Source organism: Trachypithecus francoisi, unplaced genomic scaffold, assembly GCF_009764315.1.
Source record: "Trachypithecus francoisi isolate TF-2019V2 unplaced genomic scaffold, Tfra_2.0 Lachesis_group4, whole genome shotgun sequence".
Lineage (NCBI taxonomy): Eukaryota > Metazoa > Chordata > Mammalia > Primates > Cercopithecidae > Trachypithecus > Trachypithecus francoisi.
In genome coordinates, this window is record NW_022681469.1 from 112204036 (window position 1) to 112344813 (window position 140778).

Sequence of the window (140778 nt, forward strand, 5' to 3'; positions counted from 1 at the left end):
GAGACGGGGTTTCTCCATGTTGGTCAGCCCGGTCTCGAACTCCCGACCTCAGGTGATCCGCCTGCCTCAGCCTCCCAAAGTGTTGGAACTACAGGCATAAGTCACTGCGCCTGGCCGGAGATTTCTTTAAGACTCCTGGGTTGGCCAGGCGTGGTGGCTCATGCCTGTAATCTCAGCACTTTGAGAGGCCGAGGCAGGCGGATCATGAGGTCAAGTTCGAGACCAGCCTGGCCAATATGATGAAACTTTCTCTCTACTAAAAATACAAAAATTAGCTGGGCGTGGTGGTGGGCACCTGCAATCCCAGCTACTTGGGAGACTGAGGCTTGATCCTGGGAGGCGAAGGTTGCAGTGAGCCAAGATAGCACCATTGCACTCCAGCCTGGGCAAAAGAGTAAGACTCCATCTCAAAAAAAAAAAAAAAGAGATTCCTGGGTTAGTTGGAGTGGCTCATGTCTGTAATCCCAGTACTTTGGGAGGCTGAGGTGGGAGGATCACTTGAGCCCAAGGAGTTCAAGAGTTCACAGACCAACCTGAGCAACACAGTGATTCCTCATCTCTATAAAAATAACAACAACAATAATAATAATAAATTAACCTGGCATGATGATGCTCACGTGTAGTCCTAGCTGCTTGGGAGGCTGGGATGGGAGGATCCCTTTAGCGTTGGAGTTGGAGGTTGCAGTGAGCTATGACTATGCCACTGTACCCCAGCTTGGGAGACACAGCTAGACTCTGTCTCCTTTTTTTTTGAGATGGCATCTCACTCTGTTTCCAAGCTGGTGTGAAGTGGTGCCATTTCGGCTCACGGCAACCTCCGCCTCCCGGGTTCAAGCGACTCTCCTGCCTCGGCCTCCCAAGTAGTTGGGACTACAGGTGCGAGCCACCATGCCCAGCTAATTTTTGTATTTTTTAGTAGATACAGGGTTTCACTGTGTTGGCCAGGATGGTCTCAGTCTCTTGACGTCGTGATCCACCCACCTCAGCCTCCCAAAGTGGTGGGATTACAGGTGTGAGCCACTGCACCTGGCCCTTTTTTTTAAGCGAGTCTCTCTCTGTCTCCTAGGCTAGAATGCCATGGCGCGATCTCAGCTCACTGCAACCTCCACCTCCCGAGTTCAAGCCTTTCTCCTGCCTCACCCTCCCAAGTAGCTGGGATTACAGGCACCTGCCACCATGCCTGGCTAATTTTTTGTATTTTTAGTAGAGATGGTGTTTCACCATGTTTGCTAGGCTGGTCTCGAGCTCCTGACCTCAGGTGGTCCACCCTCCTCAGCCTCCCAAAGTGCTGGGATCACAGGCATGAGCCACCACACCTGGCCAGAGACTCTGCCTCTTAAAACAAAAAACAAAAAACAAAAAACGAAAAACGTCAGGCTTCATGGCTCACGCCTATAATCCCAGCACTTTGGGAAGCTGAGGTAGGAGGATTACTTCAGCCCAGGAGTTCAAGACCAGCCTAGGTAACATAGGGACACCCTGTCTTTACAAAAAATAAATTACTTAAGGCAGCCTGAGGAGTGGAATGTACTTCTTCTGTTAAAGGAGTGGGGCCGCAGTGTAGATTTTATTAATGTCTTCATTCATGTCACAAATATTTATTAAGCATCTGTGACTCGACAAATATTATGCTGGGTGCCACAGATACAGCAATAAACAAAATGGAGAGAAACACCTGCCTTCCTAGTGTTTGCATTCTCATGGATGGAGAGAACAATAAACAGGATGAATCCATAGGACACCTGGGGACATGTCAGATGATGATGCACCTCCTCCACTCTCCTCCCTGAAATTAGGGGAGGCTCATGGAACAGGAGACATCTGCACGGAGACTGGGAGGGGGGAAGTGGAGGCATGCAGACATGGGAGAAATGGTCCATTCAGAGGAAAGAGCTTGTGCAAATGTCCTGAGGGGGAGCTCAATGCTTGGCTTGAGCCAGGAGTGACTGGGCAAGGGGTCCTGTAGCAGGGGGAAAAGTCAGAGATGTGCAAGGACCTGATTGGGGTCCTGCAGGTCGTGTGAGGACTTAAGTGATAGGGAGCAATTTCAGCATACAAGCCAGATGCAGTAGCTAACTTCTGTAATCCCAACACTTAGGGAGACAGAGGTGGGAGGACCGCTTGAGTCCAGGAGTTCGAAACCAGCCTGGGCAACAGAGTAAGATCTTTTCCTCCGCAAAAACAAACAAGTAAATAAACAAACAACAAACAAAAACAAGTTTGAGGCAGGGCGCAGTGGCTCAAGCCTGTAATCCCAGCACTTTGGGAGGTCAAATGGAGCAGATCACTAGAGGTCTGGATTTCAAGAACAGCCTGGCCAACATGGTGAAACCCCGTCTCTACTGAAAATACAAAAATTAATAGGGATTGATGGTGGGCACCTGTAATCCCAGCTACTCTGGAGACTGAGGCAGGAGAATTGCTTGAACCCAGCAGGTGGAGGTTGCAGCGAACCAAGACTGCACCCCAGCCTGGGCGACAGAGCAAGACTGCCTCAAAACAAAACGAAACAAAACAAAAATAAAAACAAAAAACAACAACAAGTTTGAGCAGAGGAACTACAGGGTCTGACTTTCCTTTTTATAGGGGGTGGGATGGCCTGCGGATGCAACTTGTTCAGGCTGGTCTCAAACCCTGGACACAAATGATCCTCCACCTCCGCCTCCCAAAGTACTGGGATAACAGGCATGAGCCACCGCGCCCAGCCTGACTTTCCTAACAGCTCCTTCTGGGTGCTATGTTGACAATAGACTGCAGGGGGCAAGGGAAGATCAAGGAGGAAGTGGTTGAACCATTCCAAGACATGGATGTTGGCAGCTTGGACCAGGGTGGTGGCCTGGAAAGTGGAGAGAAGAGGGTGAGTTCTGGTTCTAATTTTATTTTAATTTTTTACTCTTTATTTTATTTTAGAGAAAAGGCCATGCTCTAGTAGGCCACAAGGAGCTACTCTTTTCTCTCTCTCTCTCTCTTTTTTTTTTTTTAATTTGAGACTGGGTCTAACTCCATCACCCAGGCTGGAGTGCAGTGGTGTGATCTCGACTCACTGCAACCTTAACCTCCTGGGCCCGAGCTGAGGCTACAGGCCCCACCACACCCAGCTAATTATTTTTCTTTTTTTTTTTTTTTGTAGTAATGGGTCTCATTGGGTTACCCAGGTCACCACAACTGAGCTTGAGTTGGGATGTTTTCCAGAAATGCTTTACCCAAAGAGGCTCTCCAGGTTAGTGTGTGTGTGTGTGTGTGTATGTGTCTGTGTGTGTGTGTGTAATAGATTTGTCTATATGTGGTTTTTTTTGTTTGTTTTGTTTTGTTTTGCTTTTTGAAATGGAATCTCACTCTGTCGCCAGGCTGGAGTGCAATGGCGCGATCTCAGCTCACTGCAACCTCCGCCTCCCAGGTTCAAGGGATTCTCCTGCTTCAGCCTCCCAAGTAGCTGGGGCTATAGAACTACTGCACTACCACGCTCAGCTAATTTTTGTGTTTTTAGTAGAGACGGGGTTTCACCATGTTGGCCAGGATGATCTCGATCTCTTGACCTTGTTGTCCATCTGCCTTGGCCTCCCAAAGTGCTGGGATTACAGGCGTGAGCCTCCATGCCTGGCCGTGCTTTCTTATCTCATTTACATGATAAGCTGTCTGCTGGGGAGTTCACAGTATATCCTCACTGAAAAAAAAAAAAAAGTCTGATGTTGTAATAGAATACATGTGAGATCACAGTTCCACATGCTTAACAGGCTGCTTAATTTGTGCTGGATGGTAATTGACATAAACAGTGGCAGCCACATGGGTGACTTGGCATACTCTTCGTCTTCTTGCATTCACACGCTGATGTCTCTCCAGGATGCTAAAAAATGGAGTTACCTGATACTGCCGGTGGGAATATAAGATGGTACAACCATTATGGAAAATGATTTGGCACCTACTTCAAGTGCAGTATACAACCCACTTGTCTTAGCCTATTTGAGCTGCTGTAACAAAAATATCATAAACTGGGTAATTTATAAACAATCAAAATTTGGCTGGATGCAGTGGTTCATGCCTGTAATCCCAGCACTTTTGGAGGCCAAGGTAGGCAGATCACCTGAGGTCAGGAGTTCAAGACTGGTCAACATGGTGAAACCCCATCTCTACTAAAAATACAAAAATTAGCCGGACATAGTGGCACATGCCTGTAATCCCAGCTGTTTGGGAGGCTGAGGCAGGAGAACTGCTTGAACCTGGGAGGCGGAGGTTGCAGTGAGCCAAGATAGCACCACTGCACTCCAGCCTGGGAGACAGAGCAACTCTGTCTCAGAGAAAAATAAAATAAAATAAAATAAAATAAAATAAAATAAAATAAAAATAATCAAAATTTATGGCTCACAATTCTGGAGGCTGGGAAGTTTAGGATCAAGGTGCAGGCAGATTTGGTGTCTGTTGAGGACCAGTTCCTCATATGTGGTATCTCTTTTTTTTTTTCTTTGAGACGGAATCTCGATCTGTCGCCCAGGCTGGAGTGCAGTGACTCAATCTCAGCTCACTTGCAAGCTCTGCCTCCAGGGTTCACGCCATTCTCCTGCCTCAGCCTCCCAAGTAGCTGGGACTATAGGCGCCCACCACCACACCCAGCTAATTTTTTTTTTTTTTTGTATTTTTAGTAGAGACGAGGTTTCACTGTGTTAGCTGGGATGTTCTCAATCTCCTGATCTCATGATCCACCTGCCTCGGCCTCCCAAAGTGTCGGGATTACAGGCGTGAGCTAATGCGCCCAGCCCATAGCTATTATCTTTTAGGGTGTCCTCACGTAGTGAAAGGACAAATAGCCTCCCTGAAGCCTCTTTTATAAGGACACTAATCCTTCTAATTTATATCTCCCAAAGGTCCCACCTTTTAATATTGTCAGACTGGGGATTAAGTTTCAACCTATGAATTGCAGGGGATGTAAACATTCAGACCATAGCACTACTCACTCTACTTGTTTTAGTTCAGGCTGCCATAACAAATACCATAGACTGAGTGGCTTAAACAGCAGAAATTTATTTGCTGACAGTTCTGGAGACAGGAGAACCATGAGCAAGGTGCTGGCCAAATGGGCTCCTGGTGAGGGCTCTTTTTCTGGTTTGTAGACTGCCGCCTTCTTACTGTGTCCTCAATGATCTCTTGTTGGCACACTCTAAGAGATAATAAGTGAGCTCTTTGGTGTCTCTTCTTCTTCTTCTTCTTTTTTTAATACAGGATCTGGCTCTGTTGCCCAGGCTGGAGTCCAGTGGCTAATCACAGCTCACTGCAGCCTCAGTCTCCTGGGCTCAAGTGATCCTCCCACCTGAGCCTCCTACCTGAGCCTCCCAAGTAGCTAAGACTACAGGCACATGCCACCATGCCCAGTTAATTTTTGTGTTTTTCATAGAGATGGGGTTTTGCCATGTTGCCCAGACTGGTGTTGAACTCCTGAGCTCAAGCGATCTTCCTCCCAAAGTGCTGGGATTACAGGCATGAGCCACCATGCCAGGCCTGGTGTCTCTTCTTCTTCTTCTTCTTTTTTTTGAGACGGAGTTTCATTCTCATTGCCCAGGTTGGAGTGCAATGGCACGATCTCGGCTCACGGCAACCTCCACCTCCCGGATTCAAGCAATTCTCCTGCCTCAGCCTCCGGAGGAGTAGCTGGGATTACAGGCATGCACCACCATGCCTGGCTAATTTTGTATTTTTAGTAGAGATGGGGTTTCTCCACGTTGGCCAGGCTGATCTCAAACTCCCGACCTCAGGTGACCCACCAGCCTCGGCCTCTCAAAGTGGTGAGCCACCATGCCCAGTCTGTCTCTTCTTATAAGGACACTAATCCTATCAGATCAGGGTGTCAGCCTTCTGACCACAGTTGACCTTAATTACTTCCTTAGAGGCCCAACTCCAAATGCAGAATTATAGGACATTCAGCTGGTGTCCATTGGAGACTTGCTTGGTGTGTATGGGAGCCCCCCAAATCTGATATCATAAATGTTTGTGTTGTTGGCCAGGCACGGTGGCTCACACCTGTAATCCCAGCACTTTGGGAGGTTGAGGTAGGTAGATCACTTGAGGCCAGGAGTTGGAGACCAGCCTGGCCAACATGGTGAAACCCTGTCTCTACTAAAACTACAAATATTAACTGGGCGTGGTGGCACACACCTGTAATCCCAGCTACTCGGGAGGCTGAGACAGCAGAATTGCTTGAACTTGGGAGGTGGAGGTTGCAGTGAGGTGAGATGGCGCCACTGCGCTCCAGCCTGGGTGACAGAGTGAGACCCTGTCTCAGAAAGGAAAAAAAAACAAAAGAAAGAAAGAAAGAAAAAGGCTGAGTGCTGTGGCTCATGCCTGCAATCCCAGCACTTTGGGAGGCCGAGGCAGGTGGATCACAACGTCAGGAGTTCAAGACCAGCCTGGCCAAGATGGTGAAACCCCGTCTCTACTAAAAATGCAAAAACTAGCCAGGCCTGGTGGTGGGTACCTATAATCCCAGCTACTCGGGAGGCTGAGACAGGAGAATCACTTCAACTCGGGAGACAGAGGTTGCAGTGAGCCAAGATCGTGCCACTGCACTCTAGCCTGGGTGACAGAGCAAGACTCCATCTCAAAAAAACAAAAAAGACAAAGAAGTGTTTGTGTTGTTCCATTGAGTGTGAGAGGAGTAGAAAAAACCTTTTGGGTTATTCAATCTTTTACATCCACCTTTCAACCCTCAGGAGGACTCTGAGTCCAGTACTCTTTCTACTGGAGAAAGGGCATTGCTGCAATCCCAGCCTGACATCCTACTCCATACTCCATGTTCCATCTTCTTGCCAGCAGGAGGAGGAAGGGAAGCCAGCCCCAGGCCAGCAGGGTTTCCCGGGGATGTCAGCAGATATGGAAAAGTCCCTGGAGACTCTTGGGTGGGTGCTGTGGAGAGGGGCTGGCGTCATTGACTTCTCTCTTCATTTTATACCCCAGGTTCAAACATCAGCAAATCCTAGGGACTCTGCTGGAGTTCCTTAGTTTTTCATATCAAATTCAGAGTGCCTTAGTTTTTCCCTAAAGCTTTTTGATTTTTTGTTTGTTTGCTTTTGTGTGTTTGCTTGCTTTTGTTTGTTTTGTTTTGTTTTGAGACACGGTTTTGCTCTTGTTGCCCAGGCTGGAGTGCAATGGCGTGATCTTGGCTCACCACAACATCCACCTCCTGGGTTCAAGCGATTCTCCTGCCTCAGCCTCCCGAATAGCTGGAATTACAGGCGCCCGCCACCATGCCCGGCTAATTTTGTATTTTTAGTAGTGACGGGGTTTCACCATGTTGGCCAGGCTGGTCTCAAATGCCTGGCCTCAAGCAATCCACCCGCCTCGGCCTCCCAAAGCACTGGGATTATAGATGTGAACCACTGCGCCTGGCCCCCAAAGCATTTTTGCTATCCTGGGTCTCCCCTTCTGCCAATATTCTCAGCCTCTCAGGCTCCCACTGCGACATTCTCTGCGGAACTGGATTCTCACGCCCTTTTGGGTCTCACAATCCCCTCCAGCATCACTGTTACCTCTGAACCAAGTGATATACCCTATTGCAAAGCAACACCCCTGAATCCTCTCGACCTACCTGCCATGCTCTGGGACCTCATGGATGGGCCGGGCCCCAGCCGTGGCTCACCCCCCACCAGGAGTAAGCAGAAGGGGCCGGCCAGCTTGGGCCCTGGCCAAGCCATCCAGCCATCCTGCTGGTCCACCTGGTAACTGGGGCCTTCTCGGGTTACCCAGAGGATCACTTTGCCTTAGAAACTCCAACTGTCACTGCAGACACATCAGTAACTGATGCCAAGGCCCTGAGCAGCAGAGGGCCGGCCACAAGTGAGTGTCCTTGGGTGTCCCGGGAGCACTGTGCTCTGAACTCCGTGGTCATTGCAGTCATCAGTGAGAAAGGTGAGTGGACCTGGGCTGGGGGCACAGCACCCACTCATCTGAGATCGGGGGCCCAGAGATGCCTCTTCCTCGTGCTCTGAGCTAGCCCAGTGATCCCCATTAAGAGCCTGCACTCCTGCTTCCAGGGAAGGTGAAGGAAAAGACAGTGGGCCAGGCTGGGGGCTCTGATGGGCGGAAGAGAGGACTTGGGTCAGTCTGCAGGGCGGGGGATACATCGGAGCACTTGCCAGGGTTCAGGAGCCCTGGGGGTCAGTACTGCAGGCTAACCCAACCAGACTGGGTGTGGAGGTGTCAGAAGTTCTCTGCTTCAGCCCCTGATGGGCGGCACTGCCACCCACTCACAGGTGTGGGGGCCAGAACAGGTGTGCATGGGGATGCGGGAATCGTGTCTCAGCCCCCAATTCAGTTTCCAACCAGCCCTTCCTTTTTTTTTTTTTTTTTTGAGACAGATCTTCGCTCTGTCACCCAGGCTGGAGTGCAGTGTCACAATCTCTGCTCACTGCAACCTCCGCCTCCGGGGTTCAAACGATTCTCCCACCTCAGCCTTCCGAGTAGCTGGCATTATAGGCGTGCACCACCACGCCCGGCTAATTTTTGTATTTTCAGCAGGGACGGGGTTTCACCACATTGGCTAGGCTGGTCTTGAATGCCTGAACTCTAGTGATCCACCTGCCTTGGCCTCCGAAAGTGCTGGGATTACAGGTGTGAGCCACTGTGCCTGGCCAGCCCTTCCTTGATGATGGGGAGTGGAGTCTGCTCTCATGGTTGAATTCAGGCCCCTCCAGGGACAGGGTGATGCCCAAACCCCACCTGGGCACAGGGGACCACAGGAGCCCACTGCTTTGCCACCAAGCGACAGACGAAGTGTCCGTGAAGCTCCATGCCTAGGGGCCAGCACCACAACCTGGCAGCTCAGGATGAGGACCCCTGGGATATGTTTGGATCTGATCCCGCCAGCCTCAGGGCGTGACAGCCTATTTCCCACCTAGTGCGAGGAGTTCTCTCGTTGGGCCCTCTGGTGGCCAGGTGACAACAGTTCTCACTGGGTGTCACTCAAGGAAATTTCCTTCTAGTCCATCAGAGGTCCCTTCCTCGTCCCCAGTCCCCAAATCCACAGCTTCCTGGAAGTGTTCCCCAGACTCCTAGGAGAGGCTGGTTCTGTGAGGAAGATGGCCATGGGCAGATCTTCACACATCTGCAGGGGGCTGAGCGGCACCCAAGCCCAGGGCCTTGCAAAACCAGCCCTCAGAGGTTCTTCCAAGCCAGCTCAGGAAGCCTTCACACACTGACCAGAACCATACTGACCACACCACCTACTGCCTACGGTTTCAGAGGCCGCCATGGGCTCCTGCAAGAAACCCTTACTATAAACAGAAACACACACCAGGCTGAGGCGGGAGGATCACTTGAGGTCAGGAATTCAAGACCAGTCTGGGAAACATAGCGACACCAGGTCTCTATTTTAAAAAATGGGCCGGGTGCAGTGGCTCACGCCTGTAATCCCAGCACTTTGGGAGGTGGATCATTTGAGGTCAGGAGTTCAAGACCAGCCTGACCAACATGGTGAAACCCTGTCTCTACCGCAAATACAAAAATTAGCTGGGTGGTAGTGGCACACACTTGTAATCTCAGCTACTTGGGAGGCTGAGGCAGGAGAATCACTTGAGTCTGGGAGGCAGAGGTTGCAGTGAGCCAGTCTGCGTGACAGAGTGAGACCGTCTCAAAAAAAATTTTTTTTCTTGTTTTTGTTTTTTGTTTTTTTGAGACGGAGTCTCACTCTGTCGCCCAGGACGGAGTGCAGTGGTATGATCTTGGCTCACTGCAACCTCTGCCTCACAGGTTCAAGAGATTCTCCTGCCCCAGCCTCCCAAGTAGCTGGAATTACAGGTGCCCGCTACCACGTCCAGCTAATTTTTGTATTTGTAGTAGAGACAGGGTTTCACTATGTTGGCCAGGCTGGTCTCAAACTCCTGACCTCAGGTGATCCACCCACCTTGGCCTCCCAAAGTGCTGGGATTACAGGCCTGAGCCACCACTCCCGTCCTTAAAAAAATGTTTTAAAAAATAGAACAGATTTTTTAAAAAAGACACACACAGATTGTTCCATCCAGCATAGTCCATCCTCACCTTTCCACTGGAGACGGATCTCCAGTCCCTCGCTAGCCCAACTGGCCTCTTCTAGAGGACAGAACCACTTCCTCCCTGAGCCCACGCAAGAACTAGGAGCCCAGAGACCTGAAATCAGCTGTACTATCCTTCCCCCAGGAGGCCAAGAAGGAGAGTCTTGCCCCTCTCACCAAAAGTCAACAGGATATGAAATGAAACGTTCTTTTCTTTTCTTTACTTTTTGAGATGGAGTCTCGCTCTGTCGCCCAGGATGGAGTGCAGTGGCGCAATTGATCTTGGCTCATTGCAACCTCTGCCTCCCAGGTTCAAGTGATTCTCCTGCCTCAGCCTTCTGAGTTGCTGGGACTATAGGCACATGCCAGCACACCCGGCTAATTTTTTGATTTTTTTTGTATTTTCAGTAGAGACAGGGTTTCACCGTGTTAGCCAGGATGGTCTTGATCTCCCGACCTCGTGATCCGCCCGCCTCGGCCTCCCAAAGTGCTAGGATACAGGGGTGAGCTACTGCGTCCGGCCGAGATGCAACTTTCATATGAGACCTCTTCTTGTTTCCTCTTTACTTAGCGATTTCTAGCACTGAGTATCCCACTAGTTGCAAGTAATTAGAACTGAACTCTTTTTTTTTTTTTTTTTTTGAGACGGAGTCTCGCTCTGCCGCCCAGGCTGGAGTGCAGTGGCCGGGTCTCAGCTCACTGCAAGCTCCGCCTCCTGGGTTTACGCCATTCTCTCGCCTCAGCCTCCCGAGTAGCTGGGACTACAGGCGCCCGCCATCTCGCCCGGCTAATTTTTTGTATTTTTTTTAGTAGAGATGGGGTTTCACCGTGTTAGCCAGGATGGTCTCGATCTCCTGACCTCGTGATCCGCCCGTCTCGGCCTCCCAAAGTGCTGGGATTACAGGCTTGAGCCACCGCGCCCGGCCTAGAACTGAACTCTAAACAGCCTTACATTTTTAAAAATTTATTTATTTACTTATTCATTTGTTTGTTTATTTTTGAGACAGGGTCTCACTCTACTGCCCAGGCTGGAGTGTGGTGGCACCATCATGGCTCACTGCAGCCTCCACCCCCATGGGCTCAACTGATCCTCACACCTCAGCCTCCGAAGTAGCTGAAACTACAGGCACGTGCCACATGCCTGGCTAAATTTTTGTGGTGTTTGGGAAGAGATGGTGTCTTGCTATGTGGCCCCAGGCTGATCTCCAACTCCTGAGGTCAAGCGATCCACCTGCCTCAGCCTCCCAAAGTGCTGGATTACAGGTGTAAGCCACCGTGCCTGGTCAATTTTTATTTCTTTTTCTTTTTTTTTTTTTTTGAGACAGAGTCTCGCTCTGTCGCCCAGGCTGGAGTGCAGTGGCCGGATCTCAGCTCACTGCAAGCTCCGCCTCCAGGGTTCACGTCATTCTCCTGCCTCAGCCTCCCGAGTAGCTGGGACTACAGGCGCCCGCCACCTCGCCCGGCTAGTTTTTTTTTGTTTGTTTGTTTGTTTTGTATTTTTTAGTAGAGACGGGGTTTCACCGTGTTAGCCAGGATGGTCTCGATCTCCTGACCTCATGATCCGCCCGTCTCGGCCTCCCAAAGTGCTGGGATTACAGGCTTGAGCCACCGCGCCCGGCCAATTTTTATTTCTTTTTAGAGGCAGGGTCTTGCTCTGTCATCCAGGCTGCAGTACAGTGATGTGATCATAGCTCACTCAGCCACGGACAGAGCCGCAAGGAAACCCCTGTTCTGTCTCCAGTTGCAGGTGCATGGCCACCGCTGCCATGCCGGCCACCAACCAGGGCTGGCCGGAGGACTTTGGCTTCCGGCTAGGTGGCTCCGGCCCCTGCTTCGTCCTGGAGGTGGCCGAGGGAAGCAGCGCGCATGCCGGAGGACTGCGGCCAGGGGACCAGATCCTGGAGGTGGAGGGGCTGGCGGTGGGTGGTCTGAGCCGCCAGCGCCTTGTTCGCCTGGCACGGCGCTGCCCACGTGTGCCGCCCAGCCTGGGTGTGCTCCCAGGTCCCGACGGTGGCCCCGGCCCGGGATCAGGCCCCGCGGCCCCAACCACAGTCTTGGGGGCCCCGCGGTGCGGCCGCGGCCTAGCTCTGGGCCGTGAGCTGCTTCGCTTGGCTGGCCGCAAGCGCCCGGAAGCGGTGTACCGAGAGCGCAGGCGCAAGGCCCAGGAGTTCAGCCGCAAGGTAGGGCGCTGGGGGAAGGAGGAGCTGGAGAGACGTGGAGCGAGACTGACGGGGGAGCGAGAAAGGGGGCGCTGGGGGGAGGGGCTCATAATGTGGGCGGGGAGTGGGCGGGCGGCGGTCCCCCAGGGCCAAAGGTAAGGAAACTTAAGGGGTCAGATTTAAGAGAAATGTGGGAGTGCTCAACTTCAAAACCTTGCATCTAATTTTGCTTTTTTTTTTTGAGACAAGAGTCTCACTCTGTCGCCCAGGCTGGAGTGCAGTGGCGAGATCTTGGCTCACTACAACCTCTGCCTCCCAAGTTCAAGTGATTCTCCTGCTTCATTCTTCAAGTAGCTGAGATTACAGGCGTTTGCCACCACACCCAGTTAATTTTCTTTCTTTTTTTTTTTTTTGTATATTTAGTAGAGACGAGGTTTCACCATGTTGGTCAGTCTGGTCTCAAACTCCTGACCTCAAGTGATCTACCTGCCTCGGCCTCCCAAAGTGCTGGGATTACAGGCATGAGCCACTGTGCCCAGCCTAATTTTGCAATTTTTATTCACTTGTTTTTCTTTTTTCTTTTTTTCTTTTTTTCTTTTTATTTTTATTTTATTTTATTTTTTTTGAGGCGGAGTCTCGCTCTGTCGCCCGGGCTGGAGTGCTGTGGCCGGATCTCAGCACACTGCAAGCTCCGCCTCCCGGGTTCACGCCATTCTCCTGTCTCAGCCTCCCAAGTAGCTGGGACTACTCGCCCGGCTAGTTTTTTTTTTTTTTTTTTTGTATTTTTTTAGTAGAGACGGGGTTTCACCGTGTTCGCCAGGATGGTCTCGATCTCCTGACCTCGTGATCCGCCCGTCTTGGCCTCCCAAAGTGCTGGGATTACAGGCTTGAGCCACTACGCCCGGCCTGTTTTTCTTTTTTATTAAGGTACTATAGGTGTAAAGTGCATTAAGTGTACAGCTCAATAAATTTTCCATATACATACACCCTTGAATAACCACCCTCCTGATCAATATATAAAATAATAGGATATAGATAAAAAATAATGTAGACTGTAGAATAATTGACACCAGAAGGTTCCCACGTGCCCCTTTCTCTGTCTATCCTCCCCATTAAAACTTAACTGCAGGCCAGGTGCTAGGTGTAATCCTAGCATTTTAGGAGGCCAAGGTGGGAGGATCACTTGAGACCCTGAGTTCAAGGCCAGCCTGGGCAACATAATGAGACACCATCTCTACAAAATAAAAATCAAAACCTAGCTGGGCATGGTGGTGCGTGCCTTATAGTCCCAGCTACTCAGGAGGCTGAGGCGGGAAGATCGCTTGAGCCTGGGAGTTTGAGGCTGCAGTGAGCTATGATTACACCACTGCATTCCAGCCTGGGTGATAGAGTGAGACTCCATCTCTAAAATAAAAATAAAAAATAAAAAGAGCCAAAGAGCCACAGATATCGCTTCTTGGCCCTTCATCTAAGATCAAATGTAAAAGAGCCAGTGGGGTGAGGTGGCTCACGCCTGTAATCCCGGCACTTTGGGAGGCCGAGGAGGGCTGATGACTTGAGCTCAGGAGTTTGAGACCAGCCTGGGCAGTGTGGTGCAATCCCAACTCTATCAAAAAAAAAAAAAAAATATATATATATATAAAAGCCATCAAGTGTGGTGGCTCACGCCTGTGGTCCCAGCTACTCAAGGGGGTTGAGGTGGGAGGATTAATTGAGCTTGGGAGGCAGAGGTTGCAGTGAGCTGAGATCAAGCTACTGCACTGCAGCCTGGGTGGCAGAGTGAGACTCCATTCCCCGCAACCAAAAAAACAGTGTCAAAGAGTCACACCTGTTCTAAGCCCCCACAAAACCAGGATTAGGCCTGCCCTTGCACAGTGGCCTCTCTGGCTTGTTGGCTGAAGGAGGCCCTAGTTTGGATTCACCAATCTTCCAAAGGCATTTCCTCTTGACTTTGGCACAAACCAGGCTGTGATAGGTTGCAGGTGGAATATTAGAGTGGCCCTGAAGATTAAGAATCAGGAGCCTGGAATGGATCAGACCTCCAACCACAAGAAGAACCCAAGACCTGAGTCACCTGCAGGAAGTGGGAAGTGGCCACAAGGCAAGATGGAGGCACCATTCAGAGACCCAGGGCTGGGATGGAAAGAGGGAGGATGGAGTCGGTCTCAGGCCTGAATTTCAAGCCACCTCTGATTTGCAGGAACCTGCCATTTGCTGTACAGATCCAGGCAATTCCAAGAAACCTGGGATGTGACACGGTTATAAAAGAAGCTGCCTAGTATGGTCACATCTACCCCAGGCCACCGACAAGGTCCCCGTACAGCAACCTCCCACACCACTCGCCTTCACTCCTGTCCTCCAGGGCTTTCAGATGGGATCCCAAGGCCTTTATTTCACTAATACTTGAATGGAACCAAAAGTGAGCCTGCGTGCAACTAGGAAATAGTCCGGAGCCACAACACTCGGTCCCTACCCCTGCCTGGGCATCGGGCCCCTGTGGACGTGAAGCCTGGAAACTCAGTATTTGCTTGGCGGCTGGGACACTTGAGCTCATACACTTTTTTTTTTTTCTTTTTTGAGACAGAGTATCGCTCTGTCACCCAGGCTGGAGTGCAGTGGTGCGATCTCAGCTCACTGTAACCTCCACCTCCCGAGTTCAAGTGATTCTCCTGCCTCAGCCTCCCGAGTAGCTGGGATTACAGGTGTGGGCTACCAGGCCCAGCTAATTCTTTATTTTAATTTATTTAATTTTTTTATTTATTAAATTTATTTAAATTTATTTATTTAATTTTTATATTATATTATATATTATATTATAAAATTTATTTAATTAAATAAAATTTATTTATTTAATAAATAAATAAATTATTTTTATTTTGTATGTAATATATAATTAAAATATAATAAATCAATAATTATGTATAATATATGTTTTATATATTATATATAATAATAAATATACTAAATTAATTAATTATTTAATAAAATTATTTAAATTTATTTATTTATTTATTTATTTATTTTTATTCTTAGTAGAGACGTGGTTTCACCATATTGGCCAGGCTGGTCTTGAACTCCTGACCTCATGATCCACCTGCTGCGGCCTCCCAAAGTGCTGGGATTATAAGTGTGAGCCACCACGTCCGGCTGACTTTTTTTACATTATTTTCATTTTTAATTTTTGTCGGTACCTAGTAGGTGTATATATTTATGGGGTATCTGAGATATTTTGATACAGGCATGCAATGTGAAATAAGCATGTCATGGAGAATGGGGTACCCATCCCCTCAAGCATTTATCCTTTGAGTTATAAGCAATCCATCTACACTCTTTAACTTTGTATTTATTTTTTTTGGAGACAGAGTCTCACTCTGTTGCCCAGGCTGGAGTACAGTGGTGCGATCTCAGCTCACTGCAACCTCTGCCTCCCGGGTTTGAGCAATTCTCCTGACTCAACCTCCCAAGGAGCTGGGATTGCAGGAGCCCACCACCATGCCTGGCTAATTTTTGTATTTATAATAGAGACGCGGTTTCACTATGTATGTTGTCCAGGCTGGTCTCGAACTCCTGACCTCAGGAGATCTGCCTACCTCAGCCTCCCAAAAGTGCTGGAATTATAGGCATGAACTACTGTGCCTGGCCTAAGTTATTTTAAAATGTACAATTAAGTTATTATTGACTATAGTCACCCTGTTGTGTTATCAAGCTTACAGACTTTTCCTCTGCAGAAGGGAATCTGCTCAGTTCTGCCCCAGCAACACTTGGCCATGGCGTTTGGGAGGTCAGGGAGCCTAGAAACTCGGTTGGAGTTTGACTATTGCAGAAATGCCTCCCAGCCCACTGCCCAGGCATCAGGTCCCCACCCACTCTGGCCTCCTCCAGTGCCCAAGCTTGGTCCAGTCCTAACCCCTTCCAAATTAACCCCCTCAGGAGTGTCTCCTCTATCATGTGTCCTAGCCTGATCCCCCGAATGGGCTTTTCCGACCCTGAGCAGACCAGCCTCTGTGGCCAGGTACACACGCTCGCATACACACAGGACTCAACTCCAGCTTCCCTCCATCACCAATGTCCAGATCTTCCAAAGCTGTGACTTTCTTCCTGTACCCACAACAGGCTCTGCTGCTATGACAAACCAACCCAATTTTTTTTTTTTTTTTTTTTTGAGACGGAGTCTCGCTCTGTGGCCCAGGCTGGAGTGCAGTGGCTGGATCTCAGCTCACTGAAAGCTCCGCCTCCCGGGTTCACGCCATTCTCCTGCCTCAGCCTCCCAAGTAGCTGGGACTACAGGTGCCCGCCACCTCGCCCGGCTAGTTTTTTGTATTTTTTTGTAGAGACGGGGTTTCACCGTGTTAGCCAGGATGGTCTCGATCTCCTGACCTCGTGATCCGCCTGTCTCAGCCTCCCAAAGTGCTGGGATTACAGGCTTGAGCCACCACGCCCGGCCCCAATATTTTTTGTTGTTGTTGTTGAGACAAGGTCTAGCTCTGTTGCCCAGGTTGGAGTGCAGTGGTGCAATCATAGCTCACTACAGCCTGCAACTCCTGGGCTCAAGTGATCCTCCTGCCTCAGCCTCTCTAGTAGCTGGGACCACAAGTATGCACCACCACACCTGGCTGATTTAAAAAAAAAAAAAAAAAAAAGATTGGAGAGATGAGGTCTTGCTATGTTGCCCAGGCTAGTCTCAAACTCCTGGCCTCAAGCAGTTCTCCTGCCTCAGCCTCCCAAAGTGCTGGGATTATAGGTGTGAGCCACTATGCCTGATCCAAAATCAACATCTCAGTGCCTTTGCACTACAGAAGTTTACTTTTCAACCACAGAGTCCTCTAGGGGGTCAGGAGACCTCCTAGGGTGGGTTGATGTCCATACGAGGTCTCAGTATTTCAGACTCCTCCATCTCGATGTGAAGCTTCAGGATTCCCTATGGAAGAGGAAGAGAGCATGGAATATTGTGCGTCTGCTGTTAGGACAGCACCTGTTCTCAGTGCTCATTGGTCAGAACTGGTCACATTGCTGTTCCCTAAGGATGCTGGGAAATGTAGTCTAATGTGTATCCAGAAAAGAGGAAAGACCTAGAAATATTGGTGAGTGCAAGTAATGCCTGCTACAATCCCAGATCACCTGCCATGGAACCAAAGGTCTGTCCCAGACTCCATCTGATCCCTGCAGAATTGGAAGGGGGCACGTTCAGAGCCCCAAAGAGGGCAGGATGCAAAAGAAGACCTGCCCAAGAGCAGGGCTGGGCAGCACCCCGCTGAGGGTAGAATCCGACAGACTGCCCAGGCCAGTTGCTGTGTGTTTTCAGGCAAGGAGGAACAGGGGAGTGGAGGATTTCGGTCAGGGCTTGCTGGGCACCCACAAAAGCTGAGAGTGAATCTCCAAAAATGACTGCCTCAGGAAGATGAAGGGCCTCCATGGAGCCCAGTTGGTTTTCTTTCTATCTTTTTTCTTTTTTCAAGACAGAGTTTCACTCTTGTTGCCCAGCCTGGAGTGCAATGGTGTGATCTCAGCTCACTGCAACCTCCACCTCCTGGGTTCAAGCAATTCTCCTGCCTCAGCCTCCCAAGTAGCTGGGATTACAGGCTTGCACCAGCACGCCCGGCTAATTTTGTATTTTTTTAAGTAGAGACCGGCCAGGCTTGGTGGCTTGGCTGGGCACAGTGGTTCACACCTGTAATCCCAGCATTTTGGGAGGCCGAGGCAGATGGCTCATCTGAGGTCAGGAGTTGAAGTAGAGATGGAGTTTCACCATGTTGGTCAAGCTAGTCTCAAACTCCTGACCTCAAGTGATCCGCCTGCCTCTGCCTTCCAAAGAGCTGGGATTACAGGCATGAGACACTGCGCCGGACTGGTTGGTTTTCAATCACCAGCCCTCCAGTTGTCGCCTGCGCTCTCTGCCTGCCCCAGTTTTTCCTCCTTGAAGTGGCTGATATTTAATAGAAAATCCATTAGTGTCCCGTGATGATACCTCATGCTTAGATGTAGGCTGAGAACATCTGGGTAATAACTGACACCGAAACCATACTGTGGCACGGGCCCCAGGAGGGAGGAACTATTTTTTCCTCTTTCTTACATAAAACATCTCTGCAGCCAGCCATGTTCTCCTTTGAATCGAGGTTGCTGCTGACTTTGATTTCCAAACTGGCAACCTTCCTCAGCATGGCGCGGGCATGGGGAGGGGGTGGCTGGTGCTGCCAGCCTGGCCCGCTCACAGGGAGGGAAACAGAGGTGAGCTGGGGGCCTGCAGGAAGTGCAATGCAAGGCTGCTTTTTGGTTCAGTCCCATCCATATTCACCGAGTTCCTAATATGTGCCAGGCCCTGTGCTTGGGACTGGACAGGCATCACACCTGGATGAGGGAGACAGACGGTTCCACAGACTCATGGTGTGTCTGTGCTAGGATTCAGACGTGCACAGAACGCGGCCTCTGACTGGAAACCTTCAAAGCCTCTTGCTACTTCTCCTCCCTTTTGGAATCATCTAGAAAGCAGGTGGATATACAATTCTGGAGTTCAACAATGAGCTCTGGGCAGAAGATCGAGGTCTGGGAGTCACCATCTGGGGTTCTTGGCCAAAGTAGGGTCGTGGAGAGCCACAAGTGCAAGAGTGAACTGCAGTGGCAAAGGGCAGTGGTACAGCAACAACATGTGTAGATGGCTCTGGACTAGAAAAGGGAGGAGAATGAGCAGCTTTCGGGATCGAAGGAGGATTGTTTTTTATTTATTTGTTTGTTTGTTTATTTATTTATAGAGACAGGTCTTGCTCTGTCACCCAGGCTGGAGCGCAGTGGTGTGATCATGGCTCACTGTAGCCTTGATTTCCCGGACCCAAGAGATCCTCCCACCTCAGCCTCCCGAGTAGCTGGGACTACAGGTGTGCACCACCACATCTGACTAACTTTTTCATTTTTTAGAGACAGGGTCTGGTTATGTTGCCCAGGCTGGTCTCCAACTCCTGGCCTCAAGCGATCCTCTCATCTTGTCCTCCCAAAGCTCTGGGATTATAGGCATGAGCCGCTGTGCCCAGCTTGTTATTTATTTATTTATAGCTTGAGAGAGACTTGAACATTTATATAAGCTGCAGGGAATGGAGAAGTAGAGATACTGAAAACCATGCAGGCCGGGCACAGTGGCTCACGCCTGTAAACCCAGCACATTGGGAGGCTGAGGAGGGTGGATCACCTGAGGTCAGGAGTTCGAGACCAGCCTGGCCAACATGGAGAAACCCTGTCTCTATTAAAACACAAAACATTAGCTGGGTGTGGTGGCGGGTGCCTGTAATCCCAGCTACTTGGGAGGGTGAGGCAGGAGCATCGCTTGAACCTGGGAAGCGGAGGCTACAGTGAGCCGAGATCATGCCATTGTGCTCCAGCCTGGGCAACAACAGTGACACTCCATCTCAAAAAAAAAAAAAAGAAAGAAAGAAAGAAAAAGAATACCATGCATTTACCAGTCATTGATCATGGGCCTATGATGTGCAGGACAGGGGAAACAGCCATGAGCAACACAGACAAGGAGCCTGACTTCTCACACCTAACATTACTGCAGGGAAAGAGACAGTAAGCAAGTGGATTAATCAATACACAAGCTATTAAAGATCATGATAGGCCAGGCGCAATGGCTTACACCTCTAATTCCAGCACTTTGGGAGGCTGAGGTGGGCGGATCACCTGAGGTCAGGAGTTCAAGATCAGCCTGGCCAACATAGTGAAACCCCATCTCTACAAAAATTACAAAAATGAGCTGGAGGTGGTGGCATTTGCCTATAATCCCAGCTACTTGGGAGGCTGAGTCTGGAGAACTGCTTGAACTCAGGAGGTGGAGGTTGCAGTGAGCTGAGATCCCGACGCTGCACAGAGCAACAGAGTGAGCGACAGAGTGAGACTTTGTCTCAAAAAATAATAAGCACAGTGGCGTGCACCTGTGATCCTGGCTACTCGGAAGGCGGAGATGGGAGGATCATTTGAACACAGGAGTTCAAGGCCACAGGGAGCTGTGATCACACCACTGCACTCCAGCCTGGGCAACAGAGCAAGACCCTGCCTCCAAAAAAGAAAAAATAAAAGATGATGATGAATAAAGTGGAGGCATAAACAAGGTGAAGTGAGAGTGATGGAACCCCCTTTGACAGGGTGGCCAGGAAAGGGTGGCCTGATAAGATGATCTTTGAGCTGAAAACTGAATGACAAGTAGGTGGCGGGAAGAAAGGGTAGAGACTGGGAATGGTGAGGTGTCTGTGGCCTGGTGGTTTGGCCTTGACTAGGAAAGAGGATTTTTTTTTTTTTTTTTTGTTACACAGAGTCTTGCTCTGTCACCCAGGCTGAAATGCAGTAGCACGATCTTGGCTCACTGCAACCTCCACCTCCCAGGCTCAAGCAATTCTCCTGCCTCAGCCTCCCGAGTAACCAGGATTACAGGCGTTTGCCATCACGCCCAGCTAATTTTTGTATTTGTAGTAGAGATGAGGGTTTCACCATGTTGGCCAGGTTGGTCTCGAACTCCTAACCTCAGATGATCTGCCCACCTCTGCCTCCCAAAGTGCTGGGATGACAGCTGTGACCCACCGCACCTGGCTGGAAGGGGGCCTCTTCAGCCTCTGAGAGCAGAAGATGGAAGTGAAGGTTGTAGAGTCTGTTGAGAAGTTTGTAGGTGGATGAGGGTGAGAGAGGCGGGGCCTGACAGCCCCAGTTCAGGCTGAAGTTGCACCCACAAGTCCTCAAGAGAGGGAGACATGAATGATTCATGGACTCACTCAGTCGCCCAGCCTTGCTTCAGGGTCAGCTTCAGCTGTCAGTGCTCAGAGACAACCAGACCCTCAGCCAACAAGGGAGGGGTCTCATGGAGTATGTGCTTTCAGTGGCTAAATTGTATGACGTGTGGGCAATTCGACGATTTTTAATACATTCACAGAATTGTAACACCCATCACTGCCATTCGTTTTCAAACAATTTGATCACTCTGACAAGAAATTTGCACTCCTTAGCCATCACTCCCTATTTCATGGTTTTATTTTTGTATTTATTTATTGAAATGGGGTCTTGATCTGTTGCCCAGACTGTATAGTGCAGTGGCACAATCTTGGCTCACTGCAGCCTCAACTTCCTGAGGTCAAGTGATCTTCTCACTTCAGCCTCCCAAGTAGCTGAGACTACAGGCGTGCACCACCATGCCTGGCTAATTTAAAAAAAAAAAAAATTTTTTTTTTAGAAATGGGGTCATGCTGTGTTGCCCAGGATGGTCTTGAATTCCTGGCCTCAAACAATCCTCCTGGCTTGGTCTCCCTAAGCAGTGGGATTACAAGTGTAAGCCACTGCCCCTGGCCCTGCCAGGATCTTGCCTCCCACCTACTTTGGGATTTTCTTTCTTTTTCTTTTTCTTTTTTTTTTTGAGATGGAGTCTTTGCTCTTGTTGCCCAGGCTGGAGTGCAATGGCAAGATGTCGGCTCACTGCAACCTCCGACTCCTGGGTTCAAGCAATTCTCTTGCCTCAGCCTCCCGAGTAGCTGGGATGAATAAAGGCACCCACCACCACGCCTGGCTAATGTTTGTATTTTTAGTAGTGACGAGGTTTCACCACGTTGGCCAGGCTGGTCTCGAACACCTCACCTCAGGTGATCTGCCCACCTCCCAAAGTGCTGGGATAACAGTTGTGAACCACCGCCGCGCCCGGCTGAGATTTTCCTCTTTGGTTTTGGCCTGGATAGCCAAGAAACTACAAATATCTCCCACATGGATGTACTGCAATTATTTAGCCCCTACTGTCAGATGTTTATATTGCTGCCAACGACTCAGTGTTAGAAATAATACACAGGTGAACCACCTCACTCATACATCATCCTGCATGTGTCTTGCCAGGATGTATCTAAGATAAATTCCTAGATGTGAGATCACTGGGTAAAAGGATGGGCTTTGGACACACTTAACAACCTGCCTTCCAGAAACATGACCCTTTGCACGCTCGTTTCCAACATGACCACTTGCACCCTCGTTTCCAACGTTCCCATTTGCACGCTCGTTTCCAACATGAGCATTTGCATGCTGGTTTCCAACATGCCCATTTGCACGCTCATTTCCAACATGACTATTTGCGCGCTTGTTTCCAACGTGATCATTTGCACGCTCGTTTCCAATGTGCCCATTTGCATGCTCATTTCCAGTGTGTCCATTTGCACGCTCATTTCCAATGGCCACACAGATGTGCCTTGATTAGTATCAACTGGTTTGTGGACAAAGACAAAGAAACAAAAGTTTAGAGAGAGGGCCGGGCGCGGTGGCTCAAGCCTGTAATCCCAGCACTTTGGGAGGCCGAGACGGGCGGATCACGAGGTCAGGAGTTCGTAGACCATCCTGGCCAACACGGTGAAACCCCGTCTCTACTAAAAAATACAAAAAGCTAGCCGGGCGAGCTACTCGGGAGGCTGAGGCAGGAGAATGGCGTAAACCCGGGAGGCGGGGCTTGCAGTGAGCTGAGATCCGGCCACTGCACTCCAGCCCGGGCGACAGAGCGAGACTCCCTCTCAAAAAAAAAAAAAAAAGTTTAGAGAGAGAACTGGGGGAGTCAAAAGGGCTAAGCTAATGTGCCAGGACTTTTTTTTTTTTTTTTTTGAGACGGAGTCTCGCTCTGTCGCCCGGGCTGGAGTGCAGTGGCCGGATCTCAGCTCACTGCAAGCTCCGCCTCCCGGGTTTACGCCATTCTCCTGCCTCAGCCTCCCGAGTAACTGGGACTACAGGCGCCAGCCACCTCGCCCGGCTAGCTTTTTGTATTTTTTAGTAGAGACGGGGTTTCACCGTGTTGGCCAGGATGGTCTACGAACTCCTGACCTCGTGATCCGCCCATCTCGGCCTCCCAAAGTGCTGGGATTACAGGCTTGAGCCACCGCGCCGGGCCTGTGCCAGTACTTTTTTTGTGGAGCCAGAATGTTCTCTGTGGGATCTCTCAGTACACAGTATGGAAGGGAGTGTAGTATTATAATAATAGTAACTAGCAATTACTGAGTGCCTGGCATGGTTTTAAGCCTTTATATTAATTCCTTTGATCTTTACAATATTTATTAGAACAGCTCTCTTTGGGTTTGAATCCCGACCTTTCCCTTTCACCCCATGATGTCGTCACCCCTACCAGCCTCAGTTTCCTTACATGGAAAATGAAGATGCTGGCCAAGAGAGGTGGCTCACGCCTGTAATCCCAGCACCTTGGGAGGCCGTGGTGGAAGGATCACTTGAACCCAGAATTTGAGATCAGCCTGGGCAATATAGCAAGACTGCATCTCTACAGAAAAAAAAATTTTTTTTAATTAGCCAGGTCTCTTTAAGTAGATGAGGGATTAAAAAAAAAAAAAATTAGCCAAGCATGTAGGCACACACTTGTGGTCCCAGCTATTTGGGAGGCTAAGGAGGGAGGATCACTTGAGCCCAGGAGGTCGAAGCTGCAGTAAGTTATAATCACACCACTGCATTCCAGCCTAGACAACAGAGTGAGACAATGCCTATAAAAAATTAAACTAAAATAAATTGGCTGGGTGCGGTGGTTGACACGTGTAATTCCAGCACTTTGGGAGTCCAAGGTGGTAGGTCACCTGAGGTCAGGAGTTTGAGATCAGCCTGGCCAACATGGTAAAACCCCATCTCTACTAAATACAAAAAATTAGCCAGGTGTGGTCGCAGGCACCTGTAATCCCAGCTACTTTAGAGGCTAAGGCAGGAGAATCTCTTTTTTTTTTTTTTTTTTTTCGACACAGAGTCTCGCTCTGTCGCCCAAGCTGGAGTGCAGTGGCCAGATCTCAGCTCACTGCAAGCTCCGCCTCCCGGGTTCACGCCATTCTCCTGCCTCAGCCTCCCGAGTAGCTGGGACTACAGGCGCCCGCCACCTCGCCCGGCTAGTTTTTTTGCATTTTTTAGTAGAGATGGGGTTTCACCGTGTTAGCCAGGATGGTCTCGATCTCCTGACCTTGTGATCCGCCCACCTCGGCCTCCCAAAGTGCTGGGATACAGGCTTGAGCCACCGCGCCAGGCCTGTGCCAGTACTTTTTTTGTGGAGCCAGAATGTTCTCTGTGGGATCTCTCAGTACACAGTATGGAAGGGAGTGTAGTATTATAATAATAGTAACTAGCAATTACTGAGTGCCTGGCATGGTTTTAAGCCTTTATATTAATTCCTTTGATCTTTACAATATTTATTAGAACAGCTCTCTTGGGTTTGAATCCCGACCTTTCCCTTTCACCCCATGATGTCGTCACCCCTACCAGCCTCAGTTTCCTTACATGGAAAATGAAGATGCTGGCCAAGAGAGGTGGCTCACGCCTGTAATCCCAGCACCTTGGGAGGCCGTGGTGGAAGGATCACTTGAACCCAGAATTTGAGATCAGCCTGGGCAATATAGCAAGACTGCATCTCTACAGAAAAAAAAATTTTTTTTAATTAGCCAGGTCTCTTTAAGTAGATGAGGGATTAAAAAAAAAAAAAATTAGCCAAGCATGTAGGCACACACTTGTGGTCCCAGCTATTTGGGAGGCTAAGGAGGGAGGATCACTTGAGCCCAGGAGGTCGAAGCTGCAGTAAGTTATAATCACACCACTGCATTCCAGCCTAGACAACAGAGTGAGACAATGCCTATAAAAAATTAAACTAAAATAAATTGGCTGGGTGCGGTGGTTGACACGTGTAATTCCAGCACTTTGGGAGTCCAAGGTGGGTAGGTCACCTGAGGTCAGGAGTTTGAGATCAGCCTGGCCAACATGGTAAAACCCCATCTCTACTAAATACAAAAAATTAGCCAGGTGTGGTCGCAGGCACCTGTAATCCCAGCTACTTTAGAGGCTAAGGCAGGAGAATCTCTTTTTTTTTTTTTTTTTTTTTCGACACAGAGTCTCGCTCTGTCGCCCAAGCTGGAGTGCAGTGGCCAGATCTCAGCTCACTGCAAGCTCCGCCTCCCGGGTTCACGCCATTCTCCTGCCTCAGCCTCCCGAGTAGCTGGGACTACAGGCGCCCGCCACCTCGCCCGGCTAGTTTTTTTGCATTTTTTAGTAGAGATGGGGTTTCACCGTGTTAGCCAGGATGGTCTCGATCTCCTGACCTTGTGATCCGCCCACCTCGGCCTCCCAAAGTGCTGGGATTACAGGCTTGAGCCACCGCGCCCGGCCAACGGGATAATCTCTTGAATTTGGGAGGCAGAGGTTGCAGTGAGCGGAGATTGAGCCATTGCACCCCAGCCTGGGTGACAGGGTGAGACTCTGTCACAAAAATGAATGAATAAATAAACAAATATACATTAAAAAAATTAAATAAAATAAATAAAATGAAGATACTAACCATGTGACCAGGCCCACTTCGCAGGACAGATATGAGGTTAGAAATGGCATGATATAGCCGGCTGTGGTGGCTCACATCTGTGAGCACTTTGGGAGGCCAAGGCGGGTGTATCACCTGAGGTCGGAAGTTCGAGACCAGCGTGACCAACATGGAGAAACCCCCGTCTCTACTAAAAATACAAAATTAGCTGGGCATGGTGGTGCATGCCTATAATCCCAGCTACTCAGGAGGCAGAGGCAGAAGAATCACTTGAATCCAGGAGGCGGAGGTTGCAGTGAGCCAAGATTGCACCACTGCACTCCAGCCTGGGGACAGAGTGAGACTCCATCTCAAAAAAAAAAAAAAAAAAGAAATGGCATGATATGGGCATAGCACTCAGGTGGTATGCCCACGTCAGTCATCCCGTGGAGGTAAACTGAGGGAGGAAAGGAAAGAGGAGAGCAGTTCTCCAGGGTTCCACTCTGGATCCCTTTTGGTCATTCACAGGACCCCTCCTTGCAGGTGGATGAAATCTTGGAGGACCAGCTGACTGCCAAGGAGCAGGTGTTCGCCGCGCTGAAGCAGTTTGCAGCTGAGCAGCGGGTGGATGACCTGGTGTGGGCTCTCACCCTGGCGCTGCCCCAAGAGGCCTGTGGGCCACTCCTGGACAACCTCAGGTACTGCAGGCAGGGGGCAGGATAGACAGGCAGGGTGGGTCTCAATTAGGGCCGTCATTCCCTCACAGCCAACCCAAGCACCCCTTCCAGCCCAGGTGGGAGATGGTAGATGGTAGCCTGCTCTCGAACTGCACTGTAACATACCTGCAACCCCCAAAAAAGGTTAGGCCAGTGACCCTGAGAAAGCAGCTGTTGGCTCTGCCAGATGCCAGGGTACCACCTTGAGTGATGGGAGAAGGGCTGGGACAGACCTCAGAAAGGATCCACCTTCTGATCTAAAGTCACCACCTTGGCCAGGCATGATGACTCCTGCCTGTAATCCATGCACTTTGGGAGGCTGAGGTGGGGGAACCGCTTGAGGCCGGGGGTTGGAGACCAGCCCGCGCAACACAGAAAGACCCCATATCTATAAGAAATAAAAATTAACTGGGTGTGGTGGCACAGGCTTGTAGTCCCAGCTACTTGGGAGGCTGAGGCTGGAGGATTTCTTGAACCCAGGAGGGTGCAGTGAGCTATGATTGCGCCACTGCACTCCAGCCTGGCTGACAGAGCAAGACACTGTCTCAAAAAAAAAAAAAGATCACAGTCTGCCCTGCTCCACCCTAAAACCTAGATTGTAAAACTCTCCAACAGGATACCAGACACTTCCAATTATTTATTGAGACAGGATAATGGCACAATGTGAGGGCAGGGAAGCCCAGGACTGTGCCATGTGGGGCTCCAGTACCCTCACCACTGCCACTCTACAAACCGTGTGTGCTCTTGGCCCTTTGATTTCCTTTCTTCTCTCTGTTGCTTTCTTTCTTCCTTTCTTCCTTTCCTTCTTTTTATTTTTTCTGAGACAGAGTCTTACTCTGTTGTCCAGTCTGGAGTGCAGTGGTGCGATCTCAGCTCACTGCAAGCTCCGCCTCCCGGGTTCACGCCATTCTCCTGCCTCAGCCTCCCGAGTAGCTGGGACACAGGCGCCTGCCACCACGCCCGACTAATTTTTTTTGTATTTTTAGTAAAGACGGAGTTTCACTGTGTTAACCAGGATGGTCTCGATCTCTTGACCTCGTGACCATCCACCTTGGCCTCCCAGAGTGCTGGGATTACAGGCGTGAGCCACCGCACCTGGCTTTCTTTCTTTCTTTCTTTCCCTTTCCCTTCCCTTTCCCTTCCCTTCCCTCCTTCCTTCTTTCATCTTCCTTTCTTTTGAGACAGAGTCTCACTCTGTTGCCCAGGCTGGAGTGCAGTGGCGTGATCTCAGCTCACTGCAACCTCCGTCTCCTGGGTTCAAGGAATTCTCCTGCCTCAACCTTGTGAGTAGCTGAGACTATAGGAGCCACCACACCCAGCTAATTTTTGTATTTTTAGTAAAGATGGGGTGTCACCATGTTGGCCAGGCTGGTCTTGAACTCCTGACCTCAAGTGATCCAACCACCTCGGCCTCCCAAAGTGTGTGGATTACAGGCATGAGCCACCGTACCCAGCCTGATTACTCTACTTGTTTTGTTTTGTTTTGTTTTGAGACAGGATCTTGCTATGTCACCCAGGCAGAAGGGCAGTGCCATGATCTTGGCTCACTGTAGCCTCCAACTCCTGGGCTCAAGTGATCCTCCTGCCACAGCCTCCTGAGTAGTTGGGACTTCAGGTGTGCACCACCATGCCCAGTTAATTTTTGTATTTTTTTTAGAGATGAGGTTTCACCATGTTGTCCAGGCTGGCCTCAAACTCCTGAGCTCAGTCAATCGCCCACCACGGCCTCCCAAAGTGCTGGAGTTACAGGCATGAGTCAGGTGCCTGGCCCTTTGATGCCTTTTGATGATGATGATGAATGTGTGCCAAGGACCTCAGCAGACCCCAGAGGAACACTCTTTCACTGAATCACCCAAGAGCTGTTACTAACCCCATTTCCCAGAGACAGCCACACAGCAAATTGGGAGCAGTCACAGGACCGGGGGCAGGGTCAGTGGTGCACTTTCTGCTCTTCCACTCTGTTTTACTCTAAGCTTTTTTGAATCGGAGTCTCGCTCTGTCACCCAGGCCAGTGTGCAGTGGCATTATCTCGGCTCACTGCAAAGTCTGCCTCCCGGGTTCAAGCGATTCTCCTGCCTCAGCCTCCCAAATAGCTGGGCACCACCACGCCACCACGCTTGGCTGATTTTTGTATTTTTAGTAAAGACGGGGTCTCCGCCGGGCACGGTGGCTCACGCCTGTAATCCTAGCACTTTGGGAGTCCAAGGAGGGCAGAGCATGAGATCAAGAGTTCGAGACTAGCCTGGCCAACATAGTGAAACCCCATCACTAAAAATACAAAAAATTAGCAGGATGTGGTGGCAGGCGCCTGTAATCCTAGCTACTCGGGAGGCTGAGGCAGAGGAATCGCTTGAACCTGGGAGGCAGAGGTTGCAGCGAGCTGAGATTGCACCACTGCACTCCAGCCCGGTCGACAGAGTGAGACTCCGTCTCAAAAAAAAAAGAAGAAAGAAAGAAAGAAAGGAAGGAAGGAAGGAAGGAAGGAAGGAAGGAAGGTAGGTAGGTAGGTAGGTAGGTGGGGTCTCACCATGTTTGCCAAGCTAGTCTCAAACTCCTGACCTCAAATGATCCGCCCGCCTCAGCCTCCAAAAGTGCTGGGACTGCAGACCTGAGCCACCGCACCTGGCCTGCTCTAAGTTTATTTGTCAGAAGAGAAAAAATTCTGGTGGGTCCTCACCTGGAGGGACCCAGGAATCACCTGACTCCGCCTCCATCCTTGGAGGCCCTCGCTGCCTGCCCAGCTTGGACCAAGCCCCCTCTAGGCTAGAGTGCTGTTCTCCCTCCCTGGATCCCGCCGGGGTTCCCTCCTCACCCAGCCTCCCGGGCCTGCGACTGCTCCCCCATCCCTCCCCTCCCCCTTCCCGGACTCAGCCCGCCCCCTCCCCTTGCTGCCATTCACCCCGCAGCCTGCCCCTCCCTCTGGGCCTGGCCAATGTCAGGGACTGGGCTGGCCACCCTCCCCGCCCCCCACCCCACCCCAGCCCCGGCGCAGCTCTCGGTTGTGCAGCGAAGCATAGGCGACCACCACCGAAAGAGGCCACCATGAGCTGCCTGGGGTGAGTAAGGGGTGAGCCCCTTGCTAGGAGAATCATAAGAGGGGGAAAAAAGAAAAAAGTTATTTCTAGAGCCGAATTTGCCGCGGAGATGATGCGCTGGCTCTGAGCGCTTCCTGGGGAGCTGATTGACAGGCAGCCCCCCCCCCCCCGCCGTCCCGCCACTCCCCACCAGGGATGGGCCAGCGGGGCGCAGGCAGCCCAGCTGTCCCCCAGGAAGTTGGCTTGCTCATCTCCAGGCTGCTGGCAGCCAGGCTCGGCTGGAGGCCCTCTCGGTTCTCCTCCTCTCCCCAGAGCGCTGCCGGCGTCTGTTCCTGCCCCTCTCCCGGGCCAGCCCGCCTGCCCCCCGGGACAGACCCAAGCCCGCCTTTCCCAGCCGCTGCTGGTCCCCAAGCCGCCGGCAGCCGCGGCAGCAGGTCGGGCAGGGCGCGGGAGGGGGAACACCCTTGGGTGCGCTCGATTTAGAGCCCGGGCAGCGGGAGCCCTGGACACCTGGGGATGCCCGGTCCCCGCAGCCTGAAAGGGCAGCCTCTGCTGTAAGCGCCAGGAAAACTGGGGAGGCTGCTGGAGGAAGGGGCGGCGCCCAGCTGGGCTTTGCAAGGAGAATGTTACCCTGGCAGTAGGGCTTCAGCCATCCCCCACCTCTTCAAACCCCCACTTCCCAACAACCCCCTCCCCAGGGCTGGCCTGTCACCCATGGCCCCACAGTGTGCTGGCCTCTAGGGTGGCAGCAATCTCTGGGCAGCCCCATCTGGAGAGAGGTCAGAGGGGCCATGAAGGAGCCACAGATGCAGCTGTGATTCCCAGGATTGGGTGCCAGTTGATGGGTAACTCAGCACAGAGCAACCAGGGCAGGCTTCTTGGAGAAGGCAGCAGGAGGTGGCGGTGCTGTGGCTTAGTGACTGGTGGAGTCTGGTGGTGCCTCCTGTGGATGTGGGAGGATGGTCCCCAAGAAGAGTTCTGATGGGCCAGGTGCTAGCCACACAGCGGAGGGCAGTGCCACCCTGGCCTATGGCATCCAATAGTCCCCAGCTGTGAACCACCCAACAGGAAGTAGAGGGGACCACAGAGAGCCACCACTTGGGCCCTAGGACCCCACACTGAGGAGAGACAAGGTTTAATTTTTTTAGTAATTTATAAATAGAGACAGGGTCTCACTATGTTACCTAGGCTGGCCTGGCCTCAAGAGATCCTCCCATCTCAGCCTCCCAAAGTTCTGGGATTACAGGTGTGAGCCACTGTGCCCCACCAAGAGGTAAGATTTAAGTGAGAGGTTGAACAGCCAAAGGGTGGTAGGCAAAAAAATATACACATGTGTGTGTGTCAAAGCTCTGCAAGGAGGCCAGGACCCACCCAAATCAGAGAGGTGTGGCCTCACTAAAGGGTGATCCCAGTGGCCAACATAGAAGGCTTGGGGAGAAGGAGAAGGGACCAGTGACACCATGAAGCTGGGCCATCTAGCACAGTAGCCACTGGCCACACATGGTCATTTAAAGTTAAATGTGGCTGGGCATGGTGGCTTATGCCTGTAATTTCAGCACTTTAGGAGGCCGAGGCGGGTGGATCACCTAAGGTCAGGAGTTTGAGACCAGCCTGGCCAGCATAGTGAAACCCCGTCTCTACTAAACATACAACAATTAGCTGGGCAGGGCCCGGCGCGGTGGTTCACACCAATAATCCCAGCAATTTGGGAGGCTGAGGCGGGCAGATCACCTAAGGTTGGGAGTTTGAGACCAGCCTGACCAACATGGAGAAACCCCTTCTCTACTAAAAATACAAAATTAGCTGGGTGTGGTGGCACATGCCTGTAATCCCAGCTACTTGGAAGGCTGAGGCAGGAGAATCGCTTGAACATGGGAGGCAGAGATTGCAGTGAGCCAAGATGACGCCATTGCACTGCAGCCTGGGCAACAGGAGTGAAACTCTCTCTCAAAAAAAAAAAAAAAAAAAAAAAGCCGGGCGCGGTGGCTCAAGCCTGTAATCCCAGCACTTTGGGAGGCCGAGACGGGCAGATCACGAGGTCAAGAGATTGAGACCATCCTGGCTAACACGGTGAAACCCTGTCTCTACTAAAAAATACAAAAAAACTAGCCGGGCGAGGTGGCGGGTGCCCGTAGTCCCAGCTACTTGGGAGGCTGAGGCAGGAGAATGGCGTAAACCCGGGAGGCGGAGCTTGCAGTGAGCTGAGATCCGGCTACTGCACTCCAGCCTGGGTGACAGAGCGAGACTCCATCTCAAAAAAAAAAAAAATTTGCTGAGCATGATGGCAGGTGCCTGTAATCCCAGCTACTTGGGAGGCTGAAGCAGGGGAATCGCTTGAACCCGGGAGGTGGAGGTTGCAGTGAGCTGAGATCAAGCCACCGCACTCCAGTCTCCAGCCTGGGTGATATAGCCAGACTCTGTTCCAAAAAAAAAAAGTTAAATGTAATTAATATTTGATAAAATATGAAGTTCAGCTTCTCAGTCTCACTAGCCATATTCCAAGCACACAACAGTGACAGTGACATATGGCTAGCGGCTACTGTACAGGACCAGTTGGATGTAGACCTTGTCCATTGTCACAAGACGTTCCCTTGGACAGCACTGCTGCTATAAAGGGTGAGATGGGTCTGTGGTCACCATGTAAGCAGGAATTTTTCTCTTCCTTCACCACAACAGTTAATCCTGCGACTGGGAGGCTAATTTGGGTCTGTCCCCAAAGGGATCCCGATCTGATGAAGTGAGAAAATGGCTTTCTAATTAGGACAGGCCAGGCAGTTTGGAAATCGTGACGTGGCCAGGAGGGAACAGGAAAGCAGAGTCAGCTTTGCAGTCCACTAGTGTTTCAGGAAATATGGGTGGTGGGGTGGGGGGAACAGGGGGCAAGTCATGGTAGAAGCTGGGATTCGGAATCCGGACAGACCTGGCTTGAATACAGTTTTACTCACTGGCAGTGCAACCTCAAGCAGGTTCACTGACATCCACAGTTTGTCTGTAAAATGGGGTTGGTAGTTTCTGGGTGTTCCCAGCAGGGTTCTTGGTAGGAAACCATGTAAATGAACTCAGCCAACTGAAAGCAGGAAAGAGGTGAGTTGAGAATCTAAGGGTGGCATGTGAGGGACCATCTGCACCCTGTCACCCTCTTCTGCTTCAGTGTCAAGTGTCACAAACACCATAATATAGAGTTATTGGGGCTGGGCGCAGTGGTTCATGCCTGTAAGCCCAGCATTTTGGGAGGCTGAGGCAGGAGGGTTGCTTAAGACCAGAGTTCAAGACCAGTCTGGGCAGCATAGTGAAACCCTATCTCTACAAAAAATACAAATAAAAAATTTAGCTGGGTTTGGTGGTTCACGCCTGTAATCCCAGCATTTTGGGAGGCTGAGGTAGGAGGATCACTGGAGCCCAGGAGCTTAAGGCCAGTCTAGACAACACAGCAAGACCGCATCTCTTACATTAAAAAAAAAAAAAAAAAAAAAAAGGGGCCGGGCGCGGTGGCTCAAGCCTGTAATCCCAGCACTTTGGGAGGCCGAGATGGGCGGATCACAAGGTCAGGAGATCGAGACCATCCTGGCTAACATGGTGAAACCCCGTCTCTACTAAAAAATACAAAAAAACTAGCCGGGCGAGGTGGCGGGTGCCCGTAGTCCCAGCTACTTGGGAGGCTGAGGCAGGAGAATGGCGTAAACCCGGGAGGCGGAGCTTGCAGTGAGCTGAGATCCGGCTACTGCACTCCAGCCTGGGTGACAGAGCGAGACTCCATCTCAAAAAAAAAAAAAAATTTGCTGAGCATGATGGCAGGTGCCTGTAATCCCAGCTACTTGGGAGGCTGAAGCAGGGGAATCGCTTGAACCCGGGAGGTGGAGGTTGCAGTGAGCTGAGATCAAGCCACCGCACTCCAGTCTCCAGCCTGGGTGATATAGCCAGACTCTGTTCCAAAAAAAAAAAAGTTAAATGTAATTAATATTTGATAAAATATGAAGTTCAGCTTCTCAGTCTCACTAGCCATATTCCAAGCACACAACAGTGACAGTGACATATGGCTAGCGGCTACTGTACAGGACCAGTTGGATGTAGACCTTGTCCATTGTCACAAGACGTTCCCTTGGACAGCACTGCTGCTATAAAGGGTGAGATGGGTCTGTGGTCACCATGTAAGCAGGAATTTTTCTCTTCCTTCACCACAACAGTTAATCCTGCGACTGGGAGGCTAATTTGGGTCTGTCCCCAAGGGATCCCGATCTGATGAAGTGAGAAAATGGCTTTCTAATTAGGACAGGCCAGGCAGTTTGGAAATCGTGACGTGGCCAGGAGGGAACAGGAAAGCAGAGTCAGCTTTGCAGTCCACTAGTGTTTCAGGAAATATGGGTGGTGGGGTGGGGGGAACAGGGGGCAAGTCATGGTAGAAGCTGGGATTCGGAATCCGGACAGACCTGGCTTGAATACAGTTTTACTCACTGGCAGTGCAACCTCAAGCAGGTTCACTGACATCCACAGTTTGTCTGTAAAATGGGGTTGGTAGTTTCTGGGTGTTCCCAGCAGGGTTCTTGGTAGGAAACCATGTAAATGAACTCAGCCAACTGAAAGCAGGAAAGAGGTGAGTTGAGAATCTAAGGGTGGCATGTGAGGGACCATCTGCACCCTGTCACCCTCTTCTGCTTCAGTGTCAAGTGTCACAAACACCATAATATAGAGTTATTGGGGCTGGGCGCAGTGGTTCATGCCTGTAAGCCCAGCATTTTGGGAGGCTGAGGCAGGAGGGTTGCTTAAGACCAGAGTTCAAGACCAGTCTGGCAGCATAGTGAAACCCTATCTCTACAAAAAATACAAATAAAAAATTTAGCTGGGTTTGGTGGTTCACGCCTGTAATCCCAGCATTTTGGGAGGCTGAGGTAGGAGGATCACTGGAGCCCAGGAGCTTAAGGCCAGTCTAGACAACACAGCAAGACCGCATCTCTTACATTAAAAAAAAAAAAAAAAAAAAAAAAGGGGCCGGGCGCGGTGGCTCAAGCCTGTAATCCCAGCACTTTGGGAGGCCGAGATGGGCGGATCACAAGGTCAGGAGATCGAGACCATCCTGGCTAACATGGTGAAACCCCGTCTCTACTAAAAAATACAAAAAACTAGCTGGGTGAGGTGGCGGGCGCCTGTAGTCCCAGCTACTCGGGAGGCTGAAGCAGGAGAATGGCGTAAACCCGGAGGCGGAGCTTGCAGTGAGCTGAGATCCGGCCACTGCACTCCAGCCCAGGTGACAGAGCGAGACTCTGTCTCAAAAAAAAAAAAAAAAAAGGTTAAAAATGAGCTGGGGGCAGTGGTGCCTGCCTGTAATCCCAGCGATTTTGGAGGCTGAAGCGGAAGGATTGCTTAAGGTCAGCAGTTGAAGACCAGCCTGGGCAACAGAGCAAGACCCTATCTCTACAAAAAAAATTTAAAAATTAGCCAGGTATGGTGGTACATGCCTGTAGTCCTAACTACTTGGGAGGCTGAGGTGGGAGGATCACTTGAGCCCAGGAATTTGAGGCTGCAGTGATTCATGATCATGCCACTGCACTCCAGCCTGGGTGACAGAGCAAGACTCTGTCTCTAAAAATAAATAAGAGAGATATTGGGGGAATTCTATAAGGTGTGTAGATAGAAGCACCAGGCAAAAAAATATGTGCTCAATTAGTATTGGCTTCTCTTAGGAAAGCTCTTTTTTCCCCAAGAGCAGGTGTCTCAAGTAGGGCACTGCTGGCATTTGGGAGCTGATATTTCTCTGTTGTCAGGGGCTGTCCTGCACATTATAGGATGTTTACCAGCATCCCAGGCCTCTACCCTCTAGAAGCCAGTAGCACAACCCCCTGTCAGTTGTCATTTTGTAACAAACAAAATGCCAAGTGACTGCCAAATGTCCCCTGGGTGGACAAAATCACGACTGGTTGAGAAGTACAGTTCTGGAGGAATCTTAGGCAGTGCCTTTTGCTGGAGTAGACACTTCAGGGAAGTCCGGCTGTTGCCTGTCCCCTGGTGATCACTTGGTGACTGGGTGACCACCTCATGCTGACCTGGGTCACCTGGCCACAGGCATGAGCAGCTGGCCTCACGGTGCCCACGGAGACCTGGCCCTGAGGTAGTGTGCCTGGATTCGACCCTGGGCATCTGTTCCCTGGTTGCATCTCCTGTGCCCACAGCACAGTGGACAGTTTTCAGAGCCTTTGGCCATGTCTGGTTCTGGATTCTGGGCCACTGCAGCTGGTACAATACAACCAGGAATGGCTCCAATCATAATGGGATGGCTGGAGCTCCACAGACGTCAGGGAGCTGTGCTGGCTTGGAGGCTTGTCAGCTGCTTCTCTCCCTCGCAGAGCTGAGGACAGGGCTTGGAAAGGGCACGGCATGAGTGGGCACGGGCTCTTGTTTCTGGCTGCTTCCAGGAAGAAGTACAGCCACGGGAGGTCACTTCAAGGTGATGGTCTTGCTGGGGCCAGGAATGGGGGCTGTGGTGGGTTGGAGAGCAGTGTGGGGACAGTACCAGAGACCGATGATCGGACCCACAGGGTCCTCCCTGTGCTGCCCACAGGTACCAACGGGCTGCCTCATGGGAGCTGTCCCTCTAAGTAAGACAGAGGGAAAGGCCTGGGGCATCCCGCCTCTGCTGTTCCAGCCTGTCTTTGGAGAGGGCCTCATGCTGATGTTCCTGGTTGGGGGTGCTCCTGAAGAGCCCCTCCCCAGGATGTGCCTTTAACTGGTTACCCCAACTCTATCATTTGTTCATCAGGCCTGATTCTTGGCCTCTCCAGTGGCAGTCGGGACTCCTTGAGACATGACAACACAAGCAGGCATGCTGGGGTCCCCTCCTGCTGCTGTTCAGGGGATGGCAGCCCCAGAGCCCCCAGGGAAGAGTCCAGACCTCCTTTCCTGTTGCCTTCCTCTCCTCTCCTTTAATGTTCCTCCCCTCTTCTCTCTTGGCAGGGCAGGATGCGCAGCTCAGGGAGACCCTCTACTCGCTCCCTCCCCACTCACCTGGGGATTGTCACAGCCTGGGCGCCCTGTCCTCACTCGCACTCCCCAGGCCTCAGACACTCCACCTCCTCTGTGTTTTGGAATCCAGCTTCTTGTCCCACCCCAACACCCCCCTCTGGGTCACCTCCCAGCATCACCCCTCTCCTGGTGTGCCAAAACCTTTGGATTCCTTCCACCTCTCCTTAAACCCTGAAACCCTCCCACGGCTCCCTCCTGTTCCCAGAGTGAGGTCTCAGCTGCTGACCACGGCGTTCACAGTCTCCCTATCCAGCCTCTTCTCGGCCACAGCCGAGAATTAGCCAGACATGGTGGTACATGCCTGTAGTCCTAGCTATTCCGGAGGCTGAGGTGGGTCCCTCCCTGACCCCCGGGAAGGTAGAGAGGGCTTCTTCTAGCTGGCCGACTCCTGCTGAGCCCCGGAGTTCCAGCGCAAAGGCCATCCCCTCCAGAAAACACTGCATGTTCTACCAAATGCCGTCGGGGCGTCCTCTAAACTGCAGGGACTCGCCACTGTGTGGGGGTTCGGGGTGCAGTGGCTGGAGAGGACGCAGGCGAGGATCCTGGGGAGGGAATAATGGAAAGAGCCAAGGGGAGTGAGCGCGGCGGCTTCAAACCGCCCCCAGTTTCCCCTGCACCCCAGAACGATCAAAAGGGTCCCAGCAGGGGAGAGGCGGGGCCACCGGGAGGGGGCGGGGCGGGGCTGCGGGCCGGGACCGCTCGGGAGGGACTGTGAGCGCTCGCCGGGCAGAGGTGCGTGGAGTCGCGGCGCGCTCGCTCCACTCCCGGGCTCGGCTACACCCTGCCCTTCGGCACCTGCCGCGCCGCGATTCCCGGCTCCAGATGGGGAAGGACCAGGGCTTCTCTCGGCACTTTCGGTAGATTCCCCCATCGCGTCCGGCGCCTCCGGGAACCGTGCGCCCAGTGCGCCACGGATCCGCTTCGGGCTGGTTTGAAAGGGGGTGGGGCTGGAGCGTGGAGGGGCTTCCCTGCCCTAGGTGGGCACCCTCCGAGCCTGGGCGGAGCCCGAGGCCCAGGGAGTTTGGAAATAAACTGGGTGGGTACGGGGGCGGCGAGGTCTAAGCGTTGGGCGCTCAGAACCGGTGCGCGGCCCTAAAGAGTCGGTGTTGGGACAAAACGCTGGGATTGAAAGCCCACTTTCCTTCCTACAACTAGGCTGGTGGAGGGGACAGGCCAGAGGGCCGAGACTGAGGTTGGGTGCTCTTGTGAAAATCGGGGGCATCTCATCCTGAGTTTGGGGGGCACGACCTCCCCACTGCCGTGATCCCTATACGGAACCAGGGCACCCTTGTCCCCTTGCCACTATTTCGTTGGCTAATAATCAAAGGTGAGATAGAGAAAGCCGGGTGGGGGGCCCAGGCGCGGTGGCTCACGCCTGTAATCCCAGCACTTTGGGAGGCGTGGGGGGGGATCGTTTGAGGTCAGGAGTTCGAGACCAGCCTGACCAACATGGTGAAACCCTTTCTCTACTAAAAATACAAAAAACAGCCGGGTGTGGTGGTGCATGCCTGTAGCCCCAGATACTCAAGAGGCTGAGGCAGAAGAATCGCTTGAACCTGGGAGGCGGAGGTTGCAGTGAGCCAAGATTGTACCACTGTACTCCATCCTGGGTGACAGAGAGTCTCTCTCAAACAACAACAACAAAAAGGCCAGGGGTGGTGGCTCACGCCTGTAATCCCAGCACTTTGGGAGGCTGAGGTGGGTGGATCACGAGGTTAGGAGATCGAGACCATCCTGGCTAAAACAGTGAAACCCCGTATCTTCTAAAAATACAAAAAATTAGCCAAGTGTGGAGGCACGCGCCTGTAATCCCAGCTACTCGGGAGGCTGAGGCAGGAGCATGGCGTGAATCCGGGAGGTGGAGCTTGCAGTGAGCGGAGATCACACCACTGCACTCCAGCCTGGGCGACAGAGTGAGATTCCGAGACTCCATCTCAAAAAAAAAAAAAAAAGAGAGAGAGAAAGCTGGGTGGGGAGGGGACAGGAAATGGAGAGAGAGGACCCTACGAGGGGGCGGAGTAGGAACTTGGAGTTGGATTTAGACCTGACTCTGGCAGAGAGAACAGAACTGACCTGGGGTGCAAGGTCATTGTGTGGCCCCCAGGAAGAGTCCTGTGGCCTGAGAGAGGCCTGTTGGCATAGCAGGGACTTCAGAGTCTCGGGACAGTGATTGCTGGACTGCCAGTCAGAGGGATAGTGACTGGTGGCAATAGTCACTGTGGCCCCCCTGCTCCTGGCTCTGCTGGGTCAGTTAATTTAGGGCAGACCCAGGGCTGAGGACTCTGGGCCAGACTGAGCTGCATGGAGGGCCAGCAGGAGCCAGGTTGGATGTCTGGCTCACCAGGCAGCCTTGGCCTCTGTCTCAGCCCCAAAAATACCAAGTAAGGAAAGGGCTGCCCAGTCTTCTTCCATCTGTGCAGTTGGCGAAAGCCTGGTTCCCACCTGGGGGACAGGGCCTTTTCTTTTTTTTTGAGATGGAGTCTCACTCTGTTGCCCAGGCTGGAGTGCAGTGGTGCAATCTGGGCTCCCTGCAACCTCTGTCTCCCGGGTTCAAGCAATTCTCGTGCCTCAGCCTCCTGAGTAGCTGGGATTACAGGAGTGCGCCACCATGCCCGGCTAAGTTTTGTATTTTTAGTAGAGGCGGGATTTCACCACATGGGCCAGGCTGGTCTCGAACTCCTGACCTCAGGTAATCTGCCTGCGTCGGCCTCCCAAAGTGCTAGGATTACAGGCTTAAGCCACCACGCCCGGACAACAGGGCCTTTTCTAGTTGCTGCTGGAAGGTAGAGCTGTGATGTCCTCTTGACTCCTGCCCAGGTTGGACTCAGGAGTTGGGTGCATGGAGTGATGTTTTCAGAGTCTGTGGCTGGAGCCGTAAGTGTGGTGGACAGTCTCAGGTGTGTGTGTCTTCTCTCCTGTGCCTGGACGTGAGACTTGAGGTCTGGGAGGTGTTAGGGAATGTCCAGGCCAGGCAGATGGAGGGGTCAGGTTCCGGAGACCTTAAGTGACCATCTGGGGGGTGAGGCTGAGTTTCTGGATTTGCAGGAAACATTGAAGGTAGATGGCAATGGGCACCGGGCAGAAGTGATCAGGACATTCATCCTGGCTCCTGGTTATCCCCCGGACTATCCAGACCCAGAGCAGAGCTCACTGCGGGGAAAGAGCCTCCTCCCTGAGAATCCACACCCACTTCCTCCCACTAGACAACTTATTTTGCCTGGCTGGCCTAATTACTCCTACCCACAGAAGTGGAGGGAAGTGTGAGGGCCGCTGGGACACCTCAGACGGGTTTGTATTTCAGCTGCAAGGCCACTGATCCCTTCTCCCGTCTTCCCCTCATCTTGCCCTTGGCCCTGGCACCTGGTACAAGGAAGAGCGAATGGAGCCTTGGGATGTAGCCAGGGAGGCCTCAAAGGCAACCAGACCTTCAGGGGCTCTCATTAGAGGTCCTGCCACAGTGCTGAGTGCTGAAGTCTGGGCTCTGATGCCAGCTATGTAACCATGGAGAGCTACGGGTCCTCTCTGTGCCTCAGAATCCTCTGCCACAGACCAGAGAGTCCATCAGGATGTTAACTGCTGCCATTACTCAGAGATGGGATTAGGCTGCTGATGGACCTTCTGTTGACTGAGTCTCTCCTGTGTGCTGAGCCCTGGTCAGTCACTGTGGCTCAGAATTGAACTATAGACCTAACCCTCGGAAAGCTTCCAAGGCTGGGTGTTGTAGCTCACCCCTGTAATCCCAGCACTTTGAGAAGCGGAGGTGGGAGTATCGCTTGATCCCAGGAGTTTGAGACCAGCCTGGGCAACATAGAGCCTCAACTCTACAAAAAAATTAAAAAGAAAAAAATGTTAGGCACGGTGGCTCACGTCTGTAATCCCAAGACTTTGGGAGGCCGAGGCGGGCAGATCACCTGAGGTCAGGAGTTCAAGACCAGCCTGGCCAACATGGTGAAACCCCCATCTTTACTGAAAACACAAAAATTAGCCGGGCATGGTGGCGTGCACCTGTAATCCCAGCTACTCGGGAGACTGAGGTGGAAGAATTGCTTGAACCAGGGAGGTGGAGGTTCCAGTGAGCCAAGATCTCACCATTGCACTCCAGCCTGGGTGACAGAGCAAGACTCTGTCTGAAAAAAAAAAAAAAAAAAAAAATTAGCCTGGTGGTATGTGCCTGTAGTCCTAGCTACAAGGGAGGCTGAGGCAGGAGGATCCCTTGAGACCAGGAGTTCCAGGTTACAGTGAGCTATGATCGTGCTATGATCGTGCCACTGCACTGTAGCCTGGGAGACAGAGCAAGACCCTGCCTCAAAAGAGAAAAAAATAGAGAGACAGAGAAAGAAAGGGAGTTTCTAGCCCCACAGCAGAGACCCCCCCCCAGGCCTTCCCCCTGCCTCTCACTTCCAAGGTAACTACTTTGAGAGTAGGAGCCACAGTCCCTTCAGCTTTGAACCCCAGTTCCTGGCTGGCACAGAGAGCAGGGGCTCCCTGAATACATGTAGGATTAAGTTGAAAGGAGGCCAGTGTTGAGTATGGAGCCTCATTCACCTAAGGAAGCAAAGGAGTGGACCAGGCTGGGGCAAGAGCCTGGGCAAGCGCTTAGAGATAGGACTGAAGGCGGCAGAAACGGTTCCTGGCAGATAACTGAGTGGGCAGCTGCAGACAGGACTGGCCAGAGAAGCAAGCAGGAAGACTGGAGCCGTGGTGAGCGGCTCGTAGGTTCCAGTTTCCTTCCGCAGAGCCACCTAGAGACCAGGTGGGAGACATTGGGTGGTGGGGATCCCTGACTTGGGGCTTGGCCTGGTGGATGCAGAGGGAGTCAGGAAAGAGGCCAGAGAAGGAGGACAGAGGCAGGAGGAGGAACGGGTGCGTGGACTAGCTTGGAGGGGCTCAGGCCCTGCAGTGGCCAGAGTCATGGAGGACGGTCCTAACGGGCCATTCCCGAGGTGGAGCGAGCAGGACGCCAAGTCCTAGCTGGGGGGCGCAAATCCGAGCACCGAGGGGGAGACTGGGGTGCCACCAGCTGCTGATCCCCCAACCCTCCGCTGCTCCTGGGAAGAGGCGGGAAAGCCAAGGGCGGCGCCCGCGAGGACGCGCCTTCGGGCCGCGGTTTGCAGAGATCCGGGGTCCGGGAACGCGCCCCGACTCCGCCATCCTCACCGGCAGGATCTTCATCCCCAAGAAGCACCGGGCGCGCTTCGACGAGGTGGTGTCACAAGGCCTCCTGGGCAAGCTGTGCCGCGCCCGCCGGGCACAGGGCGCGCAGCGACTGCGCCGGAGCCGCAGCGAGGAGCGGCCCGAGCGCCTACTGGTATCCACGCGCGCCAGCGCCGCGCCGCGCCGCCCAGATGAGCCGCCCCCGCGCAGGGCCTCCTTGCTGGTGGGCGGCCTCGCCGGCCCCGGGGGCGCGCGCAGGTACGCGGGGTTCACAGGCACTGGCTGCTGGCGCTTCCCTGCGGGTGGGCTCGGGACCGAAACGTGGGGAGAGGGCGCAGGGGCGGAGCTAGTCAGCTGGGTTGCAGAGCGGGACGGAGAGGTTAAGGGGAGAGGGACATGGGACATCTCCAACCTCTGCGCCCTGGGACCCCCTCTCCATCACGCTGCTCGCCCCTTCTTTTTCCCCCCAGGACTGTGCGAGTCTACAAAGGCAACAAGAGCTTCGGCTTCACACTTCGCGGCCACGGGCCTGTCTGGATCGAGTCTGTCCTGCCTGGTGAGGGGTGGGCCGGTTGCCCTAAGAGTCCCTAAGGCCCAGGATGGGGTGAAGGACCCCGTGGTGGCTCTCCCGGGTCATTGTACCCCATGTAGGCTCCTGCTCAGCAACCCCTCCCTGCCAGGTACCCTGCCAGGTACCATCCTTGTGTAGACGGTGTCCCCAGAGTGTCCCAGAGCCAGCAGATCTGAATTCCACTCCTACCTAAGATGCTTGAGGCCAGAGCCTTCTGCCTGAGTTGGGGCACCCCACCCCTGCCCCTCTAAGTTCAGCATTACCCCAAGCCAAGGGAACCAGGTTCTGCATCCAGACCTTTCCCGTGGCCACAGGGAGGGCTGGGGGGCACTGTCCAAGACTTTGGGGGCAGCCAGGACTGAGCTGGTGCCTACCCAGGCTGTGCCCCCAGCAACACCAGCTGCTTGGAGTGCCCGCGCTGAACTGGGTTCTTGCCTGGCGAGCCAGACTCAGAGAGCCAAAAGGGCCTCAGGGCCTCTGCCTGCTGTCTATCCACCACCCCCTCCAATCTGGACTTTGCTCTCCTCCCACCCTGCCTACCCCTTCTTGTTCCTGAAATCATAGCATCTTTTTATTTTATTTTACTTATTTTATTTTAGTTTAATGAGATAGGGTGTCGCTCTGTCACCCAGGCTGGAGTGCAGTGGTGCAGTCTTGGTTCACTGCAACCTCTATCTCCCAGGCTCAAGTGATCATCCCACCTCAGCCTCCAGAGTAGCTGGGACCACAGGTGCACGCCACCATGCCTAGCTAATTTTTTGTATTTCTGATAGAGATGGGGTTTTGCCATATTGCCCAGGTTGGTCTTGAACTCGTGAACTCAAGTAATCCTCCTTCCTTGGCCTCCCAAAGTGCTGGGAGTACAGGCGTGAGCCATCACACCTGGCCTATTTTTTAAATTAAATTAAATTAAATTAAATTTTTTGAGCAGAGTTTTGCTCTCATTGCTCAGGCTAGAGTGCGATGGCACGATAGTCCACTGCAGCCTCTGCCTCCCAGGTTCAAGCGATTCTCCTGCCTCAGCCTCCTGAGTAGCTGGGATTACAGATGCCTGCCACCAAACCCGGCTAATTTTTTGGTATTTTTAGTAGAGATGGGGCTTCGCCATGTTGGCCAGGCTGGTCTTGAACTCCTGGCCTCAGGTGATCCGCCCGTCTTGGCCTCCTAAAGTTTTGGAATTACAGGCATGAACCACCACACTTGGCCTATTTTATTTTATTTTAAAGAGATGAGGTCGGCCGGGCATGGTGGCTCACGCCTGTAATCCCAGCATTTTGGAAGGCCAGGGAGGGCGGATCACAAGGTCAGGAGATCAAGACCATCCTCGCTAACACAGGGAAACCCCATCTCTACTAAAAATACAGAAAAATATTAGCCGGGTGTGGTGGCAGGCACCTGTAGTCCCAGCTACTCAGGGAGGCTGAGGCAAGAAAATGGCGTGAACTCAGGAGGCGGAGCTTGCAGTGAGCGGAGATCACACCACTGCACTCCAGCCTAGGTGACAGAGCGAGACTCCATCTCAAAAGAAAAAACAAAAAAAAAAGAGATGAGGTCTTTCTCTGTCACCCAGGCTGGAGTGCAGTGGCATGATCATGGCCCACCGCAGCCTCGAACTCCTGGGCTCAAGGGATCCTCCTGCCTCAGCCTCCTAAATGTTGGGATTACAGGCGTAAGCCACCACGCCCAACCATGGCATCTTGAAGAAGGCAGAACGTCCCCAGTGCAAGAATCCCTTTCTTCCTGCCCCTCCAGTGGGGCAGGGGTGTGTGTGTGCTCATATTCATTGTGGAAGGTGTTTGTAGGGCAGAGGTGTCTCCTAGAGCTAAATTGAATTCTCCCTCCCTGAACCATCTGCTCAGAACTGGGTTACCTGCTCGGTCCTGCATCCGTCCCCTCCCGGCACCTAAGTGTAATGCTCCTGGTTACACATCCCCATGGGTGGTCATGCCAGTGCGTTCTTTCCACACTCTGCGTGTCGTCACATCTCCAATGTATGGATCTGTGAGCTGGGCATTGTCTGATCCTGTAGTCCCAGCCCGGGACTGATCCCATGCCTTTCCTGTCATAGGAAGCCAAATGGATCCTTAGATGGAAGCTTTCACAGATGGGCAAACTGAGGTCTGTAGTCCCAGCCCTGGAAGAGCACTTCAGTGTCAGTGCGTCATGCTTACAGGCTTCAGGCTGTTCTGAGACTTAATCCTGATAAGTGGCATGTTCGGGTTCTTCCCCGATTTGGGCATCACTATTGTTGACACCGTATTGTAAGCAAAAGGCCCAAAGCTGCTCTCCAGAGAGCTTCCTCTAGAAGTGATTAATTTCTCCTCTGTGGATGTGGCTGTTCCAAGCATGCCACCACCACCAACCCCATCTCCCGGTCTCTCCCACATGTGTAGCCAGAGATACCTGGCCTAGGGCCTTGTTAGAATCCAGGTGTGGCCAGGTGCAGTGGCTCACACTTGTAATCCCAGCACTTTCGGAGGCCGAAGCAGGAAGATCACTTGAGCCCAGGAGTTTGAGACCAGTCTGGGCAATAGCGAGGCACATGCCTGTAGTCCCAGTCCAGAAGTTCGAGGCTGCAGTGAGCTGTGATCGTGCCATTGCATTCCAGCCTGGGTGACAGAGCAAGACCCTGTCTCAAAAAAAGAAAAAAAAAAAAAAAATCCAGGTCTGCTGTTCTTCCCAACCAAACCTTCAAGCTAGTGGTCCCATGCCTTTCCTGTCATAGGAAGCCAAATGGATGTTTAGATGGCAGCTTTTACAGATGGGGAAACTGAGGCCCGGAGAGGCTCTGGTAAATTAAGGACCAGAAACTGGGATCTCCTGACTCCTGGCCCCGTGCTCTTTGATCCCCTGCGACAACCTCTCTAGCTATCCCACCATTTCAGGCAGGCCAGATTAGATTCCCCACCACCATCACTCTCTCCTCCTTTTCAGTCCAGGGAAAGGACTTCCCCCATCTGGCCTCTCCCAGGAGGTTTTCCCTAATTGTTCCCCCTCTTCTCTGGACAGTTTCCACCTCCCCCAGAGAGAACTTCTCGCAATGTGAGAGTATATTTTATTTAGCCATTGATATTTTCCCTACTTTCGAAATTACATTTAGAATGATGACTCATAGGCCGGGTGCGGTGGCTCAAGCCTGTAATCCCAGCACTTTGGGAGGCCGAGACGGGCAGATCACCAGGTCAGGAGATCGAGACCATCCTGGCTAACATGGTGAAACCCCGTCTCTCCTAAAAAAATACAAAAACTAGCCGGGCAAGGTGGCAGGCGCCTGTAGTCCCAGCTACTCGGGAGGCTGAGGCAGGAGAATGGCGTGAACCTGGGAGGCGGAGCTTGCAGTGAGCTGAGATCTGGCCACTGCACTCCAGCCTGGGCGACAGAGTGAGACTCCGTCTCAAAAAAAAAAAAAAAAGAATGATGACTCATAAAAGAGGCAGAAGGAGGCCGGCGTGGTGGCTCACGCTTGTAATCCCAGCGCTTTGGGAGACTGAGACAGGAGGATCATTTGAGGCCAGGAGTTTGAGACGAGCCTGGGCAACATGGTAAAACTTAGTCTCTACAAAAAATACAAAAATTAGGTGGCCAGGCACGGTAGCTCATACCTATAATCCTAGCACTTTGGGAGGCCAAGGTGGGCGGATCACTTGAGCTCAGGAGTTTGAGACCAGCCTAGGCAATATGGCGAAACCTCGTCTCTACTAAACACACACACACACAAATTAGCCAGGCGTGGTGGCTATAGTCCCACCTCTTCAGGAGGCTGAGGTGGGAGAATAGCTTGAACCCAGGAGGCAGAGGTTGCAGTGAGCCGAGAGATCATGCCATTGCACTCCAGCCTGGGTGACAGAGCGAGACTCCATTAAAAAAAAAAAAAAAAAAAAAATTAGCCTGGAGTGGTGGTGGGTGCCTATGGTCCCAAGTACTCAGAGGCTGAGGTGGGAAGATTGCTTGAGCCTAGGAGGTTGAGGCTGCAGTGGCTTTGTGATCACACCTCTGCGCTGCAGCAAGACCCTGTCTCTAAAATTTTAAAAATATATACAGAAGGCTGGACGCGGTGGCTCATGCCTGTAATCCCAGCACTTTGGGAGGCCGAAGCGGGCAGATCATGAGGTCAGGAGATCAAGACCATCCTGGCTAACACGGTGAAACCTCGTCTCTACTAAAAATACAAAAAATTAGCTGGGCTTGGTGGCGGGTGCCTGTAGTCCCAGCTACTCAGGGAAGCTGAGGCAGGAGAATGGCTGACCCCGGGAGGCGGAGCTTGCAGTGAGCAGAGATCGCACCACTGCACTCCAGCCTGGGTGACAGAGCGAGACTCCGTCTCAAAAAAAAGAAAAAAATGTATACATATACAGAAAATAATTCTCCTGAAGCAAAGAGGAATCCCAGACCCTGACAGGAGCTTTCTTTTTTTTTTTTTTTTTGAGATGGAGTCTCTCTCTGTCGCCCAGGCTGGAGTGCAGTGGCCGGATCTCAGCTCACTGCAAGCTCCGCTGCCCGGGTTCACGCCATTCTCCTGCCTCAGCATCCCGAGTAGCTGGGACTACAGGCGCCCGCCACCTCGCCCGGCTAGTTTTTTGTATTTTTTTAATAGATACGGGATTTCACCGTGTTATTAGCCAGGATGGTCTCGATCTCCTGACCTCATGATCCACCCATCTTAGCCTCCCAAAGTGCTGGGATTACAGGCTTGAGCCACCGCGCCCGGCCCTGACAGGAGCTTTCTATGCGGGGCGAAGAACAGTGTATGGAGCAGTGACTCAAGAAGTACTGGTGTTGCCTAAGTCCTGCTCTCTGGACCTCGCTCTTCTCCAGCACTGGGGGTTCATGCTGTGCCCCCGCTAGGGGATCACTCCCGTGGTCCTTAGATCCTTAGAGCAGCTGAGATCGGAGATGTGCAGTCTGTTACAGGGATCTGCTGACCTGATTTGACTCTCCTCTGCCACCCATGCCTATGGGGCTCTGTACTTTTCTACTTTTTTTTTTTTTTGGTAGAGACGGGGGTCTCACTATGTTGTCCAAGCTGGTCTCGAACTCCTGGGCTCAAGCGATCCTCCTGCCTCGGCCTCCCAAAGTGCTGGGATTACAGGTGTGAGCCACCATTCCCAGCCAGCTATGGGTCTCTGAGTCTCCATTTCTCGCCTGTAAAACAGGATAGCATTCTGCTCTCAAGGTGGTAACCTGCCGCTGACTGGCACACCCTCTCTTCTTGCTTCCAGGGAGTCCAGCTGACAATGCTGCCCTCAAGTCAGGTGACCGGATCCTCTTCCTCAATGGACTGGACATGAGGTCAGAGGCTATTGGGGACCCCAGAGGTTGGTGATGAACTGCCCCCCACCCCCTGCAAGACTCCTGCCCCTTGGGGCACCTAGGCGATGGTCACGATCTCCTCTCACCAGCAGGTCCCCAAGGTCTGTCCCTTTTCCAATGGGAACTCTTGAATCTAACCCTCCTCCTCGCCAGTCTCCAACTCTAGCCAGGACCTCAGTTCATCCTTCCAACCAGAAAATACTCCAGCTCCATGCTGGGGACACAGAGTCACACAGAGGTGGTCTTGCTGTGTGGCCTCTGTGGGCAGGAGAGGGAGGTCTGGCTGGTGGCCGTGGAGAGGGCTCACCCCAGTCAGGCCCTCCTGGGCCATCTCTGCTTGGCAGGAACTGCTCCCACGACAAGGTGGTGTCCATGCTGCAGGGCAGTGGTGCCATGCCCACGCTGGTGGTGGAGGAAGGGCTCGTCCCATTTGCCAGTGGTGAGACCCCCATGGACACTTGGCTTCCTTGGCCCACAGAGACCCTACCCGGGCTGCTATGTGTGAGATTCACAGTGCAGAGGACTCAGCTCTTCCCCTAAACCTTCAGCTTGCCTCCCCATGGCTGCCCCCTAAGTGGTGCTGTAGAACCCCGGTGAGGCTGGGCACGGTGGCTCATGTCTGGAAGCCCAGCACTTTGGGAGGCCAAGGTGGGAGGATAGCTTGAGGCCAGGAGTTTGAGACCAGCCTGGGCAACATGGCGCAACTCTGTCTCTACTAAAAATACAAAAATTAGCTGGGCATGATGGCACGCGCCTGTAGTCCCAGCTACTTGAGGAGCAGAGGCAAAAGAATCATCTGAACCTAGGAGGCGGAGGTTGCAGTGAGCCAAGATTGTGCCACTGTACTCCCACCTGGACAACAGAGCGAGACACTGTCTCAAAACAAACAAACAAACAAACAAAAAACTCTAGCGTATAGCTTTAGGGACCCTTCCCAGGACTGACTCCCTCTATCCTTGGCCCCAGTGTCGCACAGCAGGCATGCCTTCCCATGCATGGCACTGGACAGCCACACCCCAGCTCAGGAGGTCTGCTGACCTCAAAAGCCAGGGAGACTACACCTGGCCTGGGGACTCTGGGTCACTCTTGCCTCTCCCGCCTGTGGTCCCAGCAGACTCGGATTCTCTGGACTCGCCCAACCCATCATCGGCGCTCACCTCCCTGCAGTGGGTGGCGGAGATCCTGCCGTCCAGCATCCGGGTTCAAGGGAGGACCTTCAGCCAGCAGCTGGAGCACCTGCTCACGCCTCCTGAGCGCTATGGGGTCTGCCGGGCCCTCGAGAGCTTCTTCCAGCACAGGTGGCCGGACCAAAGCCGCGATGGGGACCTGCCCTGGGTGGGCCCTAAGTCCTACCTAGACTCGCATCCTAGTCTCCCTGCCTGAGCCTCCTCAGTCCCGTTCTCCTGGGGGATGCTCAGGAAGGTGGCAGCTGGTATTGGGGCCCCAGGGTGGTGGGCAATTGAGCTGCCCTGGAACCATCTCTGACTCTGACACCTCCTAGCCACATGACCTTGGGTGAGTCTCAGCCTTCTCTGTGAAGTGAGGCAGACAGGGACCACCCACAACATTCTTTTTTATTTTTTGAGACGGAGTCTCGCCCTGTCACCCGGCTGGAGTGCAGTGGTATAGTCTCGGCTCACTGCAACCTCCACCTCCCGGGTTCAAGCGATGCTCCTACCTCACCCTCCTGAGTTGCTGGGATTACAGGCATGTGCCACCTGGCTAATTTTTTTGTATTTTCACTAGAGATGGGGTTTCACCATGTTGTCCAGGCTGGTCTCAAACTCCTGACCTCGTGATCTGCCCGCCTCGGCCTCCCAAAGTGCTGGGATTACAGGCGTGAGCCACCGCGCCCGGCCTCACCTGCAGCATTCTTGATGGGACCGCCACCAGAGCCCCACCTGTGGGCATTTGTCATGGGCCAGGCCCTTCGGGGTAGGGTGTCTGTCTTTTTGGACCTCAGCTGCAGCCAGCTGCATTTATCACACTGCTCGGTCCATGGGGTCTCTGCAAAGCCTGTCACTTGTCCATACCTTTTTGTTTTGTTTGAAGGGTTTTTTGGTATTTTTTTTGGTTTTTTTGAGATGGATTTTCGCTCTTTTTGCCCTGGCTGGAGTGCAATGGCGCGATCTCGGCTCACCGCAACCTCCACCTCCCAGGTTCAAGTGATTCTCCTGCCTCAGCCTCCCAAGTAGCTGGGATTACAGGCATGCACCACCACGCCTGGCTAATTTTGTATTTTTGGTAGAGACGGGGTTTCTCCATGTTGCCCAGGCTGGTCTCGAACTCCCGACCTCAGGTGATCCGCCTGCTTTAGGCTGCCAAAGTGCTGGGATTACAGGCGTGAGCCACCGCGCCCGGCTTGGTTTTGTTTTGTTTTTTAAAAGAGATGGGGAGGTCTCACTATGTTACCCAGGCTGGTCTCGAACTCCTAGGCTCAAGTGATCCTCCCAACATGCTGGGGTTACAGGCATGAGCCACTGTACCTGGCTCTGAAGAGTCTTTTTTTTTTTTTTTTTTTTTTTTGAGGCGGAGTCTTGCTCTGTCGCCCAGGCTGGAGTGCAGTGACCGGATCTTGGCTCACTACAAGCTCCGCCTCCTGGGTTTTACGCCATTCTCCTGCCTCAGCCTCTGGAGTAGCTGGGACTACAGGCGTCCGCCACCTCGCCCGGCTAGTTTTTTTGCATTTTTTAGTAGAGACGGGGTTTCACCGTGTTAGCCAGGATGGTCTCGATCTCCTGACCTCGTGATCCGCCCGTCTCGGCCTCCCAAAGTGCTGGGATTACAGGCTTGAGCCACCGCGCCCGGCCTGAAGAGTCTTAAGATGTAATTCACATACTACACAATTTGCCATTTAATTATACAATTCAGTGGTTTTTAGTATATTCACAAATACGTGCAAACATCACCAAGGTCCATTTTTTTTTTTTTTTTTTTTTTTTTTTTTTTGAGACGGAGTCTCGCTCTGTCGCCCGGGCTGGAGTGCAGTGGCTGGATCTCAGCTCACTGCAAGCTCTGCCTCCTGGGTTTTACGCCATTCTCCTGCCTCAGCCTCCGGAGTAGCTGGGACTACAGGCGCCCGCCACCTCACCTGGCTAGATTTTTTGTATTTTTTAGTAGAGACGGGGTTTCACCATGTTAGCCAGGATGGTCTCGATCTCCTGACCTTGTGATCCGCCCGTCTCGGCCTCCCAAAGTGCTGGGATTACAGGCGTGAGCCACCGCACCCGGCACCAAGGTCCATTTTAAAACTTTATGACATCAAAAAGAAACCCAGGCCAGACATCTATAATCCCAGCACTTTGGGAGGCTGAGGCAGGAGGATTGCTTGAGTCCAGGAGTTCGAAACCAGCCTGGGCAACAGAGCAAGAAGCCATCTCTACAAAAAGAAAAAATTAGCGGGGCATGGTGGTGTGCACCTGTAGTTCCAGTTACTTGGGTGGCTGAGGCGGGAGGTTCACTTGAGCCCAGGGGTTCACGGCTGTAGTGAGCAGTGATTGTGCCACTGCATTCCAGCTTGGGTGACAGAGTGAGGCCCTGTCTCAAAAAAGAAAAAAGAAAAAAAGCAGGCTGGGTGCGGTGGGTCACACCTGTTATCCTAGCACTTTGGGAGGCTGAGTTGGGCAGATTGCCTGAGCTCAGGAGTTTGAGACCAGCCTGGGCAACACGGTGAAACTCCGTCTCTACTGAAATACAAAAAATTAGCTGGGCGTGGTGGGGGGCACCTGTAGTCCCAGCTACTTGGGCGGCTGAGGCAGGAGAATTGCTTGAACCCAGGAGGTAGAGGTTGCAGTGAGCCAAGATCATGCCACTGCTCTCCAGCCTGGGTGACAGAACGAGATTTTGTCTCCAAAAAAGAAAAAAAATCATTGTGCTTTATATCGTGTTTTGTGTCTGACTTATTCACCAATTACTATGTGTTTAGCTCTGTCCACGTTACTCTGTGTATATTATATACATTGATTATAACTACAGCCAAATTCCTTTAGATCACAGTGGTATCCAACTTTTTATTTTTGCTAGTTTCTTTTTTTTTATTTTTATTTTTTATTTGAGATGGAGTCTCACTCTGTCATCAGGCTGGAGTACAGTGGTGTGATCTTGGCTCACTGCAACCTCCATCTCCCAGGTTCAAGCAATTCTCCTGCCTCAGCCTCCCGAGTAGCTGGGACTACAGGCACTCTCCACCATGCCCAGCTAATTTTTGTATTTTTAGTAGAGACGGGGTTTCACCATTTTGGCCAGGGTGGTCTTGATCTCTTGACCTCATGATCTGCCCGCTTTGGCCTCCCAAAGTGCTGGGATTACAGGCATGAACCGCTGTGCCTGGCCTATTTTTGCTAGTTTCTTAGCCATAAAAGTGACATCCTATTATTTTTATTTGGTTTTCTTCTATTACTATTTATTTTATTTATTTATTTATTTATTTTGAGACAGAGTCTTGCTCTGTCACCCAGGCTGGAGTGCGGTGGCATGATCTTGGCTCGCTGCAAGCTCCGCCTCCCAAGTTCACGCCATTCTCCTGCCTCAGCCGCCCGAGTAGCTGGTACTACAGGCGTCCGCCACCACTCCCAGCTAATTTTTTGTATTTTTAGTAGAGACGGGGTTTCACCGTTTTAGCCAGGATGGTCTCAATCTCCTGACCTCGTGATATGCCTGCCTTGGCCTCTCAAAGTGCTGGGATTACAGGTGTAAGCCACCACACCCAGCCTTCTATTACTAATTATTTTAAGCATCTTTTAATATGCTTGTGAACTTTTTCTGGAATTTTCTCTATAAATTACCTGTTCATACCCTTTGTCCATTTTTGTTTTCTTGGATTTTTGTCCTTGTTGACTGGCGTGAAGTTTCTTGTATATTTTATTTTATTTCATTTGATTTATTTTCTGAGACAGGGTCTCATTCTGTCACCCAAGCTGGAGTGCAGTGGTACAAACACGGCTCACTGCCGCCTCGAATTCCCAGGCTAAAGTGATCCTTGTGCCTCTGCCCCCCAAGTAGCTGGGACTACAGGCGCTCACCTACCATGCCCAGCTAATTTTTGTTTGTTTGTTTGTTTTGTTTAGTAGAGTCAGGGTTTTGCCATGTTGCCCAGACTGGTCTTGAACTCCTGGGCTCAAGTGATTTGCCCATTTTAGCCTCCCGAAGTGCTGAAATTACAGGCATGAGCCACTGCCCCCAGCCCCTTGTATATTTCATTTTATTTATTTATTTATTTTGAGGTGGAGTCTTGCTTTGTTGCCCAGGCTGGAGTCTAGTGGCGCAATCTCAGCTCACTGCAACCTCTGCCTCCCCAGTTCAAGTGTTTCTTCTGCCTCAGCCTCCCAAGTAGCTGGATTACAGGCGCCCTGGCTAATTTTAGTACTTTTAGTAGACATGGGGCTTCACCTTGTTGGCCAGGCTGGTCTTGGACTCCTGACCTCAGGTGATCCCCCTGCCTTAGCCTCCCAAATTGCTGGGATGACTGGTGTGAGCCACGACAGCTGGACACCTATGTACATTTTAGATACTGATTTCTCCTTGATTTTGCATGTTGTAAATTTCTCTCCCATTTGTTACTTCTGTTATTAGGTCTGTTGTGTCTAATATTAATGTGTCTAAGTTGGGCTTCCTTGAATAGATAACCTTGCTTTTGCATAATCAACCTCGCCACATTTTTGGTTCTATAGTTTTGTGTAGGGTCCAGCCCTACAGGGCCTGTGTGTTTTTCTCTTCGTGTGTGGAGACGAGAGATCGTAGAAATAAAGACACAAGACAAAGAGATAGAAGAAAAGACAGCTGGGCCCCGGGGACCACTACCACCAAAACGCAGAGACCAGTAGTGGTCCCAAATGCCTGGCCGTGCTGTTATTTATTGTGTACAAGGCAAAGGGGCAGGGCATGGAGTGAGAGCCATCTCCAATGATAGGTAAGGTCATGCGAGTCACATGTCCACCAGACAGGGGGCCCTTCCCTATTTGGTAGCTGAGGCGGAGAGAAAGAGGGGACAACTTACGGTCCTTATTTCTTCTATGCATTTTGAAGACTTTAGTACTTTCACTAATTCTGCTACTGCTCTCTAGAGGTGGAGCTGGGTGTACAGGGCGGAGCATGAAAGCGGACCAGGAGCGTGACCACTGAAGCACAGCATCACAGGGAGACTATTAGGCCTCTAGATGGCTGGGGGCGGGCCTGACTGATGGCAGGCCTTCCACAAGAGGTGGTGGAGCAGAGTCTTCTCTATCTCCCCAGGGAAAGGTAGACTCCCTTTCCTGGTCTGCTAAGTAGCGGGTGCCTTCCCAGGCACTGGAGTTACCGCTAGACCAAGGAGCCCTCTAGTGGCCCTGTCCAGGCACAACAGAGGGCTCACACTAGTCTTTTGATCACTTCTCACCGTGTTCCTTCAGCTCCTATCTTATGGCCTGGTTTTTCCTAGGTTATAATTGTAGAACAAAGATTATTATAATATTGGAATAAACAATAATGCTATAAACTAATGATTAATGATATTAACATATAATCATATCTATAATCTATTTCTAGTATAACTATTCTTATCCTATATATTTTCTTTATTATACTGGAAGAGCTTGTGCTCTCGGTCTCTAGCCTTGGCACCTGGGTGACTTGCCCACAGTTTTGGCTTTTGAATTTTTTTTTTTTTTTGAAATGGAGCCTTGCTCTGTCGCCCAGGCTGGAGTGCAGTGGCACGAGCTTGGCTCACTGCAAGCTCCGCCTCCCGGGTTCACGCCATTCTCCTGCCTCAGCCTCCTGAGTAGCTGGGACTACAGATGCCAGCCACCACGCCCGGCTAATTTTTTGTATTTTTAGTAGAGACGGGGTTTCACTGTGTTAGCCAGGATGGTCTCGATCTCCTGACCTCGTGATCCGCCTGCCTCGGCCTCCCAAAGTGCTGGGATTACAGGCGTGAGCCACTGCAACTGGCCTGACTTTTGAAATTTTAAGTTCTTCCCTGCTTCTGGGTCAAAAGATATTCTCCTACTTTATTTTTATTTATTTATTTATTTATTTATTTATTTATTTATTATTTTGAGACGAGGTCTTGCTCTGTTGCCCAGGCTGGAGTGCAATGGCGTGATCTCAGCTCACTGCAACCTCTGCCTCTCGGGTTCAAGCGATTCTCCTGCCTCAGCCTCCCCAGTGGCTGGGATTACAGGCATGTGCCACCATACCTGGCTAATTTTTTAATTTTTAGTAGAGAGGGGGTTTTACCACATTGGCCAGGCTGGTCTCGAACTCCTGAGCTCATGATCCACCCACCTCAGCCTCCCAAAGTACTGGGATTATAGGCATGAGCCACCGTGCGTGGCCTGCTCTATATGTTTTTTGTTTTTTTGTTTTGAGACGGAGTCTCGCTCTGTCGCCCGGGCTGGAGTGCAGTGGCCGGATCTCAGCTCACTGCAAGCTCTGCCTCCTGGGTTCACGCCATTCTCCTGCCTCAGCCTCCCGAATAGCTGGGACTACAGGTGCCCGCCACCTCGCCCGGCTAGTTTTTTGTATTTTTTAGTAGAGACGGGGTTTCACCATGTTAGCCAGGATGGTCTCGATCTCCTGACCTCGTGATCCGCCCGTCTCGGCCTCCCAAAGTGCTGGGATTACAGGCTTGAGCCACCGCGCCCGGCGTTTTTTGTGTTTTTGAGACAGAGTCTTGCTCTGTCACCCAGGCTGGAGCGCAGTGGCGCAGTCTCAGCTCACTGCAACCTCCACCTCCCAGTTTAAGAGATTCTCCTACCTCAGCCTCCTGAGTAGCTGGGACTACAGGTACATGCTACCACGCCCAGCTAATTTTTGTATTTTTAGTAGAGAGGGGGTTTCACTATGTTGGCCAGACTGGTCTCGGACTCCCGATCTGAGGTGATCCAACTGCCTCAGCCTCCCAGTGCTGGGATTACAGTCATGAGCCACCATGCCTGGCCTTTTCTATATGTTTTAATCTTCACAACAGCTCTATGAGGTAGATGCTATTTTTATCCCCATTTTACAGATGAGGAAACTGAGTCACAGAGAAGGTAAGTCACTTGAGAAAGGTCACTTAGCTGGTAAGTGGCAGAGCTGAGATTGGAGTCTGGCTACCCTATCCCTGGAGCCTGCCTTCTGCCCACTTCTGTCTCTTTCTTTCTTTCTTTCTTTTTTTTTTTTTTCGAGTCAGAGTCTTACTCTGTCTCACAGGCTGGAGTGCAGTGACAGGATCTTAGCTCACTGCAACCTCCACTTCCCAGGCTTACGCAATTCTCCTGCCTCAGCCTCCCGAGTAGCTGGGCTTACAGGTGTGCACCACCACGCATGGCTAATTTTTGTATTTTCAGTAGTGACAGGGGTTCACCATGTTGGCCGGGCTGGTCTCGAACTCCTGACCTCAAATGATCCACCTGCCTCGGCCTCTCAAAGTGCTGGGATTACAGGCGTGAGCCACCGTGCCCGGCCCCCACTTCTGTCTTTCAAGGGTAGGGATAGGGCATGAGGGCAGACACTGTGGCTTGGAAGTCCCATCTTGTCTACCCCCACTCTATGCATCATGGTAAGCCTGTGAGTATTGAGCCTCTCATTCCCGCACCTTCCCCCAGAAACATCGACACCCTCATCGTTGACGTCTACCCTGTACTGGACACCCCTGCCAAGCAGGTCCTGTGGCAGTTCATCTACCAGCTGCTGACCTATGAGGAGCAGGAGCTCTGCCAGGAGAAAATCGCATGCTTCCTGGGCTACACGGCCATGACAGGTAAGTGTCCTCTCCCCTACCACTTCCCTGCCTGTAGCTGCTGACTGTCCAGCTCACCAGGTGAACATCCAGACACCTGTTCTCACCTGTAAAGTTTTTTTTGGTGGTTGTTTGTTCGTTTGTTTGTTTGAGACCGAGTCTCACTCCTGTGCCCCAGGCTGGAGTGCAATGGCACGATCTCAACTCACTGCAACCTCCACCTCCCGGGTTCAAGAGATTCTCCTGCCTGAGCCTCCTGAGTAGCTGGGATTAAAGGCGCATGCTACCACACCCAGCTAATTTTTTGTATTTTTAGTAGAGAAGAGGTTTCACTGTGTTAACCAAGATAGTCTCTATCTCCTGACCTCATGATCCGCCCTCCTTGGCCTCCCAAAGTGCTGGGATTATAGGTGTGAGCCACCATGCCCAGCCTTTTTTTTTTTTTTTTGACATGGGATCTTGCTCTGTTGCCCAGGCTGGAGTGTCATGGTGCCATCACGGCTCAACGCAGCCTTAACCTCCTGGGCTCAAGCAATCCTCCCACCCCGGCATCCCAAAGCACAGGGATTACAGGTGTGAGCCATTGCATGTGGCCTCACCTATGAGGTCTTACAGCCGATTTGGGCCCCTCCCACAGAGATGTGTCCACAGCCATGCTCGTACACACCCAATACACCAGGGCTAGGCCCACATGTGGCCCCACGGATGTGCCTTCCCAGCGTGACCTTTATGCAACGTACACAGCATAACCTGAGACTTTAGACACTGCACTTCCACCTGCGGTTTCAGTTTGCACCCACAAAATGGAAGTGATCTCAGTGGCTGTGCTCGGTACTCTGAGAAGCGTGGCACAGATCAAGGAACTTGTGTAAGGCTGGACGCGGTGGCTCACGCCTATAATCCCAGCATTTTAGGAGGCTGAGGTGGGAGGATCACTTAAGCTCAGGAGTTCAAGATTAGCCTGGGCAACATAGCAAGAGCCTGTCTCTACCAAAAAAATAAATAAACAATACGTTTTAATTTAGCCAGGTGTAATGCACAACTGTAGTCCCGGCTACTTGGGAGGCTGAGGTAGGAAAATGGCTTGAGTCCAGGAGATCGAGGCTGCGGTGAGCTATGATCGAGCTACTTCCCTCAAAAAAAAAAAAAAAAAAGAAGAAGAAAGAAAAGAAAAAAAGAAATTCACGTGGTTGCCGTTTACAGACATGCCAACACCACCACCAGGATCGTGAGCCCACAACCGCATCCCACCTGGCCAGTGGCTTCTAGTGTACTCTTTCTTGCACATACACAGGACTGCGGTGCCACGTGTGGCTGCCACCAGTCTGTTCAGCATGCCCTTTGAATGCCCACAAACCCCTGCACTCAGCATGCAGGCCATGTGGATGGAAGGTGTGCGGAAGCCTATGTTCTACCCTGTTCTAGGCACCCTGCCCCTGCTATGAAAGCCACTGCAGGCCAGGCTCGGTGGCTCACGCCGGTCATCCCAGCACTTTGGGAGGCTGAGGTGGGCGGATCGCTTGAGGTCAGGAGTTCAAGACCAGCTTGGGCAACACAACGAGACCCCCATATCTACAAAATACTTAAAAAATCAGCCAGGGGTGGTTGGGCGTGGTGGCTCACGTCTGTAATCCTAGCACTTTGAGAGGCCGAGGCAGGTGGATCACTTGAGGTCACAAGTTCGAGACCAGCTTGGCCAACATGGGGCAACCTCGTCTCTACTAAAAATACAAAAATAAGCCAAGCGTGGTGGCACGCACCTGTAATCCCAGCTACTTGAGAGGCTGAGGCAGGAGAATTGCTTGAACCCGTGAGATGGAGGTTATAGTGAGCTGAGATCGCACCATTGCACTCCAGTCTGGGTGACATAGTGAGACTCCATCTCAAAAATAAAATAAAAATGAAATAAAAAATTAGCCAGGTGTGGTGGCGTGCACCTGTAGTCCCAGCTACTTGGGAGGATGAGGTGGGAGGAGCACTTGAGTTCAGTAGTTGGAGACCAGCCTGGGCAACATAGCAAGATCCCTTCTCTACAAAAAAAATTTTAAAATTAGCTGGGTATGGTGGTATGCACCTGTAATCCCAGCTACTGGGGAGGCAGGAGGGTCTCTTGAGCCTGGAATTCAAGGCTGCACTGAGCGTTGATCGCACTCCAACCTGGGGGACAGAGTGAGACCTGTCTAAAAAAAACAAAAACAAAAAAGGCAGGCGTGGTGGCTCACATCTGTAATCCCCCAGCACTTTGGGAGGCCAAGGCGGGTGGATCACCTGAGATCAGGAGTTCGAGACCAGCCTGGCCAACATGGTGAAACACCATCTCTACTAAAAAAAAAATACAAAATATTACCCAGGCGTGGTGGTGCATGCTTGTAGTCCCAGCTACTTGGGAGGCTGAGGCTCGAGAATCATTTGAACCCAAGAGGCAGAGGTTGTAGTGAGCTGAGACTGTGCCACTGCACTCCAGCCTGGATGAGAAAGCCAGACAGGAAGGTAGAAAGGAAGGAAGGGAGGGAGGAAAGGAAGCCAGACTCAGTTGAAAAGGATGGGGAGGGGAAGGAAGGGGAGGGGCTGCTGCAGAGTTGCTGCCCCTTGTGTGCCCATGAGCTGCAGTCCCAGGGACCCACAACTTGCTAGAGTTTTAGCAAGAAGCTCGGGCTCCGTGCTGGACAGCACATGTCTTACATATCGGCCTAAGCTCAAAAAACTTCTATTTTGGCCGGGAGCAGTGGCTCATGCCTGTAATCCCAGCACTTTGGGAGGCTGAGGTGGGTGGATCACCTGAGGTCAGGAGCTTGAGACCAGCCTGGCCAACATGGCGAAACCCTGTCTCTACTGAAAATACAAAAATTAGCCATGCATGGTGGTGGACACCTGTAATCCCAGCTACTCGGGAGGCTGAGGCAGGAGAATCGCTTAAACCTGGGAGGTGGTGGTTGCAGAGAGCTGAGATTGCGCCACTGCACTCCAGCCTGGGCAATAAGAGCAAAACTAAGTCTAAGAAAAAAAAAAAGCAAAAAAAAAAAACAACTTCTATTTTGCCCATAATCCTCTCTGGGCAGCAGTGACTTGGCCTGGGGCAAGCACAGGGAGTTGAGACTCTGGAAGCTGTTGTTATAAAATCTCTGCTAGGTCCCCGAGCTCAGACTTGCTGCATTTTGGTGCTGCTCCTGGCACCTGGTTTCTTGCCCCGGAGCTTCCCCTCAAGAGCTGTTCTGGAGGCAAGCAGGGCAGACCCCATAGCCTGGGGTCCGCATATTGGTGCAGATGACATCTGCCCTCCCCTCCCTGTTTTGGAGGTCCCTTGTCTGGCTGAGAGGACAAGAGGGCCCCATATTCCCTGCATGTCCCACAGCAGAGCCGGAGCCTGAGCTGGACCTGGAGCCGGAGCCCACGCCCGAGCCCCAGCCGCGGAGCTCCCTGAGGGCTTCCTCCATGTGCCGCCGCAGCCTCCGGTCCCAGGGCCTGGAGGCTGGCCTCAGCTGCGGTAAGGCTGGTGCTGGGGGGAGGGTATGAAAGGAGCTGTTTTTCCACCTGCAAAATAGGCTTGGTGAGGTGGGGAATCCCAGGGAATGGGGCTCAACAGGGCTCAGGATTGGCCCTCCTGGGTCTGTGGGGCCTGTTGGTTCTGGGCCAGGGCCTGAGCCTTAGACCTCAGATACATTACCGTAAAGACATCGTTACCGTAATGACATTGTTCCTCGGTAGGTCCTGGCGAGTGTCCTGAGATGCCTCTTCCCCTGATCCCAGGCGAGCGCCAAGCGGGCGATGGCACTTCCCTCCCTGAGACCCCCAACCCCAAGATGGTGAGACCTTTTCTCTGCCCTCCAGGTGGGGTCAGTAGGGGGCGGGGAATGGACAGTCTGTAGGACTGGGCCCAGGAGACCCAGGCCAAGGGGCTGCTTCAGGCTGGGGCAGATCCCCGCCTCCCGGCCCACCCAGGCCTGGCCTCTGAGGCCACATTAGGGCCATGAGGAGAAGTAGGGTGGGCTGGACTCACCCCCGCCTCCCTCCAGATGTCAGCCGTTTATGCAGAGCTCGAGTCTCGACTGAACAGCAGCTTCAAAGGGAAGATGGGGACCGTGTCCAAATCCCGGGCTTCCCCTCCGGGCCCCAGCCCGGCAGTCACCGCAGGTAGGGCTCCAGCCTCTGTCCTCTTGACTGTCTGGGTGTTTCTCTCCACCCCAGGCTCAGTCCTGGAGCTGCTTCTCTGCTCCATCAGGGTCAGGGTTGTCCCAGTCCTTCCCATGGCCCTGTGACCCTCACCTCAGCTGTGGATCAAGAAAGTAGCCTGGGCCGGGCGCGGTGGCTCAAGCCTGTAATCCTAGCACTTTGGGAGGCCTAGACGGGCGGATCACGAGGTCAGGAGATCGAGACCATCCTGGCTCACACGGTGAAACCCCGTCTCTACTAAAAACTACAAAAAACTAGCCGGGCGAGGTGGCGGCGCCTGTAGTCCCAGCTACTCGGGAGGCTGAGGCAGGAGAATGGCGGGAACCCGGGAGGCGGAGCTTGCAGTGAGCTGAGATCTGGCCACTGCACTCCAGCCCGGGCGACAGAGCGAGACTCCGCCTCAAAAAAAAAAAAAAAAAAAAGAAAGTAGCCTGGGTACCGTGGGTCGTGCCTGTAATCCCAGCACTTTGGGAGGCCAAGGCAGGAGGATCGATTGAGCCCAGGAGTTTGAGACCAGCCTGGCAACATAGTGAGACCCCATCTCTACAAAAACAAAAATACAAAATTAGCTGGGCATGGTTGCATATGCCTGTAGTCCTAACTCCTCAAGAGGCTGAGCCAGGAGGATCACTTGAGCCCAGGAGTTCAAGGCTGCAGTGAGCTGTGATCGAGCCATTGCACTCTAGCCTGTAAGCAACAGAGCAAGACCCTATCTTAAAAAAGAAAAAGAGGCCGGACGCGGTGGCTCACGCCTGTAATCCCAACACTTTGGGAGGCTGAGGCAGGTGGATCACGAGGTCAGGAGATCGAGACCATCCTGGCTAACACGGTGAAACCCTGTCTGTACAAAAAATACAAAAAAAATTCGCCGGGCGTGGTGGCACACGCCTATAGTCCCAGCTACTCAGGAGGCTGAGGCGGGAGAATCGCTTGAACCCGAGAGGCGGAGTCTGCAGTGAGCTGAGATTGCACCACTGCACTCCAGCCTGGGCGACAGCGAGAATCTGTCTCCAAAAAAAAAAAAAGAAAAGAAAAGAAAGAAACAAAGAAAGAAAGAAGGCAAATGTTGGCAGATGTCTGTTTCTGAAGAAGTCCCCAAGTTAGCAAGTGGTTATTGGATAAACTATCAAGTGCACGCATTGTCCTGTGAATGGCACAGCTGGGAAGACAGTTGCTCTGCAGCTTAGAAGGCAGGACCCCTGGGAGATCCTCCTGTGATCTCAGGGCTTGCTGGGCGTGCGAGACGCCCGGTGACTCTGGGTCTGGGCTCTAGAGAAGCCCCTCCACCCTTTGAGTTAGTGGTGTTCAGTGGCTCCCAGCTGGGACCCCTGGTGACCATTCCAAGGTGAGCTGGCGTCCAGCCTGTCCTGAGGCTGAACAATGCTCCTGCTTGGCCTTTGGTCATGCTTGGAAGGCAGGGCCACCCAGGGTCTTCCTGCACTGTGCCCAGAGAGGGAAAGGGGAGTGGCCCGGGACACAGAGCCAGCCTGCCCTAGGGCCCTCTCTCCAGCTTACACCTGGAACCCCGGTGCTGGCTGAAGAGGGATCCTCATACTCCATCCCCCCTCCAGGGCCCAGGACCCTGTCCGGCGTCTCGTGGCCCAGCGAGCGACTCTTGCCCTCCCCCTGCTACCACCCGCTGTGTTCGGGGGGCCTGGCCTCCCCCAGCAGCTCTGAGTCCCACCCCTACGCCAGCCTGGACAGCAGCAGGGCGCCCTCCCCACAGCCAGGCCCCGGGCCCATCTGCCCTGACAGCCCCCCAAGTCCGGACCCCGCCCGCCCGCCCAGCCGCAGGAAGCTCTTCACCTTCTCCCACCCTGTGCGAAGCCGTGATACTGACCGCTTCCTGGACGTGCTGAGCGAGCAGCTGGGCCCCCGGGTCACCATCGTGGATGATTTCCTGACCCCCGAGAATGACTACGAGGAGGTGGGCATGCAAGCAGGTGTGGAGGGAGGCGGGGGAGGCGAGGTGTGGTGGTCTGCAAAGCAATAGTGTTCCTGGGCTCCTGCAAGGGGCCTGCTGCCCTTGGGATCTTCCCCAGGCTATCCCACTCCCTGGCTCAAGCTATCCCACCCCTTGCCCCAGGTTACACTATCTCCTGTTTGAGGTTATCATGCTCCTTGTCTGAGGTTAGCCCGTATTCGCTGTCCCAGGTTAGCCCATTCCTTAGCTCAGGCTATCCCACCCACAGCCTGAGGCTAACCCATGAGAGGGTCCTATCCTTAGCCCAGGCTATGCCCCTCACAGCCTGAGGCTAACCTGTGAGGCAGTCCTATCTTTATCCCAGGCTGTCCCCCTCACAGGCTGAGGCTAACCCGTGAGACGGCCCTATCCTTGTCCCAGGCTATCCCATGATCCTTCACTGTGCACCTGCTCTAGTCTCTCTGGGCCCAGCCTCACCCTCCCCTTGCCTCTCTCCCCACCACCAGATGAGCTTCCATGATGACCAGGGCAGCTTCGTAACCAATGAGCGGAGCAGCGCCAGCGACTGCGTCAGCAGCAGTGAAGAAGGCAGCTCACTGACCTACTCCTCCATCTCTGACCATATCCCCCCACCCCCACTCAGCCCCCCACCACCACCACCCCTGCCTTTCCATGACCCCAAGCCCAGCTCCCGCAGCTCTGATGGTTCCCGGGGCCCTGCTCAGGCGCTGACCAAGCCCCTCACCCAACTCAGCCACCCAGTCCCTCCACCACCCCCACCGCCCCTGCCCCCACCCGTGCCCTGTGCGCCCCCCATGCTGTCCCGGGGCCTGGGCCACCGGCGTAGTGAGACCAGCCACATGAGTGTCAAGCGCTTGCGGTGGGAACAGGTGGAGAACTCAGAAGGCACCATCTGGGGTCAGGTGGGTGACCTGGGACCCACCAGTGCTCTGTACTGGGGGAGGATGGTGTGGGCAGCAGCACTGAAGGAAAACCCATCTACCAGGCATCTTCCAACATCATCCTCCCTACCCCAAGCAGAGGATGAGTAGACGCCCAGCCCAACGACATCCCCATGCTTGGGGGCCATTGCAGGCACTGAAGCCAATTTATGTCCCTAAGCCAAAGACACACACCGGGGACACCTGGAAATGCCACCGTACCCATCCTTGAAACCTATCGCTCTTGAGGCCAGACGAGTTCTCTTAAACCCTTAAAAGAGCAGCTGGTTCAAACTCCTGCACACCAGCCTTCACCCTTTAACTTTGATGCTTGACTTTCCTCCCGCACAACACTGCCAGGGTATGTTTGAGCACCTTCAGTGATGGGGAACTCACTACCTGTCAAGGTCTTTCTTTCCTCACTGGACGATTTTCACTATCCTTTGTCTTGCTCTGAAATCTTGTCTCCCCAGGATTCCCATGCCCTGATTTCTTTCTGGCCTTTGAAATCAGGCAGAGCAATCTTATCCACAGAACACCCAATCTGCAAGATGAACAAGGTTCACCCCACCTCTTTTTTTTTTCAGGTCATTCTCTTAGAACATGGTTTCCAGCCCCCACTCCAGTGTCCATGTCCCTGTCAAAGAGACATTCCCAGATGGAACCCCCAATGGGGGTTCCAGCTCAGAGGAGAGAACAGGGTTCTCACCTCCTTTGACCCAGACATCATACTCCTTTTAATATGGCAGGGACTCCTTCCAGCTCCTGGGGCTGCCCCAACCCAGTGCTCATGCTCACCATCATCCTCAACCACATCTTCTTGGGATCAATAATACACTCTCACGTGTAGTCACACTGGGCAGAAGCATGCTTGTGATTTTTCCCCACTGCCATCTCCTGGGTCCCAATTCTGTCTCTTGCCTTCTCAGCCAAGATATCGTTAGCCCACGTCTCCAGGGACCCTTTCCAAGTTGCTAATAAAGATGTCCAGTGAGGCCAGTCTTGGTGGTTCATGCCTGTAATCCCAGCACTTTGGGAGGCTGAGGTGGGAGGACTGCTTGAGCCCAGAAGTTCAAGGCAAGCCTGGGCAATATAGTGAGATCTCGTCTCTACAAATAATTCAAAAAATTAGCCAGACATGGTGGTGCATGCCTGTGGTCCCAGCTACTCAGGAGGCTGAAGAGGGAGGATCACTTGATTCCCAGAGATGGAGGTTGCAGTAAGCCAAGATGGCACCACTGCAGTTCAGCCTGGGGGACAGAGTGAGACCGTATCTCAAAAAACAACAACAACAACAAAAAAAACTCGGTGAGACAAGGGCACAAATAGGGACCTCCTGAGTCCCCTGGAGACCTCACTCCTGCCAACCTTAAACCAATCTCCAAGTCTTGCTCCACAGCATGGTTCTTCCATTGGTTACCAAAGGTGGAGACAGGGACACAGGTCACACATCTGACCAAGCCCAAATCCATCCTCAGTGTCCTTGCCCTGCAGCTGTGTTCTAAGACTTAATTCCCCTGCCTGCCCTCCCTTTGGGTCCTCTCCCTTTGGCAGCCACCCCATCCTCACTCCCTGTCCCAGCCCCAGGCTGTCACCTCTCATCTATGCCATTCATCACAGCCATGTGTCCAGCGTCTGGCCCCTAGGCTGTCACAGCTGCAGTTCTCCCTGCACCAGCTCACTCTGCCCAGGGCAGCCCTGGTGAACTCACTGCCCTCCAAGGAGACCTGATGACAGAGCCAGACCCCTGAGCCACCTCTGGTAGCCCCTTACTTGCCTCTAGCCTCTTCACAGCTCCTTCATGCCCCCGCTTCAGTCCCATCTTGCTGGCTTCTGCACGAGTAGAGTCCCAAGTCTTGAGTCTGGATTGACCCCAAGAGGCGCTGGCTCAGCACCCAGTGACTCAGATGATCTGGCTTTTCCTGCAGTCTCCTCCGGCTCTGGGCTTGATCCCAGCACCTGATGGGTGCTTTTGCTCGGGAAGCCCCCAGGGCGGCCCTCAGAGGGTGGGAAGTGGGAGGCCAGTCCAGCTGCTGCTGCTTCTCCTCCTCTGAACTTCCCATCTTCCCTGGCAGCTCGGGGAAGACTCCGACTACGACAAGCTGAGTGACATGGTGAAATACCTTGACCTGGAGCTCCACTTCGGCACCCAGAAACCTGCTAGTGAGTGGCCTGATGGCCTTAGGGGACCCCCAGATACTACACCATCTGTGACAGTTCCAGGCTTAGCATCTCCCAGGGCTGCACTGACTGCTATTTAACCTGATGTGTCCTCAAGCCTTCCATCCCTGAGTTATTTAATAGCTGGCATTTAGGCCGGGTACAGTGGCTCACGCCTGTCATCCCAGCACTTTGGGAGGCTGAGGTGGGTGGATTGCCTGAGCTCAGGAGTTCGAGACCAGCCTGGGTAACGTGGCAAAACCCCTGTCTCTACCAAAAATACAAACAATTAGCCAGGCATGGTGGAGGATGCCTGTGGTTCCCAGCTACTTGGGAGGCTGAGTTGGGAGGATTAATTGAGCCTGGGAGGTAGAGGTTGCAGTGAGCTGCGATCACACCACTGCAGTCCGACCTGGTAACCTGGGTGACCCAATGAGACCCTGTCTCAAAAAAAAAAAAAAAAGCTGGCATTTATTGTGCAGTGATCAAATACCAGGGACTCTAATTTCTAAATCCCATGGCAACTTTATGATGTACATACTGTGATCACCCCCCATTTCCTCATGAGGAAGCACAGAGAAGTGAGGTAATTTGTTCACAGTCACACCGTAGACAGGGGGCATCCACAAATATATCTTCCAGGCTCCCTTGCCCTCACCCTTTTCTGGATATCTCCCTGTCGTTGCTGGGTGGAACAGGCGGTCCCAGGATGGAACAGAAAGACCTGGCCGCCTGCAGCATGGAGGATGCACAGGGCACGGGGGTGAGGGGAGGTTACACACAGGACCTGAGGCCTGAGGGTCCCCGACCTGAGGAATGAGGAGACTATGGACATGCATAGCTGATTAAGTCGAGGTCGTCCTTAGGGGGAATCGTGGCTGTTGGCTGTGGCCACACCACTCCTGGGCCTTCCCACTGCAGCCTCAGCCTAGCCCCCTTCGTAAACTGTCAGTTTCTTTTCCAGAACCGGTGCCGGGGCCGGAGCCCTTCCGGAAGAAGGAGGTGGTGGAGATCCTGTCCCATAAGAAGGCCTACAACACCTGTGAGGGTCCGGGGAACCCCAGGGGGTGTAGGGGGCAGGTGGCGGCCCTTTCTCTGGGCCTCAGACCTGCCCAGGTGGATGACAGAGATTAGGCGGTGGGGACCCGGACTCCTGTCGCTCAGCGCGGTGAAGTCCCCCTCCCAGGCCCCATAGCCAGCCAGATCCCACCGGGGCGCAAGTGCCGGCCCCGCCATCACTGTGTAATCAACTCCCAGGTTCTGGCCACGCCTCCAGCCTCATTCCCTCTCTCCTTCGCAGGCCCCGCCCTTGTCCCTGGCCCGACCCCCATAGGCTCCACCCAGCTTCTTAATCTAGCGCCTCGAGAACCCCGTCCTCACCCTTAAATCGGTCGCTGAAAGACCGTCTCTATTTCAGGGCCCGCCCCTGCCCAGCCCCCTACGGCACCCCTCGCAGGCCCCGCCCCTGTTCCTTGTCTCCTCCATTCAGTCTCCTCCCTGTAGCCGAAGCACATCTGGAAGCTCCGCCCTCTCCCTGCTGGGCCCCGCCCTCTACTCCAGCTAGATCTCAACCAGCAGCCCCGCTCCTTTTCCTTGCTCCTGCCCCCCAGGCTCACAGTAGACCAGGCCAATCCCAAAGCCCCGCCCTCTTTCCACCTGAGTCCCGCCCCAGTTTATCCTCATAGACCCCGCCCTGTTCATTGTTCCCTACCCCTCTAGAGTTTCTCCAGTAGCCCAGGCCCCGCCCCCTCGCAGGTCTACCCGCTTTCCTTGTCCCCTGCCCCTTCAGATTCCCCCCTGTAGCCTGGGCCAACTTGGAAGCCCCGCCCTCTTCCTGCCGGGCCCCACCCTCTCCTTGCCCCTGCTCACCGAGCGGCCCCGCCCCTTTTCCTTTTTTCTTCCCCTCCCAGGCTCCTCCCCTTAGCCCAGGCCAGTCTTGAAGCGCCGTCCTCTCCCCACCCGGTACCCGCCTCAGCTCATCCTCTTGTCCCTGTCCGCGTTTCTTATCCCTCCAGCCTCAAGACCCCGCCCTCTCCCGTAGGCCCCGCCCCGTCTCCGCCCTCTCCCCGCCTCTGCCCTGCCCCCTCCGTCTTGGATCCCATGCGGCCCCGCCCCCGCCCCGCTCACTCACCGCCCCGCCCCGCCCGCAGCCATCCTCCTGGCGCACCTGAAGCTGAGCCCCGCGGAGCTGCGCCAGGTGCTGATGAGTATGGAGCCCCGGCGCCTGGAGCCCGCGCATCTGGCGCAGCTGCTGCTCTTCGCGCCCGACGCCGACGAGGAGCAGCGCTACCAGGCTTTCCGCGAGGCGCCCGGCCGCCTCAGCGAGCCGGACCAGTTCGTCCTGCAGGTGCCGCGACCACAATCCCGCCCCGAGGCCTCGGCCAGCTCCACAGGGGCTGTCGCTGTGGCCAGTGCTGTTGGAGTCCCGCGCCCTTTCGAGGGCCGCCATTGCGCCCAGGCCTCAGAGTTCCAGTTTAACATTAACCTTTAATGGCCGGGTCCCATCAGGGGTCCAAGGTACATGGGAGGTGGGCTCCCCCAGGGGTCGTGCTTATTCTTCCTACCGGAATATCGGGCCCAAGCATTTAGCAGACCTCCCACCCCAAAGCCTGCGGTGGGGCAGAGGGTCCCAGGAAGGGGATGGGTGAATCCTGGCTCTGCCTTCGAGGCAGATGCTGTCAGTTCCCGAATACAAGACGCGCCTGCGCAGCCTCCACTTCCAGGCCACCCTTCAGGAGAAGACAGAGGAGATCCGTGGCAGCCTTGAATGCTTGCGCCAGGCCTCCCTGGAGCTCAAAAACAGTCGGAAGCTCGCCAAGATCCTGGAGGTTAGTGGGCATACCCTCCCTGGCACCCTATCTGCTTCTCTGCCTCCTGGGGCTTCCAGCATGGAGGCCCATCCAGACAGCAGGGTGGGTGGGTGGTGGTGGAGGACAGGCCCTGCCCACCTTCTTGTCCACAGTTTGTGTTGGCCATGGGCAACTATCTCAACGATGGACAACCCAAAACCAACAAGACCACCGGCTTCAAGATCAACTTTCTGACAGAGGTGAGGGGGTCTGCCGGCAGCAATTAACTGGTTTGCTCTAGCAGCAAGGTGCTGACGCCAAGCCTAGCTCAGTTGTGGCAGAGGGCAGGAGAGGACATTGTGACCAAGGAGGGCTCTTCTTCTAGCAGGAAAAGGGCTACATTGAAGCCAGGATGTGACTGCAGCAAAGGGTGGGGTGTGGTGGGGTGGAGGAACACACTCCCAGGATTTGGAAAAATGGAGTGAGGGAAAAGAGTTGGAAAGAGAGTGTCAAAGGCTGGGGATTGAGCTGGGTGTGGTGGCTCATGCCTGTAATCCCAGCACTTTTGGAGGCCAAGGTGGGAGGATCACTTGAGGCCAAGAGTTGGAGACTAGCCTGGACAACATAGCAAGACCCCAGTTCTACAAAAATAATTAGCCAGGCATGACGCATGCCTGTAGTCCAAGCTACTTGGGAGACTGAGGTGGAAGGATCGCTTGAGCCTAGGAGTTTGAGGCGGTAGTGAGCTGTGATGGAGCCGCTGCACTCCAGTCTGGGCAACAGAGCAAGACCCTGCTATTTAAAAAAAAAGGGGAGGGGCAAGAATTGATCACTGATGCCACAGTAGTCCAGGAGAAGCTGGGCCCATGTGACCCCATCTGATGGGGTCCTTGATGGGGATGTATGTTGGGGGTCGCTTGCAGCTGAACTCCACCAAGACAGTAGATGGGAAGTCCACCTTCCTGCACATCCTTGCCAAATCGCTGAGCCAGCACTTCCCTGAACTCCTGGGCTTTGCTCAGGACCTGCCCACTGTGCCCCTGGCTGCCAAAGGTATGCTGGGTGGGTGGATGGGGCAGAGGCATGCTGTCCTGGGCTGGAAGAGTGGCCACGTGTGGCCTCTGTCCTCTTCCCTACAGTGAACCAACGGGCCCTGACCAGCGACCTGGCCGACCTCCATGGCACTATCAGCGAGATACAGGATGCCTGTGAGAGCATTTCCCCCTCCAGCGAGGACAAGTTTGCAGTGGTCATGTCGGCATCCTCTGAGCAGCCTGTTCCTGCACCAGGCTGGATCGTGGGATGGTTGGGTAGAGCTGGCTGTGGCTCCAGTGGCCACTGGAGACCTCGACTTCCTGCAGAGATTCTGGGCACAGGCTGCTGTGCACCCAGGGTTCCTGGAAGAGGCTCCGTGCTGGGTTATTGATTGATTGATTGATTGGGACAGGGCCTCACTCTGTCACCCAGGCTATGCCTGGCTAATTTTTGTATTTTTAGTAGAGACAGGGTTTTGCCATGTTGCCCAAGCTGGTCTCAAACTCTTGGGCTCAAGTGATCTGCCTGCCTCAACCTCCCAGAGTGCTGGGATTACAGGCGTAAGCCACAACACCGGGTCCCATCCTGGATTATACATTTATTTTATTTTATTTTATTTTATGTATATATGTATGTATGTATGTATGTATGTATGTATTTTTTTATTTTTTGAGACAGAGCCTTGCTCTGTTGCCCAAGCTGGAGTGCAGTTGCACGATCTTGGCTCACTGCAGCCTCCGCCTCCCGGGTTCAAGCTATTTTCCTGCCTCAGCCTCCCAAGTAGCTGGGATTACAGGCACCCACCACCACACCCGGCTTATTTTTGTATTTTTGGTAGAGACATGGGTTCACTATGTTTTCCAGGTTGGTCTTGAACTCCTGACCTCAGGTGATCCACCTGCCTCAGCCTCTCAGAGTGCTGGGATTACAGGTGTGAGCCACTGCGCTTAGCCCTGGGTCATTTACAATCCCAAGGCATTTATAATGCCAAGTCTGTGCATAACTGAAGCCAGAGCTCTTTTGAGTGCCCCAAAGCCGCTGTCGCATCTGTCCTCTGGGGCACTGCAGCCCAGAGCTAAGTCTCAAAATTACAAGGAGCAGCCTGTCGGGCCCTACCAGCCAAAGGCAGTCAGGAGGTTGGGACATTCCCACTGAGCCCTCCAGCAGGGCCTGGCCAGTGGGTGACAGAGGCCCAGATAGGAAGACAGGAAAGAAGGGCATGTGGCACTTCTCCCTGCTCCCCATCTCTGGCTCCAACACCCCTTGGCAGGGAACACAGGGTTTTCCCTAAGGCTGAAGCTAGGTAAGGAGGAGAGGTCTGGGGGCTGTGCCTGTGGCCAGGGCAGTAGGTGATGAAAGCCCCTGTCACGTATCTCTGACTGCAGCACATGGGGCCTGGTGCGGGTGAGTGTCTGAGTAGGAATTTGATGTCAGATCCACCCCTGCCCCTTCCTCTCAGGCAGAAGATCTGCAGAGAATCATTAAGCAAACTCTACAGCTTGGGCAAGGTGCTTTACACCATCTCCTTTCACCCACTTCACACCCAGATTTTTGTTTTGTTTTGAGACGGAGTCTCGCCCTGTCGCCCAGGCTGGAGTGCAATGGCGCGATCTGGGCTCACTGCAACCTCCACCTCCCAGGTTAAAGCACTTCCTCTGCCTCAGCCTCCCAAGTAGCTGGGATTACAGGTGCCCACCACCACATCCGGCTAATTTTTTGTATTTTTTAGTAGACACGGGGTTTCACTATGTTGGTCAGGCTGGTCTCAAACTCCTGACCTCGTGATCTGCCCGCCTTGGCCTCCCAAAGTGCTGGGATTACAGCCGTGAGCCACTGTGCCCAGCCCACCCAGATGTTTTGCAGATGTGAAAACTGAGGCTGTTTAAGTGAGGGTTAGTCCACTCTAGCATCCCTCAGTCTAAGGGTATTGGCCTGCTTCCTTGGGCTTGGAGGTCCCCAGAGAGAAGACAGATGGTCACATTCAAGGGTAGCCTCTGGGCCAGGTGCAGTGGCTCATGCCTGTAATCCCAGCACTTTGGGAGGTCAAAGCTGAGAGATCGCTTGAGGCCAGGAGTTTGAGAACAGCCTGGGCAACATAGCGGGACCCCATCTCTACAAAAGAATTTGAAAATGAGCCTGACATGGTGGTGCATGCCTGTAGTCCCAGCTACTCAGGAGGCTGAGGCTAGAGGATCACTTGAGCCCAGGAGTTCAAGGTTGCAGTGAGGTACGATCACACCACTGCACTCTAGCCGGGTGACAGAGTGAGACCCTGGCTCAAAAATAAAATGAAGGCAGTCCAGGCACAGTGGCTCATGCCTGTAATCCCAGCACTTTGGGAGGCCAAGGAGGGCAGTTCACCTGAGGTCAGGAGTTCAAGACCAGCCTGGCCAACATGGTGAAACCCTGTCTCTACTAAAAATACAAAAATTAGCCAGGTGTGGTGCCATGTGCCTGTAATCCCAGCTACTCAGAAGGCTGAGGCAGGAGAATCACTTAGACCCAGGAGGCAGAGGTTACAGAAAGCCAAGATTGTGCCATTGCACTCCAGTCTAGGCAACAGAGCGAGACTCTGTCTCAAAATTAATTAATTAATTAATTAATTAAAGGCAGCCTCTGCAAAGGAAATTGACCTGGCATATCAGACGCCCATAGGCCCAAATCCTGACTCATTTGCTTACCTGCTGTGGGACTATGGGCAAGTCACTTACCGTCTCTGAGCCCAGTTTTCTCATCAGGAAAAAGAGGGGTCATGAGAACCGCTACCACAGTGGTCATTAATTGATATGACCCTGGTGGGTTCAACTGTGGCTCAGGTACCACAGTGCTTGCTGTGTGATCTTGGACTAGTTGCTAAAGTCCTCTGTGCTTTAATTTGTTCGCATGTGAAATAGAGATTATCTACCTCACAGAGGTGTTAAACGATGATTCAACAAGCTTGGAACAAAGCTTGGCACAGTTTTAAGTGCTGAAAAAATGATAGCAATTCAACCACCGAATCTTTTTGCATGTATCAGATGCTATTCTAAGCCCTGGAGGTGCAAGTGAGCTTTCACTTAGGCGGTAGGAAATGAACTTATGAACAATTTCAGATCATGACAAATGCTCTGGAAAACAGAGTAAGGCCTAAGGCCTGGTGCAGTGGCTCACACCTGCAATCCCAGCACTTTGGGAGGCCAAGGTGGGAGGATCACTTGAGCCCAGGAGTTTGAGACCACCCTAGACAATATAGACCCCATCTCTATTTTAAAAATCAAAAAATTAGCTGGGTGTATTGGTGTGAGCCTCTGGTCCCAGCTACTTGGGAGGCTAAGGTGGGAGGATCACTTGAGCCTGGGAGGTAGAGGCTGGAATGACCTGTGAGCTGTGATCACACCACTGTACTCCAGCCTGAGCAACAGAATAAGACCCTGTCTCAAAAAAAAAAAAAAAAGTAAGGCCTAGAGAGTGACAGAGGGGCCTACTGTAAATGGCTGGTTGGGGAAGAAGGTGGCAGTGGAAGCCTCTGATCAGAGATCCAGGGCCTGGCCCTGCAGAGAGAACGGGGGTGAATGGCCTGAGGCCGCACTGGCTGTGGCCAGTTCCAGGATGAGCTTAGTGGCCAGTGAGACTGGAGTCCCTTAACAGAACCCAGTTCCCTGTTGGACACAGGACCTGGCCCTTAGAAGGACTCAGGCCAACCAGGAATAGGGCTGCTAGGGGACCTGTCTGTCTGGGGCCACCACTCAAGACCCTGGGGGCATCAGCAGACTGGCTGTTTCCTTAACTGAGGCCTGTCAGTCCTTCCTGGAGACAGCCCAGCCGGCGCTTCGGGTGCTGGACGGGCTGCAGCGCGAGGCCATGGAGGAGCTGGGCAAGGCGCTGGCCTTCTTCGGGGAGGATTCCAAGGCCACCACCTCTGAGGCTTTCTTCGGCATCTTTGCAGAGTTCATGAGCAAATTCGAGGTGAGCCCCAGTGGAGACCTGAGGGGCTCTTTTGGAGAGGTGGGGGCCAGAGGCCAAATGAAGGGATCCTCCATGAAGCCAGGGCTGGGAAAAGGGCCCCAGTGAGCGACACATCCCCCTAATCCCCTGATGGGGCGGGTTGCAGCCTCAGTGCTGGCTGTCTAGTGTGGGAAGAGACAGGGAAGGCATCACAGGTTCCTGGGACCACTGACCACCCCTACCTCTGTGTTCCCCCTCCCCAGCGAGCACTGAGTGACCTGCAGGCCGGGGAGGGCCCCCGCAGCTCCGGGATGGTTTCACCCCTGGCCTGGTGACAGTGGCCACACCGCGTCCTCTGCGGCCTGAGCAGGGAGATGGAGGCCGAGAGGGCAGCCCAGACACTGCCGAGGTCCAGGGCCACTATGCCCTAGGCTCCGAGCACACCGCCAGCCTCTCCTGCAGCTACCTCAGCCGCCGAGCTGTGGCCGGGCCCTCCTCTGCCAACCCTTGTTCCTACCCCCAGCCCTGGAGCCAGAGGCCCTAGGACCGGGTGCTGAGTATGCCTGTGCCTGGAGGACCATGCTCCGTCGGCTTCCTGGGCCCACTTCCCACCTCGCTCCTGGGCTGTCAGGGACACCCGGAGGGTGGATTACAAAGTGGCCACATTCCTGGGACATGTGGACCTTTTTTCTGATCCTGCTCCTAGCGGGTCCCTGCGAGGAGGCCGACACCCTTGAGCATGATCCTGCAGGCGGGCGCGAGACGGGAGAGGGTGGAAAGCCCAACGTAGAGGGGCTCTGGGGATGTGCACGCCCAGCCTGGGCCTTGGAAGCTGACTTCAGGGACACAGGAGAGAGAGGCCTGGGAGAGATGAAGGAAGGACTGTAGGAGGAAGACCTCCTATGTCAGGCTGCAGAATTGAGGTTTCATGCAGTGGACAAACCCAAACCTGTGTAGAAGTGGCCCAGTTGGAAGTGGGGAACCTGGGAGTGGAATAGGCATAGTCAAGGTAGAGCATACAGAATGGGGGGGTGTTGAGGCAGGAGGTGAGCAGGATCTGGTGGCCGACTGCCAGACTTCTCACCTGGACGGATGGTGATGTTCCCTGGAGCAAGTCACGAGACCAGGGCAGGTTTGGGGGCAGATGACACAATCTGGGATGTGTTTGGGACCCAGATGGTCATTTTCCATGTGCCTAGGCATACAGCAGAAGTTACCTGGATACCAGGAGCGGGAGCAGGTGACGTGGTGGACAGGGAGGGAGGGTGTGTGAACTGTTTCACCTTTTTTTTTAATTATCCGATTGGCAGATCCTTGCATCAGACAGCTTCCCTCATTGCACCTTTCTTTTTCTTTTCTTTTTTTTTTTTTTTTTGGAAAAGTCTGAAATGGGCTTTAATCCTGTCTCTTGGATTCTTTTTCTCCCACTGCAATCAAATGGCTTACATTGCACCTGGGCAGTACTGGCGACCTGTTCAGTTCTTCCCAGTCTCCCCTAGGCCCCTCTTGGAAGCCGTCTTTTCTTTTTTGTTCCTTGCACACAGCTACCATACAAAAATGTCAAAATCAAAATGTATACTGCAAGGGGAATGTGGCTAGTGGGGTACATTTCTCCCTAGCAGCTCAAGCGGAATCGTTTCTGAAAGTTCCCAGTGCCTGTGTCTCTGGAAAACATGTCAGGAGGTCAGTTAAAACCTCTGCAGTCTGGGCGCGGTGGCTCATGCCTGTAATTCCAGCACTTTGGGAGGCCGAGGCAGGCGGATCACCTGAGGTCAGGAGTTCAAGACCAGCCTGGCTGACATAGTGAAGCCCCATGTCTGCTAAAAATACCAAAAATTAGCCGGGCGTGGTGGCACGCGCCTGTATTCCCAGTTACTTGGGAGGCTGAGGCAGAAGAATTGCTTGAACCCAGGGGGCGGAGGTTGCAGTGAGCCAAGATCCCGCCACTGCACTCCAGCCTGAGCGACAGAGTGAGACTCCATCTGAAAAAACAAAACAAAACAAAACACCCTACATGAGATCTGTAGAGATTAACGACTCCAACAGGCGTGATCTCCAGGCCTGGTTAGCCCACATGGCATTTTCCTGCAAGTTAGAAACACGTGTCCATTCTGGGAGTCCTAACCTCTTGGTTGCACAGTGTGGCAGGCCAAGCACCAGCTGGGTTTCCTCCCTAACATACCTTGTATTGGTTTTCTGTTTGCTACAACAATAGTGCATAACAAACTGTCCCATAACTCATTGGCTTCAAACAGCAATCACTTCCTGCTCAGAAGTCTCTGGGTCCTGGTTCTGATCTGAGCTAGGCTCTGCATCCTCAGTCAGCTATGAGTCAGTGAAGCAGCTTTGGGAATCAGGCCAGGCAATCTCATGTCTGGGGCCTTTGGCTGGAAAGGCTGGTAGAGCCCTGTGGGGTCTCTCATTTTGCACCCAAATAGCCAGGATTCTTTTTATGCGGGAATTGGGAGTCAAAGAGGGTGAACAAGCAAAGGCACAGAAGATGGCTTGAGGCTAAGGCTCAGAGCTGGTACACTGTGCCTTCTGTCACAATCTGCTGTCCATCCAAATGACAAGGCCAGCTGATTCTAGGGGAAGGGAAACAGGCTTTGCTGAGAGATGTCACAAAGCCACTCCACACAGGGTGTGGATTCAGGGATAGATGGAGGATCAGGACCAGTTTTGCAATTAATCTACTACATACCCTCTTGGCCAGGGGTGCAGATCCCAGCCTCCTTAAAATTCTCAATGGCCTTGGTGCTGCCTGCACCCAGCACAGATCTCGTTCCCCATCCCCATGTACTCACCAGGTGGCATGCTTCTGTCTGTCTTACCTGGTCATCCATGAATTACCTGACTTCTATCCAGACACTTAGTTCAGGCCAGGCGCAGTGGCTCATGCCTGTAATCCCAGCACTTTGGGAGGCCGAGATAGGTGGATCACTTGAGGTCAGGAGTTTGAGACCAGCCTGGCCAACGTGGTGAAACCCTGTCTCTACTGAAAATACAAAAATTAGCCAAGCGTGGTGGCAGGCGCCTGTAATCCCAGCTACTCGGGAGGCTGAGGCACAAGAATCGCTTGAACCTGGGAGGCAGAGGTTGCAGTGTGCCAAGATTGTGCCACTGAACTCCAGCTCTGTTGACAGAGGGAGACTCTGTCTCAAAAAATAATAATAGTAATCGTGCCACTGCACTCCAGCCTGGGCGACAAAGCGAGACTCCGTCTCAAAAATAATAATAATAATAATAATAGTAATACATAAATAAATGAAATAGATACTTAGTCCAGTAGGCAGTGTGGTCTGTGCCTGCCTGGCAACCAGTCTCACCCTTCTGCTGGGAAAAGCTTGTTTCTCCTTTCAGAAATTCTCCCCTCCTCCCAGGGCCTGGAGCTGGGGTGACTGGATAAGGATGATCCTTTGACTCTGGCTGTGTGGCTCAGAGTCAGTCCAGGCCTCCAGCTGGCACTGTTTGAAAAAGAGATTCCCTTTGCTCTGGAATTTCTGGGTGTATAGAAGGTAGGAGTCAGGAGGGGCTTCCAAGACCACCACATGAAGGGCACCTGCCTGTATATAAAGCTAGTACAGAAGAGAAAAAGAGGGGAGAAGATCACCATATACATTCCACTGTCCCTGGATCCAGCCATACCTGAAGCACACACTGGACCTGTCAGTCTTCAAGCCAACAGATTCTTCTTCCATTTAAAAGAATTTTAAATGTATTTCAATTCCCTGGCTTAGGCTGGTTTGAATGGTTGCTATTACTTACAGTCCTGAAAGGGTTAACTAACGGACCCATTAACAGATGCTGATGGATGTTCATTACTCAGTGAAAGCTCTTCATACATGCATTGGCCAATGCTTTTTATATTTTATATATTTATTATTATTATTTTGAGACAGGGTCTTGTTCTGTTGCCCAGGCTGAAGTACAGTGGCACGATCTTGGCTCACTGCAACCTCTGCCTCAGGTTCAAGTGATTCTCCTGTCTCAGCCTCCGGAGGAGCTGGGATTATAGGCGCCTGCCACCACGCCTGGCTAATTTTTATATTTTTAGTAGAGATGGAGTTTCAACATGTTGGTCAGGCTGGTCTCAAACTGCTGACCTCTTGATCCACCTGCCTCAGCCTCCCAAAGTGCTGGGATTACAGACATGAGCCACCGTGCCAGGCCAGCCAGTGCTTTTTAATTGCCTACTATGTGCCAGGTGCATTGCTGGGTACGAACATCTTAGAAAGCAGCCTCTCTGAGTTTGGTTACCTGGGGTTATATTTTATGGTGGTTCTACCCCAGAGTCCGTGCAAAGCCCTGTATGTGACTCAATATCTGTACCACATCCACCCAGACACCCTAGTTCCTCACCAGGTGACAAGGTGTGAATGCAGGCCCTTATGCCTCAGGAATGCATTTATCTCCAATAATACTAACAAAATAACGTAGCCTAATGACACACCACCTTTCCAGAGAGTAATATCCGTTAATGTTTGTTAGTGTGCTCAGTGTTTTTATGGATTTCATTCCGTTTTACTTTCACAAAAAACCCTCCAAGGTAGATTTCATTATCTCCTTTTTGCAGGTAAAACTCTGAAACTTAGGAAGGTTATGTGACTTGCTGGATCTAAAACCGAATTCTGTCTAAATCCAAAAGCCCCATCCTCTGAGTGAAAATAGCTGATATATATATATATGCACTCTAAAGGCCACAGATGCTGGGGGTTTCAACATAAAGCCCTTACTTCTTTTCTCTCTTCCTCTTCCCTCTATTCGTTTGCTAGGGCTGCTATGATAAAATACCACAGACTGGACAGCTTAAACAGAAAAAAAAAAATGTGTTTTCCCACAGTTCTGGGGGTTGGAAGTCCAAGATCAAAGTGTCAGCAGGTTGGGTCTCCGCGAAGGCTATTCTTGGCTTGCAGACAGGCTTTTTCCCTGTGTCTTCACTTGGTCTTTTCTCCCCGGCACTCCCTGGCATTTCTTTCTCCTTCTCCTCCGTCTCCGTCTCCTTCTCCTTTTCCTTCTCCTTCTCCTCCTTCTCCTCCTCCTCCCTCTCCTCCTCCTCCCTGCCACCCTCCCTCCTCCTCTGTCCTCCTCCTTCCTTCTTTCTTCTTCTGATTCTTTTTTTTTTTTTTTTTTTTGAGATGGAGTCTCGCTCTGTCGCCCAGGCTGGCGTGCAGTGTCACGATCTTGGCTCACTGCAACCTCCACCTCCCAGGTTCAAGTGATTCTCCTGCCTCAGCCTCCAGAATAACTGAGATTACAGGTGCATGCTGCCACGCCTGGCTAATTTTTGTATTTTCAGTAGAGATGGGGTTTCACTATGTTGGCCAGGCTAGTCTCAAACTCCTGACCTCAGGTGATCCGCCTGCCTCAGCCTCCCGAAGTGCTGAGATGACAGGCGTGAGCCACCGCACCCTGCCTCTTTTTTTTTTTTTTTTCATGAAGACAGGATCTTGCTCTATCACTCAGGCTGGAGTGCAGTGGTACAATCAGGGCTCACTGCATGATTGCAGTAAACACCAAGTAATGCAGACGTATGGAAGACTGCTTGTGGATTCAAGCAATCCTCTCGCCTCAGCCTCCCGAGTAGCTAGAACCACAGGCATGTAACACCATGCTCGACTAATTTTTTTTTTTATTTTGTAGATGTGGGGTCTTGCTATATTGTCCAGGCTTCTGTCTCTTCGATTAAGGAAGCCAGTCCTATTGGATTAAGCCACCTCCCCATGTGGCCTCATTTAACCTTAATTACCTTTCTCCAAATACACTCACATTCTGAGATACTGTGCGTTAGGACTTCCACATATGAATTTGGTGGCGGGGGACAGCGGTACAATTCAGTCCATAACACCATCTTTGCAGATGCCAGAGATATAATAGTCCCAGTCTCAAGGAGGCCTCAAAGATTTCTGTATAAGTTGACGATGCTTCACAGAGAAAAGATTCTATCAGGCACAGGCTGCACCGTGGCTCACGCCTGTAATCCCAGCACTTTGGGAGGCCAAGGCGGGTGGATCTCTTGAGGTCAGGAGTTTGAGACCAGCCTGGCCAGCACAAAGAAATCCCGTCTCCACGAAAAATACAAACAATTAGCCGGGCGTGGTGGCGGGGGACTGTAAATCCCAGCTACTCAGGAGGCTGAGGCAGGAGAATTGCTTGAACCCAGAGGCAGAGGTTGCAGTGAGCTGAGATCGCGGCGCTGCACTCCAGCCTGGACGACAGAGCAAGATTCCATCTCAAAAAATGAAAAAAAAAAAAAAAAGATAAAAAAGGTTCTATCAGACAGGATTCTCCCACCCCATGCCTCTTCTACAAACTTGTATGCATCTGCTCCTGTCCTCATCACAGGGCATCCAGGCCTCCTTCCCCACTCCTCCAATTCAGAGTGAATTCCCTGTCTGTGCTGGGCACGTGCCTTCCCAAGCTCTCAGTCCATCAGTGACCACAAATCACTCTCAACTAGCTCTTTCCCCTTCACTTGTAAATATCCCCTTCCCACTGCTGTCCACGCAGCATGCTGGACAGTTCTAGACCTTGGCGGCTGCTGCCCTCTCCTTTCCCTTTTCTTTTCTTTTTTTTTTTTTAAATTGAGACAGAGTCTCACTCTGTCGCCCAGACTGGAGTGCAGTAGTGTGATCTTGGCTGACTGCCTTGGCCACCCGAAGTGCTGGGATTATACAGGTATGAGCCAATGCATCCGGCCTACCCAGGTTCTTAAGAGATAATTTTACGGGGTGCTATGGTTTGGATGTTTGTATCCTCCAGACTTCATGTTGAAGTTTGATTCCACTTTTTCCAACTGGGGCTTGGCAGAATGGCTCCTGCAAAGAAGGGTGGCGAGAAGAAGGGTCATTCTGCCATTAGTGAGGCGGTGACCCCAGAATACACCAGCGCCTCGGTGGAGTGGGCTTCGAGAAGTGCCCCTCGGGCACACAGAGAGATCCAGAAATTCACCATGAAGGAGATGGGGACTCCAAATGTGCACATTGATGTAAGGCTCAACAAAGCCCTCTGGGCCAAAGGAATAAGGAATGCCCCACACCATATCCGTGTGAGGTTGCCCTGAAAACGTAATGAGGACGAAGATTCACCAAACAAGCTCTATGCTTTTGTTACCTATGTACCTGTTACCACTTTCACAAATCTACAGACAGGCAATGTGGATGAGAACTAACCACTGATGGTTCAATACATTAAGTAAAATTATTTTTAAAAAAGAAATTTCGACTGGGTGTGGTGGCTCACGCCTGTAATCCCAGCACTTTGGGAGGCCAAGGTGGACGGATCATTTGAGGTCAGGCGTTTAAGACTAGCCTGACCAACATGGTGAAACCCCGTCTCTATTGAAAATACAAAAAAAAAAAAAATTAGCTGGGTGTGGTGGTGTGCGCCTGTAATCCCAGCAAAAGTGAAAATAAAATAAAAAATAAAAACAAGACAAAAAAAATGAGAAGTTTTCTTTTTTCTTTTGGGTAAAGACTATTAATTGGTATGTAATGGACTATATCTACCTTCCTATATAAAAGGGTGTTCTATATTTTTTTGTTTTTTAGACAGTCTCACTCTGTTGCCCAGACTGGAGTGCAGTGTTGTGATCTTGACTTACTGCAACCTCTGCCTCCCGGGTTCAAATGATTCTCCTGCCTCAGTCTCCTGAGTAGCTGGGATTACAGGTGTGCACCACCATGCCCAGTTAATTTTTGTATTTTCAGTGGAGACTCAGGTTTCACCATGTTGGCAAGGCTAGCCTTGAACTCCTGACCTCAAGTGATCCACCCACCTCGGCCTCCCAAAGTGCTGGGATTATAGGCATGAGCCACCGTGCCCAGCCTGGTGTTTTGTCTTTGAAATCACTTTGGCCGGGCGCGGTGGCTCAAGCCTGTAATCCCAGCACTTTGGGAGGCCGAGACGGGCGGATCACAAGGTCAGGAGATCGAGACCATCCTGGCGAACACAGTGAAACCCCGTCTCTACTAAAAATACAAAAAAATAGCCGGGCGAGGTGGCAGGCGCCTGTAGTCCCAGCTACTCAGGAGGCTGAGGCAGGAGAATGGCGGGAACCCGGGAGGCGGAGCTTGCAGTGAGCTGAGATCCGGCCACTGCACTCCAGCCTGGGTGACAGAGCAAGACTCCGCCTCAAAAAAAAAAAAAAAAAGAAATCACTTTGATGGACTGCCTGTGATGCTCATCACAGTGTAGTCTGATGCTGATTCATTAATAAAACTATTTCATTCTTTTTTACATTTGGAGCAGAAGTTTTACTGGGTTAGCAGGAGATATTATTTTCATTATTTTTCCCCAACAGTTACAGTGAAGACATCAGCCAAGGTTGCATTCATCTGAAGGCTTGACTGGGGCTGGAGTCTTCTTCCAGCATGGTTTAGTCATTTGGCTATTGGCAGAAGGCCTCCTTCTGGCTGCTAATAAGAAGACTGTTTCTTACCACGTGGATTTTTCCAGATGGCTGCTTTGGTGTCCTGATGACCAGAGAGTTAGCTTCCCCCAGAGGGAGTGGTTTGACAGAAAGGGGAGGAAGCTGCAACACCTCTTAGACCTTCTCTCAGAAGTGACAAGCTGGCATCTCTATCATATTCTTTTCATTAGAAGTGAGTCGGCCAGGTGCGGTGGCTCATGCCTGTAATCCCAGCACTTTGGGAGGCTGAGGTGGGCAGATCACGAGGCCAGGAATTCGAGACCAGCCTGGCCAACAGGGTGAAACCCCGTCTCTACTAAAAATAAAGAAAAAATTGGCAGTGGTGGCACACGCCTGTAATCCCAGCTACTCAGGAGGTTGAGGCAGGAGAATCACTTGAACCTGGGAGGCAGAAGTTGCAGTGAGCCGAGATTACGCCACTGCACTCCAGCCTGGGTGACAGAGTGAGACTCCATCTCAAAAAAACAAAAAAATAAAAAAGAAGTGAGTCACCGGCCATGCGTAGTTGGCCAACTGGACAGCACATGCCTATTGTCCTGGCTTCTCAGGAGGCTGAAGTGGGAGGATCACTTGAGCCCAAGAGGCTGAGGCTGCAGTGAGCTATAATCAAGCCACTGTACTCTAGCCTGGGTGATGGACCAAGACCCTCTCTCAAAAAAATAAAAGAGTCATTAAGTACATCCCATATTGAAGGGAAGGAGAATTCAGCTGCCTCTCAAGTGAAGTGTCATATCCAAAAGCACTGAACTGGCCGGGCGCGGTGGCGCAAGCCTGTAATCCCAGCACTTTGGGAGGCCGAGACGGGCGGATCACGAGGTCAGGAGATCGAGACCATCCTGGCTAACACGGTGAAACCTCGTCTCTACTAAAAAAATACAAAAATCTAGCCGGGCGAGGTGGCGGGCGCCTGTAGTCCCAGCTACTCGGGAGGCTGAGGCAGGAGAATGGCGGGAACCCAGGAGGCGGAGCTTGCAGTGAGCTGAGATCGGGCCACTGCACTCCAGCCCCGGCGATAGAGCGAGACTCCGTCTCAAAAAAAAAAAAAAAAAAAAAGCACTGAACTATTACATACAAGGAGTGCTAATAATCCGATTAACTAGTATTACAAATCCAAAAATATCACACATTAGTCCCTGCACAAGAAAACTACAAGTACCCTGAAATCTTGCAGCTCTTCTGTGAAGGAAATGTGAGAGTTTCCCAAATGTGACAGTGGCCCTAAAAATTTCCAGGGTATAACCAAAACAAGTAGAGAAGATAAAAGAAATGTTTCCACACTATCAAAAAAATTTTTTTCAATCAACCATGCTAGAGAATAGACAGTTTTTCTATTCTTGCTATAGGAAATATGAAGAGGCAATCAAAGAGTGTACAGTGACAAAAATGTAAGAAAAAGCCAGGCACAGTGGTGTGCACCTGTAATCCCAGCACTTTGGGAGCCCAAGGCAGGAGGATCACTTGAGGCCGGAAGTTTGGGGCTGCAGTGAGCCATGATCGCGCCACTGCACTCCAGCCTGGGTAACACAGCAAGACTCCATCTCTAAATAAAATAAAGACAAATGGGAAAGTTCACGATCATTATTAAATTTTTCTATTTCTTCTTTACTTAGAATGATGTTAAACAGCAAACAAGAAACACCGCAAGTCGCGAAAGAGACTGCAAAAGGAAAGAGCTTTATCTTTTAGAATTTTAACAACAGTTTTCCGCATTGCTTTTATTTATTTATTTATTTTTTGAGACCGAGTATCGCTCTGTCGCCCGGTTGGAGTGCAGTGGCGTGATCTTGGCTCACTGCAACCACTGACTCCGGGTTCAAGCAATTCTCCTGCCTCAGTCTCTTGAGTAGCTGGGATTATAGGCGTGCGCCACCATACCCAGCTAATTTTTGTATTTTTAGTAGAGATGGGGTTTCACCATGTTGGCCAGGATGGTCTGGATCTCTCAACCTCATGATCTGCGGGCCTTGGCCTCCCGAAAGTGCTGGGATTACAGTCCTGAGCCACGGCAGCCGGCCTGCTTTTTTTTTTTTTTTTTTTTTTTTTTATTGAGACAGGGTCTCACTCTGTTGCCTAGGCTGGAGTGCAGTGGTGGAATCTCCCTTCAATGCAGCTTTTGGCCCCTGGGCTCAAGCGATCCTCCCACCTCAGCCTCCTGAGTAGCTGGGACCACAGGTGCACACCACCATGCCTGGCTATTTTGTTATTGTTGTATTTTTAGTAGAGACAGGGTCTTGCCACATTGCCCAACCTGGTTTTGAACTCCTGAGCTTAAGCGATCCTCCTCCTCCGCCTCCCAAAGTGTTGGGACTACAGGCATGAGCCACCGCACCAGGTCCTCGCCCCCGCCCTGCTTTTTGAACCCGGAACTGTGCATTTTCCTTCTGCCCTAGGTCCCACAAATTATGTAGCAGATCCTGTTTGTTGGCTTTTTCTTGTGACGTCCTCATCCCATAGAAACGTTCTTTTCTTTTTTTTTTTTTTGAGATGGAATCTTGCCCTGTCGCCAGGCTGGAGTGCAACAGCATGATCTCGGCTCACTGCAACCTTCGCCTCCTGGGTTCTAGAGATTCTCCCTGCCTCAGCCTCCCGAGTAGCTGGGATTACAGGCGCGTGCCACCACGCCCAGCTAATTTTTTTTTTTTTTGAGACGGAGTCTGGCTCTGTCCGCCCAGACTGGAGTGTAGTGGCACAGTCCCGGGTCACTGCAACCTTCACCTCCCAGGTTCAGGCCATTCTCCTGCCTCCGCCTCCCGAGTAACTGGGACTAACAGGTGCCCACCACCACGCCCGGCTAATTTTTTGTATTTTTAGTAGAGACAAGAGTTTCACCGTGTTAGCCAGGATGGTCTCGATCTCCTGACCTCGTGATCCACCCACCTTGGCCTCCCAAAGTGCTGGGATTACAGGCGTGAGCCATCGCGCCCAGCCTAATTTTTGTACTTTTAGTTTCATCATGTTGGCCAGGATGCTCTCGATCTCTTGACCTCCTGATCCGCTCACCTCAGCCTCCTAAAGTGTTGGGATTACAGGGATGAGCCACCGCGCCCGGTCAAATGTTCACTTTTCTGATTTTGCATTCTCTTTCTTAAAGACAGTCCCCAGAATGGTAATATCTTCAGACCCCTACCTAAACTGCATCTTCCACCTCCACCTTCAATGTTGACGTTATCTTGAGTGAGGCAATCAGGAATCAATTTTTTTCCTCTTGTACTTTTTTTTGTTTTGTTTTGTTTGAAACAGGGTCTCGCACTCTGTCGTCCAGGCTGAATTGCAGTGGTACAATCATGGTTCACTGCAGCCTCGATCTCCTGGGCTCAAGCAATCCTCCTGCCTCAGCCTTTCAAATAGCTGGTGCTACAGGCACGCACCATCAGGTCCGGTTAATTTTTTAAAACATTTTTGTACAGACGTGGGGGGGAAGTCTCATTAGGTTGCCCAGGTTGGTCTCGAACTCCTTGGCTCAAAGGATCCTCCGGCTTCGGCCTCTCAAAGTGCTGGGATTCCAGGCATGAGCCACCGCACCCGGCCTTCTCTGACACTTTTTCATACAATAGGCTTGTAGAACTCTTTTGATATGTGGGAGGGAAAAAAAAGATCCCCAGGGAGTGTTATTTCAAAAAAGTAAAGGAAACTGCTGGCCCCCCGAGAAGAAGCCGGAAACCCGGTAGGGAAAAGTTGGCAGACAGTCCGGTGTCTTCTTGCAAGGGAGTCCCTGCGAGCTGCCCTGCATAGCCTGTGCTGGGGCGCGCCCCCTTTAAGGGGCGGGGCAGGGGCGGGGCCTGGCCCCGCTCTCCCAGGCTGCCGCGCGCGCGCGCGCGCGCCGGCAGTTCGGCCACGTCCCTGGCCACGTCGCGGCCGCTCTCGCCATCTTCGCCGCTTCCTCTCAGGGGCCGCCGCTCCCTAAGCCGCCCAGCCCCGGGGCCGCCGCTCTGCGCCGACTGCCGCCGCCGCCGCCATGAACATTTTCCGGCTGACTGGGGACCTGTCCCACCTGGCGGCCATCGTCATCCTGCTGCTGAAGATATGGAAGACGCGCTCCTGCGCCGGTGAGCGGCAGGGGAAGCCTCCGAGAGGCTCGGGCGCGGGGACCGGGTCTCGCCGAGGACCCGCAGACCTCGGCCACCCCACGGCCCAGGGGCCTACGCCGGCCCGACACACCCCCTCGGCCGGCCTAACGGGTGCCCGGACCCGGGGGGCAGCGGCCTGCGGGCCCTCGGGGTGAGCGCCGGGCCGGTGGCGCAGCGCCGGGCCCCGCTCTGCACTCGATCCCCGCGCGAACTTGAGCCGTCGGGGCGCACCCGGCTGCGAGGGGCCCTGCTCTGTCTGAAAAGTTGGCGTGAGCCGGGGGATCCGGCAGGCGTGGCCCCTCCCTGGGCTTGAATAGGGGCCCTTCTCCAGCCGAGATCCCGCGTGGGGGTCCCGGGGTTGCAGGGAACCCGCGAATCAATGGGACAGGCGGGAGGAGGATGGGCAGGACCGCGGCCGGCTGGGCCTGACGTGGCAGCCCAGCTAGCTCGGGAGGTGGGGCGGGCGCAGGGAGAGGTCACCCGGCTCCCCACCCTGCCCGTGCAAGGCCCGAGTTCTAGGTGTGGGTCGGATCAGACCTGTCCTTAGAGTTGTGTGGGCATCACCTAAGCCCTTGGGTCCAAGATCACACCCGTTGGGGAGGGGCTTGCGGGGAGGTCTCAGTGATTTTCTTGGCGTAATTAATGCTGCTTTGGGAAACGATCTAGTTTGTCAAACTCTAAGTGCCTCCATCTAATAATGAGTTCTCTTAAAACTGTAGCGCCCGGGGGCCGCCGAGGCCTCCTATGGGTTCCTGCAGTTTCTTACTCCACGTCATCAGTGAGTTGGCTGCTGCCCTGTTCAGGAGTACAGATGTCATGCAGGCACTGCTAGGAGGCAGTGAAAAGAGTCTTTCCCAGATAATAGTTTTGGACTTTTACATTTTGTTAAAGGTATAATATTTGGCCGGGCGCGGTGGCTCAAGCCTGTAATCCCAGCACTTTGGGAGGCCGAGACGGGCGGATCACGAGGTCAGGAGATCGAGACCATCCTGGCTAACATGGTGAAACCCCGTCTCTACTAAAAATACAAAAACTAGCCGGGTGAGGTGGCGGGCGCCTGTAGTCCCAGCTACTCGGGAGGCTGAGGCAGGAGAATGGCGTAAACCCGGGAGGCGGAGCTTGCAGTGAGCTGAGATCCGGCCACTGCACTCCAGTCCGGGCGACAGAGCGAGACTCCGCCTCAAAAAAAAAAAAAAAAAAGGTATAATATTTGAGAGTTTTTTAACTTATTATTTTTTTTTTTTGGAGGCAGGATCTCGCTCTGTCACCCAGGCTGCAGTGCAGTGTGCGATCACTACTCACTGCAGCCTCTACCTCCCCTGGCTCAGGTAATCCTCCTGCCTCAGCCTCCTGAATAGCTGGGGCTCCATACGTGCACCACCACGCCTAACTTTTCTTTTTTTGGCTATTTATTGTAGACACAAGGTTTCACCATGTTGCCCAGGCTTTAACTTTCTTAAAAATTCCTCAAACTTATTTTTGATGCTCGGCGAAATAATTTTTGTTGAATTCAAGAACTAAATTTTTTCAGAGGCAGTAAAAGATGATCCTGAAGGATCTGGGTGGCAGAGACTCTATTTACCTGATTTATTTCTAAAAATTTTGGCATCTAAAGTCCCACTCACTTTTCTGACTCTGCTGTCTGCAGGCCTCGCCTATCTCCTTGGAACATAACTGAGATCCAGGAAGTAAGCAAAGCCCAAAAGACCTTTGAGCAGTTAAAATGGGTGTTACAAAGTCCATGTGCCAGTGTGTTTGACTTGGAGATGATCTCTCAGTTGATGCATACTTCTGAGAGGCTCCATTGTATGGTTTCCATTGACAACACATCATTGCAGCAATGTGGATAAGTGACGTTTAGGCACTTGCTATATATCAAGTAGTCAGCCGAGTGCTTTATATGGCTTATCCCAGGTAGTCATTAAAATAACCTTAGGATGGCCGGGTGCGGTGGCTCATGCCCATAAACCCAGCACTTTGGGAGGCCGAGGTGTGTGGATCACCTGAGGTCAGGAGTTCGAGACCAGCCTCAGCATGGAGAAACCCCGTCTGTACTAAAAATACAAAATTAGCCGGGCGTGGTGGTGCATGCCTATAGTCCCAGCTACTCGGGAGGCTGAGGCAGGAGAATTGCTTGAACCTGGGAGGCAAAGGTTGCTGTGAGCCGAGATCGCGCCATTGCACTCCAGCCTGGGCAACAAGAGTGAAACTCCATCTCAAAGAAAATAAAATAAATAAATAACCTGAGGAGGTAGGTGCTATTGTTCCCATTCTGTGGAGGGGGGATCTGAGTCTTAGGGAGTCAAATAAATTTAGTGATAGAGCCAGGATTAAAGCACAATTAGTAACTCAAAGGATTGGGTTCATAGATGAATGTCTAAGGGAGCCTAAATAAACGTTTGATACCAAACCACGATGTTTAGATCCTTTTTTGTCACACGCAGATGTTACCTTTTTTTTTTTTTTTTTTTAAAGAGTGGGACCGGTGTTTCACTCTGTCCCCCAGGCTGGAGTGCAGTGGCTGTGTCACAGCTCACTACAGCCTCAAACTCCTGGGCACAAGTAATCCTCCCTCAGCCTCCTGAGCGGCTGGGTACAGGTGTGAGCCACAGTGCCTGGTGATGTTACTTTTAATCTTTAGTTTTGCTCCAAAATCTTTGTGTGAGTCTCTTTATTTTTTTCCATATTTTTTCAGAATCCCCTCCTCCGGCAAATCATTAAGTGTTGAAGTGTGCTGTCTCTTAAACTTTTATCCAAACTAAGATATTTGGGAGAATTCAGTGCAACTCCAGAATAATGATTTCTTTGTTTTTTTTTTTTGAGAGTAAGTCTCGCTGTTGTGCTCCAGGCTGGAGTGCAATGGCGTGATTGTGGCTCACTTCAACCTCCGCCTCCCGAGTTCAAGCGATTCTCTTGCTTCAGCCTCCCGAGTAGCTGGGACTACAGGCGCCTGCCACCACGCTTGGCTAATTTTTGTATTTTTAGTAGAGACGGGGTTTCACCATGTTGGCCAGGCTGGTGTTGGTCTCCTGACCTCATGATCCGCCCACCTCGCCCTCACAAAGTGCTGGCATTACAGGCGTGAGCCACCACGCCAGGCCGTTTGTTTTTTACTATTCACTGTTTTCATTTGAGAGATTCAGGAGCATATCAGGAAAATATGAAATACTTCAGCTAAAATGCTAACGAAGGAAGAGAAATAGATTAGTTAACTTTGTGTGTGTGTTGGCCATCTATTCCCGGGACATTATTAAACTGTTCTTGTTCTCAGACTTAGGATGATTTCTGTCCTGGTTTGTGTGTTTTCCTGATTTTAAGTAAATCACCCAGATCATTTATTCAGAATTAAATGCTAACTTTGACAAGCTGCTTTGTTTTTCCATACTAAATTATAAAAGTTGTTTAGAGTCTTTTGAAAGAGTAAGAATTTGATATGAGTTTCTCAGATGACTGGAATGGGAGACACGTGCATCCAGATTGTGTTTCTCATTTTGAAAATACTGATACTGAGGTTCATTTTTAGGATTTTAGCACCGATTTTGAAAATTCTGTTTTAGTCTTGGAACCATAGTGCTTTTTACCCCATAAGGGTCAGGGATGAAGCTGACTCGTGCAGAAACTGGAGATTCTGTGTTCCTCGTAGTCAGATTCCAGAACAGCTGCCTTTAAGGACCATTTTAAAGTGGCAGCGGTGAGTTGATCATGTTTGAGTCTGCATTCTCTTGTGGCTGTATCTGCTATTGTCTTTACAGAAGAGTGCCAAAATGGAGTGTGAGTTTCTCCTATTCTGAATTATTACAGCTCGATCCACAGTATGCTCAAGTTGTCACTTTATTTTTGTTCTAAACACTGACCTACATAACCTTGGAAGAACAAGCGGTGGTTTTAGATGAAGGGCTTCCTATTCAAATTTTCCTGTAGGCCAATGGTTATTAGTGCTGTATCTACTGTAGTGCTGTATCTATTAGTAGTGTGTATCTACTGTAGCTAGTGATCAGTAGTGTGTATCTACTGTAGCTAGAGGAGTCTTTCTGAGATCCACAACCCCGGGCCTTCCCCTACAAGTCTCTCTCCTTCCCTCCTTCCCCTGTTGCTTAGGTTGTTGTGAGCTGTTATGTAGGTTGTAAACTTTTCATCCTACCAAACACCGTACTGAAGCTTATGGTGTCCATACATTTCACATACGGGACAGTTGATATTTTTGGAGTAATATAGTGGGTAAGATGGGGAGTACTCCAAGAAGCTTTTGTGTCACATGTGCAGCTCCCTCTGTAGCTGTTGTCGCCTCTGCTCCTTTGAGTGCCAGTCTCTGAGTAATCATTACTCTCAAACATTTATTAACCACCCACTATGTGCAAGGCACTGGCACACAATTCAGAACAGCAGCTTGCAGCTATTAAAAGTTTTTGTTCTCGGCCAGGCACGGTGGCTTATGCCTGTAATCCCAGCACTTTGGGAGGCCAAGGCGGGTGGATCACGAGGTCAGGAGATTGAGACCATCCTGGCTAACATGGTGAAACCCGTCTCTACTAAAAATACAAAAAATTAGCCGGTGTGGTGGCGGGCGCCTGTAGTCCCAGCTACTCAGGAGGCTGAGGCAGGAGAATGGTGTGAACCTGGGAGGCAGAGCTTGCAGTGAGCCAAGATCACGCCACTGCACTCCAACCTGGGTGACAGAGCGAGACTCCGTCTCAAAAAACAAACAAACAAACAAAAACAAAACAAAAAAGTTTTTGTTCTCGGCCGGACTTAGTGGCTCATGTTTGTAATTCCAGCACTTTAGGAGGCCAAAGTGGGTGGATCACTTGAGCACAGGAGTTCAAAACCAGCTTGGGCAGCATGGTGAAACCCTGTCTCTACCAAAAATACAAAAATAAGCCAGCCGTGGTGGTGCACTGTGGTCCCAGCTACTCAGAGGCTGAGTGGGGAGGATCACTGGAGCCCAGGAAGTCGAGGTTGCAGTGAGCCATGATCACACCATTGCACTTCAGCTTGGGTGACAGAGTGAGACCGTCTCAAAAACAAAAAACAAAAATCAAAAAAAGAAAAAAAGAGAAAAGTTTCTATTCTCAAGAAAGCTGTAATGTAGTTGAAATGATATGAAAATGTACAAAAGATGGCCAGACACGATGGCTCACGCCTGTAATCCTAGCGCTTTGGGAGGCCGAGGTGGGTGCATCACCTGTCAGGAGTTCAGGACCAACTTGGCCAATATGGTGAAACCCATCTCTACTAAAATTACAAAAAAGTTACCTGGGCGTGATGGCGTGTGCCTGTAGTCCCAGCCACTTGGGAGGCTGAGGCAGGATAATCACTTGAACCCAGGAGGCAGGGGTTGCAGTGAGCTGAGGTCGCGCCACTGCATTCCAGCCTGGGCGACAAGAGCGAAACTCTCTCATAAAAATAAAAATAAAAAATAAATACTAAACTTTGCTGATGGACATAGAAGACGACCTGCATGTATGTTCATACTACAGTCCTGGAGAGCACCCAGGCAGGCTGGTGAGGAAGAAAGATGACATCTCTCCAAATTGATTTCTTAATTCAGAATATTATCAAAGCTAAAGACAATAAACTGAGTGAAATAATCTGTAATATAAGTGACAAAAGGTTAATATCTGTAGTAAAGTACTCCTGCAAATAAAAACCCAGCAGAAAAATGGGCAAAGTTGGCAATTCACTGAAGAATAACAAAAGACCAATGAAGCATGAAAGGATGCCCAGTCTCACTAGGAGTTAGGAATTTGAATATTAAAATAGCAGTGCAGGCTAGGTGTGGTGGCAGCGCTTTGGGAGGTCAAAGCTAAAGGATCACTTGAGGCCAGGAGCTTGAGACCAGCCTGGACAACAGTGTGAAACCCTGTCTCTACAAATAAAAAGGAAACATTAGGTGGGCGTGGTGGCGTGTGCCTGTGTCTTAGGTGCTCAGGAGGCTGAGGTGGGAGAGTCACTTAAGCCCCGGGCCGCAGCAAGCTGTGATCTTGCCATTATACCCCAGGTTGGGCAACAGAGTGAGGTTCTGTCTCAAAAAAAAAGCTGGGGGGGGGGGGCGGGCAAATAAAAAAGAACAGCAGTGCATACCACTGGGTAGGGAAATGTTGGCAAAGGTGTGAAGAAAGGGTCTTTTGATTTGGTGTTAGTATATATGTAAATTGGCATGGCCTTTCTAGAAGAAATTTGACAATATCAAATTTTAAAATGTTCATGTCTTATTTTTGGTTTATGTGTTTTAATTTGCATTATTTTTATGGATTAAAAAATTTTGATTGATACATTATGATTGGATCTATTTATGGGGTACAAGTTGATGTTTCAATACATGTGTATGTTACATAGTCTAATCTGGGTAGTTATTTCCATCACCTCATGTGTTTATCATTTCTTCATTTGAAAACCTCTCTTCTAGCTATTTTGTAATGTATAATACCTCATTGGGAGGATTGCTTGAGCTTAGGAGGTCAAGGCTGCAGTGAGCTATGATTGCACCAGTGTGCTCCAGCCTGGACCACGGAGAGAGACCCCATCTCCAAAACAAAACAGAAAACAAAAGACATTTAACCTAGCCCAGTAGGATAAGACAAGAATGATGTTAAGTTTAATGATTGATTTCCATTTAACAAGTGGTACTCCTTAATATGGATGTTTGGTGTATTTCGTATGGGGATGTCAGTTTCAGAAACATTTACAAAAGTGAGTGTTCTGGGAGAGCTTATTACCTGGTAACCTTAGCATGTTTTGATCTCAAAGTGGAGAGAAACTGACTAGGAGAGCTGCTGTGGTTTAATAGCAGGTATTCTATCCCCAGACTCTCCAGGAGATTCTTGCCCCACACCCTTCTGTCTTCAGCGAGGATTCCCGTTTTCCTGTGAAGACAGGACAGTTTTGTTGTGTTAAAGGAAGAAGCTCCTACTTCCTAATTAGCATCCCGGGCTAGGGAGAACGGTGTGGGACCACGCTAGCATCTGCAGATTTCCAGCAAGGCGGTCCTGCGTGGATGCCACTCCATGGATGGACTGCAAACCACACACTGCCCTGTGCACATTCGGGGCTCTCTCGCCCTCCAGCTAGTAGTAAATTAGGGCAGAGCCCTATTTACAGTCACAGAGACACAGTATGACCTGCACATTCTTCACAAGTGTTCTCCCAAAATACCACAAAATGAGAATGCCCCCATGACATGAAGATAAAATGAATTCCATTTTCTTTTGTCCATTTATTCATTCAGCAAATATTTTCTGAAACCCTGTGTGTCAGGGCCTAGTGTCCCATGCAGGGAATACAAGATGGAATAAGGCATGACCCCAGCCTTTAAAGATCTTGGTATTGAGTGGGATTTTGGGGGAGAGGAGAGGCAGGAACCACATCATCACAGTGTATTTTTATAAGTACTGTAATTGGAGCTAGGGCAGCAGCTGGCATGAAGTAGTTCCCCTTATGTGCTTGCTGAATGAATCAACAGTCCCGAGGGAGGGTATCTTCAGAGATGACCTCCCGGAGGAGGTGGGATGTGAGCTGGGTGCCCATGGGGGGCTGGTAAAGACAATATGATGGTCCCTGGTTTTCAGTATAGGAATGCTGGGAATGAGGACACAATTTCAAATCTGCCTGACTTCCAAAGTTCTGTTAGAGTAAAACCCTTTCCCACAAAATTCATCTATCTGTATCCTGTATGCTTATTTTTAAAATATTGGAAAGAACCATATAGGAAATAAGCTAGAAATTGATTTCTCAAGGCTTCAACAAATACCAGGTATGGTCTGACTGCTCCCTGTTCTTTCTTCTTCCCCCTCTGAAACCTCCAGTTTTCTTTGTTAGCAGCAGCCTTGTTATTTCCCCTTTGGAACGCTGGTCTCTGTAGGAAAAAATAAGTTATCCGTTACTGGGGAAAAGACTAAGCAGAGCAGATTTACTGTCTGTGTCTCCTCCTTTGGCCCTTGAAGTTGGTTTCTATTGATGGATCTGGAAGGGTGGCGTCAACATTTTCTTCCATTTCTATTTAGGTGTGTATGTGAATAGGCTAGGACTACAGTTATTCATCTGAGAAAATAACATTCTTACATTCAGGCTTTCAGTTTCAGCAAGCTGCAAAATGATTGTTCATAAAATATTGAAAAACAACGTGTAATACAAAAATTAGCCAGGCGTGGTGGTGCACCCACCTGTAGTACCAGGGGAGGCTGAGGTGGGAGGATCGCCTCAGCCCAGGGAGGTCAGAGGTACAGTGGGCTGTACTTGTGCCACTGCACTCCAGCCTGGGCAACAGAGTGAGACCCAGTCTCAAAAAAAGAAAAGAAAAAGAATGTGCTTTTCATGTTCCAGAGGAGTGTTGTGAATGATTTGGGTGAAGTGACATTTCTGTTAAATTCATACTTATTAAAATGTATAATAGTGTGAAGTTTGCATTATAGATGAGGGTAGGTGGGTTCTGACATTTAGTTAGCCTTCACTTTCTTTAATGCATTCGCTCAGTCTCCAGCATCTGAAACCCATAGTTCATGTCCTTTGTCAAGTAAATATTTGGTCAAATATAAATGTCAGAAAAGCTGTGTGCACACCACATAAATGTCCAGCCTTCCTGGCTGAGTGTGGCTGTGCCATGCAGTGCTCTGGAGGTGGGTTGGTGGTTGGAGGTGGAAACACAGTTTCAAGGCTTTAAAAAAGACAGCTGCTTTTGAAGACCGGCTGTAGTTGCAGGTTACCACCTTCATGTTGTCCTAGCATTCAGGAACATTTTTATACAAATACGGTGGAATTGCTATTTATTTTATTTTAATTAATTTGTTTTTTGAGACAGGGTCAGGGATATGACCACAGCTCCCTGCAGCCCCAACCTCCTAGAGTCACGCAGTCCTCCCACCTCAACCTCCCATGTAGCTGGGACCACAGGTGTGTGCCACCTTGCCTGGCTGTCACTTTTTTATTTTTTGTAGAGACGGAGTCTAGTCTCGAACTCCTGGGTTCAAGCGATCCTCCCGCCTTAGCCTCCCAAAATGTGGAGATTACAGGCATGAGCCACTATGCCCAACTGAGATGAAAGCTTTAAAAATCTTAACATACCCAAGTAATTGCTGCTCTTAGCAAAAAAGTCACCATGGGAGGTGATGCCATTATTCCAGCAGGAGTTCCTGCCCACCTCTTACCTGAGTCAGTGCTTCTCACTCGACTCCTCATCCCCCTTAATCACAGCAGACTCCATCTCCATTCTCAAAAGATTTCTCACCATGGAGATATTGTTTTACCATGCAAAGAAAGGCCCAGGCGAGATGGCTCATACCTGTAATGCCAGCACTTTGGGAAGCTGGAAGGATTGCTTGGGCCCAGGAGTTCAAGACCAGTGTGGGCAACATAGTGAAACTCCATCTCTACAAAAAATTTGTTTAAAAATTAGCTGAGTGTGGTAGCTCACACCTCTAGTCCCAGCTACTCTGGAGGCAGAGGTGGGAAGATTGCTTAAGCCCAGGAGGTCAGGACTGCAGTGAGCTATGATCGTGCCTCTGCACTCCACCCTGGGCAGCAGAGGGAGACCCTGTCTCGGGGGAAAAGAAAGAAAAGAAAAATCTGAATGTAAGAGACAAGTTATAACACTAAATGACAGCAGAATTATTGAGAAATTTGTTCCTGCCTAAGGAGATATGTTTGAGAAATATAAGATTCCTTTGAATGATACACATTCTGGCATAATGAAGCCCCTTTCCTGTGGTCGCCCTTTATAGTGAGACAGAAAAGTCTGTTAGAGCCTCCCAAAAGGGGCATGTTTGGGAATGTTAAGGGATAGAAAAACTACAACTGCTCTTGTTCATTCAGAGCCCTCCCCAGACCTGGGCCTTTGACCCCACGTGCCACTCCTTCACTGTCTGCACTCCCTGTACAGTGTGATCCACAGGAATCCTAAAACTCTGCAGGCCTTTCTAATACTTCCCTTCTGTTTCTCCAGGTATTTCTGGGAAAAGCCAGCTTCTGTTTGCACTGGTCTTCACAACTCGTTACCTGGATCTTTTTACTTCATTTATTTCACTGTATAACACATCTATGAAGGTATAGTATGCCATCCACTGGAATGTATTTCATCTACAGTGCACAGGTCTATGGAAACTTAATTTATGTCAGCTGTGTATTTGTAATTAAAAATGCTCCAAAAATAATGTCTTAATATGCTGTTCTTGACTTTAAAACTTTCAGACCACCTTGTACATATAACTGGGAATAAACGAGTTATCAGTAAGCATACATTTTTGGTTTCAAACAGTAGTTAAAGTACTTTGAAGTTAGAGCTTTTTTTATTTTAGGTTCCTTAAGTATGATAAATCTAGAGCTCTCGATAACTCTATAAGAAAGAGGGGTAACCATTATATTTTCAAGCTGTGGGAAATTACAGAGTCCCCAGAGAAATCCAGCAAGTTGGTACATAACAAGGAATGAAAGCAGGACTCCTAGTTGCAGTGTCTCATTTTGCTGCTGTGTGAGGAACTGTGTATAGGCATCTACCTTTTTTCTTTTCCACTGAGTCAGTTTTTCTTTTTTTTTTTTTTTTTTTTTTTTTGAGGCGGAGTCTCGCTCTGTCGCCCAGGCTGGAGTGCAGTGGCCGGATCTCAGCTCACTGCAAGCTCCGCCTCCCGGGTTTACGCCATTCTCCTGCCTCAGCCTCCGAGTAGCTGGGACTACAGGCGCCCGCCACCTCGCCCGGCTAGTTTTTGTATTTTTAGTAGAGACGGGGTTTCACTGTATTAGCCAGGATGGTCTCGATCTCCTGACCTCGTGATCCGCCCGTCTCGGCCTCCCAAAGTGCTGGGATTACAGGCTTGAGCCACCGCGCCCGGCCAGTTTTTCTTAAACTGTTGTGTATGTGTCATTTTTATTACATTTGCCATGCTTAAATGATCTCTATGCCATCATTTACGTAGTAACATATTTTTTAAACCTTTCAACTTGTCCGAAGCATTAGTATCTATAACACCTTTGTTGTCCTTCTTATATTTTTTTCGAATTCACATTAAAACAAATGTATAACTATCAAAATACAAAATGTTTGCACACCACTTAACACTTTGTGTACCACTGGTGGCACACACCCCATACTGGGGGAAGTTGTAGACTACGTGAGCTTCAGTTCTTTTGCACAGTGTTGAATTCATGCTTGTGAACACCTATAGAGCTGGGAACTGAGGATGTGGCAGAAAATAAGCAGAAGTTTCTATTCTGGTGTGGGAGAGTACACAGATCATGGCAGTACAAATGACTGCAATTTATGATGGGCGCAAAGGAAACAAAGGAAAGTACAAGAAACTGCGAACCTATGGGTATAAAAAGAATGAAACAGGCTAGGCACAGTAGCTCATGCCTGTAATCCCAGCACTTTGGGAGGCCAAGGTGGGTGGATTGCTTGAGCCAAGGAATCCGAGACCAGCCTGAGCACATAGTGAGACCCTGTCTCTAAACATATATGTATATATATATGCAAAAATTAGCCGGGCATGGTGGCATACTCCTGTAGTCCCAACTACTCAGGAGGGTGAAGTGGTACGATCGCTTGAACCCTGGAGGTTGAAGTTGCAATGAGCCATAATCACACCACTGTACTCCAGCCTGGCAGCCTGGGTGACAGAGCAGGACCCTGTCTGAAAAACAAAACAAAACAAAACAGGGGCTCTCGGGATATGTAATAGGAGTCTGATTTCTTTCTTTCCTTCATTCTACATATACTGAGCACCTGTGCGCCAGGCACTATTCTAGGACATTTGGTTATTAGCATACTCAAGGAAGTAGTATTTAAACTGAATCCTATTTGGTATGGCATCTAAACAACCTCCCCCCAACATTTTGTGTTCAAGAGCATTTTCATAAGCACTGTTGAAAGGAGGCAAAGCAATATGTGAGTCTGGTCTTTACTAAAAAGCAAATTTTGAGTCACTTATAATGGATTCTTCATTACCAAGTGATGGGAACCTAGTATTCAGGAAATGAGCTTACTTAAAAATGGTTAGGGGCTGGGCGCGGTGGCTCACGCCTGTAATCCCAATACTTGGGGAGGCCGAGGCCGGCGGATCACGAGGTCAGGAGATCTAGACCATCCTGTGAATGGTGAAACCCCGTCTCTCCTAAAAATACAAAAAATTAGCTGGGCATGGTTGTGGCGCCTGTAGTCCCAGCTACTCGGCAGGCTGAGGCGGGAGAATGGTGTGAACCCGGGAGGTAGAGCTTGCAGTGAGCCGAGATTGCGCCACTGCCCTCCAGCCTGGGTGACAAAGTGAGACTCCGTCTTAAAAAAAAAAAGGTTAGGTCTCCACTTGTCTAGGCAAGTTAAAACTTGAGATGTGTGAGCAAGAATCCTCCCTCCCACTCAGGATGCCCAGGTTTCAGAGGAATCCATGCTTGCTTGGTTGTAGTTTCTAAGCACAATGTCCTGAAAGTCTGGCCTGAGACCTGAGGTGCTCGTGTCTTTTTACTTTAACTTCTACGTGCTGGTGAGAGGAGAGAAGCAGCTGTTCTTCTCCAGCTACTGCTAAGGCCTTAGTGGAAATAACGCCTATCAAGTTTTTATTAACGTTGAGCTGGCCGCAGGCTAGGTCCTGCTGAGGGGCCTCTCTGCTGTGAGCCTTGGCTGGATGTGCTAAGGGGGTTCAGTGCACGTGTAGATGGATGTGTGTTTTGTTTATGCATGTAGATTTTGTTTGTATTTATTCACATATGTGTACATATATTTGTGTGTGGAGAGAACTCCTGTAATAGTGTATTAATGTTCCTTGATTCCTTTTGGGGGTAGTTCTTTGGTATATGGGTATGAACAACAATTTTAATACCATATTGACTGTTTATTTGCAAATATAACTGCATGATGAAGTGTCAGGGTCAATTTAGTGTCTTTGTAGTTTTTAAAAGCATATAAGGGCTTCGTGACTGCTGTCAATTTCCTATTGAGTCATCTGCCTAGTCTTGTCTTTCCTGGGGAGAAGTAGTGCTAGGCAGGACAGCTACCTCTCAGGTGTTTCTGTTCCTGGACTAAACCTGCTATTTGATTCTTGAGCCTAATTTCTGCAGTCTGAGAGTTGATGTAATTTTAGAATATCAGACTTTTCTTTGGGGTCAGAAGAATACATGTTATTTGGCCTTTTTTTAAAAAAAAATTTTGTATTTTTAGTAGAGATGGGGTTTCACCATGCTGGCCAGGCTGGTTTTGAACTCCTGACCTCAAATGATCCACCCACCTCGGCCTCCCAAAGTGCTGGGATTACAGGCTTGAGCTACTGTACCTGGCCACCAGTTTCTTATAAAGTTAAACTTACGACTGGTCATGGTGGTTCACGCCTGTAATCCCAGCACTTTGGGAGGCCGAGGTGGGTGGATCACGAGGTCAGGAAATCAAGACCATCCTGGCCAATATGGTGAAACCCCACCTCTACTAAAAATTACCTGGGTATGGCGGCGTGCACCTATAATCTCAGCTACTGGGGAGGCTGAGGCAGGAGAATTGCTTGAACCCGGGAAGTGGAGGTTGCAGTGAGCCGAGATTGCGCCACTGCACTCCAGCCTGGCGACAGAGCAAGGCTCCGTCTCAAAAAAAAAAGTTACACTTAACATATGACCCAGCAATCCGACCCCTAAGTACATACCCAAGAGAAGTGAAAACTTACATTCACACAAACACTTTTATGCAAATGTTCACAGCAGCTTTATCCACTGTCCTCCCAAATCAGAAACCACCTGTCCTTCAACTGGTGAGTGAATAAATAAACTGGTGCATCCATACAATGGACCACCAATGGATGCAGCTATAAAAGGAACAAATTATTAACACTAGGCCCTCACTTAATGTCATTGGTAGGTTCTTGAAGTGAAACAACATACACTGAAGTCAGTTTTACCATAGACTAATTGACATAAGTAAGAATTAAGTTCCTACAGCATATTTCTGGTCCCCAAAACACCACCAGACTTTTAAATAAAGACCCAAAACAGGCTGGGTGCAGTGGCTCACGCCCGTAATCCCAGCACTTTGGGAGACTGAGGCGGGCGGATCACCGGAGGTCAGGAGTTCAAGACCAGCCTGACCAACATGGTGAAACTCCGTCTGTACTAAAAATATAAAAATTAACTGGGCGTGGTGGCAGGCGCTTGTGTTCCTAGCTACTTGGGAGGCTGAGGCACAAGAATCACTTGAACCCGGGAGGTGGAGGTTGCAGTGAGCCGAGATTGCACAACTGCACTCCAGCCTGGGCGACAGAGTGAGACTCTGTCTCAAAAAAAAAAGGCCCAAAACAAATGTGAGCTATACATTTTTTTTTTTTTTTTTTTTTTTTTTGAGACAGAATCTCACTCTGTCGTCCAGGCTGGAGTGCAGTGGCGCGATCTCAGCTCACTGCAAGCTCCGCCTCCCACGTTCACACCAGTCTTCTGCCTCAGCCTCCGAGTAGCTGGGACTACAGGCATCCGCCATCAAGCCCAGTTAAGTTTTTGTATTTTTTAAATAGAGACGGGGTTTCACCATGTTAGCCAGGATGGTCTGGATCTCCTGACCTCGTGATCCGCCCCCCTCGGCCTCCCAGAGTGCTGAGATTACAGGCGTGAGCCACTGCGCCCAGCCAATGTGAGCTATATATTTAAGAAAGATTAATAAAAGCAACATAATTATTTATCCAATTTTTAGTGAATCAGTGCATGATGGTGGTCATGGTGGTGGGTTAAATCAAGAAGTATATGTTTGCAGGCTGGGCACGGTGGCTCACATCTGTAATCCCAGCACTCTGGGAGGCCGAGGTGGGCGGATCACGAGGTCAGGAGATCAAGACCATCCTGGCTAACAAGGTGAAACCCCGTCTCTACTTAAAAAATATTTAAAAATTAGCCGGGTGTGGTGGCGGGCACCTGTAGTCCCAGCTACTCAGGAAGCTGAGGCAGGAGAATGGGGTGTGAACCCACGAGGCGGGGCTTGCAGTGAGCCCAGATCGCACCACTGCACTCCAGCCTAGGCGACAGAGTGAGACTCTATCTCACAAAAAAAAAAAAAAGTATATGTTTGCAAAGCACAAATTATAAGGAGTACCTCCTACTACCATGAAGTTCAAAAACAAACAATAACAATTATAGCAGGCTCACTGAGTGCTTTTGTACTACATTGTTTATTGTACATTTGTATAATTATTGTATACTACTTTATGAATTTTTATTTTGCCATAATTTGTATTCATTTTCCAACCCACTTCAGTTCAGGGTCCCAGGTGGCCAGAGCCTATCCCAGCAGCTCAGGTTCAAGGAGGGAACTTTCCCCCACTGCACAGGATGCCATTCCATCACAGGGCGTGCTCACCCACACCCACACTCACACTAGGACAGTTCACATGCCAGTTCACCTAACAAGCACATCTTTGAGATGTAAGAGGAAACCATAGTATCTGGAGAAGACCCATGTGGACCCAGGGAGAGCATGCAAACGCCATGTGGTCAGTGGCCCCAGCTGGGAACCAGTTTCTTTTCTCATCAATGTTACAACGAAAGGATGTTATTGGCAGACCTGCTGTATACACAATAAGTTTGGTTGACTCTCAAATGCATTAGGCTAACTGAAGTTGGACTCAGAAGGCAATATATTATATGACTCCATGTATGTGGCATTGTAGAAAAGGCAAAACTATGGATGGAGAACATAAATGTGATTGCATTGCAGGAGGTGAAGGAAGCCTGGGGGAGCTTGACTGCAAAGGGGCAGCATAGCAGAATTTTGGGGGTGATGGAACTGTTCTGTGTCCTAATTTTGGTGGTAGTTATGTCTCAGAACTGAATACCTCCAAAAAAGAGAATTTTACTATATTTAAGTTTTAAAATTCCAAAAACAGGCTAAGGAAGAAAATCTTGCCTTTCCAAATACACGGGTAATAAAAAAAAAAAAAAAGCTGGGGGAGCTGGAACAGTAGCAAGGTATTGACACCTGGTATTTTTTTCTTTTGCTTGTAGGTTATCTACCTTGCCTGCTCCTACGCCACAGTATACCTGATCTACCTGAAATTTAAGGCAACCTACGACGGAAATCACGATACCTTCCGAGTGGAGTTTCTGGTGGTCCCTGTGGGAGGCCTCTCCTTTTTAGTCAATCATGATTTCTCTCCTCTTGAGGTTAGTTTAAAAGGTTATTTAGGGCCAGGCGTGGTAGCTCATGCCTATAATCCCAGCACTTTGGAAGGCCAAGGCAGCGTTCCGCCTCCACTTTGGGTGGATCATGAGGTCAGGAGTTTGAGACCAGCCTGGCCAACATGGTGCAACACTGTCTCCACTGAAAATACAAAAAATTAGCTGGGTGTGGTGGCACGTGCCTGTAATCTCAGTTACTCAGAAGGCTGAGGCAGGAGAATCGCTTGAACCCAAGAGGTGGAGGTTGCAGTGAGCTGAGATCATGTCATTATACTCCAGCCTGGGTTACAGAGCAAGACTCTTGTCTTGAGGGAAAAGAAAAAAGAGGTTATTTAGGGCTGTGCCTGGTGGCTCATGCCTATAATCCCAGCATTTTGGGAGGCTGAGGTGGGCAGATCACTTGAGGTCAGAGGTTCAGGCATTCAGCCTGGCCAACATAGTGAAACCCTGTCTCTATTAGAAATACAAAAATTGGCCATGCATGGTGGCTTACGCCTGTAATCCCAGCACTTTGGGAGGCCGAGGCGGGCGGGTCACAAAGTCGGGATTGAGACCATCCTGGCTAACACGGTGAAACCCTGTCTCTACTAAAAATACAAAAAAAATTAGCTGGGTGTAGTGGCGGGCGCCTGTAGTCCCAGCTACTTGGGAGGCTGAGGCAAGGGAATGGCATGAACCTGGGAGGTGGAGCTTGCAGTGAGCGGAGATGGTGCCACGACACTCCAGCCTGGGCAACAGAGCGAGACTGTCTCAAAAAAAAAAAAAATTAGCCAAGTGTGGTGGTAGGCGTCTGTAGATCCAGCTACTTGGGAGGCTGAGGCAGGAGAATGGCGTGAACCCAGGAGGCGGAGGTTGCAGTGAGCTGAGATCACACCACTGTACTCCAGCCTGGGCGACAGAGTGAGACTCCATCACCAAAAAAAAAAAAAAAGAGAGAAAGAAATACAAAAATTAGCTGGGTGTGGTGGTGTGCGCCTGTAATCCCAGCTACTTAGGAGGCCGAGGAAGGATAATCACTTAAACCTGGGAGGCGGAAGTTGCAGTGAGCCAAGATTGAGCCACTGCACTCCAGCCTTGGCGACAGAGCGAGGCTCCATCTAAAGAAAAAAAGTTATTTAGTGGTCATTTCTGGTCATCTAGGTGAATGGACCTGTTTGCATGTTTGCAGATCATGTAGGTTTTCATGGGGTGTTTTGTTTTTATTTTCTGGTTTGGCAAACTCTAATGCAGTGTTCATGACTGGTGTAAAAAATCGTAGATGAGAATTAAGCACCCACATATTTGGGTGTCTGCTGACAGCTTATGGTCTGATTCATTTGAAATAGAAACTTGAAACTGTATTTCATTATCTTGACTTCTGTGGTACCAAACAGCCCTGCCTGTACCAGTGTTGGAAGAACAGTCTCCCTCCTGTAGCCCACATTTTGTTTCCTTTTCATGTACAGATGTGCACTGATGTTGTGTCTATTACCCTGCTTAGCAGCACTCTGCACCTCTTGCCTTTAGGAAAGGTGGTTTGTGGTGCCCCTAGCACTGTGCAGTGTACTGATCTGCTCCCGAGTAGCTCTTCTTTTACCTCTTCTTTCTCTACTGAACAGGCAAACGGTGCTGCTCCACATCCTGGGACCGATCAAGTCACTGTGCTACCCTGAGTGTCTGATGGATGCTGGGAGTGCCTGGACTTTTTTTTTTTTTTTGAGATGGAGTCTCGCTCTGTCACCCAGGCTGGAGTGCAGTGGCATGATCTCAGCTCACTGCAGCCTCTGCCTCCCGGGTTCAAGCAATTCTCCTGCCTCAGCCTCCCACGTAGCTGGGATTACAGGTAACCGCCATCATGCCCAGCTAATTTTTGTATTTTTAGTAGAGACCGGGTTTCACCATGTTTTCCAGGCTGGTCTTGAACTCCTGATCTCAGGTGATCCACCTGTCTCGGCCTCCCAAAGTGCTGGGATTACAGGCTTGAGCTACCATGCCCGACCATGCCTGGATTTTTAAAACACTCAAGGACCCTCTGAAAGTCCTTCTGTTATCATCATGAATAAAGTCATATGTTGGGCAGAGAATTTCCGTAATTACAATTCTGACTTCTACCCCTTTGATTTAACCACACCAGAAAGCTTAAGGAATAAGAAAAATAGTAAAAATATTTCAGTAGTCTGGCAAGATCAGTCAGCGAGGAAAAACAGCAGCAAGGAAGTGGAAGGAACTTATCAATTATCAGTATTGTCAACCCTGGCGGAAAGCAGGTTGATTTGGTATCCCAGATCTGGAGCAGGACAAGCTTGTCCAGGAGAAATGTCTGTATGTAAATTCATAGAAAATTGAGGAGGGAAAAATAAACCTGGAGAGACAGGGTGATGAAAATTCAAAGTGGTAGAGATGTCCAGGTTACCCAGCTTGTCACACTGGCAGTGCCCTGCCTCTTAAAGGTTGCCTAAGTTTCTGTGATTTATGCCAGGAGTCCTCAACCCCTGGGGTCACTGACTGGTACTGGTTCATAGCCTGTGAGGAACCAGGCTGCCCAGGAGGAGATGAGCGGTGGGTGAGCAAGTGAAGCTTCATTGTATTTACAGCTGCTCCCTATCACTCACATTACCACCCAAGCTCCACCTCCTGTCAGATAAGTGGTGGCATTCAATTCTCATAGGAGCGCGAGGCATTCAGTTCTCATAGGAGCAAGAGGCTTATTGTGAACTGCGCATGTGGGGGATCTAGGTTGCATGCTCTTTATGAAAATCTAATGCCTGATGATCTGTCACTGTCTCCCATCACCCCCAGATGGGACCATCTAGTTGCAGGAAAACAAGCTCAGGTTCCTCCTAATTCTGCGTTATGATGAGCTGTATAATTATTTCATTGTATATTATAGTAATAATATAAATAAAGTGCACAATGATTGCAATGTGCTTGAATCATCCCAAAACCATCCATCCACCCTGCTGGTCTGTGGAAAAATTGTCTTCTATGAAACCAATCACTGGCGCCAAGAAGGTTGGGGACCACTGGGTTATGCAGTTGCCAAGCTGTTGTTCTATTTTGGGCCGACATGCCCCACTCCCTACTCATCTTAAGCTGCTTTGTGGTAAAGCAAGCAAGAGCATTTCCTCTGAGCTTCTGGTGGGCAGTGGGTCCTGATGGAAGCTTGCCATTTCTCTTCTAGATTCTCTGGACCTTCTCCATCTACCTGGAGTCCGTGGCTATCCTTCCACAGCTCTTTATGATCAGCAAGACCGGGGAGGCCGAGACCATCACTACACACTACTTGTTCTTCCTGGGCCTCTATCGTGCTTTGTATCTTGTCAACTGGATCTGGCGCTTCTACTTTGAGGGCTTCTTTGACCTCATTGCTGTGGTGGCCGGTGTAGTCCAGACCATCCTATACTGTGACTTCTTCTACTTGTACATTACAAAAGGTATGTTGGATGTGGCCTGCATTGTTTCTAGAGTCACATGTTCTTTTAGGAGCGCCCTTGCCTGGCACTTTTCTAACCTGGCACTCTCTCATAAACTGGCTCCAGAGAAACACTTTTGTGATTGACCAGTAACATTCTGGATCAGGATGTTGTCTTTTTAAAATATAAGAATCCTTCTTCTGCCTGTAATCCCAGCACTTTGGGAGGCCGAGACGGGCGGATCACGAGGTCAGGAGATCGAGACCATCCTGGCTAATACGCTGAAACCCCGTCTCTACTAAAAATACAAAAAAAACTAGCTGGGCGAGGTGGCTGGCGCCTGTAGTCCCAGCTACTCGGGAGGCTGAGGCAGGAGAATGGCATAAACCCAGGAGGCAGAGCTTGCAGTGAGCTGAGATCTGGCCACTGCACTCCAGTCCGGGCGACAGAGCGAGACTCCGTCTCAAAAAAAAAAAAGAATCCTTCTTCTTTTGCAATCACTTTTCCTAAAATGACACATTTTCACTGTAAAAAATTCATCTGGTGTTTCAGTAAACATTAACACCAGATGCCTCTCTGAGCACACACAGACACATGACTTAACTGTACATGCTGTTCTACACACTGCTTTTATCCCACTCATATTTTTCATGTCACTAGAAATCTACATAATTTTCAGTAGCCACAGAGTGTTTCATTATGTGCATGTACCATGATTTATTTACCCAACCCCTGTTCATGGGTGGTCAGGCTGTTACTGGTTTGCTGTTAAAATCCACTCATTAGGCCGGGCGCAGTGGCTCAAGCCTGTAATCCCAGCACTTTGGGAGGCCGAGATGGGCGGATCACGAGGTCAGGAGATCGAGACTATCCTGGCTAACACGGTGAAACCCCGTCTCTACTAAAAAATACAAAAAAACTAGCCGGGTGAGGTGGCGGGTGCCTGTAGTACCAGCTACTCGGGAGGCTGAGGCAGGAGAATGGCATAAACCCGGGAGGTGGAGCTTCCAGTGAGCTGAGATCCGGCCACTGCACTCCAGCCTGGGCAACAGAGCGAGACTCCGTCTCAAAAAAAAAAAAAAAAATCCAGTCATTAAATCAGCATCCTTGTATATATGTGTTTTCGCATTTGTATGAATATAGGACATGTGAACTTTACAAAAATTTGATGAAAGCTATCATCCTTGTGCAGAAAAAAAAAGCATATTTATGCCCGGTGCGGTGGCTCACGCCTGTAATCCCAGCACTTTGGGAGGCCAAGGTGGGCGGATCACGAGGTCAGGAGATCGAGATCATCCTGGCTAACACATGAAATCCTGTCTCTACTAAAAATACAAAAAAAATTAACTGAGAGTGGTGGCAGGCACCTGTAGTCCCAGTTACTTGGGAGACTGAGGCAAGAGAATGGCGTGAACGTGGGAGGCGGAGCTTGCAGTGAGCGGAGATCGTGCTACTGCACTCCAGCCTGGGTGACAGAGCAAGACTGTCTCAAAAAAAAAAAAAAGCGTATTTTTGCATATGCACCCAAATGCATGCATATAGTTTTGGGGGATTCAGGAACCTCTGAAACCCAACCACAGATCCCAGGCTAAAAATCCAGATATACAATAAAATTCCTAATGGTGGAATTGCTAGGTAAAAAGCATATATAGGTTGGGTGCGATGGCTCATGCCTGTAATCTCAGCACTTTGGGAGGCTGAGGCGAGTGGATCACCTGAGGTCAGGAGTTCGAGACTAGCCTGACCAACATGGCGAAACCCCAACTCTACTAAAAATACAAAATTAGCTGGGTATGGTGGCACATGCCTGTAATCCCAGCTACTCGGGATACTGAGGCAGGAAAATCTCTTGAACCAGGGAGGCGGAGGTTGCAGTGAGCTGATATCACACCGTTGCACTCCAGCCTAGGGAACAGGAGCAAAACTCTGTCTCAAAAAAAGCATATATATCTTACATCTTTCCTTTTTTTTTTTTTTTTTCCTCCAGAGCGAGTCTTTCTCTCTCGCCCAGGCTAGAATGCAGTGGCTTGCTCTCGCCTCACTGCAACCTCTGCCTCCCAAGTTCAAGCGATTCTCCTGCCTCAGCCTCCCAAGTAGCTGAGATTACAGTCGCACACCACCATGCCTGGCTGGTTTTGTTTCGGTTTGAGACGGAGTCTCGCTCTGTCACCCAGGCTGGAGTGCAGTGGCACAATCTCAACTCACTGCAACCTCCACCTTGCAGGTTCAAGTGATTCTCTTGCCTTGGCCACCCTAGTAGCTGGGACTACAGGCATGCACCACCACGCCCGGCTAATTTTTATATTTTTAGTAGAGACGTGGTTTTACCATGTTGGCCAGGCTGGTCTTGAACTCCCGACCTTGTGATCGGCACACCTCGGCTTCCCAGAGTACTGGGATTACAGGTGTGAGACACTGTGCCTAGACCCCTTTTTTTTTTTTTTTTTTGAGACAGAGTTTTGCTCTTGTTGCCCAGGCTAGAGTGCAGTGGTGCAATCTGGGCTCACTGCAACCTCCACCTCCCATGTTCAAGTGATTCTCCTGCCTCAGCCTCCTGAGTAGCTGGGATTACAGGTGCCCGCCACCACGCCCAGCTAATTTTTATATTTTTAGTAGAGATGGAATTTCTCTATGTTGGTCAGGCTGGTCTCAAACTGCCAACCTCAGGTGATCCGCCCGCCTCAGCCTCCCCAAGTGCTGGGATGACAGGTGTGAGCCATTGTGCCCAGCCTAATTTTTGTATTTTTGGTAGAGATGGTGTTTCGCCATATTGCCAGGCTGGTCTTGAACTCCTGACCTCAGGAGATCCGCCCACCTCTGCCTCCCAAAGTGCTGGAATTATAGGTGTGAGCTCCCTCACCTAGCCATCTTTTGTGTTTTTTTGTTTTTTTGTTTTTTTTTTTTAAAGAGACAGAGTCTTATGCTGTTACTCAGGCTGCAAGAATGCAGTGGTGTGATCCTTCCTCACTGCAGTCCCAAACTCCTGGACTTAAGTGATCCTGCCTGCTCATCCTCCTGAGTAGCTGGGACTACAGGTGCATGCCACCACACCTCTTTCATTTTAAAAAATTTTTTTATAGAGATGGGGTCGATCTCACATTTTTTGCCCAGGCTGGTCTTGAACTCCTAGCTTCAAGGGATCCTCCCACCCTGGCCTGCCAAAGTGCTGGGATTACAGGCATGAGCCACTGCACCCGGCCTTTATGTTTTAGTACCCAGAATTTCACAGGCCTCCCACATAAGCTATATTTTACTATATATTGATTAGGGTGAAAGTCATAGTAACAAAAAGCCATCATGAATTTAGTGGCACTTTCGATGAAATTTGTATTTTTAAAATACAATTGCTTATTTCCTATACCTTACTATGTAGAATCTTGTGTGTGGGAGACTTCTAGGAATGGGAAGAAAGAAGCTAAGTTTGTCAATATCAGTAACCTTTTGTTTTCTTCTCTTTGAAATTCTAGTACTCAAGGGAAAGAAGCTCAGTTTGCCAGCGTAAGTGCCAAAGACCATCACCAGCATCTGTCCTTCAGGGTGCTCGGACAGAATTCTTACCACAGCAAAGGCATAAGATGCTTGATACGGAAAATCAGAAACTTAACTCTTTTGTTGCAGATAGTCATCAGTGGCTCTGTAAGAACGCAGAGGAAAAGAGCCAGAAGGTTTCTGTTTAATGCATCTTGCCTTATCTTTTTTTATTACTGTGTACAAAGATTTTTTTACACAAAGAAACTTAATGCTGTATTAATAAATTCAGTGTGTAGCTTCAATTGGGATAGGTCCAAAAGTGAAGATTTTGTGAGGAATAAGTGCAAACTTTTTTTTTAATTTTAAAAAATTCTTTGAAACTGTTGAGTCTTTGTGTCTGCAATGAAATTGTACTCCTTGACAGTTGGTAGATTATATATTCTTCCATCCCTCAAACTTGCATTCCACTATATTTATTTTTTGGCAAAAGATGAGCTGTATTTGTTTGAAATCTGAGACACTATGTTCAATTGGATGTATCTGTTCAAATTTATTCCCACGTGACGTGGAAGTCCTTCGTTGGAAGTCACAACACTACATTTGAGGTTGGTAAGGATGACTTGGAGGTCCATGGTTTTCATTACCAACATTTTAAGATTCTGAATGTCGATGGAGTCTCACTGAAGAGTCACCAAAGTTGCCTGCCCTCTTCCTCTGCTGCAAAGTGTCAGTTGGAGACTGTCCCAAGGGTGCTGAAGAATCCAGCGGCAGGGGTTCTGGCTGCTTTCCATCTGAGTGTGGGATGGGAGGGGCATTCATGATCATTTGGATATAGGAATCTACTCCTCTGAGGAATGGAGCACAAGTAGTTACCTGTCACTTTCATTTATAATTCCAAAAGATGACTACAACCATGTCCATGCTCAGATTCAAACAGTTTTCCACATCACTTTTGGGTGGTAAGATGATTTACAATTTGTTTTTTAATTGGCAGCACCACTAACCATTCCTTATATTCTTTTTTGAGTGTGTGGTTTTTTTCTTTTTATTTAACCCACAGCCGACATCATAGTTTCTTGTTTTGTTTTCCAGAGCTCTTGCATGACTTATGTTACCATCCTAAAAAACACTATATTAAACATAGAATAAATTGTCTTTTTTATGAATTAGGCTTTTTGAACATCCTATGTTGGGATGATTTTTTTTGTTTTTCAATTGGCAACAAAAGCTCTGTAGGGCTGCAAACATTTAAAGTCCACATAATCATCTGTAAGACATTATGTACTTTGTGGAAATACTAGAATTTTTTTCCTGATTTTGCCATTATATGGATTTGCTATTTTTTTATTAATGCAAAAGTATATGACTTTGTTTTTTATGTGATACACCATAAATATTAAAGTGTTGAATACTAACAGTGCTGACGACAAGAAGGATGTAGTATTTTTGCTTTCTGCATTACAATGTCTTCTGGAGGAAGGGAGCAGGATGGGTTTCATTTGCATCTAGTGTGTGTCTTAACATCTTTCTAAATCAGCAGTGTAACTGCATAGTTTAACTTCCTGTCTGTGTGCCTCATTTTACTTTTCCCTCCTTGCCTCATGTTTTGGCTTTTGTGTATCAGAGCATCTTTCTTTGCAGCATCCTAATCTTGCTTTAGTTTCTGTGGTCTCTTTTTTCATCCTCCTTAAGGATTCTGAGTGTGGAAGGAGGCTGGGAAGTCTAGTGCAGTAGGTGATCAGACATCTTGCTGCCCAGCCCGGGGTGGGTTGGGCGCACACCTGTCTTTGTGCATGCAAATCCAACACACCTGGCGCATCCTCTGGAGAGCATGAAGCACGGAAAGGTCTGGAAGCTCTGCATAGTGATGCCTTCTGCAATCATCCTACCCAAGTAAAAGTAACTTTGGCTATGTTGTTACCACCGTTTTGGTCACCCAGGAGGACATCTTAGCAAGGGTGCCTGCGAGGGAGTGTGAGACTGGGCCTCATCCTTGCCGGCGTTGGAAACCAAGGCCTTGTATGCCATGCCTTATGAAGCACTGTTTCACAGTTACTTTCACTTCCCGAATAAAGGTTACCAGGTAATTAATATTTTTATTGAGGTGTTTGTGTGTTTTTCAATGTAAGCATCATGAGAAATAAAGCAAAGTTCAGAGATTTGCCCCGTAACTAGTATGATAGGAAAAGCTGCTTTCCAGCCAGGCCTGGTGGCTCATGCCTATAATGACAGCACTTTGGGAGGCTAAGGCAGAAGGATCACTTGAGGACAGGAGTTTCAGACCAGCTGGACAACATAGCAATACGACATCTCATTTAAAAAACTAGTAAAAGGCCAGGTGCGGTGGCTCACATCTGTAATCCCAGCACTTTGGGAGGCCGAGGCGGGCGGATCAGGAGGTCAAGAGAGCAAGACCATCCTGGCTAACACGGTGAAACCCCGTCTCTACTAACAATCCCCCCCAAAAAATTAGCTGGGTGTGCTGGCGGGTGCCTGTAGTCCCAGCTGCTCGGGAGGCTGAGGCAGGAGAATGGCGTGAACCCGGGAGGCGGAGCTTGCAGTGAGCTGAGATCGCGCTACTGCACTCCAGCCTGGGCGACAGAGCAAGACTCCGTCTCAAAAAAAAAAAAATAGTAAAAATGAAAATTTTTATATAATAAAAGAAGAGAGGCTTCTGGCCATTGGCTCCTTAACAGAGACCAATCTTTTCCCCTGTCCAGTTCAATCACAAAGAAACTGTCTGAAGAAGTTTCCCTGCTTCCTCATGCTCTGGCTAAGATAAGAGCAGGTGAAGAAGTGGTTTTAATGGAGATCATAGTGGTTTATGAGAACCCTAAGTAAGAAAAGCACATGCTTTGGGCCCTGGCATGTGTTGCGGCGTGGCTCCCTCACTTGTAGTCCCTGGCCCTGGACTCACGTGAGCCTCATTGCCTCCAGCTACATAGGTAAACTGCCGGGGATGCTACTGCTGGCAAAGCTCACGGCCAGATCAAATATGATCCAGTAATCATATCTGCCCCTCCTGACTTTCTGCTTAGTTTGAGACAGCCGCTTCAAAAGCTGGTTGGAAACTGGTTTTGGCGGGAGTCCCTCTGCCTCATTTGATATGGGTCAGTTTTGCCAGAAGGTTCACAACCTTGTTAGGCGCAGTGGCTCACGCCTGTAATCCCAGCATTTTGGGAGGCTGAGGTGGGCGGATCTCCTGAGGTCAGGAGTTTGAGACCACCCTGGCCAACATGGTAAAACCCCCACTTCTAAAAATAAAAAAATAAGCCGGGTGTGGTGGCACACACCTGTCATCTCAGCTACTCAGGAGGCTGAGGCGCAAGAATCACTTGAATCTGGGAGGCAGAGGTTGGAGCTGCCGAGATCGCGCCACTGCACCCCAGCCTGGGCAACAGTGAGGCCCCATCGCGAAAAAAAGGAAGAAATTGACTCCTAGGTACCTTCCTGGCTTGCTTGATTGGATCTGTGTGGGTTTTTTCTGTGTGCCTCTGTCCTCTAGTGGCCAGATGTGGAATTTCCAAAAACCAGAGCTCTGCCCAGTGCCACCCAGCCTTCGTCACAACTATCTGGGTTAACTGGAATCTGCTGGAGGTGCTGTGGGTGTTTCTCTAGTTTTGAAACAATTTCTTTTGTCCCTGCACTTTAAAAGCCATTTGCAGCATAACACAGTACATATCCTTTTAAGCAATGACAAGGGTACTTTTTTACAATACTGATATAAAAGACTGTCCTAGTTTCACCTTGGGCACTTAAAAGGTGAGAGTCACTGGGCGTGGTGGCTGACGTCTGTAATCCCAATACTTTGGGAGGCCGAGGTGAGTGGATCACCTGAGGTCAGGAGTTCAAGACCAGCCTGGCCAACATGGTGAAACCTCGTCTCTACTGAAAATACCAAAATTAGTCAGGCATGGTGGTGCACACCTGTAATCCCAGCTACTTGGGAGGCTGAGGCAGGAGAATCGTTGGAACTTGGGAGGTGGAGGTTTCAGTGAGCCAAGATCATGCCACTGCACTCCAGCCTGGGTGACAGAGCCGAGACTCAGTCTCAAAAATAAAAATAAAAAATAAACTGCCAAGAAAAATACTCTGTAATTTGCAAATTCTGAAATGCAAAGAAGAATATTAAGGGTATTTTATTTTTCCCCAAAATTCATGATGGGATAAATAAATATGGTAGGATGTTATTCTGTGTTAAATCTATACAGTGGGCCCTTAGGTGTCAGGCATCTTCTCTGTATCTGAAATATTTCCATCATTTCAAAAAAGTCATTATGAGTCACTTTTGCAAGACCTATGCTTTGATCTGGATAGTTCACCTGGGAAATAACAGTTTGTTAAGGATTTTTTTTTTTTTTTGAGACAGAGTCTCGCTTTATGGCCCAGGCTGGAGTGCAGTGGTGGCATCTCGGCTTACTGCAACCTCCGCCTCCCGGGTTCAAGTGATTCTCCTGCCTCAGCCTCCCGAGTAGCTGGGACTACAGGCGCGTACCACCACGCCCGGCTAATTTTTTGTATTTTTAGTAGAGGCAGGGTTTCACTGCATTAGCCAGGATGATCTCAATCTCCTGACCTCGTGATCTGCCTGCCTCGGCCTCCCAAAGTGCTGGGATTACAGGTGTCAACCACCACGCCCAGCTGAAATTTTACTTCTTAAGAAAATTTGTGGGCTGGGCGCAGTGGGTCACACCTGTAATTCCTACACTTTGAGAGGCTGAAGAGGGTGGATCACTTGAGGCCAGGAGTTCCAGACTAGCCTGAAACTGGACATGGTGAAACCTCATCTCTACTAAAAATACAAAAATTAGCCAGGCGTGGTGGTGTGCGTTTGTAATCCCAGCTACTTAGGAGGCTGAGGCACGAGAATCACTTGAACCCAGGAGCCGGAGGTTGCAGTGAGTGGAGATTGCACCACTGCACTCCAGCCTGGGGTACAGAGGGAGCCTCTGGAAAAAAAAAGAAAGAAAGAAAAGAAAAGAGAAGAGAAAAGAGAGAAAGAGAAAGGAAAAAAAAGAAACAAAAAATTGTGGCTCATGCCTGTAATCCTAGCACTTTGGGAGGCTTGAGGCCAGGAGTTCAAGACTAGCCTGGGCAACATGGCGAAACCCAGTCTCTACTAAAAATGCAAAAAAATTAGCCAGATGTGGTGGCGGGTGCCTGTAGTCCCAGTTACTCAGGTGGCTGAGGTGGGAGGATAGCTTGAGCCTGGGAGGTGGAGGCTGCAGTGAGCCAAGATCACATCACTGCACTCTAGCCTGCAGGACAGAACAAAACCCTGTCTCAAAAATAAAATAAAATAAAATTTGTATAATACCAGTTTCCCAAAAGGTATCTCTTTGAAATTAAATTGTTTTGTAGGTTTTTGTTATTGTTTGTAACATTAAGTTCACAATACCTTTATTTATGTAAAAGTTTATGTAGAAACATTATCTTATTGCTAAGCTATACAAATCCTGTTTTTAAAAGAACTATTACTTTTAAGAATTTGGCAGGCATGAGGCTGGGCATGGTGGCTCATGCTTGTAATCCCAGCACTTTGGGAGGCCAAAGCGGGCGGATCACCAGAGATCAGGAGTTTGAGACCAGCCTGTCAAACATGATGAAACCCCGTCTCTACTAAAAAAAAAAAAAAAAAAAAAATTAGCTGGACGTGGTGGTGTATGCCTGTAATCCCAGCTACTCGGGAGGCTGAGGTCGGAGAATCGTTTGAACCGGAAGGCAGAGGTTGCAGTGAGCCGTGATCGCACTACTGCACTCCAACCTGGGTGACAGAGTGAGACTCCGTCTCAAAAAAAAAAACAAAACAAAACAAAAAGGATTTGGCAGGCATGGTAGCTCACACCTGTAATCCTAAAACTTTGGGAGGGCAAGGTGGGTGGATTGCTCGAGCTCAGTAATTTGAGACCAGCCTGGGCAACATGGCAAAACCCCATCTCTACAAAAAATACAAGAATTAGCCAGGTGTCGTGCGTGCACCTTTGGTCCCAGTGACTTAGGAGACTGAGGCACGGCCGGGTGCGGTGGCTCAAGCCTGTAATCCCAGCACTTTGGGAGGCCGAGACGGGCGGATCACGAGGTCAGGAGATCGAGACCATCCTGGCTAACACGGTGAAACCCCGTCTCTACTAAAAAAATACAAAAAACTAGCCGGGCGAGGTGGCGGGCGCCTGTAGTCCCAGCTACTCGGGAGGCTGAGGCAGGAGAATGGCGTAAACCCAGGAGGCAGAGCTTACAGTGAGCTGAGATCCGGCCACTGCACTCCAGCCTGGGCGACAGAGCGAGACTCCGTCTCAGGAAAAAAAAAAAAAAAAAAAAAAAGGAGACTGAGGCAGGAGTCTCCTAAGTCTTTATGGTTTGTCAATTTGAAGCACATCACTTGAACTTTGGGAGGTCCAGGCTGCAGTGAGCCAAGATTGGGCCACTGTGTTCCAGTGTGGATGACAAACTAAGACCCTGTCTTAAAAAAAAAAAAAAAAAAAAGCCAGTAGCAGTGGCTCACACCTGTAATCCCAGCACTTTGGGAGGCAAAGGTGGGCAGATTATAAGGTCTAGAGTTCGAGACTACCCTGGCCAACATAGTGAAAACCCGTCTCTCCTAAAAATACAAAAAATAAGCCGGGTGTGGTGACACACGCCTGTAGTCCCAGCTACTCAGGGAGGCTGAGGCAAGAGAATCACTTGAACCTGGGAGGCAGAGGCTGCAGTGAGCTGAAATCTGCCACTGCACTCCAGCCTGGGGAACAGAGTGAGACTCCGTCTCAAAAAAAAAATATCTATATCTATATCTATATCTATATATACATGATCATAGGCACAACCTACTAACTTCTGAATTAATGGTGGGTCAGAGTTTTGGTTATATATTTGCATGCCACACATACATATCATGATATGTTTGTGTGTATGTAATTACAGAGAGAGTAGGCAAAGTTGAACAAGCATCATTTGAAAATAAACTTTGTTTTCATGCATACATAAAATTAGAGAACTTGTTTTACCTCACCCTTAAGTTTTAAACAGTTTATTTTATTTATTTATTTATTTATTTATTTATTTCAGATGGAGTCTTGCTCTGTCGCCCAGGCTGGAGGGCAGTGTGCGATCTCCGCTCACTGCAACCTCTGCCTGCTGAATTCAAGTGATTCTCGTGCCTCAGCCTTCCAAGTAGCTGGGATTACAGGTGCCCGCCACCATGCCTGGCTAGGTTTTCTGTATTTTTAGTAGAGATGGGGTTTCCCCATGTTGGCCAGGCTGGTCTCGAACTCCTGACCTCAAATGATCCGCCTGCCTCAGCCTCCCAAAGTACTGGCATTACAGGCAAGAGCCACCATGCCTGGCCCAGTTTTAAGTACTAGAAACTCTTAGATGTCATATTTCATCCATAGATACTACCATATGTAGTCCTAATTGATAAAGACTTTTTATCACACCAACAAAGTTAGTAATTCTTAAACATCATCGAACAGTCTATGTTCAAATTTTCCCGTCTCAAAAACATCTTTTTATCTCTGATCAATGGTGTCCAGCAAAAACAAAAACAAAAACCCCAAAACATCTTTTTTATGGTTTGTCAATTTGAAACACATCCAAACAAAGTCTGCACATAGCAGATTATCACTTTTTTCTTTTTTTTTTTTTTTTTTTTTTTTTTTTTGAGGCGGAGTCTCACTCTGTAGCCCGGACTGGAGTGCAGTGGCCAGATCTCAGCTCACTGCAAGCTCCGCCTCCTGGGTTTACACCATTCTCCTGCCTCAGCCTCCCGAGTAGCTGGGACTACAGGCGCCCGCCACCTCGCCCAGCTAGTTTTTGTATTTTTAGTAGAGACGGGGTTTCACCGTGTTAGCCAGGATGGTCTCGATCTCCTGACCTCGTGATCCGCCCATCTCGGCCTCCCAAAGTGCTGGGATTACAGGCTTGAGCCACCGCGCCCGGTCAATCACTTTTTTCTTTTCTTTTTTCTTTTTTTTTTGGAGAGAGGGTCTCTCTCTGTTGCCCAGGCTGGGGGGCAGTGGTGCCATCATAGCTCACTGCAGTCTTTAACTCCTGGGTTCAAGCAATCCTCCCACCACAGCCTTCTGAGAACATAGGACTACAGGCCCATGCTAAGACGCCTGGCCAATTCTTAAAATTTTGGAGAGACAGAGGTCTCACTATGTTACCCAGGCTGGTCTCCAACTCCTGGGCTCAAGTGATCCTCCCGCCTCAGCCTCCCAAGATGCTGAGATTACAAGTGTGAGCCACCATGCCTGGCCCGGCCTACTTTTATAACTAAAGGCTTAAAACTCACCAGCAACAGCCAAGCTTTTAGAGTATATAGTAGTGCGTGCTGTGGTGGTACTTAGTAACTAACCTATAAAAAAAAACAACTAGGCCGGGCGCGGTGGCTCAAGCCTGTAATCCCAGCACTTTGGGAGGCCGAGACGGGCGGATCACGAGGTCAGGAGATCGAGACCATCCTGGCTAACACAGTGAAACCCCGTCTCTACTAAAAATACAAAAAACTAGCCGGGCGAGATGGCGGGCGCCTGTAGTCCCAGCTACTTGGGAGGCTGAGGCAGGAGAATGGCGTAAACCCGGGAGGCGGAGCTTGCAGTGAGCTGAGATCTGGCCACTGCACTCCAGCCCGGGCGACAGAGCAAGACTCCGCCTCAAAAAAAAAAAAAAAAAAAAAAAAAAAACAACTAATATATGCACATATATACATACTTTTTTTTTTTTTTTGAGTCAGAGTCTTGCTCTGTCGCCAGGCTGGAGTGCAGGGCACGATCTCGGCTCACTGCAACCTCTGCCTCCCAGGGTCAAGCGATCCACCTGCCTCAGCCTCCCGAGTAGCTGGGACTACACCCAGCTAATTTTTATACTTTTAGTAGAGACGGGGTTTCACCATGTTGGCCAGGATGGTCTGGATCTCTTGATCTTTTGACCTCGTGACCTGCCCGCCTCGGCCTCCCAAAAGTGCTGGGATTACAGGCGTGAGCCACTGCACCCGGCCTATACACATACATTTATTGTACATTTTACTGATTCAAACAATGTTGTGTTGGGGATACCCCAAACCACCTTCAAGTTGAGTGATTTTTTTTTTTTTTTTTTGAGACGGAGTCTCGCTCTGTCGCCCAGACTGGAGTGCAGTGGTGCGATTTTGGCTCACGCAAGCTCCGCCTCCCAGGTTCACGCCATTCTCCTGCCTCAGCCTGGCCAGTAGCTGGGACTACAGGCGCCCGCCACCACACCCGACTAATTTTTTGTATTTTTAGTAGAGACGGGGTTTCACCATATTAGCCAGGATAGTCTCAATCTCCTGACCTCATGATCCGCCTGTCTCAGCCTCCCAAAGTGCTGGGATTACAGGCCTGAGCCACCACGCCCAGCCACCAATCCTTTCTTTAGAATGTGCATACCCCAGACCTGTTGTGATAATACTGTACGGCACTGAAGTGTAGCAGATAATTTATTACACAAATAATGATAATGACATATAATGCTCTTCAGTGTAAATTCCATATAGGCTGTCACAGAATGTTTCTTTCTTTTTTTTTTTTTTTTTTGAGAGTCTTGCGCTCTCTCCCAGGCTGGAGTGCAGTGGCCCCATCTCTGCTCACTGCAACCTCCGCCTCCCAGGCTCAAGCGATTCTCCTGACTCAGCCCCCTGAGTAGCTGGGACTGCAGGTGCCTGTGCCACCATGCCCGGCTAATTTTTGTATTTTAGTAGAGATAGGGTTTCACCACGGTGCCTAGGCTGGTTTCGAACTCCTGACCCCAAGTGATCTGTCCACCTCGGGCTACCAAAGTGCTGGGATTACAGGCGTGAGCCACCGCGCCTGGCCAATGCCAGGCAGAATGTTCATCAGCCCAGTGAAATACTCTTGTCTAAAAATGTATTTGCTCACAGACCTTGCAAGCTTGTATTTTATTATTATTACAAGTTTTATTTATTCTGAAACTTTTGGTACAGTTCTTGTAATGTTTTTAATTTTTGTTTTAAGAGACAGGATCTCGCTATGTTGCCCAGGCTGGTCTCAGCCTCAAGCCAGCTTGCCGCCTGGCTGATGTTGCAATGTTAACATTCATTTCCCGGTACTGTTCTCTGACTTCCGTCTTCTCCTTTCCAAGCCCTGCCATTCCACTCCAGCCCCACCCTGCCTCTCATTCCTTCTATTTACTCTTTGTTTTTCAGACAAAGTCTTGCTCTGTCGCCCAGGCTGGAGTGCAGTGGTGTGATCTCAGCTCACTGCAACCTCTGCCTCCCAGATTCAAGTGATTCTCCTGCCTCAGCCTCCCGGGCAGCTGGGATTACAGGCACGTGCCACCACGCCCAGCTAGTTTTTGTATTTTCAGTAGAGATGGGGTTTCACCATGTTGGCCAGGTTGTTCTCGAACTCCCGACCTCAAGTTATCTGCCTGCTTCGGCCTCCCAAAGTGCTGGGATTACAGGTGTGAGCCACCAAGCCCAGCCCCACTTACTCTTTACATATAATCAGTTATTCATTCATTGAGAATTTAAGAATGCCTAGAATGTGCTCTATTCCATTCATAGGATTGAATAAGATGGACAAGGTGCCTGTGATCATGAAACTTACACTTTAAGGGAGGAGGTAAGAGATAATAAACATGATGTAATGTCAGGGGCTCATTATGTGCAATGAAGGAAACTAAAGCAACACAAGGAATAGAGACTGACAGTTTTGCTGTTTTAGCTAAGATGGTCAGGGAAGGCCTCTCTGAAGCAGTGACACCTGAGCTGAGGCCTGAATGAAGTGAGAGACAGAAATGAGGCAAGAGTGGTGCACAATGGCTCATACCTGTAATCCCAGCACCTTGGGAGGCTGAGGCAGGTGGATCACTTGAGGTCAGGAGTTCAAGACCAGCCTGGCCAACATGGCGAAACCCCGCCTCTACTAAAAATACAAAAATTAGGCCTGGCACAGTGGCTCTTGCCTGTAATCCTAATACTTTGGGAGCCCGAGGCGGGTAGATCACGAGGTCAAGAGATCGAAACCATCTTGGCCAACATGGTGAAACCCTGTCTACTAAAAATATAAAAATTAGTGGGGCGTGGTAGCCCACACCTGTAGTCCCAGTTACTCGGGAGGCTGAGACAGGAGAACCGCTTGAACCCGGGAGGCAGAGGTTGCAGTGAGCTGAGATCATGCCCTGCACTCCAGCCTGGCAACAGAGCAAGATTCCATCTCAAAAAAAAAAAAAAAAAAAAAAGGCCAGTTGCGGTGGCTCAAGCCTGTAATCCCAGCACTTTGGGCGGCCGAGACGGGCGGATCACGAGGTCAGGAGATCGAGACCATCCTGGCTAACACGATGAAAACCCGTCTCTACTAAAAAATACAAAAAACTAGCTGGGCGAGGTAGCAGGCGCCTGTAGTCCCAGCTACTTGGGAGGCTGAGGCAGGAGAATGGCATAAACCTGGGAGGCGGAGCTTGCAGTGAGCTGAGATCCGGCCCCTGCACTCCAGCCTGGGCGACAGAGTGAGACTCCGTCTCAAAAAAAAAAAAAAAGAGGCAGGAGAGGCTGGGCATGGTGGCTCACGCCTGTAATGCCAGTACTTTACGAGGCCGAGGTGGGTGGATCACTTGAGGTCAGGAGTTTGAGACCAGCCATGGCTAACATGGCAAAACCCTGTCTCTACTAAAAATACAAAAATTAGCTGTGCATGGTGGCATATGCCTATAATCCCGGCTACTCAGAAGGCTGAGGCAGGAGAATCGCTTGAACTCGGGAGGCTGAGGGGTTGCGATAGAACTGAGATTGTGCCATTGCACTCCAGCCTGGTCGACAGAGTAAGACTCCATGTCAAAAAAAAAAAAAAAGAAAGAAAAAAAAGAAAAGAAAATGAGGCAGGAGAATTGGGAATGAGGGTAATCAATGGTTAACAAGGGTTCAGGCAGAAGCAAAAGATGAGCAGGTGCAGCCAGTTCCGGGCAAGATTAGGCAGCATAGAGGCCACATCTGCACTTCTGTGATAACAAGACCGAAGTTGCCACTTCAGCCATGGGTGTTAACCGCATTCTTTCCACTTAATAAATACCCTAATTGAGGGGTCTCTTGAGCTGTGTGGTCTCTTGAGCTTTGCATCAATCAATCTGTGCTTTTCACTCCACTTGTTTGTGTTTTGTTGGTTCGCTTTATTTTTGTTGTTGTTGCTTTGTGGGGTTTTTGTTGCAATTTTTATTTATTTATTCATTATTGTTGAGATGGAGTTTTGCTCTTGTTGCCCACACTAGAGTGCAGTGGTGTGATCTCGGGTCACTGCAACCTCCATCTCCCGGGATGGAGCGATTCTCCCGCCTCAGCCTCCTGAGTAGCTGGGATTACAGGCATGTGCCACCACATCCGGCTAATCTTTAGGAGAGACGGGGTTTCGCCATGTTGGCCAGGCTGGTCTTTAACTCCTGACTTCAGGTGATCCTCCTGCCTCGGCCTCCCAAAGTGCTGGGATTACAAGCATGTGCTACCACATCTGGCTAATTTTTAGGAGAGAGGGGATTTCGCCATTTTGGCCAGGCTGGTCTTTAACTCCTGACTTCAGGTGATCCTCCTGCCTCGGCCTCCCAAAGTCCGGGGATTACAGGCATGAGCCGCTGCGCCTGGCCTAATTTTTTTATTTTCAGTAGAGACAAGGGTTCGCCATGTTGGCCAGGCTGGTCTTGAACTCCTGACCTCAGGTGATCCACCCGCCTCGGCCTCCCAAAGTGCTGAGATTACAGGCGTGAGTCACCGCGCCCGGCCCCCTTGCGTTGCAATTCTCGGTTCAACGCGCCAAGCACCTCACCAACTCACAGCCAAGACTTTCCATCTGGTAACAGAAATACCTGCAGGAGGACTACTCCTGGCAGAGGAAACAGAATGTAGAACTTCTGGAGCAAGAATGACCCTGATGTCTTTTCAGAGGGGGAAAAGTGGCAGGCAGTGGGGTGGGTGATGGAGGCAGAGTAGTAACCAGGGAGACAGATAAATGAGCCCTTAGAAACTTTTCATGTGTGACTACCAGGGAAAGGCCCTTGCCAGGGGCTGGAGTGTAATTTTTTTTTTTTGAGACAGAGTCTTGCTCTGTTGCCAGACTGGAGTGCAGGGCGTGATCTTGGCTCACTGCAACCTCCACCTTCCAGGTTTAAGCGATTCCCCTGCCTCAGCCTCCCAAGTAGCTGGGACTACAGGTGTGCGCCACCATACCCTGCTAACTTTTTTTTTTTTTTTTTGTATTTTAGTAGAGACAGGGTTTCACCATGTTGGCTATGATGGTCTCAATCTCCTGACCTTGTGATCTGCCCGCCTTAGCCTCCCAAAGTGTTGGGATTACAGCCGTGAGCCACTGTGCCCGGCCTGGAGTGTATATTTATGTACAAAATGCAGCCTTGCAAAGTCCCGGGCAGGGGGCAGGCTTTATCTGAAGGTTCGCAAAGCCACCCTGGCTGCTGAAGAGGGCACAGCAGAATGAGAAAGCACAGTGGGGTGATGAGCGCAGGCAGGAGATGAAGGTGGCTCAGACCAGGGTGGGGCGGTGGGGGTACTGAGAAGCGCTCAGACCCCACCCCGCCAGCTGCAGGGTGGTTTCAGACCCTGAACTGGAGGGGTTCCTAACGCCGGGCTCCTCACAGCAAGGGGCACAGATGGAAGCAATGTTGTCCCATGCTTGCAAGTCTCACAGACCGGGGTAAGTCCCACACCTGCCATAGACAGCCTGGGTCTCTGGGCTAGCTAATTCCTCCGGGCCTGAAGAGTCCCTCCTTATAAAATGAAAATTTCGGTCGGGTGTGGTGGCTCATGCCTGTAATACCAGCACTTTGGGAGGCTGAGGTGGGAGGACGGTTTGAGACCGCGAGTTCGAGACCAGCCTGGGCAACAGCGTGAGACTCCCATCTCTACAAAACAGGAAAATTTTTAAAAATAGCCGGGCGTGTGGTATGTGCCTTTGGTCTCAGCTACTCAGAAGGTTGAGGTGGGAGAGTCGCTGGAGTCCGGGAATTCAAGGCGGCATTCAGGAGTTCAAGGCTGCAGTGAGTCATGATTGCGCCACTGCACTCCAGCCTGAATGACAGAGCCATACGCTGGCTTCAAACAAAACAAACAAACAAACAGGGCCGGGCGCGGTGGCTCACGCCTGTAATCCTAGCACTCTGGGAGGCCGAGGCGGGTGGATCACTTGAGGTCAGGGGGTCGAGACCAGCCTGGTCAACATGGTGAAACTTCGTCTCTACTAAAAATACAAAAATTAGCCGTGGTGGCGCGCTGCTGTAATCGTAGTTACGCGGAAGCCTGAGGCAGATGAATCGCTCGAGCCCGGGAGGCGGACGATGCAGTGAGCCGAGATCACACCCACTGCACTCCAGCCGGAAACGAAGCGAGACTCGGTCTCAAAAAAATTAAAGAAACAAAAAACCACCAAAAAAATTACCAAAAAAAAGGAAAAGGAAATATGACCAGAACGGATATTACTGCACTTTTCACGTAAAAGAAAAAGGAAATACCAGAACAGATTTCACCGATGGGCAGACCGGCAATCCACTCAGTCAGCGGCTTCCGGATTAGCGTTTCTGCGCAGGCGCAGAAAGCTTCGGAGGAAGCGGCGGCGTGGGGCTCAGTTCGCGTGCGCGGGTCTTGGCCTCAGCGTGGGCATGCGCAGGGCCCCGCCCTCGCTGCGTCTGCGCTTGAGCGCCGACAATTTGGTGGCGGCGTTCGGAGGGTGCTTGTCTGCGCGCGGGGTCTGTCCTGAGTGCGGGCGACAGGACCTTCGCCATGCCGGGGATGGTACTCTTCGGCCGGCGCTGGGCCATCGCCAGCGACGACTTGGTCTTCCCAGGTTTCTTCGAGCTAGTCGTGCGAGTGCTGTGGTAAGGACGACGGCTATGGGGGCGGTGGAGCGCACCGGGGAGGGAGCGGGGGGCGAGCTGTCCCTTGAGACGGTGACAGAAGTGGCTTCCCAAGCACTGTCGCGGTCCCAGCGCTGGCCACGCATCCTCTTATCGAGTTCTCACCACTGCCCGAAGAGGTGGGCATTGGTGCTGTGTCCATTTGACGGATGACAAACCGAAGCCCCCAGAGTGCGTGGGCTGGACCCGGGGTCACACAGGGGGCCTGGAAGTCCACGCGTCAGGACACGAGCACCCCTCTGTGTGCAGCGCCGAGACCTGGCCCTGGGGAGCCTCGAGGGTGTCACCGCCGGCAAAAGCCTTGGCCTCGAGGTCTCCTTTCTCGAGGCGGGAGCAGCCACTTGTGCGCTTCCTTCCCTTTGTACGGAGCACTTGAATCTGCAACATGAAAGAAAGGAAAAAATACCGAGCCGGTTGTGGCTGCCTTTCGTGAGAAGCAGATAGGCTCAATATTCAATGCTGTTGTCTTTCAAAGTGTGGAATCAGTGGGAAGTGGCGTTGGTACCTGAAGTCTGTTGCAGAGGATCTGTGCAGGGCATGAATCATTGTTATGAAAAAGTAGATTCTTGGCCGGGGGCCGTGGCTCACGCCTGTTATTTCAGCACACTGAGAAGCTGAGATGGCAGGATTGCTTGAGGGCAGGAGTTGAAGACCAACTTGGGCAACATAGTGAGACCCCTTTTCTTTTTATTTTTTTGAGACAGGGTCTCACTCTACTATCCAGACGGGAGTGCAGTGGTACGATCACCACTCACTGCAGACTCAACTTCCTGGTCTCAAGCGATCTTCCCACTTCAGCCTCCCAAGTAGCTGGGACCACAGACTCGTGCCACCACGCCCAGCTAACTTTTTCTATTTTTTGTAGGGATGGGGTCTCCCTATGTTGCCCAGGCTGGTCTCCAACTCCTTTGCTCTAGTGATCCTCCTTCCTTGGCCTCCCAAAGTGCTGGGATTACAGACATGAGCCATCGTGCTGGGCCTAGATCTTTTATTGTTGGCAGTTATATTCCAGGACAGGTGCAGTGCCTCATGCCTGTAGTCCCAGCACTTTGGGAGGCCAAGGCAGGAAGATCGCTTGAAAGCAGAAGTTCATGACCAGTCTGGGCAACATAGCAAGACCCTGTCTCTACAAAAAGAAAAAAGAAAATTATATTCCAAAGTGAACCTTGCCTTGTTTTGGAAAATATTAACTTCTTTTATTTCTTTGTATTATGTTTTACACAGCAGCTGCTTGGATTTCATTTCTGACCCTTCCCTTTTTTTTCTTTTTGCCAGGTGGATTGGCATTCTGACGTTGTATCTCATGCACAGAGGGAAGCTGGACTGTGCTGGCGGAGCCCTGCTCAGCAGTTACTTGATCGTCCTCATGATTCTCCTGGCAGTTGTCATATGTACTGTGTCAGCCATCATGTGTGTCAGCATGAGAGGTAAAAAGTAGCCTTTTCTGTTTGATACCTATTTTTTATTTTAATAGCTTTATTGAGATATAATTCACATACCATACAATTCACTTACGTAAACTTTCCAATTCAGCAGTTTTTAATATAATCACAGAATTGTGCAACCATCACCACAATCAAGTTTATAACATTTTCTTCATTCCTAAAAGAAATCCTGTACCAGGCGGGACACAGTGGCTCACACCTGTAATCCCAGCACTTTGGGAGGTTGAGGTTGGTGAATCACTTGAGGCCAGGAGCATGAGACTAGTCTGGCCAACACAGTGAAACCCCATCTCTACTAAAAATAGAGAAAATTATGTTGGCGCATGCTTGTAATCCTAGCTGCTAGGGAGCTGAGATCGCGCCACCGTACTCCAGCCTGGGTGACAGAGTGAGACTCTGTCTCAAAAAAAAAAAGAAGGAAAGAGATCCCGTACCTATTAGCAGTTACTCCTCATTTTCCCCAAACTCTTCCAGCTGTAAGCATTCACTAATGTGCTTTCTGTCTGTGTACATTTGCCTGTTGTGGACATCATATAAGTGGAATTCATTCACTGTGTGGCCTTTTGGTCTGGTTTCTTAAACTTAGCATAATGTCTTCAAGGTTCATCCTTGTTTTAGCATGTATCAGTACTTCATTTTTATGGCTGAATAATAGAGCATCGAATGAATGGACCACATTTTATCCATTTGCTAGTTGGTAGGCATTTGGATTGTTTCCATTTTTCTCCTATTGTGAATAATACAGCTATGAACATTTGCATACACGTGCTTATACAGACATGTTTTCATTTCTCTTGAGTATGTACCTAGGAGTGGAATTGCTGGATCATGTGGTAATGCTCTGTGAAACCTTTTGAGGAACTGTCAGACTTTTCCGAGCAGCTGTACCATTTTACATTCCCACCAGCAGTGTATAAGGGTTCTAATTGCTCAACACTGTTATTATATGACTTGTTAATTATAGCCATCCTAGTGAATGTGAAGTGGTAGCTTATGATTTTGTTTGGTTTTGTTTTTTGAGACGGAGTCACACTCTGTCGCCCAGGCTGGAGTGCCGTGGTGTGATCTCGGCTCACTGCAACCTCCCCCTCCCAGGTTCAAGTGATTCTCCTGCCTGAGCCTCCTGAGTAGTGGGGGCTACAGGCCATTTTTGTTTTATCTCATGGCTTTGAACATTTCTTTGATGACTGATGATGTTGAGCATCCTTTCATTTGCTTATTGCCCATTCGCATATCATTTTTGTGGAAAAGTCTGTTCAGATCTTTTGCCCAATTTTAGACTAGGCTATTTATCCTTTTATTTTTTATTTTTATTTTTTTGAGATAGAGTCTCCTTCTGTTGCACAGGCTGGAGTGCAGTGGCGTGCTCTGCTCACTGCAGCCTCCGTCTCCTGGGTTCAAATGATTCTTGTGCCTCAGCCTCCCATGTAGCTAGGATTACAGGTGCCTGCTATCACACCTGGCTAATTTTTGTATTTTGAGTAGAGACAGGGTTTTACCATGTTGGTCAGGCTTGTCTCGATCTCCTGACCTCAAGTGATCTGCCTGCCTCGGCCTCCCAAAGTGCTGGGATTACAAGTGTGAGTCACTGCTACTGGCCTCTTTTATTTTTACATTGTGAGGGTTACAACTATTTTGTTGTTGTTAGAGACAGTGTCTTGCTCTATTGCCCAAGCTAGAGTGCAGTGGCACAGTCATAGCTCACTGCAGCCTCAAATACCTGGGCTCAAGCAATCCTCTCGTCTCAACCCCCAAGTGGCTGAAACTACAGGCACGTGCCACCATACCTGGCTAATTTTTTTTATTTTTATTTTTTGTAGAGACAGGGTCTTGCTATATAGCTCAGACTGATCTCGAACTCCTGGACTCAGGTGATCCTCTCGTCTTGGCCTCCCAAAATGCTAGGATTACAGGGGTGAACCACTGCGTCTGATCACCTATTCTTCATATATTTTTATGTGTTACGGTTTTCTGTAGATAACCATTTATCTGAGAATGTCTCCAGAAGTGTTGGAAACCTTCCCTGTTGGATTCGTCTGCTTCATAGGATGCTGTGAGCACTGTGGTGACTAATGAAGGAATGCATTCATAGAAACGATTCATCAGTCAGAGGCAGGGCTGTGTGGCATGCCACCATCTGCCATGTTTTAGTCTTTTGTCACTGCTTGAATTGAGATGGACGAGGTATGCATATCAGATGTACGCTGGAGGTGGAGGTGCACTGGGAGGCGCTGGTGATACAGTGAGTGACGGCATCAAGATCTTGATGGTTTGGAATAAAGGACTGAAATGTAAAAGGTGTTAGCTCATAGGAGAAATGTAGAGGGTAGAAATGTCAGCAGCAACATCTTTCATGAGAAAAAGACCTTAGGGTTTGGGATGACAAGCAAGAGTGGCATGTGCATGCTTACCACAGTAACAGAAAATGGAGCTCTGTGCCAGGCGTGGTGGCTCACGCCTGTAATCCCAGCACTGTGGGAGGCCGAGGCGGGCGGATCACGAGGTCAGGAGATCAAGACCATCCTGGCTAACACGGTGAAACCCCGTCTCTACTAAAAATGCAAAAAATTAGCCAGGCGAGGTGGCGGGTGCCTGTAGTCCCAGCTCCTTGGAAGGCTGAGGCAGGAGAACCCGGGAGGTGGAGCTTGCAGTGAGCCGAGATTGCGCCACTGCACTCCAGCCTGGGCGATAGAGTGAGACTCAGTCTCAAAAAAAAAAAACAAAAAAACGGAGCTCTGTGTATTTTATTTTATTTTTTTCTTTTGAGACAGAGTTTCGCCCTTGTTGCCCAGGGCTTGACTGCAATGGCGTAATCTCAGCTCACTGCAACCTCTGCCCCCAGGTTCAAGCAATTCTGCCTCAGCCTCCCAAGTAGCTGAGATGACAGGCACATGCCACCACACCCAGCTAATTTTTTTGTATTTTTAGTAGAGGCAAAGTTTCACCATGTTGGCCAGGCTGGTCTTGAACTCCTGACCTCAGGAGATCCGCCCACCTCGTCCTCCCAAAGTGCTGGGATTGCAGGTGTGAGCCACCGCACCTGGCTAGCTCTGTGTATTTTAGTATGCCTCTAGAAACATCCAGGCAAGGAGACTGGATTGATGGAGGCTCCACGTTTGTGTTGGCCCCCAAGTGTAGGCTGTCATTGGTGCCAGATGCTTAAGGAAAGAGAGAAACCATGTGTACAGTGTGGCTTCAGCACTGCGAAGCTTCTTACTGAAGGTGAAGTATTGAGACTGATGTCATTTCAGATACAGCATTATCTAACTTATTTGCCGTTTTTTGTTCATCTCACATTCTGGTTAGACCACTGAGTTTGTGGCTGTCATAGCAGGATCAGATTGGAAGCACTCAGAGTACTTTTTTTTTTCGTTACGTGTTTGTTTGTCTTGAGATATTTTTGGTGTTGTGATGCCTTTACATCCCTGTGAGGGATGCTCATATTCACTCAGTCCCCTCCTCCTGGACACTTGTACAATGCCTGCATCATCATGTACTTGTGGTCAGAGCCCAGAAATCATCTGTGGGTTGTCGGGCTGTCGTGGGTTGTCTGTCCCACAGCCTCCTCCAAACAGAACCTCGTTTTGTTTTGCCCCTTATCCCCACATACCAAGTATGCGTCAGAGAAGCAGACCCTAGGCCCGGCTCACGGAGCGGTGATCGGTTCAGGAACAGACACATGACCCAGTTTGGCCCAGTGAGAGTCAGGGAGAGTTTGGTGGAAGGTTCTGGGGAAATGCTTCCTTGCCCCTCTAGGAAGGACCAAAAAGCCACTTATCATCACTGTCCTTCTGGCTGAAGCTGCATCTCCACTCACAGCCCAAGGTGAGCTGACATACAGAACAGGGGAGAGCTGGGAGAAGCACAGGGAGGTGGAGCCGAGTCTCGGTCAGGGCAGCCGTGACGCCGTCCTGCTTCTGCCTTCAGTCTCTCAAGTCAGTGTGGCTCTTCCTGCTTTTCAGCCAGTTTGAGTTGAATTTTCTGTAACTTGTGGCTAGAGTTATCCCAACCAAACTGAAAACAGTATTTTACAAAAACATATTTGTTTGTCAGTTTGTTACACATAACATCATATGCCTTATTAAAAATATGTATTAAAAAAATTAGCCAGGCGTGGTGGTGGGTGCCTGTAGTTCCAGCTACTCGGGAGGCTGAGGCAGGAGAATGGCGTGAACCTGGGAGGCGGAGTGAGCTGAGATTGCACCACTGTACTCCAGCCTGGGCGATAGAGCAAGACTGTGTCTCAAAAAAAAAAAAAATTGTATTGAAGGCCAGGTGCCGTGGCTCACACCTGTAATCCCAGCACTTTGGGAGGCTGAGGCAGGTGGGTCACAAGATCAGGAGATTGAGACCATCCTGGCTAACACGGTGAAACCCCACCTCTACTAAAAATACAGAAAAGTAGCCAGGCAGGGTGACACGCACCTGTAATCCCAGCTACTCGGTAGGCTGAGGCAGGAGAATCACTTGAACCCGGGAGGCTGAGGTTGCAGTGAGCCAAGGTCGCGCCATTGCATTCCAGCCTGGGCGACAGAGCAAGACTCTGTCTCCAAAAAAAAAAAAAAAGTTTGTTTAATTGTCAGTTTGTTACATATAACATCATATACCTTATTAAAAATATGTATTGAAGGCTGGGAGCGGTGGCTCACATCCCAGCAGTTTGGGAGGCCGAGGCAGGGGGATCATGAGGTCTGGAGTTCGAGACCAGCCTTGCCAACATGGTGAAACCCCATCTCTACTAAAAATATAAAAAATTAGCTGGGTGTGGTGGCGGATGCCTGTAATCCCAGCTACTTGGGAGGCTGAGGCAGGAGAATCGCCTGAACCTGGGAGGTGGAGGTTGCAGTGAGCCAAGATGGTGCCACTGCACTCCAACCTGGGCAACAGAGCGAGACTCTGTCTCAAAAAAAAAAAAAAAAAATTATTGAACAGAATATACCTACTAACTGTATAGGTATTTTGCGGACGAACACCAAAAGGAAAGGTTAAAAGACAAATGAGGAAAAAATATTTGTAACACATGAGACACAGAGGCAGCCCCCTTAGTAATAAGGGCTTCTATAATTAAAAAAAAAAAAAAAAAAAATCGGCCGGGCACGGTGGCTCACACTTGTAATCGGAGCATTTGGGAGGCTGAGGCTGGTGGATCACCTAAGGTCAGGAGTTCAAGACCAGCCTGGCCAACATGGCGAAACCCTGTCTCTACTAAAAATACAAATATCAGCTGGGCGTGGTGGCGAGTGCCTGTAGTCCAGCTACTGGGGAGACTGAGGTAGGAGTATCGCTTGAACCCAGGAGGCAAAGGTTGCAGTGAGCCGAGATCGCACCATTGCACTCCAGCCTGGGTGATAAGAGCGAAACTCCTTTCCCCGTTCAAAAAAAAGAAAGAAAAAGAAAAAACCAATGGTCAGTAGAAAAATGGGCAAAGAACATGAACAGTAAAGGAAATATAAATAATTTTTATTTATTTATTTTTATTTTTATTTTTTATTTTAAAAGCAGAACATTTATTGCATGACTAATCGCTGACATTCTTTTTTGTTGAGACGGAGTCTCGCTCTGTCGCCCAGGCTGGAGTGCAGTGGTGCGATCTCGGCTTACTGCAAGCTCCGCCTCCCGGGTTCACGCCATTCTCCTGGCTCAGCCTCCGAAGTAGCTGGGACTACAGGCGCCCGCCACCACGCCCGGCTAGTTTTTTGCATTTTTTTAGTAGAGACGGGGTTTCACTGTGTTAGCCAGGATGGTCTCGATCTCCTGACCTCGTGATCCGCCGTCTCGGCCTCCCAAAGTGCTGGGATTACAGGCTTGAGCCACCGCGCCCGGCCTAATCGCTGACATTCTTAAGATGAACTGGATGCTGCAACAGCTGCCCTCTTGGGTTTAGGTGTTGTTCCTTCACGGAATCCATGCCTGAATCTGCGGTATACAATTTTTAGGTGCCTCATTCGACCAGTTCCGGTGGTATTTCGTCTTTCAGCCTTGGCACTCCAGTTATACTTTCTCTTGCGCTTGGCAGGGTAGCCACATTTGCCACAGGTCGACTTCTGAAGGTGGTAGGCCTTAGAGCCACAGCAGCGGCACAATGTGTGCGTCTTATTGTGACGCTTTCCAAACGATGACGTTCCCTTCGTCATCTCGCTTCTGCAGCCGAGACCAGAGAGACCGGAAGAGAAAGCACTTCCACTATATCACACTCAGAAGCTTCCGCCCAGGGAAGTACTTCCTGCGGAGCGCTGTGCAGCGTTCCCAAGCTATTTTTATTTATTTAGAGACGGAATCTCACTGTGTTGGCAGGCGGGAGTGCAGTGGTGGGATCTCGGCTCACTGCAACCTCCGCCTCCCAGGTTCAAGCAGTTCTCTGCCTCAGCCTCCCAATTAACTGGGATTACAGGCACACACCAGCATGCCTGTCTAATTTTGTATTTTTTGTAGAAACCATGTTGACCAGCTGGTCTCGAACTTCCCACCATGGCCTTCCAAAGTGTTGGGATTACAGGCGTGAGCCACTGTGCCTGGTCGACATAGCTGACTTCTGTTGTCCGTTTTGTTTCATAAATCATGCCCCAATAGTCTGTCATCTGAGCTGAAAGAATGCTTCTTTAGCTTTTGGCTGATACTTGTCTCTAAAAGGAACATCACACGTTGTGAGGGGAATATTTGGAGCAGGTGGAATTCAGTTCTCTCCATCCAGAAGACGGATCCTCCTCTTCTGTTCTGCAGCTCCATTGGGGAAAACGTTTTTTTTTTTTTTCTGGAGACAGAGTTTTGCTTCTGTTGCCCAGGCTGGAGTGCAATGGCGCCATCTTGGGTCCCTGCAACCTCCGCCTTCCAGGTTCAAGTGATTCTCCTGCCTCAGCCTCCCAAGTAGCTGGGATTACAGGCATGTACCACCACACCCGGCTAATTTTGTATTTTTAGTAGATACGGGGTTTCTCCATGTTGGTCAGGCTGGTCTTGAACTCCTGACCTCAGGTGATCCACCTGCCTCGGCCTCCCAAAGTGCTGGGATTGCAAGCATGAGCCACCGCGTCCGCCATTTGGGGAAAACTTTGATACTGTGGTAGTTTTTTTTTTGAGATGGAGTCTCTCCATCACCCAGGCTAGAGTGTGGTGGTGTGATCTCAGCTCACTGCAACCTCCACCTCCTGGGTTAAACCGGTTCTCCTGCCTCAACCTCCCGAGTAACTGGGATTACAGGTGCCCACCACCACGCCCAGCTAATTTTTGTATTTTTAGTACAGATGGGGTTTCGCCATGTTGGCCAGGCTGGTCTGGAACTCCTGACCTCAGGTGATCCACCCGCCTCGCCCTCCCAAAGTGCTGGGATTATAGGCATGAGCCACTGCACCCGGCCTAGTTTCTATTTTTTATTTGAAAACCTCCCACATGAAATCCTACTGTTGCACCTTGTGGGAGGTTTGATTAGGGGTGGTCTACCCTTATGACTACCATGTTTTGACAGAAGAACACTTTCGACATACAAGGTCTGCCTTGTACCATGTGTAGCTTTGATTGTGGAATGCCTCTTTGTATCTCCTCTGTGTTTGTATCCCAAGAGCTCATTGCTAAGCTGGGTCCGAGAAGGTTGCAGCAGTGGCTCTAGAAGTTGAGTGTACCGATTCTGGGACCTAGGCCTTCCTTTCATTGCTCTTCCATAAGTGGCCGTGCCCGACAATGGATGATAGGGTTACTTAACCAAGACGGTGGTGAGGACATTACATTTAGGAATGCAGCTGTGCTTGTTGGTTATGGGACCAGTGACCTTAAGAAGCCTGCTGCAGCAGCAAGGTCCATACCAGCATCTGTTTATCTTGCGGAAAAATAAAAGGGAAATTTTTTCTTTTTTCTTTTTGAGTTAGAGTCTCACTGTGTCACCCAGGCTGGAGTGCAGTGTCATGATCTTGGCTCACTGCAACCTCCGCATCCTGGGTTCAAGTGATTCTCTTGCCTCAGCTTCCTAAGTAGTTGGGACTACCTGAGCACACCACCATGCCTGGCTAATTTTTTATATTTTAGTAGAGATGAGGTTTCACCATGTTGGCCGGGCTGGTCTCGAACTCCTGAGCTCAGGCAGTCCATCCACCTCGGCCTCCCAAAGTGCTAGGATTATAGGCGTGAGCCACCACACCCGGCCAGAATTTTTTTCTAGGCAGGCAAAAATGTGTAAAGGAGATTTTCTCCGTATCATCATCATTATCATCACCATCTTTTAAAAAAAATAATCAGAGATGCGGTCTCTCTGTGTTGCCCAGGGTGGTCTTGAACTCCTCGGCTCAAGCAATCCTCCCGCCTCGGCCATCCAATGTGCTGGGATCAGTATCTTATTTTCTGGAACCTTAATCAGAGCAACTCCATCTCTTGATTCCTTGTCTGCATATTTCATTAATGCAGTATCAACAGTTGCCATCACAGTTGGAGTTTCAGGTCCAGGTGCTGCTGACATTATGATGTGTCTGTTTTTAGAATCCCAGCCCTCCAGGAAGCAGTGTGTATGCAGATACTGTTTCCTGTTTCTCTGGGGTGTTTGGCCATTGTTATAACAAGTTTCAAATACAAACTGTGTTTTTTTGTTTGTTTGTTTTGTTTTTTACATACCTGCACCCTTTCCCCCTCAGAGAGGTTAGTGTTACAATTATTTAGCTTACAAAATTTCGTCTTTGTGCCAAAAATGAGGCTGTTAGTGCCTAATATTTATTTATTTTTGCATTTTTATGATTATTATTATACTTTAAGTTCTATGGTACATGTGCAGGTTTGTTACGTGTGTATACATGTGCCATGTTGGTGTACTGCACCCGTTAACTTGTCATTTATATTAGGTATATCTCCTAATGCTATGCCTCCCCCCTCCTTCCACCCCCCGGCAGGCCCCGGTGTGTGATGTTCCCCACCCTGTGCCCATGTCTTCTCATTGTTCAATTCTCACCTATGAGTAAGAGCACGCAGTGTTTGGTTTTCTGTCCTTGCAATAGTTTGCTCAGAATGATGGTTTCCAGCTTCGTCCATGTCCCTGCAAAGGACATGAACTCATCCTTTTTTGTGTGTTAGTACCTAATATTTTAAGATGTGACTGTTTAAGTTATTCTAACAGAAGATAATTTTTGGAATATGAAAGCTGTTTCCTGGCAGGGTGCTATGGCTCATGCCTGTAATCCCAGGACTTTGCGAGGCCAAGGCAGGCAGATCACTTGAGGTCAGGAGTTCAAGACCAGCCCGGCCAACATGGTGAAACTCAGTCTCTGCTAAAAATACAAAAATTAGCCAGGTGTAATGCCTCTAATTGCAGCTACTAGGGAGGCTGAGGCAGGAGAATTGCTTGAACCTGGGAGGCGGAGGTTGTGGTAAGCTGAGATCGCACCATTGCGCTCCAGCCTGGGTGACAGAGTGAGACTCCATCTGAAAAAACCAAAACAAAAATTAACCAAAAAACCGCCACAAAAAAACAACTGTCTATGGGACCATTAGGCCTAATTCAGTGTGGTGGTATGCACTTGTAGTCCCAGCTACCCGAGAGGCTGAGGTGGGTGGATCACTTGAGCCTGAGAGGTTGAGGCTGCAGTGAGCCGTGATTGTGCCACCACACTCCAGCCTGGGCAAGAGAGTGAGACCCTGTCTCCAAAAAAAAAAAAATGTCGCTGTTACGCTGTCTGAGCTTCAGTTTCCTCGTAGGTAAAATAAGATAATGACTAACCCAGTCATTGTGGGGATTAAAGAAGTATGCACATAAAGTGTTTTGGGATGGTGTCTAGAACAATATAGGTCTCAAAGGGACGTGGAGCTTATTTTTCTGGCTCTTAGAACTTGGATGACCATCTATCCCTGTTTGCCTGGGACCGTTCTGTTTTGTGCCTGTTGTCCCAGCATAATAATAATTATTTTTTAAAATTTATTTTTGTTTTTTGAGACAGAGTCTTGCTCTGTCGCCCAGGCTAGATAGGGTGCAGTGGCGCAATCTCAGCTCACTGCAACTTCCGCCTCCTGAGTTCAAGTGATTTTCCTTTCTCAGCCTCTCTCGAAAGTAGCTGGGATTACAGGCACCTGCCACCATGCCTCGCTAATTTTTTTATTTTTAGTAGAGTTGAGGTTTTACCATGTTGGCCAGGCTGGTCTCGAGCTCCCGACCTCAGGTGATCCACCTGCCTTGGCCTCCTCCCAAAGTGCTGGGAGTACAGGTGTGAGCCACTGCGTCCGGCCCCAGCATCATTATTAATAGTCCCCTTTTTTGCTCTCAGAAGTATACCAGTTTGGGCCATGATTATATCGTCACCCCAGTTAGAACCCAGAAGTGTTTTTAATGCCTGGTAAATCTTAAAAAGGAGCCCAAGACTTTTTGTCACGTTTCCTATCCTCACTTTCTCACTTGCTCTCTGACTTAGGTGCTGATTACCAATTACAAGTAGAAAAAGTCAGGAGGCGGGTGTGTGCACAGTACAAATATATGCTCTGCAAAAACTGTATTTTTGCAAAAAGGAAGCTCTTCATCTCTAAGGAAGCAACCAAGCAGTCGGAACGTTTTTTGTATTTCAGGAACGATTTGTAACCCTGGACCGCGGAAGTCTATGTCTAAGCTGCTTTACATCCGCCTGGCGCTCTTTTTTCCAGAGATGGTCTGGGCCTCTCTGGGGGCCGCCTGGGTGGCAGACGGTGTTCAGTGCGACAGGACAGTTGTGAATGGCATCATCGCAACCGTCGTGGTCAGGTGAAGTCTCCCTTCTTCTCTTTGAGTTTCAGTGGATTTGACACATAGGTGAACCAACCCTTCTAACATGACAGAGAGCCCGGCGTCCCTCGGACTTCCTGAAATAGGTAGAAATTGGAGTTAGTTTCTGTGTAACTCATGAAAATTTAGAGACACTGTTTACCCATGATATACAACTCATCTTTTGTTATACATGTATTGATGTAGATTTCTTTCCTCACTGGTTCTCTCTTTTCTACATTCCCTTCTCTCTCTCTCTCTTTTTTTTTTTCTTAAAGTCTTTTATTCCTAACCCTTCTCTTATAAGAATTCGAAAGAAAACCGAAGACCAAAACCAGGGCAAAAACTAAAACTAAAGGTATGAAAAGAGATACGGTGTCCAGAAGTGGGACAGGGAATAATATTCTAGAATGATAAGGTTTTCGTGTTTTCTAGACGAAAAATCTTAGAGATGATGCAGTTCCGCCCCCTTAACACCCTCTGTTCTAAATAAGGAATCAGACCTGGGCTGTTGCTGCGTTTCCCGAGTCACACCGCCAGGGGGCAGCAGAGCCCCTTCGGGAGGGGCATCTTCCCGGTGGCGTGTGCTCCTGAGTCCAGCGTCTTGCAGTGTGGAAATATTTAAACATATAGATGAAAGGCCTATCAGAGGACCCGGTGATAAGGAAGTTCTTTTGCTTTCATGAGAAGAGCCCTAAGGCACTGAAGGGGAAGGGCGTACGTCATGGTCCCATACAGAGAACAAGTGCCCACTGCTTCCGGGCCCAGGCTGCAACTCTGCCCAGCGGACACCTCCCTGTTCCTTCTGTGGCCTTTACTGTTAGCGCAGGGCCTGGGTTAGTCATTTATTTATAAGGAACTTTCTTTTTTTTTTTTCTTTGAGACGGAGTCTTGCTCCATCACCAGGCTGGCGTGCAGTGGCACCATCTCGGCTCACTGCAGTCTCCGACTCTCTGGTTCAAGCAATTCTCCTGCCTCAGCCTCCTGAGTAGCTGGGATTACAGGCACCCGCCGCCACGTCCAGCTAATTTTTGTGTTTTTAGTAGAGATGGGGTTTCACCATGTTGGCCAGGATGGTCTTGATCTCCTGACCTTGTGATCTGCCCGCCTCGGCTTCCCAAAGTGCTGGGATTACAGGCGTGAGCCACCACGCCCAGCCTCATAAGGAACTTTCTAGAAGAAAGTTGCTTGCCTCAGGCAGGTTCCAGGAGAGCTGCATCTTCCTTGGTAATAGGACTCTCCGTGGTAGAGACTCAGAAACTGAACCCGGAGGAGGGACCCCGGACACCTGCATCTGGGCTGGGGCCCGCAGTCACCGAGCCTTTTCCTCTCTCTGTCTTGCAGTTGGATCATCATCGCTGCCACGGTGGTTTCCATTATCATTGTCTTTGACCCTCTGGGGGGGAAAATGGCTCCATATTCCTCTGCTGGCCCCAGCCACCTGGATAGTCATGATTCAAGCCAGTTACTTAATGGCCTCAAGACAGCAGCTACAAGCGTGTGGGAAACCAGAATCAAGCTCTTGTGCTGTTGCATTGGGAAAGACGACCATACTCGGGTTGCTTTTTCGAGTACGGCAGAGCTTTTCTCAACCTACTTTTCAGTAAGCCGAGGGGATCTGGTTTGGTCTCTTTCTTCTGTTTCAGTAAATGCTTCTGATGGAGCCGGTCCCTCTGTTCCCATAAAACAGCGTTAGAACTTGGTGTCTTTTGGTGTGTGTGCGGTGGCGGGAGACACTCTTGTCTGTGATGAGCCCTCCAGGGAGCAGTTCACTGCAAGAGCCACACCTTCTCAGACCCTGAACCCCAGCAGGGCTTGTCTTCATACTGACACCCACTCACTACCCTGTCAAGATGCTGGATTAGCCTGTAAGGAACCACATGACGGACGCTGGACACTGCGAATCATTTGCAGCTGGTACTGAGCAGATACCAAGCACAGGCAGTGACATGAACCGAGTTTGGAATCAGATAGTGGCTTCTTCCCACTTTATATCATGACGGAAATGTCGATGATCCTCCTTTTGGAAGTCAGTTTGAATAGATGATTGCAGCACAGAAGGAAGCGTCATTCTAGAGCGATTTCTTCCGCGATTTGACAATGCTTTTTTTTTTTTCACATGCAGTGTGTCATTTTTTTATGTGACATTCTCTGCTAAATGCTGTTATATTCCGTACTGAGACGAGGTAAGGGAGGAAGAGTTCTCTGCTCATCCTGCACACCTGCCAGCCTCTCTTCCCACCTCTGTGCTGTCTGACTTGGCACCATTCAGGGCTGGTCCTGGAGCCTGACACCAGGCCATAGCAGCAGCCTCCGGAGAGGGAAGAGGGAAGCGTGGCCCTGAATAAGTTAAAGGAGTGCTTTACCTTAGTCTTCGGATATTTGGAAGAGGGAAGAAGAGAAGCTGGTGGTTTCTAGAGGATGTCATAATCTACATCACAGGCAGAACTGATGGCTCAGTGGCTGAGTGGCCAGTATATTGTTCCTTCTTTTTTTGTTTGTTGTTTTTTTTTTTTGAGACAAGGTCTCTCTTTGTCGCCCAGGCTGGAGTACAGTCACGCAATCTTGGCTCACTGTAACCTCCACCTCCCGGATTCGAGAGATTCTCTTGCCTCAGCCTCCCGAGTAGCTAGAGTAGTACAATAGCTGGGATGACAGGCACCCACCACCACGTCCAGCTAATTTTTGTATTTATAGTAGAGATGGGATTTCACCATGTTGGCCAGGCTGATCTCGAACTTCTGACCTCAGGTGATCTGCCCACTCGGCCTCCCAAAGTGCTGGGATTACAGGCGTGAGCCACCACACCCGGCCAGTGTATTATCCTTTCTTACGGGCTACAAGTACCTGGAGGTGATTGAGAATTCCTGACTCCTCCATTTCCTGGAGAAAAAGGATATGTCAGGCCCAAGAAGACTCACTGTCTGTTGCTTTCCTAGCTTAGGGCCCTTTTTGAGGCTTGCCATACCCTGTGATTATGAGTTTAGTCTCCTGAATCTCTACCATCCACTGCGTTTCAACAAAACCTTTCCAGCATCTTGAGAAATGAGAGTATAAACGTGGGCTAAAATGGTGCATTGCTACAAAAACGGAAAATTTATCCGTTGATTTCTCTACTTTACAAAATATTTGAAGTAGATTAAAAATAGTTGAGTCACTTGAAGTGAAATTTGAAGACAGGTGAATAGCATCTTTATATTCTCCAGTGGACTTGTCTGAGGGCAGGATGTGCAAACGTATTCAGGTCACGTAGAGAAGCACTCCTGCCAGGAGCAGGCTTTTTAACATATCTCCGTGTCTAGAAATGTCTCTGTGTGTGCGTGTATGCCTATGAACTCTAGAAGACCGGATTTTAGAGAACCTGGAGGCGTTGCCTGCTGGGTTTTATGACAGGCCATTGTGGTTTTCCACCCAGGACACAGATCTGGTGCCCAGTGACATTGCGGCAGGCCTCGCCCTGCTTCATCAGCAACAGGACAATATCAGGAACAACCAGGAGCCTGCCCAGGTGGTCAGCCATGCCCCAGGGAGCTCCCAGGTGAGCCCGGCTACATGGAGGGTCCAGTTCTGACACTTCCACCTTTTGGTGGGTCTTCAGAATCTTCCAGGTCACCTACAGCAGTTTCCTCCTGCCTGCCTTCCTTCCCCTTTCTCCTCCCCACCGCTTCCCCTCCCCTCCCCTACGACCCCCCACCCGCTTTTTTTTTTTTTTTAAGACGGATTCTCGCTCTGTCGCCCAGGCTGGAGTGCAGTGGCACGATCTTGGCTCACTGCAAGCTCTGCCTCCCAGGTTCACACCATTCTCCTGCCTCAGCCTCCCGAGTAGCTGGGACTACAGGCGCCCACCACCACACCTGGCTAATTTTTTTGTGTTTTTAGTAGAGATGGGGTTTCACCGTGTTAGCCAGGATGGTCTCAATCTCCTGACCTCGTGATCTGCCCACGTCAGCCTCCCAGAGTGCTGGGATTACAGGCATGAGCCACTGCGCCCGGCCTCCCCTTTCCTTTTTTCTTTTTCTTTTCTTTTTTTTTTTGAGACGGAGTTTTGCTCTTGTTGCTCAGGCTGGAGTGCAGTGGCACAATTGGCTCACTGCAACCTCCACCTCCTAGGTTCAAGTGATTCTCCTGCCTCAGCCTCCCGAGTAGCTGGGATTACAGGCATGTGCCACCACACCTGGCTAATGTTTTGCATTTTTAGTAGAGACGGGGTTTTGCCGTGTTGACCAGGCTGATCTCAAACTCATGACCTTAGGGAATCTGCCTCCCTCGGCTTCCCAAAGTGCTGGGATTACAGGCATGAGCCACCACACCGGGCCTATTTTTAAAATATTTTTAAAAAATCATTTTTTTAACTTTTCTTTTAGGTTCGGGGTACCTAAACAGGGTTGTTATACAGGTAAATTCATGTCACGAAGGTTTGTTGCAGAGATTATATTTTCACCCAGGTACTAAGCTAGGACTCTACAGCAGTTTCATTAGCAGTTGGGTTGGAATCTGATTGGCGACTTCCACTGGTTGTATGGTATCACCTGTCAGGTGAGGCATCTTCATATCACCTGGAGTTCAGGTAGTGGGAACCCATTCCTGGCCACTTTATCATCCATCGTATCTTTTTGTTTTATTTTATTTTTTGAGATGGAGTCTCACTCTGTCGCCCAGGCTGGAGTGCAGTGGCGCAATCTCAGCTCACTGCAACCTCCACCTCCTGACTTGAGGCAATTCTCCTGCCTTAGCCTCCATAATAGCTGGGACTACAGGTGTGCGCCACCACCTGTATTGTGGTGTTTGTATTGTGAGTAGAGACGGGGTTTCACCGTGTTGGCCAGGCTGGTCTCGAACTCTTGGCCTCAAGTGATTTGCCAGCCTCAGCCCCCCAAAGTGCTGGGATTACAGGCGTGAGGCACTGCACCCCGCCACATCCATCATATCTTTGAAAGCTTGTGTTTGAGGAAATTTGCTGTTCAATTCTATGCATGAGAACAATTCCTCCTGGGATGGGGACTGCAATTCTCCCTGGGCGTGTTTGCTTTCTTCTCTGGGGCTGGGGGCAGAAACAGTTCAGCTTTGCTTGGTCATAGTTTTCCTGCTACAGGTTGTTATGTTTTTGAGAGAGAAAATTGCGTATAGACGGTATACATTTTCGCTGCTCCAGGTTAAGCCACTCAGTTCTTGGCAGCTCGTGTGTGGCAGAGGCATGGAGATGTACTAGTGACAGGCATCTAGGTAGGAAGCCCTGGCTCATTTCAGCAAAGACACCGGGAAAGTCATTGGAGTGTTTTTTACTGTTAACTTCCCCCGTGCTTGCTGTGTTCCTATAAAATGAGGAGTCAGGCCAGGTGTGGTGGCTCACGCCTGTCATCCCAGCACTTTGGGAGGCCGAGGCGGGTGGATCACCTG

The 140778-nt window shown here is 50.3% G+C and overlaps 4 protein-coding genes and 1 pseudogene across 7 annotated transcripts in view; 4 read left to right on the plus strand and 1 right to left on the minus strand.

Moving 5' to 3' along the window:
* The first annotated feature begins 11779 nt into the window (after nt 1–11779).
* Nucleotides 11780–74200, plus strand: GRID2IP (Grid2 interacting protein). Its single transcript, XM_033192125.1, has 25 exons — nt 11780–12193; nt 25962–26131; nt 29131–29205; nt 29378–29738; nt 35738–35857; nt 41075–41610; nt 41823–41908; nt 47143–47212; nt 47578–47672; nt 48348–48531; nt 55798–55952; nt 59284–59415; nt 59637–59734; nt 59945–60062; nt 61673–62028; nt 62532–62948; nt 65042–65129; nt 66091–66168; nt 67277–67473; nt 67799–67954; nt 68089–68175; nt 68839–68968; nt 69055–69173; nt 72731–72895; nt 73138–74200. Exons 1-25 carry the CDS (start codon nt 11780–11782, stop codon nt 73207–73209), a joined length of 4479 nt encoding a protein of 1492 aa, XP_033048016.1. The 3' UTR covers nt 73210–74200.
* A 4898-nt stretch (nt 74201–79098) lies between these two features.
* On the plus strand, nt 79099–80097 carry LOC117073669 (annotated as a pseudogene).
* Nucleotides 80098–85081: 4984 nt separating this feature from the next.
* Nucleotides 85082–110444, plus strand: KDELR2 (KDEL endoplasmic reticulum protein retention receptor 2). Of its 2 annotated transcripts, XM_033194872.1 has the most exons (5): nt 85082–85348; nt 95304–95404; nt 101315–101473; nt 104649–104901; nt 108348–110444. In XM_033194872.1, the coding sequence occupies exons 1-5, from the start codon at nt 85258–85260 to the stop codon at nt 108380–108382; spliced, it is 639 nt and encodes a 212-aa protein (XP_033050763.1). In that variant the 5' UTR covers nt 85082–85257; the 3' UTR covers nt 108383–110444. The 2 variants fall into 2 exon arrangements, with proteins under 2 accessions (XP_033050763.1, XP_033050764.1); XM_033194873.1 differs by lacking the exon at nt 104649–104901 and having other exon boundaries at nt 85098–85348.
* Nucleotides 110445–122416: 11972 nt separating this feature from the next.
* The window catches only part of DAGLB (diacylglycerol lipase beta), a 42461-nt gene continuing 24099 nt past the window's right edge, over nt 122417–140778 (plus strand). The window contains exons 1-5 of one of the 3 annotated variants that reach the window (XM_033194874.1): nt 122417–123198; nt 124513–124664; nt 135210–135381; nt 136726–136984; nt 138797–138919. In XM_033194874.1, coding sequence (XP_033050765.1) covers nt 123104–123198; nt 124513–124664; nt 135210–135381; nt 136726–136984; nt 138797–138919 — 801 coding nt within the window. In that variant the 5' untranslated portion in view covers nt 122417–123103. The remainder of the gene's footprint in view (nt 123199–124512; nt 124665–135209; nt 135382–136725; nt 136985–138796; nt 138920–140778) is intronic. The other 2 variants (XM_033194875.1, XM_033194876.1) reach the window with 2 other exon arrangements.
* On the minus strand, nt 130173–130844 carry LOC117073674 (60S ribosomal protein L37-like). The gene is made up of 2 exons (XM_033194879.1): nt 130507–130844; nt 130173–130200 (listed from the first exon to the last, which is right to left on the minus strand). The coding sequence occupies exon 1, from the start codon at nt 130814–130816 to the stop codon at nt 130523–130525; it is 294 nt and encodes a 97-aa protein (XP_033050770.1). The 5' UTR covers nt 130817–130844; the 3' UTR covers nt 130173–130200; nt 130507–130522.

What these genes read in the sequence shown, in the direction of transcription:
- GRID2IP (XM_033192125.1), top strand. Translation starts at nt 11,780, where the DNA reads ATGCCGGCCACCAACCAGGGCTGGCCGGAGGACTTTGGCTTCCGGCTA. An exon ending in CCACTCCTGGACAACCTCAG is followed by an intron (nt 26,132 to 29,130) that starts GTACTGCAGGCA and finishes ACCCCACCCCAG; the next exon opens with CCCCGGCGCAGCTCTCGGTT. An exon ending in CGGCACCCAGAAACCTGCTA is followed by an intron (nt 65,130 to 66,090) that starts GTGAGTGGCCTG and finishes TTTCTTTTCCAG; the next exon opens with AACCGGTGCCGGGGCCGGAG.
- KDELR2 (XM_033194872.1), top strand. Translation starts at nt 85,258, where the DNA reads ATGAACATTTTCCGGCTGACTGGGGACCTGTCCCACCTGGCGGCCATC. An exon ending in GAAGACGCGCTCCTGCGCCG is followed by an intron (nt 85,349 to 95,303) that starts GTGAGCGGCAGG and finishes CTGTTTCTCCAG; the next exon opens with GTATTTCTGGGAAAAGCCAG. An exon ending in CTACTTGTACATTACAAAAG is followed by an intron (nt 104,902 to 108,347) that starts GTATGTTGGATG and finishes TTGAAATTCTAG; the next exon opens with TACTCAAGGGAAAGAAGCTC.
- LOC117073674 (XM_033194879.1), bottom strand. Translation starts at nt 130,816, where the DNA reads ATGACGAAGGGAACGTCATCGTTTGGAAAGCGTCACAATAAGACGCAC.